This window comes from Microcebus murinus, chromosome 27, assembly GCF_040939455.1.
Source record: "Microcebus murinus isolate Inina chromosome 27, M.murinus_Inina_mat1.0, whole genome shotgun sequence".
Classification (NCBI taxonomy): Eukaryota; Metazoa; Chordata; class Mammalia; order Primates; family Cheirogaleidae; genus Microcebus; species Microcebus murinus.
In genome coordinates, this window is record NC_134130.1 from 16,477,398 (window position 1) to 16,621,576 (window position 144,179).

General features: G+C 43.4%; 4 protein-coding genes and 1 pseudogene across 11 annotated transcripts in view; 2 read left to right on the forward strand and 3 right to left on the reverse strand.

The window, feature by feature from the left end:
* Positions 1-3,614, forward strand: part of LEF1 (lymphoid enhancer binding factor 1) — a 111,888-nt gene extending 108,274 nt beyond the window's left edge. For all 4 annotated transcript variants that reach the window (XM_020284490.2, XM_012766245.2, XM_012766244.2 and 1 more), the window contains one exon: positions 2,942-3,614. Coding sequence is in view for 1 of the 4 variants with exons in the window: in XM_012766244.2 (XP_012621698.1) it covers positions 2,942-3,021 (80 nt within the window). In the remaining 3 variants the exon portion in view is untranslated. The remainder of the gene's footprint in view (positions 1-2,941) is intronic.
* A 6,012-nt stretch (positions 3,615-9,626) lies between these two features.
* HADH (hydroxyacyl-CoA dehydrogenase) lies at positions 9,627-62,078 on the reverse strand. Of its 2 annotated transcripts, none has more exons than XM_012766254.3 (8): positions 61,821-62,078; positions 33,947-34,075; positions 30,691-30,848; positions 26,736-26,862; positions 23,650-23,739; positions 19,838-19,910; positions 11,415-11,531; positions 9,627-10,463 (listed from the first exon to the last, which is right to left on the reverse strand). In XM_012766254.3, exons 1-8 carry the CDS (start codon positions 61,950-61,952, stop codon positions 10,345-10,347), a joined length of 945 nt encoding a protein of 314 aa, XP_012621708.1. In that variant the 5' UTR covers positions 61,953-62,078; the 3' UTR covers positions 9,627-10,344. The 2 variants fall into 2 exon arrangements, with proteins under 2 accessions (XP_012621708.1, XP_012621710.1); XM_012766256.3 differs by lacking the exon at positions 61,821-62,078 and adding an exon at positions 35,995-36,039.
* Positions 62,079-69,844: 7,766 nt separating this feature from the next.
* CYP2U1 (cytochrome P450 family 2 subfamily U member 1) lies at positions 69,845-83,125 on the reverse strand. Its single transcript, XM_012766257.3, has 6 exons — positions 82,620-83,125; positions 78,534-79,169; positions 76,711-76,872; positions 75,044-75,211; positions 74,374-74,574; positions 69,845-73,606 (listed from the first exon to the last, which is right to left on the reverse strand). The coding sequence occupies exons 1-5, from the start codon at positions 83,053-83,055 to the stop codon at positions 74,396-74,398; spliced, it is 1,581 nt and encodes a 526-aa protein (XP_012621711.2). The 5' UTR covers positions 83,056-83,125; the 3' UTR covers positions 69,845-73,606; positions 74,374-74,395.
* Positions 83,126-94,974: 11,849 nt separating this feature from the next.
* Positions 94,975-144,179, reverse strand: part of SGMS2 (sphingomyelin synthase 2) — a 75,749-nt gene continuing 26,544 nt past the window's right edge. For 2 of the 4 annotated variants that reach the window (XM_075998153.1, XM_075998154.1), the window contains 6 exons: positions 130,992-131,103; positions 116,018-116,715; positions 112,549-112,666; positions 107,288-107,441; positions 101,946-102,112; positions 94,975-100,262 (listed from right to left, as the gene is read on the reverse strand). In XM_075998153.1, the coding sequence (XP_075854268.1) occupies positions 100,059-100,262; positions 101,946-102,112; positions 107,288-107,441; positions 112,549-112,666; positions 116,018-116,475 (1,101 nt within the window). In that variant the 5' untranslated portion in view covers positions 116,476-116,715; positions 130,992-131,103 and the 3' untranslated portion in view covers positions 94,975-100,058. The remainder of the gene's footprint in view (positions 100,263-101,945; positions 102,113-107,287; positions 107,442-112,548; positions 112,667-116,017; positions 116,716-130,991; positions 131,104-144,179) is intronic. The other 2 variants (XM_075998155.1, XM_075998156.1) reach the window with 2 other exon arrangements.
* On the forward strand, positions 104,312-104,355 carry LOC142864967 (uncharacterized; annotated as a pseudogene).

The window sequence follows — 144,179 nt, forward strand, 5'->3', positions numbered from 1 at the left end:
CGTTCCCGGGGACCAGCTCTGCCCCCCGCCTCGGCCTGAACCGCCGGGGCCACCTGACCCTGTCCTGAGGCCGCACTGGCAGGCGGCTCCCCCAACCCAGGGTCGCCGAGGGGCTTGTCTCCTTGGCCTTGCCCACCACAGGACCCCCTGGGGCAGGGGCCGGCCAGGCACTCGCCTTGGGGAGAATTTTACATTTCTTTGGACTCACAGAGAAGGAATTTCCTTTTTCCCTTCTCCACGTCTGTCAGGCCTGTCTCCCAGACGCAGGCCCTCTCTTGCAGTCTTTAGATTCCCCGCATCGCTCCGGCTCTTGGTAAGCCACTGTGCCTGTTTGGATTCCCAGTTTGATTGGTCAGGACTGGAATTTCCAGGAGGGCGTCAGGGTGGCTTGGACGGGCACCCACTGTACAGATGGCCCGCGTGGTGGCCGTGGGGGGGCACATGTGAGCCGGCCGGCCGCCCCCTTTGAAGCCCGCCACGGCGGGTAATTGCCGCTTGGACTGTGCGGGCGGGGCGGCCTGGCCCGGCCGCCGCGGCCCCCAGCAAAGCCTCAGATGTGGGCAGGCTCCGGTCTCCGGGGCCTCATGCCTGTGGTTTCTTGAAAAGAATCTGGATGGGACCTGTTTCATATCTGTCTGCAAAGCTACACTGCAAGGCCCCCATTTCTCCCATGTGGAGGTAAGACTTGCTCGACCCTGTATTTTAAAAGTGCCACCAGGGAGGGGTTTTGTTTCCATTTTTAAAAACACTAGCTACACTGTCAGGAAAGCTGCTTTCTAGGCAAGCGGTGCTACCGAGGACCTCTGAAGCGGCTTTGCAGGAGGAATTTCGAGGTGACACTGGGTAGTGACTAATGGGTGGGCAAATGTGAGACTGCAGAAATAAATGGCTTATAGGAGATGTAGACATCTTTTGCAGGCGAGTGACAGAGTGTCCTTGAGGTAAAGGGCTGTCTCTGCGCAGCGTGTCTGTCTGAGTGATTCTGCCATCGCTGTGCTCGGCTCCAGAGGGGAGGCGCGCGTGGGCAAGCGGAGGCCGGGAAGGGGAGGCTGAGCGGGAGCGCGGGGCGCCTAGATGGCCCACCCCGCCTGTGTGGGCATGGAGGCAGCAGGGGCGTGGAAGTTCCCTGCACCTCACTACTTCAGGGGCCACCTCTGCCGGGGCGGGATGGATCCCATGAGGGACGGTGGTCCCCCTCAGCAAGCAGGCTGCTCAGGCTGCCAGAAGCCAGTTGGTTCCGACCCCAGGCCAGTCTGGGGTCGCCAGCCCAGCACTGCACGGCCAGGCCTCGTCAGGAGGCTGAGTGCCTCCACGTCCGAGTGAGAGGAAACCCTTCCCAGGAAGAGCAGCCTGGACCAAACCTTTGAAAATCTGTGCTGCAAAAGTAGGATGCCAGTAAGAGGCTGGGGCGTGCCCCGCCAGCCAGGCCAGGCGCCGCAGGGGCCTGTTCCTTTCTCCTGGGACAGGCCCCGTCCTCTGCCGCGCTCTGATGGCCCTGTGCGCCTGTCAGCTCACAGTGCCACAGCTCTGTCCCGTGGTTTCCTGTGAAACAGGGAAGGGGTGATTTTGCAGGAGAATAGGAATTTGAATTATCTAGAAGACCATCTCAGTTGAAAGCATTGTGTGGCTGATTTCCTCCCGTTTTGTTTGCTTGTTGGTGGCTTTTTCTGTTGAGTAGCCACGCAGAGGTACGAATGGTTTCTCCACAGCTCGGATCGGTCATTACTCTCGGCGGTGTTGGTAGTCGTCGCAGTCGTGATCCCGGCTGGCGTGCTCGCGGGGCTCCGTGCGCCGCGCGTTTGAAGGCCCTCGAAATGTGGGGCAGGACCCTCGAAATTTCCGCTCTGCAGGTCACTGTGCCAGGCACTTTTGCAGACTGTAACTTGCCATCTAGAGTTTTGTCTTCATTGTTCAAAGCTTCATTATGTCAAAGCTTCCTTTGATTTCTCTTCCCATTTCTCCTTAACTGAAAAGCATGAGGGAATCCAGGATTTAGAATTAATTTCCAAAAGGAAACGTCTGCTTGTAGCCAGGCCACCGCAGCCACAGGCAGGCGGGCTCATGCGAGCCGCCGGGGACCAGGTAGGGAGGCTGCTTCCGGCGTCTCTGCGGCGAAGGCGCAGCCTCCAAGTTCAGAGCGGCCGAGGCCGGTGCTCTCTGGAGGGAAGGAAGGAACTGTGCAGAGGTTTGCTTTCCTCCTGCCTTTGTCTCATCTTGTTACATTGTTACATTTTGTTTTTAATCGCCTTTAAAATCTCAGATCATTAAAGGTTTTGGGGGTTCTTTTTTGAAAATCATTATTATCACCAATACCAAGCAACAACTACTTCAGAATACTTGCTAAGAGATCCAGGTTGTTGGAAAGGAGAAGCATCTTGAGAATTATAAAGTCTTAAGTGCAGATGGAGAGGCTCATGTGCCCTGGACTGTGCACACGAGTGAACAGGGCTCGCCGGCTGCGTTGGCGCTTGTCGTGGCGCACTGCGACTGTCTTAGGCCTGGGCAGAGTCACGCGGTGGCTCCCCGCGGTAGACGGACACACCAAATGCTCTAGAATGATAAGTCTTCCCCTGCTCTGCCTACTGTCTGCCTTTCCAACTCATATCTGGCCATTTCCTACAGGTGTTTTTCAAACAGGTTTGTTGTGTTTTTTTTTTTTTTACCATGACCCAAAGTTTTAAATACATTTTACATCATGACTTTGTACATATATACACATGGAACCAAAGTGAAAATTTCAATACATTCTACTTACCTCTGCAATGTATCCTGAGGATTTTAGCTATCGCCGGCCAATTCATTTTAGCCATTCCCAAATCAACAACAGGGATTAATTAAAGGCAGAGGTCTTAAGGCACGTGCTGCATGAAATAGAGCTTACAGTTCTTTAAAGGCCTGCAGCAAATTCATATTGACATCATCTCATTTGTTCCTTCTTGAGGTGGGAAACGGAGCTCCTTCCCCACGTGCAAAGCCAAGGCGGCCACCCCGGGACCCCTGCTGGAGATGGAAGCGTGCTGAAAGCCGGCCGTCTCCACGGCCTGCCTGGGCGACCCTCAGGAACACTGACCAACTCTGCCCTGAGGTCACTGCTGGAGACGCTGATCCATAGAGACAATCACTGCCAACCCCCCCTTTCGTCTACTGCAAGAGCCAAGTTCCAAAATAAAGCATAAAAAGGGTTTTTAAAAGGAAATAAGCAGCACATGAGAATGCTAGCGGGCCCTGGGCCAGCTGTGCAGCTTCCGTCCCCTCATCTCTGTGCACTTCCCAGAGCATCCTGCATCCGTACCTGCCACCTTCTGGCAAGGACAGTAACTTGGCTGCATTTGCCCGCCACGCGCACCTGGAGCCAGCACCCCAGCGGAGGAATGTGCGGAAGAGTTCCTTTGTTTCTGTCTTCATTTACCTTTTCTTCCTTTCTCTTAAAGCTTTTATTTAACAGTGCAAAAGGATCAATCTTACGTTTGCTTTTTTTAAACTTGAATTTTTTTAATTTACACTTTTTAGTTTTAATGTTCTTGTATATTTTGCCGGCTATGAGCTTTTAAATAAAATTCAAAGGTCTGGAAAAGTTTGGAATAAAAAATGAAATGAAAAGAAGCCTTTTTTTTCTGAGAGACAGCTTGTCCAATAAAGTGGCTTCTCTGTGAATTGCCTGTAACAGTGGCTTCTCTCCCTCCTGGTAAGGTGTTTGACACAGCTAAACAAATGCAATAGCCAAATCCACTCTGCTGGTAGCAATTGGCAGTTCTATTTCACTTTGTTTTTTTCTTCTGATTTTTTTTTTAAACAGTAAACCTTAACAGATGCATTCAGCAGACCAGTTTGCAGTGAATTTTCATTTCTTTCCTTCTCACCCCCTTGTTGTAAAAAGCCCAGCACTTGAATTGTTATTACTTTAAACGTTCTGTATTTGTATCTGTTTTTGTTAGCCAAATAGTGGGATTTTATGCCAGTTGTTAAAATGAGCATTGATGTACCCATTTTTTTAAATAGCAAGGCACAGCCTTTGCCCCAAACTGTCATCTAACGTTTGTCATTCCAGTTTGAGTTAAACGTGCTGAGCATTTTTTAAAAGAAGCTTTGTAATAAAACATTCAAAAAAAAATGTCATCTGATGAAGAGTGAAGTTGTTCATAATCTAGAATTGGTAATGAATTAAACCCACAGGGCGAGCCAGAGCTGCTTTGCAGACAGTTGCCATCCACATCAGGGGTGCTGCAGGCGTGGCCAGGCACGGTGGCTCATGCCTGTAATCCTAGCATTCTGGGAGGCCAAGGCGGGAGGATTGCTCAGGGTCAGGAGTTCAAGACCAGCCTGAGCAAGAACGAGACCCCGTCTCTACTAAAGATAGAAATTAGCTGGATAACTAAAAATATATAGAAAAAATTTGCCGGGCATGGTGGCGCATGCTTGTAGTCCTAGCTACTCGGGAGGCTGAGGCAGGAGGATCACTTGAGCCCAAGAGTCTGAGGTTGCTGTGAGCTAGGCTGATGCCACAGCACTCTAGCCCAGGCAACAGAGCGAGACTCTGTCTCAAAAAAAATAAAAAAATAAAAACTCATGCAGTTTGGGCCGCCACCGCCTCCAGGTATAGATATGAAGCAGGGTCAAAGGAAAGAAGAGGGTCACCAGGATTCAGATGGGAGTGAGCCTCTTCCTTCCCGAGCACCCCACGATCCTCCTGGGCTCCACTGCAAGTTTGCAGTCACCACCCCTCTTCATAGCTCACTGGTTCTCAAACTGGGCTCCCCAAACCATGAGTCCCAGTGGTGAACAAAGAAAGGTCTTAGCCTCTGCCCATCTCCCCAGAACCTCCATTTTCCCATTCTTGAGTTTGCATTCCATAATTTTGCCTTAAGCTTTTGTTATACCAGTATATAAGTTGGTATCTGGTTTAGCAAAAACTATATATTTTAAGTTTAAAACATCAGTATTTCATGGTCTTTCACAATGGTTTTCTATCCCTTGAATTAGTTTGAGAACCACTGACATCACTGGTCTAACTTAAATCTCTCTTGCTGAAATTTTATTTCCCTCTTTTAACTTCAGTACAGCTGGGGAACAGCTGGCTACCATCCTTGTAATAACCCTCCACATACTGTACTTGAAGATTTCCATTAAATCACCCCTCAAATTTCTCTTCTCCAGGCTAAGTAATCCCACTTCCTTGAACCTTTCATCATCAGTTCTTTAATCATTTTCATTACTATCCTCTGGAATGTCTACAGTTCTTCATTTAGTCCTAAACTTGAACCAGGGGAAAAAAAAAAAAAAAGTATTGTGTTCAGGGGACCTACTGGTTATAAAGTTTTCATATTCAGCCCTGGCCAGAACTTCATTTGAAAACTATCTCCGAGTTTTCTTTTTCTTTTTTAATTAATTTTTTACATTTTCTTTTTATTTCTTTTTTTCCTAAATGTAAGAACGTGTTCTATAATACGAGTTTTCTTAATGTACACAAACCAAATAGGTAAAGCAGTCCAGAGCTGCCACCATGATCTCGGGAATGACACAGAAAATCCAACAAAATGGTATAGGAGGTGACAGTGAGTGTTGCTTTTTGAAGAGAAAAGAAGATCATAGCAACACACTGATTGGCTGTTCTGGATCTTAGAAAGAAAGCAATTAAAAGTCTGTTATCAAGGCAGTAGACAACAGACATGCACCTGAGACCCAACGCTTGGCCACAGCCCACTCAGCTCTTCTCTCCCTCCATTCCTCCTCTACATTTGTATGACCTACCAAAAAAATGAATAAACAATATTGAGAGAAATGGATTACTTGGACTCCCTGAGCCAGTTCCTTCCACAAACTTGGTCCCCTGCTAGGTTTATTTCTTCCAGAATGATTTTTCCCAAGTAACTTTGATGTCATGGTGCTCGTTCCTGGCCCATTCTGCCAAAACCTTGCTTTCTGCAGGCAGCAGCTCTGGGGAAGGACAGCCAGGTGTCTCCCCAGAGACAGGGACCAAAGCGAGTGTCTGTGTTGAGAGGGACACTCCTCCAGCCACTTCTGTTTGACCTTGGAGGATTTGGCTTCCTCACCTGCAGCAAACTCGGAGCTGAATCGCGTGCCGAGAGGAGGACGGGTCAGCCTTCTTTCTGGGAGCAAGCCTTCCCTGAGGCCACCGCTGGCATGCCGGTCCCTACGAAAGGGCGCTTTCCTCCTGGTTTTTGTTTGGTTGCTAGGTTTGCTGGCAACTACCTGTTTGGCTGGAAGGGCCTTCCCACTGCTTCGTGACTACAGCTCTCCTAAGTACAATAATTTTTTCATCTGTAGTTTGATCTGAGTCTGCAACAACATGGAAACCTCTAATAAAGGACCTGTGAGCAAGAACAAGATGTCTGTGTGGTTTTCCTTTTAAAGAAGAAAGTCATGAGAGTAATGTATGGTTCTGACGGAAAAGAGACACTCAAAGTCCACATGATGTAGTAGCTGTTTAACAAATTACATTTTACTGCTCCTGCCACAGAAAGTTACCTTCCATGCATGGAGGCTGGGAGTTTTGAGAGCTGCCCCATGAAACCTAACTTCTGAGGCTACGTACACATGAAAATTTCAACTGCTTTTTAATAGCAACTATAAAATTTAACTACAGTTAAGCATTTTAATGCTAAAGCATATGATTCAAAATGTCATTTATTATAGAGGTATTGTGGAAAGAAGACCATGGTTCTCTTGCCTGTCATTTAGTGGGTATCATTCTGGAAGCTGCTATTCTAAACCTCTGCAAGTCTCTAGTGGGAAAACTTCCATTATCTTACTCTGCAGCCAGAAGTGGCTCAAGGAAAATGGGAGAGAAAAGGGTGTACCAAGAACAGCTGTTTAAAATACACATTAGCATGAATCAACCTACACCGAAACTGTATTCATATAACTTATAGTAAAACTTGAGAACTCCAGTGAAAACTGGCTGTTGTTTATTTGCTTTTATTGCAGAAACAATGCTAAAGTTGCTTGCCATCAGCAGTGTTGTGGGTCACAGTAAACTTGTATGAAGAAGAAATAATTGCACTCCTTCAATACATTTTTACTAACAGTATGGGATAGGGGTTCTGTCCTGATGCCCATTTTACCAGGTATGTCCAGAAAAAAAAATAACTTCTCTAGGTTATACAGGTAAAGAGAGTAGAGCTGAGAACTAGAACCCAAGTCTGTTTAATATCAAAGCCCATGCTTTTACTTTTATTGATTAATCCTACAGCAGCTATAGTTGGTGATTTACTTATAAAACATAGATTAGAATTAGCATCTAATGACAGAGTTCTCTTTTAGGAGTTAAACTTTGTTCTGCTATTTCAAAACAGAAAGAAAAGCACTGCTGCAAAGAAAAACACTGCTAAATAAGACACAAAACCTGATTATGAAACATTGAGACCAATTTTAAAAAACAGAATTTACACAACCAAATGGCTTCTTTCAAAGTATAGTCTTAAAATACAGCAATGATCCCATTGTTCAAAGCATTTTTTAGATTACTATTTATGTAGCATCAATGCCTGTTTACAAGAAAATTAGTCTCATAAAATTATAGCCACACCTTTTATTTTTGGTATACTTAATCAGTTTCTTAGGTTGACATGTTAAGGGGATTAAAATCAAGGTGGGACAAGACAAAAGCTTGTTTCAAATGTGTGAACAGCACAGCCAAGAGAGAAATCATAATTAGCATATGTTGTCGTATGAGCCGTGACTAACATACTGGCTGTCCCCTCTGCAGTGATAAATGGTTGAATCTCAAATGGGTTTCTAAAAGCTGTTCTGTTAGCCCAAAAAACTTACTGTTCAGCAGAACCCAGTGGAGAATCATTGTATACCACCAGTTCCCAGTTCCAAGACCTGCTTCTGCCTTAACCCCCGGCTGCCCCATTCTCCAGTTTCCCAAACTAGAAATACAACTCACAATTGACCATTTTCCCCTGAGAAACTGTTATTAAAAGTGAACCTTCTGAACATTAAGAGCCATGATTTTTAGTTTACAAAGACGTCTTCATAAGCATTAAAACCATCCCTTGGAGAACTCCACTTTACTGAACATAATTGAAGTCTACCTGATGGCTACACTCAGGCTCACTTTGTTTTTTCAATATTTCACAAATTGTATGTTTTCTTTTTAATCTCAAATTTTCACTTCTATTGTAGGAATAAAAATATCACTAAGAAGGAAGAGGAGAGAGAAAAAAATAAAATATCTTCTTGACCTAAAACTTGGTCGTTACTTTCAAGTGGCATGAAAGAGCACAGCTGCTGTTGGAGCAGGGCCGGAGGGTGAGGGGCGGCAGCACAGGAGCCGGCGGGACGGCGGAGGGAAGCGTGAGGCGGGGGCTTCTCTTGAGGCTGCGCGTCCACGCACAGTCTGAGGCAAGTGGCTGCAGCTGGCCTGCGCTTGGCAGCCGGGCCCGGACTGAGGAGACCTTCCTTCTCACCACAGAGCTCTTCCGTGGGAAGCAGCTGCACCCACGGACAGTGCAAGAGCCCGGGGCCCAGGGAGAAGGAGCCACTCTCCACCTCCCACGTTTAAGACCAGGAGGATGTTCAAAATCCCTCCCTGCTCTTGAACATGGTTATCGTTCGTGGAAAAGTTCTTTGGAAATGATGAAGGATGTTCAGGGGTCAGGCCTTTGGACCATCTGGTGGGCGAAGAGTGCATTTTGCCACATTAGCCAGAAAGACTGCTGCAGCCCCATCCTCTCGTCCTGGCAGGCTGACCACCACTTGGCTGAGTTAGACTTTCTTAGAATTCGGGGTCAAGGAAGAGCCTGCCACTTCTAGGACAGGCACCCACATCCTGTGGCGACTGTGGTCAGAGAGGGAAGAAGTGAAGCCTCTCCTTGCCCAGGGCTCACGACAGGTGGAGCACCCCTGTGCGGGACAGGGAGCGGCAGACCAAGGGCACCTCCAGCGGCGAAAACAGTGGTGGCCTCTCGGGTGCTTCCTTTTATTCGTTAGCCAGCGTTCTCAAAGAAACTAAAGGTGTCAAACCAGTTCTACGTGTGGTAAAAGTGTATGTAGTTATTTTCCCACTAAACTGTAGATTCAAAGCTTTAAAAATTAATAGGTTCCCTTTTATCAAATGAAATGAAGAAAAAAAACCTCTGAAGTGTTAGAACTGTGACCCAGGATGCCAAACAAGAGCACCCATTTTGGAGACAGTCCTGTCTGGAAGCTGGGATTTAAGATTTTCAAATTTGCTATCTTATTTAAGTTTATCATCAAAACCTAGTTCTAATTCGGGCCTTGCTACAAAATATCTGGTGACTTTGGGCACATCACTTGAACTCTCTCCTAATGAGACCACTGGACTTCAGGCTTTCTGATGTCTTTCCAGCTCCAAAATTCTATCTTGGAAAACACTTTCTCAAGCCAATGATTAAAAGAAGCTCATGTTACACTATTTCACTCTGTTGGCAAAGAAGAAACAGATGTTCCTTAAAAATTGTTCTCTGTGCTGTCACTGCTACCTTCCTGGTAAGAAGCCTGGCAGTGGCAGCCACAGGCAGGTTTCGCGCAGATGCCTTCCTGCCTTCCATCCCAACACTGCCACTCTAGAAAACAGCAGCAGGCCAAGAAGATGGAAACTCACTGTCTAAATTATCAACTTTTATAGTCACTTAAGCATATTACAATTTTAAGTTATACATGTTTATTTCAATTCAAATTTTCAGACTAAAAGATTATATTTTATTAGAGTCAATTAATAGGCTGTTTTCAACACTGATTTCTCATGGGGAAAAAGGGAGACAGTAATCAGTAAGATTTGTGGATCTGAATGCCCACGAAGACAGATGTCTTCCAGCAAACCAAGCACACAGAGTCCCAGCAACCCAGCAGCGGTGTCTTAATGATGAGCTGAAAAAAGACAGCAACTCATGTTGTGTCCAGAACGCAGGGAAGGCTCAAAGCTGCGGGCTGCACAACGTTCTCATGAAGGCAAGATTCGGGTGCCGCCTGCTACGGCGCTTCCCAGACGCGCCACGCACGCGCCGCCCGCTCGTGACACCCTGCGCGGCGCCGTGGACACCGCGCCCCTCGCTCTCAGAGGGAACGAATTCAGGCAACGCTTTACAAAAACGGCATGGTTAAAAGAAACTTTTGCTCTAAGGCACCAAGGGTGTAAAGCTGTTTAGAAAATACATAGAAATGGTCAGACTAAAAAAGGGAATCCGTGCTCGATGGAGGAATCAGGCACTGTAACTAATGAAAGTAATCACTGGAGATCATGATCAGAACGCGCAGCGCGCAGGCCGCGCGAGGGAGGAGCGTGCCCGGAGGGCGTCCAGCGTGGCTGGCCAGCGCTCACTGCTCACCGGTTCTTCTCAGAGCCAGACAAGCTGCCCGTCATTTGTATTTGTAAAAGCCTTCTCCAGTCTTCCTGCCGAGCTTCTTCTCTGCTACCAGCTTATTCAAGGCTGGGCTGGGCTGAAACATGGGGTCCTTCACGTCTAATTCGTGCCACCCTGTTGGAAGGAGGAAAGGGCTTAGGGCAAAGTGCTGGGGTTTTTCTTTAAACCCTGGTGTTCCCAGGGCAAGGCTGCAGGCACAGTCTAGGGAGGGTCCCCACGCTGGAGTGAGAGAGCTGCTCGGGCACCAGGCCACCAAGGCCACCGCAAAGAGGCACCAGGAAGGCAAGGTGCTGCCACCCACAGCGCTGCGCTGTGCCTGGCCCTGTGCGGCCTCCTGTTTGTCCAATCTCTTCCAAACGTCCAAGAACACTAACAGAACCCAGCAATTTGCTTAGACTCCTCAGTGGCATAGTTAACTTTCAGAATACATGTTAAAAATCTGAATTCCTACTACGATTTTGCAACCTCATAAAATTCAAACTTTCATGCTTCAACTAGAGCCCTTGCAGATTCTCCCAAACACATAAGTATTCTTTGTGAAACTTGGGAGTAGTGAGCTACATGCAACGTTAGTAGTCCAGTTGTGATTATTATTCTTACTCTGTCTTCAGAGGCACTACATTAAAACGGATACATTTTTTAAGAAATGGTTGTGTGTCTTGATTGCCATAGAGGTCACACAAATCAATACATGGGATTAAACAAGGGTATCAATGCCAATTTTCTGAGTAACATTGTACTATGGTTATGTGACATATAATCATTGGGGGAAACTGGGTGAAGAGAACATAGAACATGTCTGTGCTATATTTGCAACTTCTTATGAATCCATAATTATTCCAAAATGAAAGTTTTTAAAAAAAGAGGTTTAGAGACATGAGGCAGTCGTAGTCTTCCTCTCCTGCCATCTGTTAACCTGAATCTGCAACCTAGTGAAGCAGAACTTTGGAAGATTTTTGCCAACACACCCTTTATTATTTCTGCTTTAAGTAAGCATTATAATTCAAACTTCAGAGAAACCACCTCAACTCAATTAGAGAGACAAGAAAGAGTTCCAGTTCCTACCATCCATGATGAACTTCGTAGTGTCCAGCCCAACATAATCTAGAAGCTCAAAGGGGCCCATAGGGTACCCGGCTCCCAGCTTCATCGCAGTGTCAATGTCCTCCTTGGACGCGTCACCTAAGGAGAAAAAGGCAGCACTGAGTTCCTGCCACCCTTCCTATCATTCTCCCTATCAGAGGATCATTCCCAGAATTATTAGAATTTTATACACTTGCATATTCAAAAAATGTCTAGAGTCAGAATTTCTGGCTTGGGTAAAAGGTATACACTGAAAAGGTCACAAGACTTTCAAGCTGCTGCATGAGGTGAGGTAACTTCGAGGGCACTGCCACCCTGTTCATGGAGAGACAGCCCCGGTGCCCGGAAACATTAGCTACTTCTGAAAGTACTGGGATTTTCTAACTCTGGAGTCATTTACTAAAATATCATTTAAAGCTAAAGCATATTTTTGATTTATAAATGGGGTTTCCTAAAAAAGAAAAGAACTAAGCTTTCTGGGTTTTGTAGTATATGAATATTTTTCCTTTCTAGCTTTTTTGGCTTTACAAGTAGTGAGCATTCCCCTGGAATCACAGTCACACAAACTCTTTAGTCAAGAAACATTTTTTTTTTAAAAGCCAAAACCTGATTTCAAATTGCCATGCATATGTGAAAGTGTGTTGAGTAGACTAAGACAAGGGTCAATGTGCTTTTCCCTTAGAATTTTACTTTTAACATGTTGTCCTTAGGCAGTTAGCTTTATAGAAAACAACCTGTTCCCTTTCTTCAAAATCAGAAACTTGAATAGTCTATAACAAGTGGCTATCTAGAATTTTGTTCCAAAGCAAAAAGAAGCAGTCAATCATACCAAAGTTAAATAAAAGGGGGAAAAAACACTCAGGGTTTCATATCTTAAAATTGCAGACTTTTAGGCATGAGCAGCAACTATTAATACTTAAATATCAACAGACTGTATTTTCTAAAAGCATATACAGTACTAAAGTAACACCAAAGTATTTCAAGGCAGTTTAAGGTGATTAAAATACCAACTATTTTTTATGGGTGATAGATATTATTATATTAATAGTATACTAATTAGGAGTAGAAGCTCCTAAGAAATCATGATTTGAGTTCCAGGTCCTAAGAAAGCAAAGAATACAAAAATAACCATACACACACACACTAGCCTTATCAGGAAGCCTCATTCATTCACTCATTCATCCAACTTTACTGGTATCTATTATTTAGCAGGCACCAGCGACTTAGAGTGAGACAAAGAAAAACAAGACACTCAAGGTACTCATGATATACTGAGAGGACTTAGATGAGTAAACCCCAAATTTCAACATAGCAAGTGCTGAAGATTCTTGAAGAATTTACACATTACACAGCTCTGTGCAGCAAAAATGGAGAGATTTCTCAGCCTGCCAGAATGCCACCAAAACCACACCCCAGGCCAGGTGCTGCAGGGCAACGAGACTCCCGAGATCTTGGCGGGGAAGGGCATTGTGGGCAGAGTGCGGCACGCACAAGAGAGGAATGAGAAGGGACGGGACACTTGGGATCCGGCTGCACAGCTCACAGTGGGTTCTACTCAGAGGATTTCGTCAGACCCCGAGGCTTCTAGGCTGGCAGAGCCCTGAATGCGGGAAGTGACGGCCACGTTGGCTTCTCTCTCAGGGCTCAGCGCCTGCTCCCTGTGCTGGACACGGCCCTAGAGCCCTGCGGCCCTGCTGGCCCAGCCTCTTCAAAGAGCCCCTCTCCTCTCTGCGTCAAAACAGCGGCTGCCAGGACTCCGGGCCAGGACTTCCGCCATCCCTCCCCGCAGCCTACCATGTTCACTCAGGGGCTCATTTACCACGGCTAGGCCCCCAGGGGAAGGAATCTGATAGCACAGTGGTTCCCACTTACCTAGAGCCATTTAATCAAATCTACACTCAAAGGCAGGGCAATGAACCCTAGAGGCAAGACTATACAGCACAGGACAGATCCTCCAAACAGAAAATCAACAAAGAAATAATGGACTTAAACAGAACTCTAGAACAAATGGGCCTGACTGACATTTACAGGACATTCTACCCCCAGACCACTGAATATACGTTCTTCTCATCAGCTGATGGGTCATTCTTTAACATTGACCGTATCCTAGGACACAAAGCACGTCTCAAACAATTTTAAAAAATAGAAATTATACCATGTATCTTTTCAGACCACAATGGAATAAATGTAGAAATCAATCCTAACAAGAGTTCTCACTTCTACACAAAGTCATGGAAACTCAACAGCCTTCTCCTGAATGATCACTTCATAAATAAGGAAATCAAGACGGAAATCAAAAAATTCTTTGAACTAAATGACAAACATGATACAAGTTACCAAAACCTGTGGGACACAGCTAAAGCAGTGATGAGAGGAAAGTTTATCTCCATAAATGCCTATATCCAAAAGTCGAAAAGATCACAGACAACCTAATGAGTCGTCTGAAAGAGCTGGAAAAAGAACAGACCAACCCCACACCTAGCAGAAGAAGTGAAATCATTAAGATCAAATCAGAATTAAACAAAATTGACAAAAGGGAAACTATACTGAAGATTAATAAAACAAAAAGTTGGTTCTTTGAAAAAATAAACAAAATTGACACACCTTTGGCTAGACTAATGAAAAGCAGAAAAGAAAAATCTCTAATAAGCTCCATCAGGAACAATAAAGGAGAAATTACAACTGATGCCATGAGATACAAGATATAATTTATGAATACTACAAAAACCTCTATGCACACAAACTGGAAAATGTGGAGGAAATGGAAAATTTCTTAAAAACACAAAGCCTTCCTAGGCTTAACCAGGAAGAAATAGAATTCCTGAACAGACCAATATCAAGTACTGAAATTGAAACAGCCATAAAAAACCTTCCTAAAAAGAAAAGTCCTGGACCAGATGGTTTCACACCTGAATTTTACCACACCTGCAAAGAAGAACTGGTGCCTATCCTGCAGAAATTATTCCACAATATCAAGAAGGATGGAAACCTCCCCAACACATTTTATGAAGCGAACATAACCCTGATACCAAAACCAGGAAAGGATGCAACAAAAAAAGAAAACTACAGGCCAATATCCCTTATGAATATAGATGCAAAAATTATCAACAAAATCCTAGCCAATTGAATCCAGGTGTTTGTCAAGAAAACAATTCATCACAACCAAGTGGGCTTCATCCCAGGGATGCAGGGATGGTTCAACATACGCAAATCTATAAATGTAATTCACCGTATAAACAGAAGCAAAAATAAAGACCATATGATCCTCTAAATAGACGCAGGGAAAGCATTTGACAAAATTCAACACCCTTTTATGATAAGAACGCTCAACAAAATAGGCACAGACGGGGCTTACCTAAAAATGATACAAGCCATATACGACAAAAACACAGCCAATATCATACTAAATGGGGACAAATTTAAAGCATTTTCACTTAGAACTGGAACACGACAAGATTGTCCACTATCTCTACCTCTGTTCAACATAGTGCTGGGAGTCCTCGCTACAGCAATCAGATCAGAGAGCAGAATTAAGGGCGTCCAAATGGGAGCAGAAGAGATCAAACTCTTACTCTTTGCTGATGACATGATATTATACCTAGAAAAGACCAAGGATTCAACCAAGAGACTCCTTAAATTGACAAATGAATTTGGTAAAGTATCAGGATACAAAATCAATACACAGAAATCAGAGGCATTCATATACGCCAACAACAATACAAGTGAGAACCAAATCAAAGACTCAAGTCCCTTCAAAATAGCAACAAAGAAAATAAAGTACCTAGGAATATATTTAACTAACGAGATAAAAGACCTCTACAGGGAGAACTATGAAACACTGAAGAAGGAAATAGCAGAGGACATAAACAGATGGAAGAATATACCATGCTCGTGGGTCGGCAGAATCAACATTGTTAAAATGTCTATACTACCCAAAGACCTACAGAGTCAACGCAATCCCTATCAAAATACCATTATCATTTTTCATAGATATAGAAAAAATAATTTTACGCTTCATATGGAACCAGAGAAGACCCCGTATTGCAAAATCAATCCTAGACAATAAAAACAAAATAGGAGGGATTGATTTACCAGACTTCAAACTATATTACAAGGCTATAGTAATTAAAATAGCTTTTTACTGGCATAAGAACAGGGACATTGACCAGTGGAACAGAACATAGAACCCAGATATAAAACCATCCTTATAGAGCCAACTAATCTTCGACAAAGCAGACAAAAACATACACTGGGGAAAAGAATCCTTATTCAATAAATGGTGCTGGGAAAACTGGATAGCCACATGTAGAAGACTGAAACAAGACCCACACCTTTCACCTCTCACAAAAATCAACTCACGCTGGGTAACAGACTTGAACCCTAGGTATGAAACTATTAAAATTCTAGAGGAAAATGTTGGAAATACTCTTCTAGACATTGTCCTAGGCAAAAAATTTATGAAGAAGACCCCAAAGGCAATCATAACAGCAATGAAATAAACAAATGGGACCTGATCAAATTTAAAAGCTTCTGCACAGCCAAAGAAACTGTCAAGAGAGCAAACAGACAACTCACAGAAGGGGAGAAAATTTTTGCAAGCTACACATCTGATAAAGGGCTGATAACTAGAATCTATTTAGAACTCAGGAAAATCAGCAAGAAAAAAAATCAAACAACCCTATCAAAAAATGGGCAAAGGCCATGAACAGAAACTTCTCAAAAGAAGACAGAAGAATGGCCAACAAACATGAAAAAATGTTCAACATCTCTAATCATCAGGGAAATGCAAATCAAAACCACAATGAGATATCACTTAACTCCACTAAGAATGGCCTTTATCAAAAAGTCCCCAAACAGTAAATGCTGGCGTGGATGCAGAGAGAGAGGAACACTTCTACACTGCTGGTGTGACTGCAAACTAGTTCAGCCTCTGTGGAAAGCAATATGGAGATACCTCAAAGCTATATGAGTAGATCTACCATTTGATCCAGCAATTCCACTACTGGGCATCTACCCAAAAGATCAAAAATCACTTTATGAAAAAGACACCCACACTCGAATGTTTATAGCAGCACAATTCACAATTGCAAAGCTATGGAAACAACCCAAGTGCCCATCAATTCATGAGTGGATTAATAAAATGTGGTATATGTATACCATGGAGTACTACTCAGCTTTAAGAAACAATGGTGATATAGCACCTCTTGTATATTCCTGGATAGAGCTGGAACCCCTTGTACTAAGTGAAGTATCTCAAGAATGGAAAAACAAGCACCACATGTACTCACCAGCAAATTGGTATTAACGGTATTAACACCTAAGTGGACATATAGGAGTAACATTTATTGGGTGTTGGGATGGTGGGAGGGGGGAGGAAGTGATGGGTATATACAACCACAACAAGTAAGATGTGCAACGTTTGGGGGATGGTCATGCTTGAAGCTCTTACTCAAGGGGGAGGGGGGCATGGGCAATATATGTAACCTTAACACTTGTACCCCCATAATATGCTAAAAATATATATATATTATATTTATATATACACATATATTTTATATATATATATCAACCCTAATAAAACCCCTAGGAACTTTTAAACCCCCCCCCCCAAAAAAAGAGACTCATAGATTCATGATAGATGTCTTCACTTTTCTTATCCTATTGTTCATGACTTTTCTCAATCCTAAATGGTGTCACAAGAGGACACTTTGCCAGGTATTCCAGTTAAGTGTTAACCAAACAAGGTGTGAATATTTCTATTTACCAAGGGCTTAGAACTTGAAGTCATCCTGTGAATTTACAATACCTTTCCCCTCAGGACCACAACGGGCTTTTTATATATTGGTTTGTTTGTTCTTAGTACAGTAGGAGGTAGAAAGACATAATTATCCCCATTTTTCATGTTTGTCGGAAGTGAACTCAGCTGAAAACACTAGCTAGCTAGTATTTAGATCCTTCTGTTCTTGAGTCCAAGATGTATTTTATTTCATGCATTAATTTTATTATAAAATCACCAATCCTAAAAATTTCCTATTTCTAAACTTTATCACTTTTGTTTATTTGCCTTCTCTTGTACCAAAACGGTTCTACCAGTCATTTCTAATGTTTAGAATTTTGAATAATGTTGCACATTGAAGAAACTACAAATTTTTATTTACAAAAATTAAGCTAATGTAGTGAAGTAAGCAAAATAAAGAAAATAAAAATATAAAAAATAAATAAAGAAAAAAAAGACTATAATTCCAGATTTATTAATTCACTCGAGGACTACTTTATTTCAAAAAATAGTATGAAGACACAGCACACATAAAAAAAAAAACTAAATAGTTCCACAAAATCAGCACAGCTCTAAAAATTCTGAGTAACACAGAGCAAAAGAGGCAAAATGCAAAAAGACGAGAAAGAGAAATAAAATACAGACAAAGTGATGAGTGTGTCCAAAAAGAGCTAAGTGTGGAATCATGTTTTAGACCAGTAATTCCTAAACTTCTTTGAAGTATTTCTCTGAGAGTCTTGACACCCACTCCATAAAAAATGCACATGCACACAAAATTCTGCGTCAACCTTAGGAGGTTCGTGGGACATACCCATCCACCACCTCCCAGTTAGGACCCAACTTGACACAAGGCAACAGAGCGAAGCTCCCAGTGACGCCCAGATCTGCACGGCCTGCAGGGCGTCTACCCGCCCAGCACCTGCCTCTCTGGCCAGCTCTGCAGCGCCCCCTGCCAGCCACTCCCAGCACGAGCAAGGGCGCTCCAGCAGCGGGTCAGAAACACCACTTCCCTCCAGGAGCACCTAGGCCTGGCCCTGTGCCAGCACTTGGGCGTGAAGATGAGGAGAACCCAGATGCAGCTCCAGAAAGCACGAAGGAGGTTTGGCAAGAGAGACTGCACGCAGCACCGCGCGCGGGCGGCCCGTGAGAAGGGCGGGAGTGAAGGCTGTGGAGCTGGTGGCAGGCGCAGGTGAGGAGAGCAAGGTCTGAGGCAGGGCTTGAGCGTGGCAGGTCCCCGCAGAGCCGTGGAGCCTGTCTGAGTGGCAGAAGGGACAAGAGGCTGGGGCTGTGACGCAGGAGAAGGAACTGTCCCCCCAGACAGGACACCCAGCTCCCTCACGGCCTGGCTGTAAGGCACAGAGACCCAGCGACAGGCTGGTGGGGCTGCGCCAAGGGTGAGCTCAGAGCGTCCCGTGGGCTACGGGCTGCCCTTCAGCTGCTCCTCACAGGTGGCCGGTGGCGCAGGGGGCCCAGGGGTGTCGTCCCCTGTGCAGACAGTGACCTGCCGGTGGCAGCAAAGCTGAAAAGAAGCTGTCCCTCGCCGGCAGACGCCCGCTGCGTCCGGGAACGTGTCAGAGGGACAGTGTGCTTCAGCAAGAACACCACCACGAAGAGGCGGATCACCCACGAGCTGCATTCTAAACAGCACGTGTTATTAAAAAATAAAAAGAAACCAACACACAACTGCCTTTCAAGGGGGGGCAAAATGCTTCGCGCTTTGACGTGTAATTAGGCATATTTGTTGATAGATAAACACAGAAGTGTTGGTTTGATCTTGGAGCAAAAGTGAGGCAACTACCTCCACAAACCATAGAGAAAAGTTTTAGTATTTAAAGCAGATTTTGAGGAAGCAAATGTGCTTTCATCTCTCTGCAAGAGCCAGTATAAATGTTTTGTTTCAAAATGATATTCTCCAGCGTGAGCGTCTGTGAGTGAAGTCATTGAGGGCAGTCCCGCTTGCTCTTCATCCAGTGCTGTTGAGGCTGGTTCGCCTTCAAGCCAGACACGACACTTTCCTTCCCGGAAATAGGGAGGGAAGGTGGACAGGAGGACGCAGGTCACTATGTGACCCTGGACTCTGACCTAAGTCTGACAGTTTTACCACAGGGAAGAACATTCTTTCTCAATCAAGTACTGAAAAAAATTTAGACCACTCGTCAGATTTAAAAAGTGCATTGTGGCACCATTCAGTACGGACAGACAATGGACCTTTAAAAACCGTCCTTACCACGTCATCAACCTTGGCATGTACTCACCAACTGTCACAGAGTCACAGGTTTTAGAACCTTAAGGAACTTTAAAGATCTCCTAGCCTAGGGATTTATACATCATGAATATTGTTTTCAGGAGTAACCCTTTCAACTAACAACAGAGACCCAGGGCATGAACCCCGCCACTGTCGATTGCTCTGGCTGGACTGCAGGGTATGGGTGTGGGGGTCCCAGAGCTGCTTCTCACAGGCCTCACGGGGGCCCAAGGCCCTGGGAACACAGGGACAAAGGAACCGGGGCCTGGGGGAGGCTGAGCTCTCGCGCCCGGAACCGATGTCCTTCCCTGCTCTGCACAGCCCAGCCTTCGCTGCGGACGCCGTGAGCACCAGCCCCACTGCCCCAGCCCGGCCGGCAGGTACCTCGCTCGTGCAGCCTGACCGCCTCCATGAGATACGGCACCAGGAGCCGGTTCACAATGAACCCAGGAGTGTCCTGTTTAGGAGAGAGAAGAAGAAAAGACAAGTGAATTTTCACTAAATTGCATCTTTTGTGAAGTCACCAAATCACCCCTTCTTACCCTAAATTCTGTTGCCTAATCAAGCTATACATTTTCAAAATTTGTTTTAAAGCACTAGCACAGCCTTGCTTCTATCTCAGATGAAACTTCATCTAGCAATCATAGTTCAGTACTTTAAAAAAATCAAACCCAGATGCTCCCAAGACATAGCATCACCACGAAGGAAGAGCTTGGCCTGGGGCGGGCAGACCTGGGTTCAGTCTCCACCACCCTGTCTACCCTGATCATCCTCTGAAACTCAGTTTCGTCACTGTGAATTGGAGGTGGCCATTTCTGCCTCAGAGTTGTGAAGTAAGTCAGAAAACATATAAAACACTGTGCATGTGGCCCTATGCTCAAACGGTGGCCCCTTCCCTCCCCTCCCACTTTGCTGCCAGGAGTCTGGAAGCAGCAGGCCACACACAGCAGCGGGACTTGCCTGCACACCACACGGCTCCCATGGTGAAGGGACACATGAGTTACATGCACTTCACCAGGCCCCAGGCTCGAGTTAAATACAACTCACATGGCAGTTAATGTGTTAACCGAGATTATAAAACAATGTTTATTTTACAACTGAGGTAAAAATTCTCTTTTCAGCTTCAAAAGGATTTTTTTTATGAGACAGAGTCTCACTCTGTTGCCCAGGCTAGAGTGCCGTGGTATCAGCCTAGCTCACAGCAACCTCAAACTCCTGGGCTCAAGCGATCCTCCTGCCTCAGCCTCCCAAGTAGCTGGGACTACATACATGCATCACCATGTCTGGATCATTTTTTCTATATATTTTTAGTTGGCCAATTAATTTATTTCTATTTTTAGTAGAGACAGGGTCTTGCTCTTACTCAGGCTGGTCTTGAACTCCTGACCTTGAGCAATCCTCCCACCTCAGCCTCTCAGAGTGCTAGGATTACAGGTGTGAGCCATCTCGCCCGGCCTTAAAAGGACTTTTGTATAAACTGAGGATAGGAACGTGGGAACATGAAGCACACCACATGTAACGTGTAAGTCAGAAAGCAGCATGGAAAAAATATTTGTTCCAATTATATTAATAATTGTTATCATCCTCTACAGAAAGAGCTCTTACAGCTCATATGGAAAAAGTGCTAAAACTCACAAAATATTTAGACTCACTAGTCATCAAAGAAATATTCATTAAGCCGGGCGCGGTGGCTCACGCCTGTAATCCTAGCTCTCTGGGAGGCCGAGGCGGGTGGATTGCTCGAGGTTGGGAGTTCGAAACCAGCCTGAGCAAGAGCGAGACCCCGTCTCTACTATAAATAGAAAGAAACTAATTGGCCAACTAACATATATAGAAAAAATTAGCCGGGCATGGTGGCTCATGTCTGTAGTCCCAGCTACTTGGGAGGCTGAGACAGAAGGATCACTTGAGCCCAGGAGTTTGAGGTTGCTGTGAGCTAGGCTGACGCCACGGCACTCACTCTAGCCTAGGCAACAAAGCGAGACTCTGTCTCAAAAAAAAAAAAAAAAAGAAATATTCATTAGAACAAGAGAGCATTTTTGCCAGAAACCCTTTCTCAAGGGTTTCTTCCCCACTGTTATAATATTCGATGCTGTTGAGGATGCAGAGACAGATGTTTCAGAACACTGTAAACAGACACAGTCCTTCAGTAAAGCAATTTAGTTATGTAATCGTATGCCTTGTATTTTTCAGACTTTTATTTATTGAACATATTTTATTTACTGTACTTACTATGTGCCAGGTACTGTTCTAAGTGCTTAACAAATACTAATTCATTTATTCCTCTTAACAATCCGTGAGAAAGGTAATGTTGTTATCCTGGGTGAGGCACGAGGACACTGAGGTTAAGTAACTGCCAAGGTTACACAGCTAATAAGTGCCAGAGCCAGGATTTGCACCCAGTCGAGCTAGTACATGCCTTTAACCTTTATACCACACTCTCCCCATGGAGTTTCAATATGAAAACACATTCCAGAAACACTCATGTCATTCTTCCACATCAGGTATTGATTGGTAAACTAAGACATCACAGACCAAATCCAGCCCACAGCCTGACTGGTGAACGCGGATTTGCTGGGCACAGCCTCGCGCAGGCCTGCGAGACCTGCCCACGGCCACTTCCCATCACAGCCGCGGAGCTGAGCAGCGGCCACAGCGACTGCGTGGCCTCAGATACTCACTGTCTGAGCCGTCACAGAAAAGAGTGCTAACCCTTGTCCAGTGTGGCCGCCGTGTATTGTCTGGGTGCCTCAGAAGAGCGTAAATAACTGACCCAGAAAGACCCACAGAAAGTCCGAAGACACCACACAGGGAAAGAGTTCTAGGATGATCTAACAAGGACAATTTTATGAGACAAGAAAGATTCCATCTCTGCAGCTGCTATGGCCACTCTGATGGGAGAATGAGTCCCCACTGTCTGTGAAGTAATGATTCCCCTACTGCAGATAGTCACTGGCTTCTCCCTGCACTTCCACTGCTACGTCCTTTTGCCTCCCCATGATGTTCTTCCTAATGCTATTACCACCTTCTTCCACCAACAGAGCATAAGTGGGCAAGAAAGATGGTTATAGTATCTAGTTGTATGGTTATAGTATCTAGTTATTACTGTGATTTTTAAAAATGCAGATAATTTAAAACCATAGAAGTAAACAGACAAAAAAATGGGTCTTAAAACTGCCACCTCCCCTGGGCTGGGGGAGGCCGAGCATGCCGGTCTACTCTGGCTACCTACTCTGGCTACCCGGCCCACCCGACCGGTGGCTTATTCACATGATTTGTGAGCATCGTGAGTTTTTGTGGGTTAATACAGTACTATGAGCTCAAACTTAAGAATATTTTAGAAAGCAAAAGTAGGCCATGAGAAGAACCATATGACATGAAGGATCACCATCAAAAAAGTAGACAAGTTACTGGTAAAACTGTAATCGTGTGGCATTTGCAACACAACTGCCCCCTTAGAAAAAGTGCAAAATCTTGCAGAAGTATAGTGCCTAAGTTTTGGGGAAACTGAAGAGGAACTAAAAGAAATGGAAAAACTGAAGGTAACCAGAATGAAGCAGGTTATCCTTCCAACAACTGGGGTCATTTCACATACGTAGGTAGCATAAGAAGGGGGAAAGCTGGAGGCCAAGTGTGCTTTCTCCTCAGCCATGTGTCTCACTGAAAAACAACACGACACAAAACAAAAACATACGCCACGTTTCACTGGGAAAGAGCTTCACTGATGCTACTCTGGGCGGGCTGGTCTCTTCCTGTCCCAGCATTTCCCCCACCACTTGTACTGCTCTTTCCAGAAGTCAGGTCCTGGTTTTCTGTTGGGGTGCAAATGGCCACCAGCTGCACTGGACACAGGGTTCTCACTCCCAGCGGCCCAGCAGAAGTTAACGCGGATTGGGCAACGAAAACCATTATGAAAATGTAGCCAGACAGACAAAAGCCAGGGCCAGGGAGTCGAGCCCTCTATTCAGCTAAGGCTTGGTGCCGTTCGGGTCTCATCTCAGACGATCATGATGGTTCAGGCCTGGCTGAGGAGCACGGCTTGCCTGCCTGCAAACTAGAACAGAGGCCTGGGGGCTCTCTGCAGCACGTGGACAGGCCTGCAGTAAACGATGCTCCTTCTCACATCATTCTAGTAGAACAGAAACCAGTCAGGTTCCAGGAAAAATCATCTCCTTCCCAAGCTCCCCATACTCTACCTTGCAAGAAACAGGATGCTTTCCCAGGGCTTTGCTGAAGTCGACCAGAGATTCGAACGTCTTCTGGCTGGTCATTGGTGTTTTAATGACCTGGAAATGCAACCAAAGAATTATGACCAGAGAGTCAGCAAGTAACTCCAATAGAATGGTTCAAGGAAACACCGACCTAAAGGGTCCATACAGGTGACAAAAATAATTTTAGTTTCAGTAAAGAAGTCGGGATCCCAAGCCAGAAACAAAGTATTTCCCAAAATGTCCATTTTAAGACAACGCTGTCCTGCAGAATGTACAAAATCAAGGCTTAAAATACAAGAGAGTGTGTGTGCAGGCGCACAGGACGGTTTTACAGGCTGTGCTGCCGAGTCAGACCTAGGTTCAGCTGCACTACTCACTGGCTGTGTGGCCTTGGGGATGGTTTTTGAAACTCAAGTGACACTGAAATCACTCTGTCCACCTCAAGGAGTAGAGAATGAAATCACGCTGAGGGTAAAGCACAAACCCACTCCTAGAAGGTAGAAAGTGCTCAGTAAATGTTGCTCTTATTGTTTTCCTTACCATCGTTGATTACTTCAGAGTGGCAGCTGAAGTCTAGGAGAATATGATGATTACCCTAAAAATTCTCAGTAGGAACCCCCTTCTCATATTACAGACAATGAGAAAGGGCCCCAGGAAGATGGGAGTGATTGGCCGAAGTCATGTATGTGACTCTTTCTCCCTGACCCCACGCTCTCCACACGGACGTCCCAGAGGCCACTGGCTGTAGAGGCCATTGCTGTACAACACTCGTCCTGCAAAAGGCAGCCTGCGCTGACAGCTGGCAGGGCCGTGCCAGGGCCCACCGCCAGCCCCAGCAGCACTCCTGACCCTCCGGGAGCACAGGGGAGCACACAGCTGCTACCTCGAGGGCATCTATAGGAGACAGCACTAATCATAGTGGCTGGCACAGTCGCCTTCAGTAAACATTTAGAGAATTCATCCATCAGAAATTAGATTTTGGCAAATGGAGAGACCCAGGTGAATTTAAACTTTACATATTTATATAAAATTTAAATGCCAGTAGAAAACTTCAACCAGAGCCAATGCAAACAGGCTTGGCTTCTACTGCAGACCCTTCATGTGATCTGAGGCAAGTGCCTCCCCGCTCTTTTAAGAACGGGCTGACGATACTTGACGTGCCTCCTCGTATAAGAGGCCCTCTGGTGTAACGAGCTACGAGCTGTCTGTGCTGGGATGAAAGGTGCCCATAAACAAAGAGGAGCGCTCACCAGTGCTGACGTGCTCACGGCCCAGGACAGCCATGAGGCAGTAGCCAGGCCACCACGGCTGCACTTTACCCCAGGCCTGGGCCAAGCGCAAGCATCAAATCATGACACGAAGGGAGGTGAATGTGTGGAACAGAAAACAAGCACCATGAAGACTGAGATGAGCACCAGGACCAGATGGACCAGAAACCACTGTGGGACCAAAAATCAAACAGCAGTCCCAGAGCTACTTGAGAGGAGCATCTAAAAAGTCTTCATCAGAACCAGAGACTGAGCTAGGAAAAGGATGCTGCTAACTATGGAGTCTTAACGATATGTTGTTGGCTTAAAGGAGTCAGTAGTAAAGGTCTGCTGTTTTTTTTAAACAGGAGAGATGCATGTTTGTTCATTCATTCAACAAACAGCAATGTGCTACATACAGATACTCTGCTCTTGGTTCTGACGGAGTCTCTAGAGATCTATGTGTATACATACACATACACACACTGTTAAATGAGTTCAGTTTCAAGTAAAGGACCCACTTAGCTCGTTATATAATTCATTTTGGCGCTCACCACCAGCAACACACATCAAGAGCTAAAAAGTTAAACATTGTGGCCGGGCGAGGTTCCTCACACCTATAATCCTAGCATTCTAGGAGGCTGAGACGGGAGGATCACTTGAGGTCAGGAGTTCAAGAACAGCCTGAACAAGAGCAAGACCCCATCTCTACTAAAAATAGAAAAATTAGCCAGGTGTGGTGGTGGCACCTGTAGTCCCAGCTGCTCAGGAGGCTGAGGCAGGAGGATCACTTGAGCCCAGGAGTTTGAGGTTGCTATGAGCTATGATGACACCACCAGACTCTAGCCATAGCAAGACCCTGTCTCAAAAAAAAAAGCTTATGCTGGGTGGAGCAATGGGAGAGAGAAAGGAGGGCAAAGGGGTTGGAGAAGAAGGCAGCAGTGAAGAGAACAGATCCCAACACACTCCCAGGAGGCCGTGGTCAGTCTCTGGAAGTTCACCCGGCTCCACATCCCCCACAGTTCGCAGGGCAGTAATTCCTCAACCTCAGAACAAATGCTACTTTCATGGCAGCTGCTTCTCAGACCCTGTAATTAGCCCCCTATAAAAGGGAAGTTGCCACATTCTGGGTGCAAATTGTGGTGACTCCATCTCCCTCACACTCAGACTCCAGGCAGGCAAGCAGAAGCAGAATGCTGGGGAAGCCCTCCCTGGCCTCCCCTCCTCCACCTCCCAGGTTCACGACCAGGGGGTCAAAGCTATTGGAAGCTGCTTTTAGTAGGTCTGATCACAACACAGGAGATATGCCTCATCTGGGACAATGCCGAGGCACTGTTACCCAGGGCAGAATTTACCACGGGAATGGCGAACAGGGTGGTATTGTGGGTCTAATAGGAATTCCACTTATAGCACGGGGCAAGCTGACCTCAACAAGACAATCTGAACACGTGCAGGTCTCCCCTCTGCGGCCCCATCAAGCCAGTGGTCTCTAGTGCTGCCTTCCCGGTAAGACGCCTCTCAGCACTGCCCACCAGGCCAGGCTCAAATAAGGAAATGACATCCCACAAAGTTAACAGCCCTCCTGGACATTGCTGGTCAAAACACAAGGCTGCAAAGAAACCAAGTACAGGTACCTTCCTAGATACTAGGTGCTTTTGTCATCCCTTGGCTCTGAAAAAGACAGACTAGGGCAAGAGAAACAAGCACAGGGACAACCTTCTACCCTCCTGTTAAAATCCACGATGCGATCCCCGGTGGCAGGGCTGGCGTGACTCGGAAAGGTAGGACTGAGCAAGCTGGCAAAGCATGCAGACACACACTGACCTCCACAAGCTTCATCAGAGGCACTGGGTTGAAGAAATGGAGGCCAGCAAACCGGTCTTGTCTGGTGGTGGCGTTGGCTATGCTTGTGATCTGCAAGGAGGAGGTATTGCTGGCAAAGATCGTATGTCTGAGGAGAGAAAAAACGGCAGTGTATCAGAACACGCCTCGTGTTTGGAAGCTGTCGGCATGGCCCTACTGCGGGCTGCGTGCACAGGGACTGCTCACGGCCGGTCTGCCATCCTGTCCCACACAGGGAGTCGAGGAAAAGACACATCTTCATACAAGAGGCTGAGATCAAGTGACCTTTATTTAAATTTTGAAACTGTAAATTAAGTAAAATTGGAATTACCTGTTCCAAAGGTATATTTACCCTTCACCAATCTTTTCGTAACTGTGGGGAACAATTTTCTCCTGTATACATATATTGGTTAACTTTCATGGTAGGTGAGAATAAAAGGAAGTGGCTAATCAAGCTACTTAACCAACCCGAGCCACAAAGTGATACTCTAAATGATCAATGACCAGTGAAAGAAAAGATACATACGTCTGGGGAACAGACGCCTAAAATCAACAAAAAACTCTGAACACACACCTAATCCTCAACCAGAAACATCGGATAATAAACATTAATTAAGGCCTTTCCCTCAGGTGAAAAGCTTCACTTTTCCATTGGATAGGAATTAAAATGAAAACAGAAAAAACTCAACATGGTCCGAAAGAAGTTTGAGGGTTACACAGGTAGATTTGGGGGAGGGAGGACATAGGCATATACATCACACATGCTCAAGATATTCTGCTTACAAAATCTCCTCAAAAAGCACTACCATCTTGTTTTGTGTGTATAAAATGTTAAATTATTAATTTTTAAAAGTCCATACTGACTTAAACCAAATTAAATTTTTTAGGACCACAGTATAGTGGGCTGCCAAAGCCATCAGGTGACTCTTTCAGACCAGCCGACTCCCAGACTTTCCCACAGCGCCACCTTGTGGACGCAAATACACAAACCAGCCTGCTGCTAATTGCAAATGGGCCTGGGCAGAGGGCAGGCAGGGCTGGGGTCCCTCGCTGCCCAGATTGGGTTCCTGCTTTGCTAAAAGGCAACACTACCATCTGCCTGAACTCAGGGGCAGGTGGGAGGAGACCAGAGGGCGAAGAGGAGAAAGCAGCAATGCAGAGAGGAGGGAAGGGGTGGCAGGCAAGGCCAGGGTGGGGTGGCCGAGAGCCTTCCCCTTTCAGGCGCAGCACAGCGCCCTTCTCACACAACATCAGTCAGGCCATGGAGAGGCAGCAGGGGAGCTGTTCCTTTAAAAAAAAAAAATGACCTGTTTTTAAGGTTTTAAAATTTTAGTTTTTAAAATTTCTTGCTTTTTGGCTGATGGAGAAATAATGTAAACTATGCCACATTACAAAAGGTAATGAGAAAAGATCCTCTGCCAAGAGCAGTGTTTGTGTTTGACACAAGCGTTCCTCCACCCTGACCCACGACAGCCAGGACCGAGGCTGTGCCAGCCACGGCTCCACAAGCCCCTTAAGGAAGAGGCGTCTCCAAGATTAGCGTGAAATTACAATTGTAACATGGTACCTTGCATGGGACATTCAAAGGGCCACTTGCCTGCTAAAAGGGGAAACTCAGGCACATGTGACAAAACAATGAAGTGACATCGGAGTCCAGGCCCAGGCGTCTCCAGTGCAGGGCACCCCCGGCATGTTGGAGGAGGAGGAGGTCTCTCCCCAGCAGACCTCTGCCTCACCGCCCCAACCCGGGCCAGGCTGGCGCTGCTCCCAACAGGTGCCCACTGCCTTCTCACAACACACACGCAATGTGTTCACATGTTAAATACACAAGATTGCCTTATCTTAAAAAAACAAAACAAAAACACCACGTTTATATTTTCCTGGAAACATCTCTCTTAGATCATCTTTTTTCTGGCATTCACACACCAAAAAACTATTTTTCTCTTAAACACGCACAAAAAAAAATCTATCACAGGCGTGATGATCACCGGCAATGCCCCAAGACCCGCAGGCCCTAATACCAAGAAGAAAGGGGGGTGGTGGGGACAGCACAAGGACAGGGAGTTCGTGTTCTGCCGAGAGGAGAAGGGCAGGACTCAGCTTCCGCTGCCGGTGGGCCTCGGTCAAGCTTTTGGTTTGCACTGCTTATATGGCTGCTAGAAAAGTCATGCTCTCTTCCAGGGCGCAGCTGCTTCACCAGGGCTTTCAATGGAAACTTCATCGCCTGAATAAATTTTCTTCTCCCATGACAGGAACTAACTGTAAAACTTGGCAGTAAAGTACCTAAAGTACCAGTATCTCTCTCAACAGAGTGGCGTAAAAGAAAACTCTGCACGCGTTCATTGACAGTGGTAATCTACGATGAAAACAAACAGTGCAGAAAAGCATAGCTGAAGGCCAGAACCAAAGTCCCGTTTTCAGAGTGCCTACTATGGGTTATGCCCTTTGCTTTCACATGTAGTGTTTCACACCAGCTCAGGTGGAACAGCCCAGGACAGTGTCCGGCACACAGTAGGCACCCAGGAAAAGTGGGCTGAATTCAGTTAGTTTCCTAAACAAATCTGTACAGCGGGCATGCTACTGCCATTTGACACCCAGGAAAACTATTCTTGGACAGTTAGAACTGAGAACGTCTTAGAAATTATGTACCCTAAACTCACATTACAGATGGCAAAACTGAGGGTTTCTCCAAGGTCAGAGAGGGAAGTGGCTGAGGGCTGGCACCAAGCCCTCAACAGCCCTCCTGCTATGCCGCCAGGGGGCAGGCGGGTCCTTCCCTGTCACTAGGAATTGCCACCCTTTCAATGATGGTGATTAACTGCTTGGTAAAACTCCCCTTCCTGGAGCCAGTGTTGTATTTTCTTGGAGGGCTCCCTGCTGACTTGGCAGCCAGCACGGATCCAAGTGTCTTCTGTTTCTGTGAGATGTTCCTGCAGCCCCCAAATGCCAAGTTGAAACGCATGAGCACACTGATCAGCAGAGTGCCACACAGACCACAGAAAGACAAGTCTCTTCTCTTTGTCAGGGATAGGGCCTCTCCACCACTAGGCCGCCTAGCTCTGAGGGTTGACATTCCAGCAGGCTGGTATGCAAGTGTCTCTCTTTAGCCACTGCGCAATGTTGGCTCCCTGAGAATTACTTTTGTCATATAATCTTACTCTTGTCATTCAGTTCCAACCAAGAAGGCTGAAATGAGGCCAAGCAAATCCCAAGAAGAGCACAAATCAGTCAGGCGTCAGAGTCGCCAAAAGCCAAGAGAGAAACACAGTGGAAGGCACTGGATTTGGGGGGAAGCAGAGCGTGATATGAGCACAAGTTTGTTGACACTGCACAGACAGTACCACCTTATGCCAGGCCTGGCACCTTATGCCTGACCTGCGTGTGCTTGGCTCTTCTCTGCCAGGAATCCTGGTAAGAATTCAACGCTCCTTTAATGCTCCTTAGAGTGTTTTGATTGAACCCAGATAAAGCTCAAAAGAGGAGAGTTCTGGGGAACTTTGTATAAATAGAGAGGCATTCCCAATTATCTCATTCTGTTTGCCCCACCCAAAATAGGGGAGACAGAAAATTGCTCTGAGGTTCCTCAGCAGACACTTAAGCACATGCCCAAGCCCCTCATGGGAGGCCCACAACCAACATGCTACGGGGAACAAACAGGCCTGTCCCTGGATGGCCCCCGCCATTCTACCACGGGGGAACTCCACCCTCACTGGGGACAAGGATCAGATTAGGGCAGCTCAAGCCTCAGGGAGCAAACTGGGACGGGGGATGGAGAACAATAGCAACAACATGGTTTTGCTGCAAACAGCCGTGGGGCAGAAGAAAGAGAGGTCAAGGGACCTGGTTAGAAAATTCCTTCCTGGAAGAAGGCAACAAGCAAGGAGGAAAGCTCATGGCTCAGGGAGAGAGCCCTCAGAACCTGGCAAGGGTCACGTACTCAGCGGCAAACTTGTCCAGCCTTTTGAAGAGCTCGTTCTTCACCGCCAGATTCTCTACGATGGCCTCCACCACCAGGTCCGTGCTGTGCACCACGGCTGCCGCGTCCGTGCTGGTTGATATGCTGCTCAGGGTCTTCTCCACAAACTCGTCACCAGCCTAATGTAGCGGGAGGAAGGAGAAGAGAGTGTTCACCAGGCTTGTTGGAAATAGCATGTGATGTGCTGCGAAGGCAGAAGGAAAGAGGGCCATGAGAGACCCACACACCCAGACACAACTTCGATGCACTCTGAAATTCTGAGAAATAAAACTCCCTGCATTTCTGCTTAGAGAGGATGGCATCCCAGTGTACTTCCAGACACCAGGGCAAGAGCCTGCCTGTAAACAATCCCAACTGTGTGATTTTTCAAGTTCTTAGTTATCTCTGCTTGGGTTACCAAACTGTTCACAGCACCTGTTTTGGAGTCCCTGAGTGTACAAGAAGCCTAGAATTTATCTCTCAAGAAAAGGGCAGAAGTTGAGTTCAGCACCGCACACCAGTCTCAGAGGTGGTGCTGCCCATTCCTCTCTAACAAGAGGCAGAGACCAGCCAGGCAAGGCCAGAGCTGGGGTAGGGAAACCAAGCTCAGCAGGCATTTGCCAAACAATAACTGCTCATCACGTGTCAGCAGCTGGGGTTTCCAAAACAAGCCAGACATAGCCCTGCTCTCAAAGAGCTTGCAGTTTTGTCTTTTCCTCATTTTCCTCCTGTGACGCCAGGTCCCCACACACAGACCTCAGTTAGGGCAGAAATAGAGATGGTGCCTCCATGAGCTGCCATTTTATTTCAAGTGCTCAAATGCCACTTGGGGCAACTGTACCGTCAGCACAGAGCCACACCTTCCTCTGCACGGTGTCCTGGCAGGGGACAGAAACAGCAGAGGAGACTCCTAAGGAGCTGCTAGTCAGGAGCTGAGAAACTTGGGCCCTGGGGCCACCTTTTCACCCTCAGGGCGCGGCTCAGCACCATAGCCCTAGGAGAGGGCTGAAAGTTTGCACAGTAAACCAGGGGGAAATGCAGGCTATTGGGTTCAGGCTTACTCTGTCTTGACTCCAACCCTCAGCCCAGGACTCTTAAAATCCCCTCCACCTGGACCCTCATCAATACTCCTCCCCTCCCCCATATGGGGACCCCCACCCTTAAAAACACAAGGGACAGGTGAAGGAGATCTTAATATTTATCTTGATATTTATTCTTTGGATTTCATCAATGAGAGCATAAAACTATCTCCACTCCCACTCATCTGGTTTTTAAAAGGTGAGTAGACATCAGGAAAAATGCAAACCCAAACTACAATGAGATACCACTTCTCACCTAAGATGACTACATGGGGGGAAAAAAACAGAAAATAGCAAGTGTTGGCCAAGATATGGAGAAATTGGAATCCACTGCTGGTGGGAATATAACATGCAGTCACTCTGGAAAACAGGTTGTTGGTTCCTCAAAAGGGTAAACACAGGATGACTATACAACCCAGCAATTCCACTTCTAGGTGTGTACTCCAAAGAACTGAAAATAAGAACTCAAACCAATAGTATACAAGTGTTCATTGCACATTATTCACAATAACCAAAAGGTGAAAACGACCCAATTGATAAACCAAAAGGGTGGCTGCTGAAATAACAGGAAAGTATCTAATCCTGCAAATAACAGCTAAAGATCACTCTTGAGCTCTCCCTGCTCTCCCCTCTTCTCGGCCTCCCTGGCTGGCACCATGCAGCCACTCTGTCCTCAAAAACATCTGAAAAGAGCCAAAGACAGAAGGCAATATAATCTTTCCTTTTACATTCACCAGAAACAGCTTTTAGAATTTGTGTTATGGCCTCAAGGTGTCCCGGAGAAGCTCCGAGACAGACAGCTTTGTCCCCAGGCGACAAACTCCAGGCCTCCGTTTTGGAGGAAAACTGTCTCGGGGGCAAAATCACATCGTCCCCCCCCCCCACACACATAAGCCTGACCAGCTCAGAGATGACAAGTCCCACAACAATTACTATTTTTTCCCTCTTTCTCTGTCCCCCTGGCTGCTGCCACTCCTTTCTCTGTGGGAGGCCACCCCTGCCTTCCTGCTCTCCCCCTGCCCCCTTCCCTTCTCTCTCTCTCTCCCCTCTAAGAAGCTAAAATAAACTTTGTTAACTTTTATATCGTAATTTCTGTGTGAGAATTCTTTCTCCACCTGCACCATGAGCACCTACTGGGCTTTCTACTCTCACGTAAACAAACTGTGGTATACGCATAAAATGAAATGCTCTTTAGCTGTAAAAAGGAATGAAGTGACACATGGTACAATGTGGATGAACTCTGAAAACCTCGTGCTAAGTGAAAAGTCAGACATAAAAGAGTAAATATTATATTCCACTTATATGAAATGTGTGAATCTAATTAATGCCATTGAGTTGTGTACTTAAAAATGGTTAAAATGGCAAATTTTATGCTATCTATATTTTAAATAAAAAATTTAAAAAGGTAACTAGACACACCACTGTGGATATCAGAGGCAAAAACAACAAAAGCCCTCTTTACACACTTCTCTGCCTGTATACGGAGTGAAAATCCATCCGAGCCCTGAGGAAACCAATCTTAAGCAACTTTAACAAGTTGACAAAAGTCTAATTAAACGCAAACTCCTAAGTTAAAGTCACTGGAAAAGCAGCCAAATCCAGTGAAAAAGTTGGTAATCCAGAATGCCCAACCTCTGAAGAGCTCCTCAAATTCTTCTATCTCTTCTGCTCCTCAAAAGTGAGAATTATTCACCCTCTATTTTCCTCTCTAGATCATCATAAATAGGCAGAAGAGATTATCTAAGCAATCAAAAGTTTCTACCTAAATACAATGTTTATTACATTATTCTTTTTAACTCACAAGTACAAAAATCATCTTCCTGTTTCTCCCTCTTCCATCCTTATAGCAAAACAAGTGTTCCTTAATTCCAAATTCTCAGTGTTTTTCTGGAAGGAGTTTACCTACAAAAACTTTCTCCTCAACATCAAATCCTACAGAACAATATGGTTAATTTCTCCTGTTTTCTAATCAGCACTGCCTCCCCCCCATATTTAGTGATTATGTTATTATATTAGTTTAAAGTGATGGGGGAATAAGTCTTACACAGACAAACTAGACAAATTTAAAAATAAAGAAAACAAAGACCAGAACCCCTACCCTCACTAAATATGAAGCAGTCAGAAGACTGGTCTAAAAGACACTGATCATAAGAAGTTACCTTAGGGTTTTCTGCAAACTTCTTCTTTGCCACTTTCCTAAGGCTGTCCTCAATTCCCTGTCTGGATTTTGCCAGGATGTCCTCTGTTTGGTCTACCAACACTACCGTGTGGCCAGTTGCTGCAGCAACCTAGAGCAACAAAAGAATAATTTCTTTTTAAAAGAACGAAAACATAAAAGGTAAAAATAAATAAATAAATAAAAGAAGAAGAAGAAAATAGAATTTCATATGCCGCATGAATTCTAGCACCATGCCATTCCAAATATTGAATGAACATAACGACAAGCCAATATTAACCGAACATACATTCCTTACCAGACACTGTTCTACTGTTCTCACCACTTTTTGTGGAATACAACAAATTATCAAAACAACCTTATAAAGTTAAGAAGCATCTCCACAATCACACAACAGGTAGACGGCAGAGCTGGAATTTGAATCCGGGTTCTGAAGCCCACGCTCTAAGCCCTCCTCCCTGTACTCTAACAATGAGCCCATGTGGCTGTTGGAATTAAGCACAATTAGAAACCCAGTGTCTCAGCTGCACCAGCCACATTTCCTGCGCTCAACAGCCGGTTCACAGAGCGCCCACTGCAGAGCCACTGTCCTTTCTCCTCAGAGCCGGAGCAGCCACAGCAGCCCTTAAATCAGCAGCAAGACTTTAATAATCCTGGCAAAGACTCCTGTCCCCAGGGCTTAGTGACAAGACTCAGCCATTGAATTGTATATTTTAAAATGGTTAAAATGGCAAATTTTATGTTATATTTTACCACAATAAAAAAAATTAAAAGGCAACTAGACACACCACTGTGGATACCTAAGGTGCAAAATAACAACAAATGCCCTATTTGCACAGTTCTCTGCCTGCATGCAGAGAACTAGAATAAATTCACTACCTACGTAAACTTTCTCCTCAACCTCAAATCCCACCCAACAAGACGAGTATTTACTCCTCCTGTTTGGTGGTCAGCTCTCCCTGAACTCAGGCCAGTGCAGGACAGGAACTCCTTCACCAGGCACGCCAGCTGAGGGAGCATTCCTGAGGTGTGGAGTATGTTTAGTGACAAGTCAATCCCTGTGTCAACACAGTTTGGCAATAGCTTCGGCAAGGACCGTGGAATAGCTAGTGTGGCTAAAAATAGGCCACTGGGTCCCCTTACAGGCAAGTGTAAGTGCATCGGTCAAGCCGGAAGCAAGAGGCACATGTGGCCCAATACAAGGGTGAACAGGGCTAGGGCCAGCACAGTCGAGATACCCTCAGGATACCGGGAAGCCCCGTGCTTTGGAACCAACGGTGTGTAGGAGAGACGCAGCTTTACTGGAATGAACCTGCCCGTAAAAACAAGGAGATGACAGTAAAAAATAGTCCCAAACCATGATTGTGATTATGAGATTTTTGAAGTCAGGCAACTAAAACTGAAAGCAGAAAACCAATGAGGAAAGGAAACAGAAACAAAAGGGCACAACCTAAAGGCAAAACAGGTTCAATCCCAAAGCAAGATTTCCATGGGATAGTTTTCAAATGGTAAGACAGGTTTTAAGTGCAAGTTCATTAACCGCACCTATAGCTTCTCTGAGAAAGCAGCACACAGCAGGTGCATGTCTGAGCCTGCCCAGCCTGTAGGCAGCTTGAGAACTGAAAAGTCTGATAACCAGAGCAGGGCCAGGGGGCAGTGGGGCAGAGTTCTCCTGATAAAAGAACAGAGGCAAGCAGCAAACCTGCCTGTCATCAGAAACACAAAACAGCCACCAATCCAAGCCAAGGCTTCTCCCTAAGTGACAACAGACCAAGGCCCACCTAGTCAACAACTCAAACCATGTGATGCAAACTTGTACCTCCAAGTCAAAAAATTCTAAGTAAACATACAAGAGCAAATTTAGAAACTAGGCAGAAAGACTCAGCCCAGAGAAAAAAGGGTGGACTAGCATGGCCTCCCAGCTCACTGCTCCCGGGAAGGAGGTGAAGGGCGCGGACAGCTGCCTGCATGCAGGCTGCTCACTCAGAAAACAGCATTGTGAATTTGCAGAGAAGCAGCATGGACACTCACCGCAGGAAAGAAGGCGATGGAGAGACACATGCACTGAGACTGGAGATGGGAAGAATTCAACAGAGAACAGAGCTCTGGAGGGCCACACTGGCCCAGCCAGTGCAGTGCGACCTGACCTACAGCAGGACACCCGCCACTCCCACAGACCTCCCATCCACTCAGACAGGGACACGCCTGGGGTTGGTGCACAGCTGTGGCACAAGACAACAGGCCCTGCGGAGAAGAGACAATAGCAGTAGCCACAGTGAACTCTCAGGAACGCTGGGCTGGGGAGGGACTGGACTGAGCTGTGGCTTTCTGGGATGTTCACTGGAATTTGGGGAGGGGCCCCTCACCCCTGGAAGTCAGCAAGAGGAGGGCATTAGAGCTGACAGGATAGCAGTGGGCTCCAGGCAGGGGAGGGGAGCGGAGTTCTCTGTGGGGCAGACCTGCCTCTGCGGGAACCTGGCGTCTAAGAATCAGGCCGCAGTCTATCTACCCAACCCCCTTCCAGGTCCCAGCCGCCTCCTGCCTCCTGGGCCTTCAAACCACCTTCTAGGCTGGGTCAGCCTGCATCTGCGTGCTCCCCATCAACCAGAGTCCTATGCACACAAGCCCTGAGACTGCCGCCACCAGTGACAGGAAGCTTCCCGTGGACAGAACACCAAGCTCCCAGCCTCCTCAGGGTACCTCCCATCCTACAGACTCCAGTCAGACGGCAGGCGCCATGTTGCTCTATAACTACCAGGCCCCACCCCCCCACCCCACCCCCCCGTCTTCCCCTGGGGGCTTTGACTCCCCAGACTCCGTCCTGCTCACTCCCACACAGACATTTCTCAACTCCAACTCAGACTGCAGGAGCCACAGGAGTCCAGTGGTCCCAGGTTGTTCTGCCTGACTTCAGAGCCTGGTCATTCTGGGCAGACTGCGTTGCAGAAAGTGGGTTGGAGACAACCAGAGGGTGGACCTTCCTTTACCCAGAATCTTTTTCTCTCCTTCCCCTACCCCTCTCACAGCTACAAAGAGAGACAACTGAGACGTCATACAGAGGCTCCCACAGGAAGTGGGGCTCAGAAATTCCTTTTTGGGGTCCTGCAGTGGACTGAGGGGTGTTTGGACTGTGAGTTGCTTGCTGCCAGCCCTCCCTGCTGCTGCTTGCCTTGAAGCCCCATTAGGACAAGACAGGCCCCAAGGCAGAGGGACAGCAAATCACTGGGGGCACCTCGTGGGTGACATGGGACCAGCATTCTTCTCCCTGGCATGGTCAGAAATTGAGCTCCGGGTCCCTAGAGACGGGCCTGTAGGCCAGATCCCATATACCCAGGTCTCGACTGCATCGCCCAGGGGCACAAAGGGGATATTTGTGGTTTATTTAGTCTCTTGAGATGTGGGGACAGCACAAGGGGGAAAGAGCAGTATGGATCCAGCTGCAGTGAACTAGTGGGGCACCCTTCCTCCCATGGGAGGGCCACGCCCCCAGCTCACACTGGGACACTGACCAGGGAACTTCTCTCCTGCATCACAGCCTTTGGGGAGCTCAGCTGACTTGAGGCCATGCCTGTAGGCAGAGGGCTGGGAGAAACTGAGAAATAGGGGAGGGTTGAAAGGATCAAGGCCTGCTCTAGACAACCAGATTAAGGGTCTCAGATGCTCCCACCTCCACATGCAGACTCTCTGGTTAAGTGGGGCCACGTCAGCAAAGAGGCAGGGAAGGGTCCTTTAAACCCTGCATATCCCTTACCAGCATTTGTGGAGCTGGAGGGTAGGTTCATCCAACTTACCCCCACCCCATTCCCCACCCAACTCTACTGTGGTAGGGAATAAAGGACTCACCTAGAAGTTCCAGGGCCCCACCTACCACCTGGGGCATTAGAGGGCTTTTCTTGAGGAACTAGAGCTGGTTACAGGATCTGAAAACAACATTGCAGCTTGTTCCCTCCAGCCACTACCACCTACTGACTAGGAGGTCAATTTTCATGTTTGTTACAGCATTTATTAACTCAATCATAGACGGTGTGGTTGACCCACACCCACAAGCACCTCCTACTGACTCAGAGATTAAATGGGGCATGTCAATGTCTAAACAAAAGAAAATCCAAAAGAAAGAAGCAGCATCTGTTCCAGATGAGAAAGAACTTGTGAAAGAGCTCTGGAAGTAGGAAGGATCAGAGCAAAAGATCACCCTCAAAAGGGAATACCAGCTCACTAGTAATGGATACCAACCAAAAGCAGAATATTGAAATGACAAACAAAGAATTTCGAACATGAATTGTAAGGAAGCTTAATGAAATACAAGATAAAATAGAAACCCAACACAAGGAAATCACAAAAACAATGCAGGAAATGAATGAAAAATTCACTAAAGAAACTGAATTATTAAAGAAAAATCACACAGAACTTCTGGAAATAAAAAATTCATTCAAGGAATTACAAAACACAGTGGAAAGCCTTAAGAACAGGTTACATCAAGCAGAAGAAAAAATCTCAGAGCTTGAAGACAACACCTTTCCACTAAACAAGTCAGTCACAGAGATAGAACAGAGAAATAAGAGGAACAGGCAAGGGCTACAAGAAATATCAGATTATGTAAAGAGGCCTAACATAAGAATCATAGGCATCCCTGAGGGTAAAGAGGAGACTACACAAGGGTTGGATAATTTATTCGAGGGAATGATTGAAGAAAATTTCCCTGGCTTTGCTAAAAATCTAGGTTTATCTAGATACAAGAAGCTCATAGGACCTCAGGGAGGTTCATCACAAACAGGAAAACACCATGACACAAAGTCATCAGACAAAATAAACACAAAAGAGGTGCTCCTATAAGCCATAGGCAAAAGCGGCAGGTAACTTACAAAATAAAACCCATCAGACTAACTGCAGATTTCTCAACTGAGACCCTACAAGCCAGAAGGGACTGGGGCCCCATTCCCAGTCTTCTCAAACAGAATAATGCCCAGCCTGTAATTCTGTATCCCACAAAACTAAGTTTAAGGGGGAAATAAAGTCTTTCTCAGACAAGCAAACACTGAGGGAATTTGTCAAGACATGACCTGCCCTGTAGGAAGTACTCAGAACTGCATTATTGATGGATCAGCACAATGAACATGAACGAAGATAAAATTACCCAAAAGCTACAGGTCAAAGGCCAGATACCACATGGCTCAAGAGATAAAACAACACAACAAAGTTCCACTGAATAGGATGCACCAAAATCCACCCCACCTATCAATTCCTTCAATAAACGTGAATGGCCTGAACTGCCCACTGAAGAGACATAGGCTGGCCAAATGGATAAATATACACAAACCAACTATCTGCTGTCTTCAGGAAACACATCTAACCACAAAGACTCATCCAGACTAAAGGTGAAGGGATGGAAAACAATTTTCCATGCTAATGGAAACCAAAAGAAAGCTGGCATAGCAGTTTTCATATCAGATAACTTAGCCCTCAACAAAAGTAATGAAAGATAAAGATGGTCACTATATAATGGTAAAGGGAAGAATTCAACAAGAAAACATAACAATGTTAAATATCTATACACCTAACACTGGAGCACCTAGATTCATAAAACAAATCCTACTTGATCTAAACAAAATGATAGACAGTAGCACTATAATAGCCAGGGACTTCAACACCCTTCTGACAGAACTGGACAGATCCTCCAAACAAAAAATAAATAAGGAAACAAGGGACTTAAATAGAACTCTAGAACATATGGGCCTACCAGACATTTACAGAACATTCTACCAAAACCCACCAAATATACATTCTTCTCTTCAGCTCACAGGACATTCTCTAAGACCAATCACATCCCTAGACCACAAAACACGTCTCAACAAATTTTTTAAAAATAGAAATTATGTCATGCATCTTCTCAGACCAGAGTGGAATAAAATTAGAAATCAACTCCAACAGAAACACTCATCTCTACACAAAGTCATGAAACCAAAAACCTACTATAAATCACTGGCAGGTCAAGGAGTAAATTAAAATGGAAATCAAAAGATTTTTTGAACTAAATGATAATGGGGACACAAATTATCAAAATCAGTGAGATACAACTAAAGCAGTCCTGAAAGGAAAATTCATAGCCATAAATAAATATCTACATCCAAAAAGACAGATCACAAATCAACAATCTAATGAATCTTCTCAAAGATCTGGAAAAGGATGAGAAAACCAATCACAAACCCAGCAGAAGAAAGGAAATAACCAAGATCAGACCAGAACTAAATGAAATAAATAACAAAAGAACTATAAGGAAAACCAATAAAACAAAAAGTTGGCTCTTTGAAAAAATAAACAAAATCAATACACCTCTCGCTATATTAACCAGAATCAGAAAAGACTCTAATGAGCTCAGTTAAGAATGAAAAAGGAAATATTACAACCAACACCACAGAAATATAAAATATCATCCCTAAATACTATAAACATCTCTATGCACATAAACTTGAGAATGTGGAAAAAATGGAAAAATTATTAGAAACACACAGCCTCCCTAGGCTCAATCAAAGACACAGAATTCCTGAACAGACCAATATCAAGTACCAAAATTGAAATAGTAATAAAAAAACTTTCCAAAAAAAAAAAAAAAAGTCCCGGACCAGATGGTTTCACACCCAACCTCCCTAGGCTCAATCAGGAAGACATACATAGAATTTCTGAACAACCAATATCAAGTACCAAAATTGAAGTAGTAATAAAAAGCCTTCCAAAAGAAAAAGTCCCAGACCAGATGGTTTCACACCCAAATTCTACCAGACTTACAAAGGAGAACTGGTGCCTACCCTGCAGAAATTATTCCACAACATCGAGAAGGAAGGAATCCTCCCCAGCACGTTTTACAAAGCCAATATCAGTCTGATTCCAAAGTCAGGAAAGGATGTAACAAAAAAAGAAAACTAGAGACCAATATCCATATGAATATAAATGCAAAAATTCTCAATAAAAGTCCGAACAAATTGAATTCAGCTACTTATGAAAAAAAATCCATCACAATCAACTGGGCTTCATCCCAAAGATACAGGGATGGTTCAACATACACAAATCCATAAATGTAATTCACCACATAAATAGAAGTAAAAACAAAGACCACATGATCCTCTTGATAGACGCAGAAAAAGCATTCAACAAAATTCAGCACCCTTTTATAAGAACATTTAACAAAATAGGCATAGCCTGAAATCACCTCGATATTATTAAAGCCATATATAACAAACCCACAGCCAGCATCATACTGAATGTGGAAAAATTGAAAATTTTCCTACTTAGGCCAGGCGCAGTCATCACACCTGTAATCCTAGCACTCTGGGAGGCTGAGGCGGGAGGATCAGTTGAGGTCAGGAGTTTGAGATCAGCCTGAGCAAAAGTGAGATCCTGTCTCTACTAAAAGTAGAAAATATTAGCCAGGCATAGTGGCACACACCTGTAATCCTGCCTACTCGGGAGGCTGAGGCAGGAGGATCACTTGAGCCCAGGAGTTTGAGGTTGCTGTGAGCTAGGCTGATGCCACAGCACACTAGCCCAGGCAACAGAGCAGGACTCTGTCAAAACAAAACAAAACAAAACAAAACAAAACAAAACAAAACAAAACAAAACAAAACAAAACATTCCCAGTTAGAACTGGTACAGTAAGAACAAGGTTGCCCTCTATCACCACTTCTATTCAACATAGTGCTGTAAGTCCTAGCTAGAACAATCAGATAAGAAAAGGAAATGGCATTCAAAGGGGGGCAGAAGAGGTCAAACTATCACTCTTTGCAGACGATATAATCTTACATTCAGAAAACCCCAGGCCGGCCGCAGTGGCTCACGCCTGTATTCCTAGCACTCTGGGAGGCTGAGGCGGGCGGACTGCTTGAAGTCAGGAGTTCGAAACCAGCCTGAGCAAGAGCGAGACCCCGTCTCTACTATAAATAGAAAGAAATTAATTGGCCAGCTAATATATATAGAAAAAATTAGTCAGGCATGGTGGTGCATGCCTGTAGTCCCAGCTACTTGGGAGGCTGAGGCAGGAGGATTGCTTGAGCTCAGGAGTTTGAGGTTGTTGTGAGCTAGGCTGATACCACGGCACTCTAGCCTGGGCAACAAAACAAGACACACACACACACACACACACACACACACACACACACACATATATATGTCCCCAAAGATTCTGCCAGGAGACTACTGGAATTGATAAATAAGTTCAGCAAAGCTTCAGGTTACAAAATCAATCAATGTACACTAATCAGGAGCATTCATATACACCAACAACAGTCAAACTAAGAAGCACATCAGAGATTCAATACCTTCCACAATAGCAACAAAGAAAATAAAATACCTAGGAAAATATTTAACGAAAGAGGTGAAGAACCTCTCCAGGAAGAACTACAAAACACTGAGGAAAGAAACAGCAGAGGATGAAAGCAGATAGAAAACCATACCATGCTCATCGATCAGCAGAATCAACATTGTTAAAATGCCTATACTACTCAAAGTGATCTACAAATTAAATGCAATCCCTATTAAAATGCCAACATCATTTTTTGCAGATCTAGAAAAAATAATTCTACACTTTGTATGGAAGCAGAGAGGACTCCATATAGCCCAAGTTATGTTAAGCAAAAAGAACAAACTGGTAGGCATCAATTTACCAGACTTCAAGCTATATTACAAGGCTATAGTCACCAAAATAACATGGTACTGACACAGAACAGAGACACAGACCAATAGAACAGGACTGAGAACCCAGATATAAAACCATCCTCATATAGCCATCTGATCTTTGACAAAGCAGACAAAAACATACACTGGGGAAAAGAATCTCTATTCAATAAATGGTGCTGGGAAAATTGTATAGCCACATGTAGAAGATTGAAACAGTATATCCATGTCTTACCTCTCACAAAAATCAACCCACAATGGATAACAAACTTAAATCTACGGCATGAAACCATAAGAATTCTAGAAGAAAATGTTGGAAAAACTCTTATAGATATCAACCTAGGCAAAGAATTAATGAAGACCCCAAAAGCAATCACAGCAACAACAAATATAAATAAATGAGACCTTATCAAATTAAAAAGCTTCTGCACAGCCAAAAAACTATCATTAGACTTAACAGACAACCTACAGAATGGGAGAAAATATTTGCATGCTTTACATTTGATAAAGAGCTAATAGCTAGAATCAATGCAGAACTCAGCAAAATCAGTAAGAAAAAAATCAAATAACCTCACTAAAATTGGGCAAAGGAGATGAACAGAAACTTTTAAAAAGAAGATAGACTAATGGCCAAGAAACATGAAAAAATGTTCAACATCTCTAATCATCAGGGAAATGCAAATCAAAACCACAATGAGATATCACTTAACTCCAGTGAGAATGGCTTTTCTCAAAAAGTCCCCAAACAACAAATGCTGGCATGGATGTGGAGAGATAGGAACACTCATACACTGCTGATGGGACTGTAAAATAGTACCTCTATGGAAAGTAATATGCAGATGTCTTAAAGAACTAAAAGTGGAACTACCTTTTGATCCAATAATCCCACTACTGGGTATTTACCCAAAGGGAAAAAAGTCACTCTACAATAAAGACATCTGCACTCAATCGCAAAGATGTGGAAACAACCCAAGTACCCATCAATACATGAGTAGATTAATAAAATATGGTATATGTATACCATGGAGTTCTACTTAGCCCAAAAAACAATGGTGAATTAACACTTCTTGTATTATCCTGGATGATGCTGGAGCCTGTAAACTAAAATAAAATTTTAAGGCTCACCCCCACCAGCTGATTAAATGGACCCCCTCATGGCCAAAGGAATTCCTAAAACAAAATTGCCTGCCAAAAGGAGGGAGGTCAGATAGCCTCATCATGCCCCCCTCCCTTCTTGGAGACATTCGTTATAACCCATTTGCAGGCCTAAGGGTATGTAAGACAAACCTTCAGGTCCTCAATTTACACAACAAATCTATGTCCTGTGGCTTATCTCTGAGAACAGCTCCTTATGTTAAAACATTCCAAGCCTTTAGACAAAGCTTCATGTCTTTAACCAATTACAAGCCAAAGAATCTTTAAACCCACCTATAACCTGTAAGCTCCTGCTTCGAGATGCTCCACCTTTTTGGGCCAAGCCAATGTATGCCTCCCACGTATTGACTGATGACTTTACCTATAACCCCTATCTCCCTGAAATGTATAAAACTAAACTGTAACGCAGCCACAGTGAGTCCACCTGCTCAAGGCTTCTTGGGAGTGGCTCCGGGTCATGGTCCTCAAACTTGGCTCAGAATAAACTTCTTTCAAATATTTTAGAGTGTGGATTTTTCCATCCACAAGCCCATTCTTCCAAGTGAAGTATTATAAGAATGGAAAAATGAGCACCACATGTACTCACCATCAAATTGGTACTAACTGATCACACTTATGTGCACACATGGAAGTAACATTCATTGGGTGTTGGGCAGGTGGGAGGAGGAGGAGGGGATGGGCAAATGCACACCTAATGGGTGCTGTGTGCACTGTCTGGGATGGGCACACTTGTAGCTCCAACTCGGGTGGTGCAAAGGCAATATATGTAACCTAAATGTTTGTACCCCTGTAACATTTTGAAATTAAAAAATAAATAAAGACTCAGCACAACAGGCCTGAGACTGCTATTCTCAGAAAAAGGCTTGCTTATAAGGTTGTCTCTTGGGTGGCATCTAGAACAGAAGATTTCAGGAGGGTTCCTGCTATTCCCTGATAAGTATGACTCACTGTGCCTAAACTGCATGTGCTAACAATGTAGTTCATGCTGAACACCTGTCTTCCTTGTCACAGTATGGAATTTTGGAATCTGCCAAGCAGTTGGTGACTACATGACCACCCCCAACAAAGAACCTGAGCACTGAGTGTGGGGAGTGGGCTCTGTGGCTAGCGAGTGCACCGGAGCAGGCTTCTGGGAGTTGAAAAAAGAGACGGGCGGCAGCGGGCAGATGAGACAGGTTCCTTCCTTGTCGAGGGAGTGCAGCTGCGGCGAGAGCATGGCGAGAACATGGTGAGTACTTACTCACCATGGCTCAGAACACGGTGGCAACTTGCTATGGGCCGCATGATCACACGGGTTCACATAGGAGATAACACCTTAGTTATTACATAAGTGTGCTGACTCACATCTCCCAGGAAGGCCAACAGAAGACACGCCAGCGATTACTTTAGTTTGGCCCAAGAAACCTATTGCCTACACAAGTGAATTTCCCTTATTCTGAGTCTCTCATGAGCTCCCCAATAGACAATATTTCACGTGTGTTGTCACAACTTGTTGCTGGGGGAAATTAAGTGTGTCCTGTAGGACTCCCCCGGGAGAGAGGACCCTTGGAAGCTCCTGCCTGGTCTCCTCTGGACTTCACCCCACATGCCTTTTCCCTTTGCTGATTTTGCTTTGCTTTTGCTTTGCTATAGCATGACTCTATGCTGGGTCCTGTGAGCGCTTCTAGTGAATCACCAAACCAGGTGCAGGTGGTGGGGGACCCCAAGGCAGAAACTAAGAAAATAAACTTCAAATCCCAGCTGCAGGTGGCGAGGAAACTGAGGTGTTCTGAGATGGGCAGCCCTGGGAGCACAGCCGCAGGCAGGAGGATGTCACGTCCGTGAGGCTGGGTCAAGTGGAGGTGCAGCCTGGGGACGTCCATGTTTGTTTCGGATCCTCTGACAGTCCCTCTGGAATGACACGAGTGATTTTCACTTTGTTCCTCTTAACCTCTGCCTTGGTTCAAGCTCTGAACAGGCCAAGCAGCATTCCTGGGATTCATCCAATCCACTCCCTCCCTCCCCCAGCAGGCAGCCCTCAGACTTTTAAGTTCCTCAAGGAGTTGGGTGACAAGCATGTTAGGCATGAGATGGGGCCAAAGCTAAAGGGAACAGAGAGAAAGACAATAAGAACAGTGTCCTTTTACTTAGGGAGTTTGTAATCTCACTGAGGAAATGTGAAAAGACATTCCCAACAACCTGGGGTGCCAAATCAAATAAAACCACCATGGTGAAGACCTCTGTTCTCAGAACACTGGGAGAGGGTGAGAAGAATACACCTAGAATGGGTTCAACTTCCAAGGAATAAATTATCAACCTTAAAGAGGTGGGGTGGAAGTGATATCATGGCTTTATTTCTAGAAAGCCCTTTCAAAGTTATTAGAATCATGTTTGATTGTGATTATCACTGGGCATTTTTGGTTATGTTGCAGCTAAGCCATAATGCTAGCCTCATAATTACTTTTTTTAAACTGTAAACAGAACAAAACCTAGAGAGGAAGCACCTTTAAATATTTAAGTAACACAAGAGGTATGTACATTTGTAAAAATACTAAACTTCAACCAGGAAAAGCCACAACCAAAACCATTTTCAGCGTAAATGCTGACTTGCCACTTCTCTCCAAAGTCCTCTGATAAACACGGGGAGAAGACATGGGGTTAACTTAGTCACTGCCTTTCTTCATCCTGGCATCTGAATGGACACACCAGAAACAACACATATACGCAGAAAGTCGCCAAAAAAACAGCTATTAAATCAAGGCTCTCCAGGCAATGTTCCAGGAGAGCAAAGTGCACGTGTCAAATGATCAAGTCAAAGTAACTGAGTGTAAATTGTTTATTTTCCCATCTCACAAACTATAGGAGGAGCAAGGAGGGGCCAAACCTAACAAGAGGGAGAAGAACAATTCTTCTTTCACAAAGTGTTACTAACTGATCACGTTTCTGCTTTGCAAAATTTTCCTCAGCCTCCCTGGTCTGAAAGAGGCTGCATCTCTTGTGGGAACTTCAGCTCAATTTTTCTCCCTATCTCAGTCAAATGCCTGGGGTATTTTCTACAATTTTGGATTCTCTAAAATGTCCAAACTTGCATTTCTGGTCCAGTGAGAAGGCAATGTATGCTCTAAATGCTTTTATTCCTGGCCATTTTTTTAAATACTTTTTATTTCAGCCTTTCTTTCCTGGGTTATCTCACAAAACTTCAGGGAAATATGAAGGAAATCTTATAGTATAGACATTCCACAAACACAGATAGAAAGAACACTCCTGCTTAAACCTAAAGTACATCATATAGTTAGGTCTAAATGAAGAAAATACAGATGAAGAAGAGAAATTTTAATTCTCCTTGAAATATTTTCCATTTTAGGGTAAAGCTCTGTGATTTAGGTCACAATGTTATTACACAACAATAAACTACCATCACAGCATAACTCCAAGTGATTTCAAGAGAGCATTTGCATTTCACCCATCTGCAGATTAACCCACTCTAAATGTCCAGGTTCCCTGCAATCGCTTCTTACAGGCATACCCTAGAGACACAAGGTCAGCAACCTCTTAAGGGCAACTTCATGTCTTATTCATCTTTGCAAACCCCAGTGCCTGACCCACTGTGAGCACTCAATGCATGAACAACACATAACCCAATGCCTGGTACATATTAGATGGTTAATAAAATATCCACAGGATTATGGGTCCAATGTTCTTTGAGTCTATTACTCCACTGCAAATGGGGTTGGTGTTCCTCTCCTACTGGTGAATTAATCTAAATGGACTACCAAAGAGATAAACTTAGTGTATGGGAAGACTGTCCCTTACCTCCATCCAAACCATGAAAGCTACACAACTCTCATTCCAGACTGGCTTGACAGACCGAGCTAGGCTTATTATTATTAATATACTTGTCTTATTTCTCCTATGAGATCCCCGAGAGCTGAGAGAGCCAAAAGAAGTCAGTCTCTACCTACCCTCGATTAACAGAAAGAATGTAAGCTTTTAAAAAGAAAAAAGCCAAATGCAGCAAAAATAAGAGGAGCCACATACTGAGTATCTACCATGTGCCAGGCTCATACTTTGCATTTTCCAAGACTATTTCTGATTACTCCAACAATACTGCTGAAATAGACAATACCTGCATTTTGCAGAAAAAGAAATGGGATTAGAGAGGGTGAGTCACTTGCCTAAGACCACTCAGCTCTTAAGCCAAAAAGCCAGGATTCAAATTCCAAGACGGCCTAGCTCCACAACTTGTCTTCATGTAATCCAGTTAGAAGAGTAAAAGGGATGTTGCCCTATTTGTTGAAACAATCAGCTTTTAAGATACAATAAAAATAAAATGCCAAGTTACAGAAATTTCATGTTATTGACTTTTTTGTATTCTCTTTCCTCTATGCCTTAGTTAGGCAATTATTATAGACTTGGTATCGATAGCACTAAAAAGTCCTCCTGAGAAATCACACATCAGTTCTTCCCCAAACTAAAGTCCTAACTAATACACTTTAAACAGTCCTTTATGAAATTGGCATCACCATTCCATTTTACAGATGAGGAAAACTGAGACTTAGAGAGGTTAAATAATGTGTCTAAGGTCTCATGGCTAGTAAGTGGAACAGTAACATACTCATCAGCAAGCATATTTTGGCTTTAATCAAATCAGTCACAGTATTAGCAAAAATCACTTGATAAACAAGAGCATCTATCCAGACAAATGACAGTTTCCATGTCAGCTTTAGAGACTCAAAAGCAAGACAAAACACCCATACACATCATAGCTCTAGGTCAGGAGTTTCCACGGCGTGGGTAGTGGACCAGCAGAAGCAACATCACCTGGGACTTGTCAGAAATGCAAATTATCGGACTCCACTACAGACCCAGTGAATCAAACCTTAGGTTGGGGCCCAGTGAGCTGTGGTGTAACAGCCTTCCAGGTGATTCCGATGCTCTTTAAGGTTTGAGACCCACTGCTCTAAGATCCGTGCCCCAATCTGGCTGTGGATTAGAATCAGATGAGGAACATTTAAAATGACCAAACTCCAGGCCCCACCTCCAGATATTCTGATTCCTTTAGCCTGGTATGGCACCTATGCATTAGCATTTTAGAAACACCCCCAGATGATTCTAATACGCAGTGTGCCAAGCACTGCTCTCTAGTAACCTGCCAGCACTGCTCCCTGTTGCCACCCACAGCAGCCATTCCTGGTTTGCCTACAATCTCTGCAAGCCTCTGAGACAGTTCCAAGGTCTTCCTGTTGCCCTGTGTCCATGAGAGGGTTCCAGGCATCATCCTGAATACAATATTCAGAAGACTCCTCTCTGCAAATTGCAGAAAGGTCAGGCCCTAGCAGGCCCCTTCTGCCTCGGACTCTTCGACATTAGGGTCTTGTTCCACCTCCTCTAAATACAACTTGCTTCTTAATTCCTTTCTTGAAGGTCAAACCCTGCACTTGTTTCCTCCAATTATGCTTCTTCAGTCCCTTCTCCTGAAATGGCTCTCTTCTAACCTTGACCTCTGGCCACATTTGCACCTACTGTGCCCTGTACTGATGATCCTTGATGATTTGCGGCAGGCTCCTAGATAACAACCTCCACCGCCCCTGACCTAGCAACCCGCCCACAGGTAGTAATGCTGGGGGGAAATCCTGAACCTCCCGGAGAAAGGGAAGTTGGAAGACTCCATGACCAGCTAAAACCAGAGTCCACGGAGGTGTGCCACCCCTAATAACAGATCCCATTTAGAGTGCTTTCCAAGTGCCAGACATCAGGCCCTATCATGTCATTTAATTATTATTTAACCAATTCTCCAAGTCAAATGTCAATTTTAAGGAAGTGTGACTTTACAGTTCTGTAGTTTGTTCTCTTGAAAATGGGATAATTATGACATTAAAATCTGAATTAAATCAGCATATGACTGTTTTTGATATTTGGACAAAGTGAGGATCCAGGCCACACACAGTCTACCACATAAATATCGTGCTGACCACTGTGAGGCTCAGCTGTTTGGTATTGAAAGTCCTCACACCAACATTCTCAAGTGCCTGAAACTGCTCCATTCTCCGCCACTTTCCTTTCTTCAAGATATGGCGAAATGTTCTTGGAGGAGGCACTGTGACTTTACTTGGCACCAATAATATTATGATCGCAAATGTACCCAAGGGAATGATGTCTCAGATCTCACTAGTGATGAAAATAAACATTCGTATCACCCAAAATATGGTTCTATTAATTTCAGGATCATCAACCAAAGGTAAACACAAATTTAAAAAAAATTTTTTTTTTGGCAACAGTAAGATAATGTCAAAAAAAAAAAAAAAATTTTTTTTTGAGACAGAGTCTCGCTTTGTTGCCCAGGCTAGAGTGAGTGGCATGGCATCAGCCTAGCTCACAGCAACTTCAAACTCCTGGGCTCAAGCAATCCTGCTGCCTCAGCCACCCGAGTAGCTGGGACTAAGGCATGCGCCACCATGCCCAGCTAATTTTTTCTATATATATATTAGTTGGCCAATTAATTTCTTTCTATTTTTATAGTAGAGACGGGGTCTCGCTCTTGCTCAGGCTGGTTTCGAACTCCTGACCTCGAGCAATTCGCCCACCTCGGCCTCCCAGAGTGCTAGGATTACAGGCGTGAGCCACCGCACCCAGCCTTAAAATTTCTTATACAACTTTTGGATTTCCAAAATAAACCAGAATACCCTAGTTTGAAAAACTATGGCCTCATCTAGCCTTTCTGGCAATCATGAAGTCTAATGTTAAATAAAGAAGGTGTATATGGTGAGTTACGATATCAAATAAACACTAAAACTGAACACAGTGTTAACAGCTGGTTCAACATTCCTCTTTTGGTAGCACATAACACCCTAAACCAGGTGTCGGGCCGCCTAGCACATTTATCTGGCCCTCAGGGTGTTTTTGCCGCTGCTGCCTGTCCTGCTTAGCAGCGGACTCATCCCAGACCAACGGTCTGAGGGACGGTGAACTGGCACCCTGTTTAAAAAGTTTGAGGACCCCTGCCCTAAACACTAGTTTTGGAACATACTACCTTTTTATCAATAGCCTCCTCACTGGGCTACCAGCCTCCAACCTCATCTCTCCCAACTCTTAACAGATGTTTGTTTCGTCTTCTTTTTTTTTTTTTTTTTTTTTTTTGAGACAGAGTCTCGCTTGTTGACCAGGCTAGAGTGCCATGGTGTCAGCCTAGCTCACAGCAACCTCAAACTCCTGGGCTCAAGCAATCCTGCTGCCTCAGCCTCCCGAGTAGCTGGGACTACAGGCATGCACCACCATGCCTGGCTAATTTTCTATATATATTAGTTGGCCAATTAATTTCTATCTATTTATAGTAGAGACGGGGTCTCGCTCTTGCTCAGGCTGGTTTCGAACTCCTGACCTCGAGCAATCCGCCCGCCTCAGCCTCCCATGTTTCGTCTTCTTAAATTGCAACCACCTCTACAGGCTCACGTTCCTTTCTCCAACAGACACCCACATCCAAGTGCAGTAACTGCTAAGGCTATCCTACACAAGCTCTTCTTCTTGACCATAACATCTCATTTCCATCTAACTGCTTTCTTCATTCCCTTCTTGTAAAAATTATCCCTAATTGCTTCTGAGGCTAACATCTTTTCTACAATAGAAACTGGTGGTACATGGTTACGGGTCCCAGTTGCTTCTCCAGAATAAAATCCACAGTCCTTCAAAGTGCTAAGTATTCATTCATAGCTTTCGGTTACATGCTGGTTTGAAGCTAAGACAGAACAAGAAGTGCTATGTTCTTCTTGGAAGCCAAGTAATTGTATTGGAGTATACAAACAACCTGGAGAGTGGGGAAGCCTTTGGACAGTTTGGGTAAAATAAAATGGGTTATTACAAAATGCTTTCCATCCAATGATCAAAAGTCATACAGACAAAAAACTTGGCTTCTCAGAGGTGAGTGCTTTTGAGCCCCTGCCCCAACACCTGTGCTCCCTTGGGTACGGACCAGAACTACCATCTGGAGTCCCATGCTGGGCACATCACTGCAGTCATTCCTTCACTGACTACTGCCTGCTACTGACTCAACATCTGCCATGTAGCTGTTCCTGGCCCTGGTATATGATGGTAAACAAAATAAATACCCTGCTCTCAGAGCGTTTGCACTTCTCATAAATTGTCCCATCTGATCCTGATAATGGCCTTTAGAGGGAGGCATATCACTCCCACTATAACAATAAGCAAACTGAAAGTTGACATGTGACTGGGATTTGAAGCTAGAGCTGCCTGCTCACGTGTTACTCTTGACCCAGAATGGCATGTCTGGTCTGAGGGCAACAGTCTGAAATGGCACTGGGCAAGGGCAAGACTCCACAGCCGGCCTGCCAACTGGGAGATGGAGAACATTCTTTAACCTCTACAAGCTGTCTCCTCATCTGTAAAATTGGAGCAACAGGGTTGTTTGGGAAGGTTAAATGAATTAATACAAGTCTAATACCTATAACTGTGCCTGAAACACTTCATACTCATGAAATGAACACAAATGATAGATCTATTTTTTAAAAGCCTCAATTTGTAAATTGCTTTAGGAATAAGTTTGGGAAGATTAAATGAATTAATACAAGTCTAATACCTATAACCGTGCCTGAAACACTTCATACTCATGAAATGAACACAAACAATAGATCTATTTTTTAAAAGCCTCAATTTCTAAATTGCTTTAGGAATAAGTTCTCAAGAAATCATGACTAGTTTTGTTGCTAAAAAACGCTTTATGACAGGCCAGGCATAGTGGCTCACACCTGTAATCCTAACACTCTGAGAGGCCGAGGTGGGCGGATCATTTGAGCTCAGGAGTTCGAGACCAACCTGAGCAAAGCGAGACCTCGTCTCTACTAAAAAAAAAAAAAAAAAAAAAATCGAAAGAAATTTGCTGGACAACTAAAAAATATATATATAATAATAATAATAAAAATTAGCTGGGCATGGTGGTACATGCCTGTAGTCCCAGCTACCTGGGAGGCTGAGGCAGGAGGATCGCTTGAGCCCAGTTTGAGGTTGCCATGAGCTAGGCTGGCGCCACGGCACTCTAGCCCAGGCAACAGAATGAGACTCTGTCTCAAAACAAACAAACAAACAAACAAACAAAAAAAACCACTTTATGACAAACTATGTAACACTCAAGTTATTTTAGAATTATGAGAAATCACATTATTCGTTTGAAAGGAGCTATAACCAGAGTCTTTAGTCAATTACCAAGTGAATAAAATTCTACAAGAGTCTCTCTTTGTTATTTTGGTGAGCAGATTAACCATCTTCCAATGTGGCTGGAATGCTAGGCAAAAGGGGAACTGGGGGGCAACTGCTATGTGTTGCCTAAAGCAAGGTTAACATTCTTTATGTGGTATGCCCACCCTGGGATTTCAGAATGGATTTGTGATTAATTCACTCCAACATGTGAATGTGTCTTATGTCTTTTATCAAAGGGGCTGCAGACAAAGCCAGGGCATGTGGACCCTGTATCTGTGCCTATCTGTGAGGGCACATGTATGCGTCAGGTGAAAGATGGCCACAGACACACAAAGCTCACTGTCCTCCAACACAGGTTTCTTTTCTATCAATAAACTAAGACACCTAGCTTATCAACTACCATAAAAGATCAGCTGTCAGGTATCAGCAAAAGCATTTATTGTTCAGGTTTATTAGCTGCAAATAATCGGGATCATCAATTTTTAGAGCAGGAAGATACCCCAGAGATCATCCAGTGTGGTGGCTTTCAAACATTTTTAAGTCATGAAGTCGTTCTCCATAGGAATGCATACAGAAGACCAACATGTAACAAAAGTCAGAGAAGGAGGGTAGACTGGGAGCCACCAAGGAGATTCATGGAACCCCTAAAGTCAATCAGAGCATAGTGTAAAAACTTCTGATCTGGCCAGGCGTGGTCCCTCACGCCTGTAATCCTAGCACTCTAGGAGGCCGAGGCGCGCGAATTGCTCGAGGTCAGGAGTTCGAAACCAGCTTGAGCAAGAGTGAGAGCGAGACCCCGTCTCTACTATAAAAATAGAAAGAAATTAATTGGCCAACTAATATATATAGAAAAAATTAGCTGGGCATGGTGGCGCGTGCCTGTAGTCCCAGCTACTCAGGAGGTTGAGGCAGCAGGATTGCTTGAGCCCAGGAGTTTGAGGTTGCTGTGAGCTAGGCTGACACCACTCTAGGCTGGGCAACAAAGTGAGACTGTCTCAAAAATAAAAGAAAAAAATTATCTATTCATGCTCATTAGGATGGCTATTATAAAAAAACAAAAGGATATGGAGAAATAGAAATTCTGTGCATTGCTTATGGGATGGTAAAATGGTATACTGCTATGGAAAACAGTATGGCAAGTCCTCAAAAAATTACAAATAGAATTACCATATAATCCAGCAATTCTATTCTTAGGACTATATCCAAAAGTATGGAAAGCAAGCACTTGAACAGATATTTGTACACTCATGTTTAAACAGCATTATTCACAGTAACCAAAAGATGATGGATAAATGGATGAACAAAATGTGGTCTATACATACAATGGAATATGATTCAGCTTAAAAGGGAAGGAAATTCTGGTACATGCTACAACATGGATGAACCTCGAAGACACTATGCCAAGTGAAATAAACCAGTCACAAAAGGACAAATACTGTATGATTCCACATATATGAAGTACCTGAACAGTTAAATTCATAGAGACAGAAAGCGAAGCAGAAGAGTAGTTGCCAGGGGCTGGGCGTAAGATGGGACAGGAGTAACTAATTGTTTAATGGACACAGAGTTTCACGTTTGCAAGACCAAAAGAGTTCTGGAGATGGATGGTGGCGACATCATCAGCTGCACAACGTTGAGAATGTCCTTAATGCCACTGAACTGTATTCTTAAAAATGGTTAAGATACAAAGTTTTATGTTATGTTTAAAATTTAAACATAAACAAAATTAAAAAAAAAACCTTCTGGTCTAATTCAACACAACAGCTTCTTTTTACAGAGTAAAGAAATAGAATCTAAAGCAAAAAATCACTCACAAAAGGTAAGATACATATAGGTACTAGTGTTCCTTCTGAAAACTAATTCTATGAAAGGTACTTCTGTGTCACTCACTCCATCAAACTCTTCAGTGGCTCCCCATGATCACAGAATAAAGCTTCAGTTCTACACATGGCACGCAGGCCCCACAGCATCAGGATTTACCTCCTGCCTGGACACACGGCTCACTGCTGCCTGATCATGACACTCTACCACCACCAAGAGACCTTGCAGCACCCCACATCTGCCCGTCATATCTCCCTCACCTCCAGCCCTTTGCTTGGTCTTGCCTTCTCCCCAACATCACCCCATTAACTGAGCCTGAGCATCACTTCCAGATGTTATGCCCACTCCCAAGATCCTCTTGGCCCCAAGCTATTGTTTCCCTGTGCTGCTGTAGTGTCTCTGCATATGCTCTCCCAGCTGCGTGGCAACCACCTGCACTCCTCTCCCTAAGCTCCGGACTAAATGGCGTTCGTCTGTGTATGCTGAGAACCTAGACCTGTTTGGCTGTGGTGGGCCCTCAGGGAACGGGGACTGAATAGATACATCTGGTGAAAAAGGCAAATGAGATCTGATGGCTCTTGCCATTGGTGTAGACAAGGGCCTCTCCTGATGATAGGAAAATAATTATATTATTAAGGACCCTTATTTGGAAAAGAATTGTATGTGTCCTTGATAACACTCATTCTTCTTGAATTATGCAATGATACCACCCAAGTTACTGCCAAGCGTCTGAGATGGAGATGGCAGTGGAAGGGTGAGCTACAAAAGGAGAAAGGCCTTTTTCTTCCTCCCATAGACATGTTATTTTTACAGCAAATGAAAAGGACTCTTCCTGGTGCTTTTACTTGAGCAACCATAATTTAACCAATGCAATGAGAAACTCGTTTTATAATACAGTGACCAACAAACTGTAAGACCTTGAGGACAAGCAGTCTGCAATGGAAAAAAAACCTATTTGAAGGCTATGTCCTCAGCTTCATGACTTTTCTAGGCCTAGTGGAAGGCAAGCTTAGCCAGAGAGGAAATATTTTTAGGCAAGGGTGCTTCAGAGCTGTAAAAATAGGCCAAGTGAACAGCACACTTGTTAAAGCCCTGAGTACTCTGGCCACAGGACCAAGTAAACATGCCAAGCAGAAGCACACTGTATTTATATATTAAATATATTTGCAAACGTATCACCAGGCTTGAAGCAGCTTCTCTGAAACACAATTTGAGCGGTCAACCTGTGAGAGCTACACCAACTGGCCCAGTGAATGGTCTCCTCCCATGCCCTCCTTAACAGCTCCACTGGTGTCCCGCAAGCTCCTACATTACAGGAGAGCTGCATTCCATCAGCATCACATTTGGAATCTCTGAAAAATCCCAAAGTTATGCAAACTATCTACTACTACACCCCAATTCTGATTTCCTCCAGATTCCCAGAATAAGAAGACTGAGTCTATGTTCCCTGAGCATGACTAGGGCCCAGAGGCTGTTGTGCCTTCATGTGAAGGCCTGCCCCTGTGGATTCTTGTGGTTAGATCCAGAGAGGAAAAGTCATAAGTCAGTTGCATCTCCCAGAGCTGGCAATCGGGGGTTTATGATTACCTCTGGTTGTGCAATATCTTGAACTCTGCCATCAGCACAAGCTGTCCTCACTAACTTCAACAATCAGCAGAAGGCATTCTATTGAGGTTTTCCACAACCACCACCACAGGAACCAGCCAATTTGTTCTTAAAACAATAAATTGGCTGGCTTCCTTTATCAGACTTAGACGTTTATATTTCAAAAAGTATTGCTAAAATGCCAAGAAAATGTGCCCCTGTTTTTAGAATAAAAGTCTATTAGACATACAATTATTTTTAATTCAATAATCATCCAGGTTTAGTAATGTAGAGGAAATAACTTTTCTTCCAGGCCTTCCACCCACAAATTCTGAAAAGGGGAAAGGCTAAGCAGACATGCCAACAGCATCAACTAAGTCTTAGTCATATTTAAGAATCCCTGGCTGGATGCTGTGGCTCACACCTATAATCCTAGCACTGAGGAGGCTGAGGTGGGAGGATCACTCGAGCTCAGGAGTTCAAGATCAGCCTGAGCAAGAGCGAGCGAGGCCTCATCTCTACAAAAAAAAATTGCAAAATTAGCCAGGTGTGGTGGCACTGCCTGTAGTCTCAGCTACTGGGGAGGCTGAAGCAGGAGGATCACTTGAGTCCAGGAGTTTGAGGTTGCTGTGAGCTATGATGACACCACTGCACTCTACCCTTCTACCCAGGGCAACAAAGTAAGACTCTGTCTCAAAAAAATAAAGAAAAGAATCCCTGAGATGTTGCCATGATGGATACTTTCTGGGTACAGGAGTGTTACAAATCCAAACTGTTCTCGAGGAAGAATAATATGGCAGTGTTTGTTATGATGAGCAATTTTTTTCTTTTAGCTATTGCTGAAAGGACCAATACAGGGATTCCCATAACAATTCAGGTTACACGTCTAGTCCAGGAACTATAAAGGAGAGAGAAAAGAGCCCTCCTCGGAGACGAAAGTTACAAAGCCTTTTCCAGAACAGAGGCGGCACTGACCATAACCCCTCTTCAGAGTACATATGGTTGAAGAATGACAATAGCAGTCACAGGAGGAGGAAACTCCTTGGGAAAAGATGGAAGGGGGAGAAGGAAGGAACATAATGAATGAAGTCTTGGCAGGTGAGTTTGAGTCTATTATGGGCAGAAATGTGGCAACATAGCACTCTTGCTTTGAGTCTCGAGCTGAGGATAGGTCCACCTGGTATCTGCTGATTCCAGATATCCAGAGGATTCCCTCATCCATGGATGCCACACTTCTCTCCACAAGATAGCGCGGGCCAGAGGTGGAGGCAAAGCTGCAGTTATCTCAGCTGCAGGGATCTCCAGACAGCAGAACAGAAGAGAGACCTAAGTTCTGGCCCCAGTTCTACCTCTGATCCTTGACCCTAAGCACCATGTCTGCAGGGGTCACTATTATGAAATGACAGACATCAAAATGCTTTAAACAAAATAAAATGTCATACTTGGAGAGTTTTTTGTTTTTTTTTTTTTTAATGTGCCAGGCTCTGTTCAAAATGCTTTATGAGCATGAATTCATTGCAATACCCAGACAGCCCCTGCAGCATACTGAGCTCCACAGAGACAGCCCCAGAGCATGCGAGAGCCAGATGGGCACTGGGTGACTCTGAGCCTCACTGAGGAAAAATAACTAAACATGAGCAAAGGAGATCCTAAGAAGCTGAGAGGCAAAATGTCATTATCTGCCTTCTTTGTGCAGATCTGTTGAGAAGCACAATACCCAGATACTTCAGTCAACTTCTCAGAGTTTTGTAAGAAGTGCTCAGAGAGGTGGAAGACCATGTCTGCTAAAGAGAAAGGAAAATTTAAAGATATGGCAATGTCAGATAAGGCTGATTATGAAAGAGAAATGAAAACCTAAATCCCTCCTAAAGGGGAAGCAAAAAAGAAGTTCAGTGATCCCAGTGTACCCAAGAGGCCTCCTTCAGCCTTTTGTTCTGTTCTGAGTGTCGCCCCCAAATCAAAAGAAAATATCCCAGCCTATCCATTGGTAATGGGCAAAGGAGAGATAAGGAATGACACCACAGCAGATGACAAGCAGCCTTAGAAAAGAAGGCTGCAAAGCTGAAGGAAAAATACGAAAAGGAATATGCTGCATACTGAGCTAAAGGAAAGCCTGATGCAGCAATGAAAAAAAGAACTTGTCAAGGCTGAAAAAAACAAGAAAGAGGAGGAAGAGAAGGAAGATGAAGAATATGAAGATTCATGACCACAGAAATGCACACAGCTAGTAGCTGCTAGAAGCTTTCTTCTTGTGTTTCCTTTTTCTTCATTTATAAAGCAAAAAACCTGTGCCCTGTGCTCAAGGTTCATTTAATACTATAAGCTTTTTTGCTGGCCTAAGTATCCGGTGAAGATAAATTGGTAATCAAAACCAAGGCAGAAGTGTATAATAGGCAAACACATAAAACAAATTAACTTACTTAAATATTAACCTGCAGTCTAAGGGATTTTTTTTAAAAATTTAAAACAAACAAAAGAAATGACAAGCGAAGTAGATACTCTGGGAAAATACACGCATGCAAAAGACCTGTGCTCTGAACAAATGTAATTAAGCATGGACCTCACTTGTCTTAAATTGCTTAATTGGTTGAGAAATGCATCTGCCTACCACAAAATCTATTTAAATTTTTCCAACCTACTCAGCACAAACTGGAACACCTGTTTAAAATGATGCATTTAAAAAATTAAAACTGTAAGCAGAACTGTACCTTAACATTAAAACTACTTCAGAAAGTTCAAGAGAATGAAGCTAAACGTGACTTAGTAGCATAACCTAGATGCTAGCTTGTGCTTTTATTTGATGGCTTTGCTAAGGTTTAACAACAAAATGAGGGGTAGGATAAAAAGAACCTTCTCCTTTTCAGAGGTTCCTGTAGTATCAGCTGGCCTTTGCATTCAAGATTAAGCAAGATGGAGCAGGGAATTGTGACCAATATTCTCCATCAAAATATCAGAGCACGACCTCAGCAACAACAATCATGGATGGGAGGGCACATGAGAGGAAAAGGGCAAAAGGACACGGACAACTACAATGAAGATAATAATCCCAAAGGCAGCTAACATTCTGCGAGCTCTTATTATGTGCCAGACACTGCTAAGTGCTTGACATGTGCTAATTCACTCAATCCTCCCCCTATGAGGACAGTACTAGTATTAGTCCTACTTTAGCAATTAGGGACTCAAGGCACCTACGTAAAGCAACTTTTCCATGTCAACACAGCCAGCTGTGGCAGAGGCAACATGCAGACCATCCATCTCCCTACAGTGACCTGGAGCCCATCTGTACTCAAAACACACCAACTAGTCAGTGGCACTCAATAAGCAAAACAGACTTACCCTGTGTCAAAAGCTGTTGGTCAAGGAGCATAAAGAATGAGGCAACATTGTGTAGGACTGAAGGCTACTGGGTAGAGTGCTGTTGCTAAACCACTGAAAACACTGCACACAGAGATATTTTGGGGGACAGATGGTTTCCCTCCACAGGATTAAAGTTGTCACTTAAAGTAACTGAGGTTCTCCTAAACTGTGTTACATGGGATGGAACTACTGTTTCTTAGGACTGTTCACCATGTAGACTTCTGGGCTTTATTACCTTTTTACCTTTTGGAATGACATGATGTTTCCAGCCTAAGGGGTAAATAGTTCTCTTGTTCCCCCTACAAGTTTCAAAAGGCATTCCCTGGTCCAACTAATCAAGGATTTGATTCTCAAGTTTGTGTTCCCATCAAAGTCAACCATTTCTACTCCCTCTTCTCTCAGGAGAAGAGGGAGGTAAAACCTCCAGTACTATACCCATAATTTTAGGTGCTGCCTCTCTGCCCTTTCATGCAGCACGAAATCCTTTTTTGGCCAATGATGGACACAGCATTCCAGGAACTGAACATCCTGACTTTATACAGAAGTTGAGGTCATGCTTTCTACTTAGTTTCTAATCCTCTTCAACTGCTATCTTCAAGGACACCATTCACAAGCTTTTCGGGACCCATTTCCTATACTGTTAATGGAGGCTTAAGGCCCTAATATATTGTTACTAATATGTTGTTTAAATGTTTGAAACAAATACATTGTTTTATTTCTTCCCACAACAAATCTCTCTCTCATAGCCTTGGGAGATTTTGATGTAGCCAAGGGATACAAGTGCACTCAAACTAAACTTTCTCTTGAGTATAAGGTTGCAACTTTTAGGTTAAGAGACTTATTCCTCCTATCCCATATATAACACAGATTATGGGGACACCATATCCTAGCAGCCAGAGCAACCACACAATAAAAAGGGAAACATCATGTCCAAAAACATGGTCTCAGAAGAAATGGGAAACTGAGAAGTCAGAAGGATATAACACTACAGAAATACAGATTTTAGGATAAAACGCAATTAAGTTAATACGCTGTAAAAATAAGCAGGGAGGGGAAAATTAAGATATATAATACTAAAAAAAATTTTTTTAAAGCAAGCATGGAGACTTGGTTGGATATAGACACTGAAAAATTAAACTCTCTCACGAATGTAGCCACTGCACTTAAATATGCTCTCCATGAAAAAGTAAATGACCACAACTGCCCCAAGCCCAACAATCCAAGTTGCAAAGGACTGAAATGCTAAGAATATAATCAGCTAGGATATGAAAATCATGGTTCTCCAATGTGAGCTGGAATATAAGTGTTAAAAAAAATAATAAAGTACAAGCATTACAGTATCCAGGCAATCACTTGCACAACTGACCCTGAACCACAGCGCTGCCGAACAGTGGAAAGTCCTGCAGACGCTGGAGATTAGAGACCACACCTGGGCCCTCTCTCTCCCCCTCCCCTCCCCTCCTCAGTACCCAAACGGCGCAGAACTCTGCACAGAGGTCACTACGTCAAAGGTCAAAGTCGCCTGCGCCGCCCTAGGCGGCAAGCTCTGATTCGGAGATTTTATAAACAAAGTGCTACAAAAGTGACGTCTGTGACTCTTCGCAACCCAGCGAGCGACAGTACCCAGGTGGAGAGGGAGGAGACAGTTTAGGCGAGGAAACCACTCTGACAGAGAATGCAGACTTATCACACAAAATAACTGAGACATAAAATTAGAACCAGTGGCAGTCCATGTCTCTGGACGCAAACTCCTGTCTGAGCCCAGCCGCGAGCCCAAGGCCACGCCTGGAGCCGCACGCCCCGACGCTCTCTTCTCCCCTGGCCGGGTCGGAGGCGCACGCCCCGACGCTCTCTTCTCCCCTGGCCGGGTTGGAGGCGCACGCCCCGACGCTCCGCAGGGAGCCTTCCCGGCCCTGCGAAGGCCAGAGCCTGGAGCCGCGGAGACCGCGGAGCTGCCCAGGGACGCAGAGCCCTGGCGGGTGGAGGCCGCCGCCCCACAGGCCCGACGCGCGGGGCAGGGCGGGGGCAATCCCCGCAGTCCGCGGCCCGCGGGCCTCCCGCCAGCGCGTCACCGGGCGCGCGCGGCTCACCTGCGCGATGCCCGCGCCCATCAGCCCGCCGCCGATCACCGTGACGTGCTTGACGATGATTTTCTTGGCTGCGGCCGAGGCGGCAGACGAGGAGGACACGGAGCGCACGAACTGCCTGGTGACGAAGGCCATGGTGGGGCGGCGGCCGCTACAGCGACGGGACCCGGGCGAGGAAGGTTCCGCGGGCGCCAGTGGCCGGGCGACCTTTGTGGGCGGACACCATGGCGGCGGCGCCGCGCGCCCCGGCGGCCCCGTGACGTCAGCGGGCAGCGGGGCGGGGACTCGAGGCCGGCTCCGCCCATTGGCCCCGGCCGCGGGCGCCACGTTCGAACGTCTGAACGCGCCGTCCGGACCCAAATGGGCGACGCGGGCCGCTGCCTCCCGCCGCTGCCGGGCTGAGCGCCGCCGGGGTCCGACTGCGCAGCAGGACCGGGAAGCCCTTATTTTGAAAAGCTGCTGGTGCCTTGTTAGATGAATTGCGTGGCGTCGATTCGGTAAATCCTCTCCTTTGATGCTTGCGCACAGCTGGGGCGCCGAGTAAATACGTGCCTCCTGGCCGGGGTGGCAATGGACCCCAATGTGCACCTTGGTTGAGGTCGCCAAATATTCGACTCTAGGGATTACTTTAACCTGTCAACAGTGATCGTTTCACTGTTGATCGTTAAAGGGGTGAAAAGCTTAGACTGCTAACACCCAAAACGAATCTAGTGACCCACGAGTTCCAGTGAAAAGGTCAGGCCCAGGAGGAGGAGCCGGAGAGGGGACTTTTGGCTGTGCTTTCAGTGGCGGACACCCGCCGACGCGCTGCACATGCGCACTGTGTAAGGCTGCACATGCGCACTGTGTAAGGCCCAAGAACAGCCTTCGAGGAGCAACTGATGATGCTAGAGAGCACAGGAAAGGACTGCCTTCCCAAATAATAGAAAGCTTGATACCAGCTAGCTCAATCTTTTCACTCGTGTGCACTTTCTAGTTACTGTGCCTTAGTGATATAGAATTTTTGTTCATTTATTTTTAATTGTTAAAAGAAAAACTTAAGATAAATTTAGCAGAGTTTGAGGAAAGAAATGTATTGCGAATCAGAAAGCACCCTAAACCCAAAGAGGTTCAGAGAGCTTCACTCAGCAAGAGCAGGCAGGCAGTATTTATAGAGAGAAAAAGAAAATGACATTGGGAAATGCCGTGACTGGGTTAAGGTTCCCATTTGCCTCATTTGGACATAACAGAGCAGTTTGCAACCTGTGATCAGCCAAAAGCTTGGCTGTTATGATTGAGACTCATCTACTTGTTACAAGACCATAATCAGGTTAAACTTCAGTTTATTTACATATTAAGATAGGTTACAGTTAGAGCTGACTGTGTAGGTAGACAGCTTTAAGCCAAATTTAATTTAATTTAACAATTTCCCCCTTTTAGTCAGCCTCTCAATGTTGAGAGATTGACCTAAACCTTGTACACTGACACCACTTTCTGTCACTGTCATAATGGATCGGTTTGATCTCAGTATGGAATTCACAATTCATTGGATGATTTTGCTTTCTTCATGGTGTTATTCTAATTGTAAAGACACCATTTGATGAACAAAGGATGGCTGCATACAAGCATTTAACCTCTTGAGGGGAAAGAACACATCGGAGACAATTATGATGGCTGACAGGAAGATAATATCAATAAACTGAGGTACACTCCTTAACATGAGTCTCTGCAAACTGAACTGAGTAAAATCAAACAATTCAAAGTCCAGGCAATAAAGATAATTCAACAGTATTGAGGGCCAATTGGTCATAATCTTTGTTCAGGGCACTACAATGATTAAGGGTCATAGGTCGCTGAATGGCCTGATTCAGCCTGATGGCCTGATTTTAAAAGGGGTCCATTTTTGTAGTCAGCCTGGCAACACAAATCATAATAACCTGGAGACTCACTTGAAAGAAGCATAAAAATTAGCAAAGCTTGTAATGACCAAGCCTGAGATTTACCATTCAGGATGCCTGCAAACCAATTGTTAGCTGCTCCCCTACACATTTCATGTGTTCCTTTCCCCTGAGAAATTTCCTTAATGTATTCAGTGGAAGTGTCTAGAGAAATGGCAGTGCTGCCACCTTTTAAATTAAGATGCTGTAGTATTTAAATTAGAGGAAAGATAAAGTGCAGCATTTGGTTTCATTCATACACAAGTCCCCAACCTGGGCAAAGAGGAGATCTAAAGTTGTATAATGCCCCATTTAATGTTTTTGTTGAATGTGGATGTACTCATTCACTTTTTGGAGAGTGGTTTCTACCCATCTGAACCCCTGGGATGTCTGGTTGGCTACAAAATCCAAGAGTTTCCCTAATTTATGGATTAGTTTCAAATTCCATAATTCAATACAACCAGCACCCCACTACTGCCAAGAGTAAGCCTCCAGTAACCCCACTAGAACATTTCCTCAGTGAAAACTAGCTTACTGTCATCTATTTTGAGATGTACTAATTTCTGATTTTGACTATGGCAGATATTATTGGAACTTTCAAGGAAAGCTCTTTGGAAGGCAGGAGTGACTAGCAAATAGCAAGATCTGAACCAACAAAGAAGCAAAACAGAGTAAGCAAACTCTTCACAGATCCACGGTAGGCCATAGAAAAGAGGGTCATCTAGTGGTCTTTGAGCAGTCAGTTCAATTTGTTCTTCTGTAAGTCTGCATAGCTCCTGAACAGGGTCCAGTGGGAAACTTTTTGTGGTCTCTTTGTAGCATGCTATAAGGGTGCAAGTCACATTTAATGGAAAAGCACATCACTAGATTTAATATGGTGACATCATACAAGCAATTACTTGTACCCATGTAGGTGGCCTTCAGGTCTTGAGTACAGGAAGCCTGGAAGCATGATGTCTCTTTTGCAGGTATCACTCTAACGGGCTTTCTGGTTTTTTTTTTTAAGTTTTATTTTATTTATAATTAACATATTATAATTATACACATTTATGGGGTACAGTGTGACATTTCAATGCATGTATACATTGAATAATGATCAAATCAGGGTAATTAGTATATCCATCACTTTAAACATTTATCATTTCTTTGTGGTGATAACATTCAAAATGTTCTCTTCCAGCGATCTTGAAATACACATTATTATTAGCTAGTTATTCTACTGTGAAATAAAATATGAGAACCTACTCTTCCTAACTAACTGTAATTTTGTACCCACTGAGGAACTCTCTTCGTTCCCCCCACCCCTACCTAGGTTTTGTATATTCGGTGGCAATTAGGTTATTAATTGGAAAGGTAAGCGTACTATTTCCAGCAAGTGTAGGAAAGCAAGTAGCAGTGATGTCTAGAATATCATGGATAGCTTTCCACTCTTCTGTTGGGATTCAGGGTGAGTATCATTAGGAGCACAGAGAGGCATTGGCATTAGTGGCATTGTTTCCTGATTTGGGGGCATTAGTCCACAAACCCAATAATTGCTCTGGTTTCTTGCTAGAGCATAAGCCTTTGCTAAAGCCATTCACAGATTATTGTCCCATAGATTTTCTGTAATGAAAGGGAAGGAATTACAACAGCAGGAAATAGGATGGGGGGAGGAAAAAAGATAAGGCTTTCGCAATGGCAAAGAAGTCTTCATCTGCAATCCTAGGAAAGCTGTCCGTATATGGGATGCCATCTGCCGTAGGGAAAATGTTCTCTGGTCAGCTTTATTTTAAGGTCTCCAACAGGTATACAGTTCTAGGAGTCTTTTTGAGTTGAGAGTTGTGGATCCAAGATTTGATGCCTTGAAGTTTCGCTGCATAGTAGAACTTGGTATGTCCCTTTCAACAGCGTTTAAAGGCAGTCTTTCTCTAGAGTCATTTCCAAAAGACTCAATCTCCAGGTTCCAGATCGTGAAAAGTTTGGTTGTCGTCACTTGTTGGGTCATGAAGGGCTGCATTCACCTAGTGGAAATATGCTTTGGCATAATACATTAAAGCCTTGTACTACTGAGTCAGAGTTCCTGAGAGTGAAAAATACATGAGGCCTTCCAGTAACTATTTCATAAGAGTTCAATCTATGTTTTCCAATGGGAGTGGATCTGATTGCCATCTATTAGTAATACCTTTCACCAAGGCAATCTAATCAATTCAGTTAGCTTTTCCTGATGCTATTGTGTTTGTAATACCTTATTTAACTGTTTTACAACTTGTCCAGTAAATGACTACCTCCATTTCTGGAAATTTCCACAGCAATGCCCCATAAGGGAAACACATTTTCCAATAATCTTTTAGCTACTGTTGGAGCATTGGCCTTACTGCATGGGGAAGCTTCTGTACAACCAGAAAAGATTCACTGGAGGTGCGTATTTTACAATGTGAGTGAGAGTTTATTTTTACTCTGTTGCTAAGGAGGTGAAATGTTCCTTCCACCCCAAACACAGATTTTGCACACAGGGAAACAGTTGCCTATTTCACCATAAGCATTGTGGGGATTCACTGAGTGTAGGTTAGGATTCTTTTTGTGTCTTATAGGAAGTGAAATATTCCTGAAATATTGAGAATGAACTGTATTTCTAACTTCAGCCAGCAATCTCCAAAATGCTTGCATGAGATCACAGGTCTCACCAAGTGGGATGATGAGGATGGTGCAATACAAATTCATTACCATCCAAGGGAGAAATGACCTAGAGAATATGGCCTTTTATAGAAATTATACCTTTCGATGTACCTACCTAGGATTTCAGGTGTGAAGTTTTATATATCTAAAGTTAACCATTTACTAGCCTTAACAACAATGGTAATAATGAAGGCCAGCACTTTGAGCAGTTTTCTTATATACTACTTGCTTATGTTAAATGGTTTTGCATGTGGTAGCAGCCAATGTTTACTGAGCCCATTTCTATGTTCCACACTGTGCTAGGCACTTCACATGAAATAATTAATTAAATACTCAAAATAACCCCATGTGGTAAGTATTAAGGGTGTCCCTCTTTTATAAGTAAGGAAATGGGGGCCCAGAGAGGTTTAGAAACTTTGCTAAAGTTATTATACACAGCTAATGAATGGTACCAGCAGAATTCAAATCCAGGACAGTCTCTTTTCACGGGTCATGTTCTTGACCATATGCCGTTTTGCCTCTTTGTAACAACCCTAAGCCTTTCATGCTGTCCTCACCTAAAAGTGAAGAAACCGAGGTTCAGAGCACTTAAGCCTTGAAAATGTCTTGTCGGACATCTTGTTGGGAGAATAGGAGAAGCTACCTCAAATATATCTCCCAACTAATGGAGTTCATGGGCTTTTAAAGGAGGGGCCGCATGCCTTGGGGCAGGTTGTGGTGTAACTAACAAGGGGCTCTGTGCATGAGGCAGGGCGTGGTGTAACTAACAAGGGGCTCTGTGCATGAGGCAGGGCGTGGTGTAACTAACAAGGGGCTCTGTGCATGAGGCAGGGCGTGGTGTAACTAACAAGGGGCTCTGTGCATGGGGCAGGGCGTGGTGTAACTAACAAGGGGCTCTGTGCATGGGGCAGGGCGTGGTGTAACTAACAAGGGGCTCTGTGCATGGGGGGAGCTTGTGGGGGGTGGTGGGTCATCAGGAGTCTGCCAGGGGCCTTCAGAACCTCAAATCCTTTGTCTTGCAGAAAACCCACCATTCTGGGAAAAACTCAAAAGTTCAAGTCATTAGTTAAGGGAGAGGATTAAAAATATATATATAGGGGTCATTGAAATGTATTTGTGGAGCTAGTTACAACTCCCTTCTTCTTTTTGGTTCATTCCTCAATCTTGGAAAATAGGGACATCGACCTGTCTGGCTACTTCCTGCTGAAATGGGATGTAGCTGGGGAATGAGGAAGAATGAAGATGTTGGGCTTGTAACTGAAAGTTTTTAGTAAACGTCATTAAGTTGCCACCCTCTCCCCACCAAGGTAGCAGTATATCAATAGAAGTACCCATCCCCCTCTGGGATTACTGCAGGGAAATGTTGACCCAGTGTCACCCAGAGGAATTTCCACCAAAAATTCCTCTAGTCACTCATGAAAACAGTTTAGGGAGCTAGTTAAATGGGCAACTTTTGACCTGCCATGGACTAAAAAGTGGGTAGTGGGGATGTCTGACAGCCAAGTGTGCCCATCTTCCAGCTGTTTGGACAGTCACAGGCCCAAGGAGTTTTTTCCATTGACCCCACAGAAAAAATATACTCAGAGGGTGCACCAAGTGTACGTGCTCCTGTTGGCCTGTCCTTCTGTCAGCTGATGTGTTATCATTTGCTGACATACTATCGTACAAATGGAGGTCTCTGGCTGTCCAGTTGGAGGGAGGGGGTTAAGGCCAATTGGTTGGACAGTTGCCAGGCTGCTCTTTTGGCCTCAAGTCTACTGTAGACAATTCTCTGATGTCCCCAGTAGTGCACAGTGACTCCCTCTCTGAGCAGTAAAATGGCTTGTAATAACTCAATTTCTGGTCCATATTTTATTTTCAGACATAAGATACCTTATTTCTTCCAAATAGCTTTATGAGCATGTACCACCAAAAATGCATACTTAGAATCAGTCTAGTTAGTGCAATTAATTTATCCTTCTGGGCAGATGTCCCAGGGGGTAGGGCTTATATCTCTATTACATGTTGGCTGGCAACCCCAGCATACCTAGTTTTGCATCATTCCTGTTTCATAAAGCTGCTTCCATCTATAAAGAGCTCCTTGTGTGGGTCCAGCAGGGGCTGATCAGTTGAATTGGGGCAACTTGAATACACTTGGTTGATAATTTGAGTACAATCGTGGACTGGGGAAGAGTCCCTAGGCAGCAGGGTGGCTGGATTTAAGGTGGACACCACTTTCAGAGTTGTATTAGGATTATCTGACAAAGTAGGCTGGTATTCACCCAAGTGGCCAGCCCTTACCACAAGCTTCCCTTACGTTCTAGTAAGGATGATACATAATGCGTGGTGTGAACAGCCACTGGTTGCCAAGGGTAAACTTTTCAGCTTCCCATAAAATATCACAAGCAACAGCGACCCCTCTCAAACAGGCTGGCCGTCCTTTTGTGACCAAATCCAAGTGCTCAGAGAAATTAGCTCTTTGTTGTTTATGGCCCCAAAAGTTCGTGTCAATATCCTTTGTCAGCCGGCTGCAGTGGCTCACGCCTGTAATCCTAGCACTCTGGGAGGCGGAGGTGGGAGGATCGCTCAAGGTCAGGAGTTTGAAACCAGCCTGAGCAAGAGTGAGACCCCATCTCTACTAAAAAAAAATAGAAATTAATTGGCCAACTAAAAATATATAGAAAAAATTAGCCAGACATGGTGGCACACTCATGTAGTCCCAGCTACTTGGGAGGCTGAGGCAGGAGGACTGCTTGAATCCAGGAGTTTGAGGTTGCTGTGAGCTAGGCTGATGCCACAGCACTCTAGCCTGGGCAAAAAGAATGGGACTCTGTCTCAAAAAATATGTATATATATCCTTTGTCTACACTTTATGTCTATGTACTTGGTCAAATGTTTCCTGAAAGGAGCAAAGGTTTACTGTTTTTCATACAATCACATTTCTTGTTAATAGGGAAGAATGAACATACAGCTTATACAGCTAAAATCGCATTAAATTAATCCCAGGCACCCAGAGAAAATTCAATTTCCAATGTAACTTTTGCCTTTTTAAGATTTTTAATTGGGAGATCTTTTTTTTCGGCCACAAGAGGGCAGAAAAGGACTTTTGGATACATATTTCATATAGTATTTAAAATCTGATACTAGTAGCATTTTTTATTTTTAAAGAAACTTTCCTTTATGTGTACCTGAGAGAAAGGACTACAAGCATAGCTTTTCACTTAGGCAAAATTCTTCATCTTAACAATTTTATCAGTTCATAAGATACTAGCCATTCAACATATTTTCTTGAATGAATAAGTGAATAGCTTAAAACTGATGGATATTTTAAAACAATACTATTTAACTTAGGTGCTTGAAACAATGGGAAGTAGGAATCTTACCTTTGATTGCTTTAGGTGCATCCTTAAAATCTGACATCCTGGTCTCAATTTATTATTGTTTTGACCATATGGTGGAATTAGACAGAACCTCGTATGGGTCAGAACGTGTAGCTTTTAATTCTGGATCTAAGAGTCCCCAGGCTGGTCATTTCACTTCTAATCTCTCCATCTCTTTATCTATTAGGAGACTAAATTAGATCATCTCTAAACTCTGTTTTGGTTCTAAAATTCTGTAAAAAAACAAACAAACAAACAAACAAACAAAAACCTATTCCAGTTGGGTGGGAAGGAATGGCAAACAACCAAACAAATAACCCTAGCCTATCATCATTTTAGACTAAAAAAGTTTTCAATTAAAAATGTTCAGTATGCCTTAGTAAGAGCTATTGAGGCTTTCATTTTACAGATGAATATTACAGTATCATGTACCCAAAAGACTCTATGCTGTAAGAAATCAGTCATAATTCTTTACAGGTGAGCAATTCAGTCTAGCAGGACATCGCTCATTTGCTTTTAAAGCAATAAGAAAATTTGAAGAAACAATTAAGAGGAAAACAAAAATCAACCATTTAAATTGTACGTCAGATCATGTCCCTTCTCTGCTCAAAACCCTCCCATGGGTCCGGCTCACTCAGATAAAAGCCAGAGGTTTTACCCTCAGAGACCCCCGCCCCCAACCCTATCGCATCTCCAACTGCTGTGCTTTCTCACTTCCTCTGCTCAGACAGGCTGCTTCCCTGTGTTGCTGGGACATTCCAGGCCACTCCTGCGCCAAGGCCTTTGCACTCGCTACTCCCTCTGCCTAGGAAGTTCTTTCCCTAGATAGGAAGGCTGCACCTGGAGCAGGACAGTTTGCTCTTGAGATGGAATTCATATGCCTTTGAATTGCATCAGTCACTCAGCATTAACAAGTTTATTACTCCTGAATTTATATGTGCATTTTCAATATTCCTGACCAAAGAGTTTGCAGCTTACTTTTATCATTTCAAAAAAACAACTATTGGTTTTGTTGATTTTGGTTATATTGTCTATTCTCTATTTCTGCTCTAATTTTATTTTTTCCTTTCCTCTTCTAACTTTGAGATTACTTTTTCTTCCCCCATAGTTTATTTTCTTTTTTCTTTTTCTTTTTTTTTTTTTTGAGACAAGAGTCTCACTTTGTTGCCCAGGCTAGAGTGAGTGCCGTGGCGTCAGCCTAGCTCACAGCAACCTCAAACTCCTGGGCTCAAGCAATCCTCCTGCCTCAGCCTCCCGAGTACCTGGGACTACAGGCATGCGCCACCATGCCCGGCTAATTTTTTCTATATATATTAGTTGGATAATTAATTTCTTTCTATTTATAGTAGAGACGGGGTCTTGCTCTTGCTCAAGCTGGTTTCAAACTCTGGACCTCGAGCAATCCGCAAGCCTCGGCCTCCCAGAGTGCTAGGATTACATGTGTGAGCCACCACGCCCGGCACCCTGTAGTTTCTTGAGGTATGAAGTTAGGTTGTTTATTTGAGATCTTTCTCTCTCTTTTTTTTTTTTTACAATATATGCATTTATCACTATAAACTTCCCTCTTACTACTACTTTTATTGCATCCCATAAGTTTTGGTATGTTGTGTTTTGGTTTTGGTTTGTCCCAAGATATTTCTTAAATTTCCTTTTGTTCCAGGTGCAGTGTAATACACATTTTTATCATCTCATCTAAAATCTACACAACCTCTTCCCTCACTCAGCTCCTCTGCCTTTAGTCTATTAGGTTTTCTTTTCTAAAAAACACAAATCCTCAAGGCACCTAAAGATTAGCCTGTATTTCATTTATCTATATTGAAAGTGCTTAAGTATATTTCTAAAAAGGAAAAGAGTAGTATGGTAGAATATAAAGAATATAAAGTCAAAAATCAATCCATATTTGACCATATAATATTCAGTTTTCTTCTTTCTCTTATTATGTTTGTATTAAGCAGATATTATTTCCATTCTTGAGCATGCAAAAGTCTGCCTAGGAATGTGCTAAATCAAAGGAAGAATCTAGCTTTGAATTCAAAATTGTCCTGGAATGCCATTCACAGACTAAGAAGATCTGACTACTCAAAGTTTGGCTATAAACAGATGAAGTCAGAGGTTGGGGAGATCTGGCGCCTCCACTGGTCTGAAAACTAGAGCAGGGAGATGTGTCCAGTCACAGGAGGCCTAACTGAAGTGTTCAAGTTCAGAATTGCCTCCTCTCTTGTCCATTTAATTCTCAACGTAGCAACCACTCTGAATCTTTTCTTTCCCTCTTCTCTATCAACAGGAAAGGCAGTAGCAGATTCTCTGTTTTGGGAAAAGTGATTAAGAGGCCCTGGCTGTGAGCTAGTCTCCAGCTGCCTGGGGCTTACAATCTGTGTTATATTTAAACAGCTAAGGCATCATTCTAAGTTTGTTCAAAATAGTTGTTTTAAATGATGAACAAAAGTCCAGTAATTTTTTTAAAAGCTGGCTTTAATTGACATTAACAAATAACACACACTGATTTTTTTATTACTTTTAAGCAATAAAAATGTGACCTCTATTTATTCAAATGGGGTGGGATTTTCCCCTTAAGTACACTTCTTAAGTCAGTCACAAGTGGACCAGGCATCCCTAAGGCACTGTGAGGAGGCAGACAGCATGACCCCCTCCCCGGAGGGGCTCAGTCCTTGTTGAAGAAGGATACACAGAACCACAGAGGGGCAGCCTGCTATGGGATCAAGAAGTGGCAGGACCAACAGGTGGATCAGAAAGTGCTCTCTAGTGACAGAAACCAGATTCAAAACCCAATGATGCTACTTTTAAACTATGTGCCTTAATTTCTCTAAGCCTCAGCTTCATCCTCGTAACAGAATTTCTGTAAGAATTACATAAGCTTACAAGTTATGCATTCAGTATGCTACTAGCATGAGGAAAGGCTCAGAAAGACGGTTGCTCATACTGTTACCGTGGGTACATCTACACACAGAGTCCCGTGGCAGAATGAAGGAAAGGGGTGCTCATTCTTCAGAGCGTCACCTCACTAGGTAAATTCCGGCACGCTGGGCTGGACAACTCTTCCTGGTACAGGACTGCTTCTACACTCAGCATCCTTGTCCCAAGGCAGCCAAAGTTTAGTAGCACCTCCATCATTATCATAACCAAAAAACACACCCAGGCCACACGGTGGCTCACGCCTGTAATCCTAGCACTCTGGGAGGCCGAGGCGGGTGGATCGCTCGAGGTCAGGAGTTCGAAACCAGCCTGAGCAAGAGCGAGACCCCATCTCTACTATAAATAGAAAGAAATTAATTGGCCAACTAATATATAGAGAAAAATTAGCCAGTCATGGTGGCATGTGCCTGTAGTCCCAGCTACTTGGGAGGCTGAGGCAGGAGGATTGCTTGAGCCCAAATGTTTGAGATTGCTGTGAGCTAGGCTGACGCCACGGCACTCACTCTAGCCTGGACAACAAAGCAAGACTCTGTCTCAAAAAAATTTAAAAAAACCACACCCACACATTTCCAAACTCGCCCTGAAGGGGGTTACACTCCCTGTTGAGAAGTGCTGTTTTGGAGGGGTCTTCTATATGAACAAACACTTTAGTTATCTTAATAAAGAATAGGAATACCTTCCTGTCTTCGAGAGTATTCAAGGATCAGATACACTGGGCCTGGGAGCAGGGAGAAATAGGAAAGGAACCTTTGATATGGTTTGAAAGAAGAAACCTTTCCTGATGAATCCGAGTATCAAAATTCCCGCAGCCACCATTCAGGGCTTGAATCAAAGGGCAGAGCTACATCTTTGCAAATAATCCAGCAGGAAGGAATTTTGCGAGGAAGCCACTTCTTTAGCCTGGCTCCCGGCTCATGTAGTTGAACTAGAACACAAACATACAAATTTAGACAATAATTTTATAAGGGATTTTTAAAAATCTTAATTTCTTTTTTTCCTTAACATACTAGACAAGGGTCCACTTCATCCCATTTCTACAAAAAATAAAAACTAAAATCATAAACAAAAAGGCAAGAACAGAACAAACCCAAAGAAACTGACATAGAATCTGTGCTGAGAAAAGTTCTACCTCAGTATTACCTAAAAAATCCACATCCCTCCCTAACAAAGTGTTCCAGGCTGAACACCGCTTTTATGTTGTCATAGGTCTCAAGAAGCCAGCAGGTGTATCTTCTTTTACTCCTGAATTTCTTCTCCAGAATTTAACAGCATTTTAATGATATCAGAAAAGATATGAGGCATTCGACCTTCATTAGTACTGAGAGGTAGAGAGAAGGCAAGTTTTGTTACCCTCGTTTTACACCTGGGATATCTGAGGCACTGGGTGAAGAGAAGATAGGTTCGGTGGTAGAAGCCACCACAAATAAAATCCAGGTCTCCTGTTTCCATGTTTCCTAGGTTCCCATTCCCAAAATCACAGACTTGCATTACAAAAATGGCTGACATATCCTGCTGAGGAATCCTGTAGGATGAAAGCTCCCAGGGGCTCCAGCTTTTCCAGTCTTTCTCTAATCTAGGCCTAACCTGGACCAGCTGAGTTGCTGCATACACTGTCAACTACAGCAGGAAGAATCTGTTTGGAAGGACACAAATTTATATATTTTATATTTATATGTTCAGATATCTTTTTACCATCTCTTCCTGGAGATGCTCTTCATCTCTTAGAAATGATTATATTAAATGGATGTGGGGCTAAAGTTAGACCGAATCTTCCAGTCAGGATGGGCTTCTTAGAATCCTTAGGTAAAGCAAATGTGAAACTCTGCATCAGGCTCACAAACATCAGGAATAATTCCATCTTCGCCAGCTGCTCTCCCATACACACACGCTTACCTAGAGATGAGGTCAGAAAAAAATTAAAGAATTATACTGCCATCCCCTTTCCCTATTTCAAAAAGTACAAATTTATATGAAACATCTAAATTGAGTATTTTAAATGCAGATACAGAGTTTAAAAATAAAATTGCCACCTATACCACACAGCCTCCACAACACATGCTGATCAGACTTTTTACTAAAAGATTCTTTTAGTTCTACTTCCTTGGTGACTAGAAAGGAAGATTTCTAGTCATATTGAAAGATTTAAAACCAACTACTTTCATTTTATTTTTAAAATCTAAAATGAACTTAATGGATATGTGTTATCTAAATTATTTGTCTCTTCTTTTGTGTGTGTGTGTGTGTCTCTTCTCTTAACATCAGCTTGCCAAGAAATATTTTAAAAACAACAACACAAAATAAGATTCTTTTAGTTCTACTTCTTTTTTAAATTATGCCATTAAAAAATAAAAGTTTAACTAACCTATCCCAAAAGGAATAAAGGTTTCTTTTTTAATAAGTTGTCCTTGGTCATCCAGAAATCGATGAGGGCAGAAATCCTCTGGCTTCTCCCAAATGGCTGGGTCTCTGTGTATGGACCACAGGTTGGGCAGGATCAGGGTGCCTTTAGGAATGGTATACCCTTGGAGCACTAAAACAGACAGACACACACAAACCATTCAACACGGTTTACTAATAGTTCTCCCTAAACTCACTATCTAAAAAAAAAGCAGTTAAATACCCAGCATCTTAATGGGCTGAGACTAGACTCTGAGGTACTTGAGGCAAGATCTTACCAGTTGGCACCTTCTCTCCACCCCACCCAGGATCCGCCTGAGACAGGGCACGGGAGGTGCTTTGATGGATGTTGAATTAATGAACGAAATCAAACCATAAAAACATTACAATTAAAACACTACAATAGGCCGGGCGTGGTGGCTCATGCCTGTAATCCTAGTACTCTGGGAGGCCGAGATAGCAAGATTGCTCAAGGTCAGGAGTTCAAAACCAGCCTGAGCAAGAGCCAGACCCCGTCTCTACTATAAATAGAAAGAAATTAATTGGCCAGCTAATATATATAGAAAAAATTAGCCAGGTGTGGTGGCACATGCCTGTAGTCCCAGCTACTTGGGAGGCTGAGGCAGGAAGATCGCTTGAGCCCAGGAGTTTGAGGTTGCTACGAGTTAGGCTGACCCCAGGCAACAGAATGAGACTCTGTCTCAAAAAAAAAAAAAAAAAAACTACAACAGAAAAAATAGGGCATTCCAAGTAAACTTTCCCTAAGAATTACAAATTCCTAATATTTGTATAAAACTTAACAGTCTATAGTCATTTATGCCCATACAACAATATGATAAGGAAGGTAAACTAAGACAAAGGGATGTACACAGATCACCCCTGGCTTTTATCAAGTGACAAGTCAATATCCACTCTCTAAACAATGCCGAAAAGACACTGTACACACAGTGCTTCTAATTTGCACCAAAAAAACTGTTATGTGATGCAGTGTCATTTATAAGCACCTGCCTCCTATAATTGTCTTATTAACATAAGTGGATCTAGCCCATTATATTATGGGCTGTCTTCAGAAGAGGTGAATTCCTTGGTGATAGGGATATTTAAAGACAGTCTGGCCGTGCCCAAATAATGTACCTGTTTCACTGTAGGTGAGAGGTTGAAACAGGTGACCCTAGAATCAGATGGGCTCTTCTAATCTTTAATATTTATGCTATGACAGTAGAATTTTAAAAATTGAAGATAATTTCCAACTAAAGTCCTTAATTCCACATTGAGACTGGCTCTTCCTACCTCCATGAAAAGGACTGAGAAGTGCCTTTGTCCATTCTAGAGTTTTCTTCTGCCAGCATGGCTGATTTAAACCGCAGCATTATTTGTTTTGCCGGTATCAGCATGTGTGCTGAGAAGGCCAGAGAGCTGCTGGTACCACTGAGCAGGGTGGAACGCCAGCCCAACTAACAAGGGACAACCCAGGGCTGAGATGTTCCCTGGACATTTCTTTATAGCCGACACAATGCTAAACGCACAGAAGGATCAAGCGAGACAACGGGCGCCGCACCCCTCGCCTCACGCCACTGGATGGGCGGCCATGCTTCCCTCAGGGCTGCTCAGGGAGGAAGACCCTGGACTTGCCTGTTTTCTCCGAGGTCCTGTGAGGAATGGCGAGCGGCACCACCACACTCAGCCTTTGCACCTCCATGATTGTGGCTTCCGTGTAAGGCATCTGGGCCTTGTCTGTGAGGGACGGGGCTCGGTTGGCACCAATGACCCTTTCGATTTCTTCATGAACCTTTTCTATACAAAAAGGAAAGAATCAACCAGAAGATAAGCCCAGGAGAGAGTTGGGCTGGCCCTCCTGTGCCTACTTCCCAGCGCCACCCGCACACAGCCGGTAGGCTGGCAGCAAGGCCTGGGTCACACCGGCCAGGCGGAGGCAGCTGCCCCAGGAAGAGCGCGCCACCCTGTGACTCTGAAAGAGGAGCGCAGGGCACTCTGGATTCAGGAGCTCCCTCAACAATAGTCTCGTTTGAGTATGGCTTGACGCCCTAAGCTGACTGTGACAACGTGTGACAGTTCAGGGTGGCCCTCAATTACCCCCACACTTGGGGTCCATATCCTGTGCGGTCCCCTCCCACCCTGTTCCAAGTTGGCCTGTGTGACCAACAGAACAAGGCAGAAGTAAAGCATGCCACTTCTGAGATTGGGTTATAAGACATGCTCATCATTGTCACTCACTCTCATTAGGTCTTTCGCTTTATGGAAAGGTCAGAGCGGTAAGGAGCTGCGGCCTCCGGCCAACAGTCATGTGGATAGCCATCTCAGAAATGGATCCTTCAGTCCCAGTCAAATCTATAGATGACTGCGGCCCCTGCCAACATCCTGACAACAACTTCACGAGAAACCCTAAACTGGAACCGCCCGGGTTAAGCCACTCCTCGACTCCTGATCTTCAGAAACTATGTGAGATAATAAATGGTGGTTGTTTGAAGCTGCTAAATTTTGGGTTAATTTGTTACTCAGCAATAGTTGACTGATGCAGGTAGGCAGGATAATGGCCCCTCCAAGATGTCCACACCCCTAATCTCCTGTAACATGTAAATACAATACCTTACACTGCAAAAGGGACTATGCTGGTGTGATTAATCATTGACCTAGAGAAGGAGAGATTATCTAGCTGTGCCCATCTAAGTTCGTGGGCTTTAACATCAGAGAACACGGCCCACTTGAGCTCAGCATCAGGAGATTTGACTACAGAAGAATGGTCAGAGAGACGCACCATTGCTGGCTTTGGAGACGGAGGAAGGTGGCCATGAGCCAAGGAAGCTGGACACAGCAGGAAATGGACTCTCCCGCAGAGCCTCCAGAAGGGAGTGCAGCCCTGCCAACATCTTGACTTTTAGCCCAGTGAGATACTTATCAGACTTCTAGTGTGTATGACTATAAGATAACAAATTTGTGCTATTTTAAGCCATTACATTTGTGGTGATTTGTTATATCAGCAAAGAAACTAAGACACCATCCTTCCCTGTATTCTTCCACTGTGAACTGTCCATTGGTGCTAAGGTGGTGGAACTAGCTGTGACCTTGTGTAAGTCACACAACCTCTCTGAGTCTCTGTTTTCCATTTTCAAAACAAGATGAATGGATTCAGATGAGCATTATGATTCCCTTCAGCTCTAGAATATTCTTCTCTAAAGGTCTTTCGGCATCATAGATTTCACAGAATCAGACTGTAGAGATTAAAGCAGAAATAAGCAAGTTACGATTAGTCCTGCTGTCTAGAAACTTGGGGTTTCACTGTTAGTACCTTACCAACTTCCTATGAGATGCAAGTATTTATTGTGTTTCCCAGCCTGAAGACATTGCTTAGTGCTAGGAGCCACCAGATCACTGAAGTTAATCCTGATTTAAATAACCTGGCTTTGCCATGAATACAGGAAACACCTATTAATTACCTTGTACATTGGGGTTCAGTGACATATACAGCAGGCACCAAAGCAAAGAGTTAGTGGTGGTATCAGTCCCAGCAATGAAAAGATCTCCAATGATATAAAATAAGTATTCTTCGTTAAAACTGCTGTTGCTATTATTTTTCCTCTCCTCTTCCATGTGGAGAAGGTACATGTCTATGAAGTCCTGAGGGTTCTCTCCATTCAGAGACTCTTGATGGTCTTTGATGATTTTCTTAAGGAAACTGGTTATATCCTTTTCAATTTGTCTTAATTCCTTAAATGGTCCAAAAGGGAGGTAATAAAGCCAGGAGCATATGTTGACCAGGAGGAGCTGGCTGTTCATGCAGATTTCTAACCCTCGTGACATAAAACCAAGCAGTTTCTTAAACTCACTATTGGTGTAATCAAAGCGCTGGCCAAAGCACAGGGAGCAAATGATGTTAGAGACGGCATTGCTGACAATGGGGGAAGGGCAGAAGGGCTCTTCTCCATGCTTCTGCATTTCTTCCTTCACATATTTGAACTCCTCAATAATCTTGGGCTCCAAACTAAGCTTTCCCAACCCAAAATGACGAAGAGTTGAATGAGAGAACTTCCTCTGTTGTCTCCACACTGGTCCATAATGTGCAAACACAACTCCTGCAAAGGAACACCAGGAAAGGAAGGTGAGAGAGAGCATTCCAATACTTCTGAACAGGACCTACCATGAAATGGATTCAGTATTTGTCAAGTGTCTTATAAGCTCATATACTGATAAAGACCACTAGTCAAGAAGAATGATTAACAAAATTTAGTTATCAAGAAAATATGTTTCTAATAACAAAAATCATACCCAATTAAATTAGGAGAATTTGCTTTAAAGTTTACTATTATGGAGAGTAATGTCTGGTGAAATGAAAAGCCCTAGGTTTCCAAGGTTAGTGGGCATTTTAAAGTCTTATATTTCATGAGCGTGAATCCAGGCTTACAAGATACTTTAGGCTAGATATACCCATATTCTAGATGCTTACATTCTGCACATTCTGAACCAAAGTATAGTTACAGGTTGACATGAGGGCAAAGACCACACCTGACGGTGCTCACCATTAAAATCCCAGCTTCTGGCCTAGTGCTTGGCACACAGGATGAGGTTGCTAAATATCAGCTGACTAAATAAACAGCCTAACTGGATTAGAATGATTGGCCATCAAAGTTTGGAATCTAATTCCTAGCAGGTAATCTAAAATGTCTGTTGTTAGCAACAGCCTGATCAAAAAACATCTGAACTCATTAAAGTCATTCACAATACATCTTATTTAATCCTCTCTTCTACATCTACACCATCAAAGCCAACAAAACTGCTCCTGGATGTTGCATCACACTATTCTTCTCAGACAGTCCTTGTTTCCTGTCACCTATTTCACCCCCCGTTTTCCATGGTGTGCTTTATCATTTCAGGCAGTTCTCCTTCCTTCCTGTAGCATTTCTGAATTCTTACAATGTGCCAGGCACCGGGTGCCATGGAAACAGCTGCAGATGAAACCAAGACATTGTTCAGTGGTCAAGTGTTCTCACAGTCTTTAATACCTCTGTAAAAATATCTTTCAATGTAAACATCCATGTATGTGGTCAAGCATGGATCACACAATTTATCAGTTCCATTTTCCTCCTCGGAATCCTCCGAGCGTCTGCTCAAATCTGCTGTGCTTGCTCTCTTGGGCTTCTGTTCAGGTACTTTGACTTCCATTTGTCAGCATTTAGGAATTTCCTTAGACTGTGTTGGAAGCCATTTCCTGGATTCTTTATCTTCCTCTTTCTTGTTTTACTCTCTCATTTTGCTGAAGCACACACATCCTGTAGTGGTTTCTGAGAAAGGATGCATGGGAGGAAAATTTCTATTTTGCATGTCTAAATATGTATTTATTCTACCATTAGACTTCCTCAGATTTTTTTTAATTTTTAAAATTTTTTTCCAGCATATTGTGAGGGTACAAATGTTAAGGTTGCGTATATTGGCCCTGCCCCCCCGCCCCTATGGAGTCAGAGCTTCAAGCGTGCCCATCCCCCAGTTGGTGCGCATCACATTCATTGTTTGTATATGCCCATCTCCTCCCCCGCACCTGCCCAACACCCAATAAATGTTACTCCTATATGTCCACTTAGATGTTGATCAGTTAATACCAATTTGCTGGTGAGTAAATGTGGTGCTTATTTTTCCATTCTTGGGATACTTCACTGAATAGAATGGGTTCCAGCTGTAGCCAGGAAAATAAAGAGGTGCTATATCACCATTGTTTCTTACAGCTGAATAGTACTCCAGGGTATACATATACCACATTTTATTAATCCACTCATGTATTGATGGGCACTTGGGTTGTTTCCACAACTTTGCAATTGTGAATTGTGCTGCTATAAACATTAGAGTGCAGGTGTCTTTTTCATAGAGTGACTTTTCTTCTTTTGGGTAGATGCCCAGTAATGGATTGCTGGATCAAATGGTAGATCCACTCATATCGCTTTAAGTTATTTCCATATTGCTTTCCACAAAGGTTGAACTAGTTTACAGTCCCACTTCCTCAGAATTTTGAGGACACTGCTAAAAGTGGACTGATGAGTTACAAAATATGTACATCTTCAACATGACTAGACTTTGCCAAATTACCCTCCAAAGTGGGCGGTACACCAAAAGTGTAACCACTAGAAGCATATAAATGTTCTCACTTGTTCCAAAGAGTTCCCATCACTTGGTACTTGTCAATATTTTTTATTTTTTGCCATCAGAAGGCTGAAATGTATCTCATCTAAATTTTATTTGCATTTCTCTGATTCTTACCATGGGTCAGAGCAGCTTTTCATCTTGTTATTGGCCAGGTTTCCTATTCTGTAATTACTTATCTACTATGTAATTTTCTTTTTCTTATATGTTCTAGATACATAGCAGATTTCTTCTCTGGTCATATGAATTGTTTTTGCACTTTTTAAATGGTACTATTTGATAAACAAATTTTAAATACAGAGATAGTTGGATTTATCAAGCTTTTTCTTCATGATTTGTGCCCCATTTAAAGTATTATGAGAACCATTGCCATGAGTTTAAAATCCTGATGCAAAACTCTGGCTTTATCAGAGCCCACCAAGCCTGGATCTCTCCATGCCATGTTCTAGGTACCGGAAAGAGCAGTTCATTTACTTGATAAATCCTTGTTGAGCTCCTACTATGTACCAGGCAGTCATGACTGGTCCTCCTAGATGTCACTTAGTCCAGTGGTGAAAACACACATCCAGGCCCAAGGTCACGAAATCATGCCGCTTCAGTTTTGAAAAGTCTTGCGCAATGAACGTGGCACTGACAAGAGAGCCCAACCTACTCCCAGAGGCAGGGAGAAAAGACTCCCCTGAGGAAACGGCACTTAAACTGACTCCTGACACACAGGAGAGACTCAAGTCGGAGACCTCGCCAGCTAGCGACCCAAGTAGAAGACAGGGAAACAAAGGCGGAGGGAGCTGGAGAAAGAGTAAATTGGTTATTCCACTGCAGATCACATGTTTTGTAAACCACAAAAATGCCCGATTTAGACTCCCAAGAGCAGGAATCCAGACGCTATGAACCAGCGTTTGGTAAGAAACCGGGTCCTACCTACCGTGTTTTCGGACTTGCTATCTTACTGGAAAACAGCTTCTTAAACTCTTGCATTCGCAACTCACAGGATGAAAAGAGTATCTTTCTCTCTAACACGGCAAAGTCTCTCTGCGGTGTCGCAGCCCGAAGCCGGAGGGAAGGACAGAGTTCCGGAGAGACAGCCTGGCCTCGCACCGTGTCGTCCTCCCTGCCCGTCGCCTCCCTCGGCTTCCAGGCCGGTCTCCTATTCTGGTCTTGGAAGGCGAAGGAGTCCCGCGTCTGCGGCTGCTGCGTGGGATCTTCAAGGCGCCCGGAAGGGGAGCGCCGCCGCCCCGCGCCCCGCGCCCCGCGCCCCGTCAGGGCGGGCACAGGAGGGCTCGGCGCGCAGCTGGCAAGGACGCGGACACCGCGGCCCCGGCGCACCTGGCGGCCCTCCCGCACCTGGACGCCCACCCGCACGTCGGGGACACACAGCCCTGGCCCCGGCTCACCCTTCTCCTTGGTGACGATGGAGATGAGCGGCACCCGCGGACGGTCGCTGAAGACCTCCGCTTGGTGCACCAGCGCCTCGCGCACGCTGCGGAAGTCGTTGAGGACCACCACCAGGTGGTGGCCGATGAAGAAGCTGAAGACGCTGCCGTACACGCGGGCCAGCTCAGCCAGGAGCACCTGCGGGGCCAGCGCCGTGGCGCCCGTGCCCGCGGCCCTCGCCCGGCAGCTCAGCCAGCGCTGCCGCCGCAGGAAGGGGGGCAGCAGCACGTAGCCGAAGTTGCCCACCAGCGGCCAGGGCGTGGGCCCCGGCGGGATGCCCGGCGCGCGGCGCCACCGCAGCCAGCTCCAGCCGAGCAGCGCGACCAGGCCGCAGAGCAGCAGCGCGGGCCAGGGCGGGTCCCCTGTCGGGGGCTGCGGCGGCGCCGGGGAGGACATGGTCGGCGCGCCGTGTGCGGCCCGGCTCCGCTAGCTGCCCCGGCGGTGCGCGGCGAGGCGAGGCCGGGCCGGGGCGGTGCGCGGCGAGGCGGGGGCGGGGGCGGGGGACGGGGGGGCACGGGGGGGGCGGGGGCCGCCCGGATTGGCTGCGCGCGCTGCCCCGCCCCAGGCCGGGCCGGCGTGTAGGGCGGGACCCGAGGCGCGCTGCGGGGCGCAGGGCCGCGGGCTGGCGGCGGGGTCCGGCCGCGCCCCATCGGGGTCGCGCTGGCGGGGAGCGCCCGGAGAGCAGGGCGCTCGCAGCGCACCTCGGCTGCCAGTTTGCTCGTGTCCTTCGTCCGCCAGGCGACAGGCCGAAACGCTGTCCGCGCAGAAACCGAGCCAAGGTCTGTGCTGCGCGCCGGCAGCGGGCACCGGCCCTGCGAGGACGCGGCCGCAACACCAGCGCCTCTGCCCCGAGCTGGGCCGCTGGGGTCCCCACCCTGCTGCCCGGAAGGCTCTGGTGTGTCGTTCCTGGTAGCAAACAGACAACGACTTCCGTATCCACACCGAGAGTGGCAGGAAGAAAAGGCCCTCTCCTGCACACGGGGAAGCAGGGTGCTGGCGAGGCCAGAAGAGCGGAGCGTGCCCGGGTCGCCGGCCAGCGCTGCGGAAGGGCGGCGGGCAGGGGAGCGGGGCAGGGCAGCCCGGGCCTTTTGTGCGGAGGGTAAAAGCTCAGTGTCCATTTCTGGGGGCGGCCGGGGTGAAGCAGAATATGTATTAAGATTTAAATCCAGATAGAGAGAGACAAGAATTTGCTTGGGGATTTAAGCAGCTAGCCAACATAAAGTCGCTTGCGGGAGGTGCGGCAATGTTATTGTTGGTATTTGACCAGCTTTGAAATGCTGAGGTTGAAATATCAAATACGAATTGGATAACACTTGCAAAACAAAGTCCTTCTTTTATCTTCCCTGATAATGGCTTTCCTTTCTGTCTTCTGAAGGCCAAATCTTGTGGTTTCTATTTATGTTCCATTAACTGTAGAATTGTATGTATTGAACCACTCTTTGGTATGGTCCTTTCCATTCATTCTTCTCTCTGTATTAAAAGTTGAAACAGCACGCTGTACTTCTAAAGGTGTGACCAAAGAGAGCATGATGAGCCCTCTTGATTCATTCCATCATCCTTTTTATATTTTTCTATAAATAAGTGCTGCCAGAAGGATTATGCTAAATTTCAAGGCCACACTGTTCTCACTCTTTATGACATGCTTTTCATAAGTTGTTCTAAGCTTACAACCCCAAAATAAACACATCGCACATCTTCTGTAATTAACCATTACTTGCTAGATTTTCTCATTTTTTGAATTTTTAAATTAGAGAATTAAAAATATTTAAACTTTCTCACTAATGTTGATTCTAAAGAAAAAGAAAAAAAATTTAAACTACTTGTTTGCAGATATGATCTTCACCTTGTCATCTTACTCTCGTTAGAGGCTAGCCCTCTAAAACAGTAGCAGCTAACATTTTTCCTTACAAACAAATAGGATCACAAATGATTTTTAAATAGTTGAACATGGGACTAATCTAACAACTCTGACAGCTGCCTTCTTACACTGTGCGGGATAGAACTGCGTTTGTGGCGGTTCCCTAAATACTGTCCCGTGTTGGTTAGGTTGACAGGTCTGTGAGCAGACAGGAAGCGTTAAGGGCTGAACTGTGGCCTCTCTCCAACTCTTGCTGTAGTCCTAATCCCAAGGACTTCGGAATGTGACTGTATTTGCAGAAAGGGCCTTTGAAGAGGTAATTAAGCTAAAGTGCGGTCCCATGGATGGGCCGTAATCCAAGGTGACCAGCGTCTTCAAAAGAAGAGGCCGGGACACAGGGAGAGGCAGCCAGGGAGGCCGGACGCCTGAGGACAGCCGCCCGCAGCGCCCTGCCGCGTGCCCGCTAGTCTCCAGAACTGTGAGGGACATTGGGGGTGTCTGAACCACCTGGCCTGTGTTGCTTTTTATGACAGCCCTCGCAAACTAATACAGGAAGCTGTATTGTTCATAATATTATCAACGAACTGTTTTAAACAAGAAGCCGCACAGCTCATCCAGCGTCTCGTAACCGCGGGCCCGGCGCCCTCGGCCCACGGGACGGGAAGCTCGGAGGCACTGAAAGCTCGGTCACTTTGCAGGCAGCTTTAGGAAAATACTATAGCAACTCCTAGGAAGGGCTTGTTAAAAGGTCCCAGATCCGTAGTAACTTACTCGCTGAGCGCACACTCTGCAGCTGCAGAGACGGCCCGCGAAAGCCAAAGCATCCCCTGGGCCAGGCCGCAGCCCGCGGCTCCTCCGCGCGGCCTTCGTCTGTGGCTGGCCACTCTAGTCGACGCTGGCGTTGAAGTTGTTAAGGATGAATTTCCCCAAATCACATTCAGGGCATTTTTGCTAGATAAAGGAACACTTTCCGCTTCATCTTTCGTATTTTAAATAGGTGAATAAAGTAATACGTGGAAGCAGCAGAGGAAGAGAATACTAAAAGATCTTTTGGGCAGGAAGAGACAGTAAACAAGACAGTGGAAGCATTAAGGAAAAAAGTATTTTTATTGAGGGCCCAAAGATGATTTTAAACCACCCACTTTCCCACTGAAATCCCTCTTGCCCTACGTGGATTTGGGCCAGAGTTGCTGGTTATGGTATACCTGAAATAGCTAAGCACTTATAATTGTGTTATGAAGAATGGGGTTAAGTTACTCTGTTTGTAAAACTACAATTGCCCAGCTGGTTCGTAATTCCTTGGGAGGCAAATGCCACACACCACTCCCATCCAGAGTCAATGAACGTCAACAGAGAGGTCATATGGCTTAAGAGGGATTTGCAAAATGCTAATGAAAAGGGAAAGTAGAAATGTTATTAATACTATTTAGTTTCACAGTTCCACCTAAAAATTGACATCTTCACTTCCTTTAAGTTCTTATGATTTGCTTCATATATGCACCTTTGAGAGTCATCTATATATGCATTTATGTATTTCTTTGTGCTCTCTGAGCTTCCACGTGCCTTTCCTGAAATTGGGATAATAAATGTACCTACATCAAGCACAAGGATTGAATGAAATAATTGCACGTCTAACATTTAGTTAATGCTCAATTGGTTAATGCTCAATAAATACAAGCTGTAATTGGAATATTTATTGAAGCCCTGGTAATACTTTAAATGCAATAGTTTGGCACTATTGCTGCCTTCCCCTCGCACCCCTTGAAGGTTTACTAAACCTTTTCAAAATTAGATTGTGAGACTGGCCAGGATATTGCTTTCCACATTTAGTGTTTATGTCTAGTATGATGAATAAAAAAATTTTCCCATCTTCAATATTACCCAATTCATTCTTCTCCACTTGCATGTATGGACTATGATTTACTTGGAGAGGAAATGAAGGGAGAAAGGCCCTTGAAAAATCTAACTATCAGTGGAAGGTAGAATCTTAAAAATAACAAAATCCAATTCCCCAAACTGGTTATTATTTGGAGAAAGTGGTGCTAGGATTTGGGCAAAAATGAAAATAGTCCAGGTGTCCTTCAACAAGAGGGTGGCAGGGGACGAGAACTGTGGCATATTTTTTCAATAGACCACTACTCCACAACAGAAAAGGAATAAATTATGACGTACTCCACGGCATGGATGAACCTCCAACAACATGCTGAGTGAAAAGGCCAGACACAAAAGAGTTCATACTGAATGACTGCATTTATATAAAGTTATAGAATGGACGAAACTAACCTATGGTTAGAAATCAGAAGGGGGAGTAGATTGGAAAGAGACATGAGAAATTTTTCTAGGGTGGTAGAAATGTTCTATATCTCCATTAGAGTGTTGGTTATTTGTGTGTATGCATTTGTCAAAACTGAACTGTGCATTTTACTGTAGATAAATTATACCTCAGTAAAACCATGTTTGTTTGTTTGTTTTGTCTTTGAAGCCAGTATCTTGGAAGAAAAAGCCGTGAAGACTTAGCAAGTTTGGTTCCTGAGACACACCTGCTGTGTGGCGGGTCCCTGCAGTGACAGTTACACCATGCGTTGTTACAGTAACAACAGTGGTTAGAGTGGTTACAGAGTGGTTTCCCAGACAAAGAGAAACGGAGAAGTGGTTAAAGAGTAACATTTCTCTTAAAAAATAGACACACTCTAGTTAGCCTGGCCATAATTGTTACCAATTCCTGATGTTTTATTGTTATGTAGGCCAAAACGTTGCTGAAATCCCTGTGGTTCCTTTTTCTCCCTCATTTACTTCCACTTACTATGCAGAGATCGTCATGGAAACCATCAGGGATCGCTGCCCAAAGCCGACTGGCTTGCCCTGGGCAGGTAGCCAACCTTTCTGCCTCTTGTTTTCTTCACCTGGCAAAATGAGGGAGCTGTACACAAGGACTCTCAGATTCTCCTAGTGCCTAACATTCTCCTTCTGTGGCTTTTCATGACTTTGAACCCGACCTCTAATTAAGAACATGCTCAGTCAATAAAATCTGAAAGAACAAAGTATCAGCCCTTGTGTCAACAAAACTAAAGCAGGGTAGCTACTTCCTGGTTCAGGTCATTGTGCTTGGCCCTTTGGCTAATAATGAAATCTCCTGTCTAATTCTCTAAGAATTAAATTTTAGAAAGGTCATAGAAAGTGTTACCTACTCCTTTTAGGCAAGAATATGGCACTGGTGATACTATGTGAACAAAGAATATACTCAAAGCAAGTCAGATATTTCAAAGTCAATATTTTATTCAGATTTTTAAAACAGTAATACATAGTTTTGTAGAAAATTTGAAAATGCAGGAAACTGCAAAAGAGGAACTAATTATCACCAAATCTTTACCACTCAGAGCTAATTATTTATAATATTTATGTATATATTTTTCCAGTCTCTTACATATTTTTTAATCTTTACAAATATTTCTATTTATAATAGTTGCCTATTTATAAATATGTGAATAAAAAGATGTCATTATCACTTTCTATGTTGTTCTCCCATAATTTTTTTCATTTTTAATTCCTATATTCTAGTTCAGGTGTCAGTAATCTTTTCCTGAACAGTAAGAAATGGTAAATATTTTAGGCTTTGGGGGCCATATGGTGTCTGTCACAACCACACAGCTCTAGCGGCAGGAAGGCAGCTGTAGATAGTAAGTAAATAAATGTGCATGGGTATATTCCAATAAAACTTTCTTATAAAAAGAGGCACTAACTGGGCTTAGCCTACAGGTTATTATTTCCTGACTCCTGGACTTAAAAAAAAAAAAGTGTGGTCCATTGTTTAAGAATATTTCAAAATTCGTCTTACCAATACTCCATTGTTAACACTCTTTTTGAGTTTTTTGCTATCATGGACAATACTGTAATGTACATCTTTGATTATATCAGTAGGAGAAATACCAACACATAGAATTGGCACATTTCTAAGGCTATTGATACATAAAACAACGTGCGCGTGCACGCATGCACACACGCACACAGAGGCGTGCACTTTGCCTTTCTGCCTCTCAGAGGTGATTCCATTAAGTGTGACGTAGTCTTTCAGAATTCTTATATGTTTAGATAGATTTCCCTCTCCCATCCCCCAGAAATGACATCATATGATGCTTTTGGTTCACTAACCTGCTCTTTTCACATTTACCATTGTCTTTTGAGAATCTTGCCATGCCAATGAGTATCTATTATCTCCTTCCTTTTTAACAGCTGTCTGGTATTTCACTGAATAGACTCACTCATAGGTAAATATTTACTGTGCAGCAATTGTCAAGAACTGTTCTTGGCCCTGAGGATACTATATGAACAAAATTATGTGCAAAGGAGCTTACTTTTTAGTGGGGGGAGACAGACAACAGACAGACAAATGTATAATGTGTCAGTTAGTGAAGATATGATGGAGGAAATGAGGCACATCAGGAAGATGGTAGGAGTTTCTACGTGCGTGCGTGTGTCTGTGTGTGTGTGTTGCTATCTCATATAGGGTGTTCAGGCAAGGCTCTTCTTGAATAGACAGCAGATCACTTGATGGAAATCTTGCAGATACCTGGGGGAAGAGCATTCTGGATGGAGGAAACAGTAAGTGCACAGGGCCTGAGGCTGAAGTATACTAGGACTTTTCCAGGAAGGAGGAGGCCACACGCTAGAGTAGAAAGGGAAAGGGAAGGGTGATAAGAGATAGAATCAAACAGGTGTCTATGTCAGGCATTGCAGAGACTGACTTTTACTCTAAGATGGCAAGTCACTGAGGGTTTTTGAGAAGGAATACCATCATCCGGTTTATATATTAACAGAATCACTTTGTCCTCCAAAAAGGCAAAGGTCAAACTCAGGCGGCCATTAAGAGATCAATTTAAGTGTGTCACAATTTGTTAGCCAAATATCATGTTTAAAAATATCTAGGTTATTTCCAGTTCCTATTACAAATGTGCTAGAATACTGGGAGTTGTTTTTTATTGTGGTAAAAATATACATAATGGAAAATTTACCATTTTAGCCATTTTTAAGTGCAAAATTCAGTGGCATTAAGTGCATTCACAGCATTGTGTAGCTATCACTACTATTTCCAGAACTGTTTCATCATCCCAAATAGAAACTCTGTACCTGTTAAGCAATAACTCTCCATTCTCCACCCCCCACCAGCCATGATATCCTACTTCTGTCTCTATAAATTCGCCTATTCTAGGTGCCTCATATAAGGTGAATCATATTTGTCCTTTTACATTGGGCTTATTTCACATAGTATAATGTTTTCAGGGTTTATTAATATTGCATGTGTCAGAATTTTATTCCTTTTTATGGCTAAACAATACTTCATTCTTTTGCACGTGGATATCTTAGTTTTCACAGAATCTTTCGTTGAAAACACTGTCCTTCCCCATTGATTGGTCTTAGCACCTTTGTTGAAAATCAATTGACCATATACATATGTGAGGGTTTATTTCTGGCCTCTCTGTTCTATTCCATTAGTCTGTATGTCTGTCCTTATGCTCTTACCACTCTGTTCTGACTACTGTATGTTTGTAGTAAGTTTTAAAATCAGGAACTGTGAGTTCTTCAACCATACGTCTTTTTCAAGATGGTTTTGGCTATTCTGAAAAATTTGGCTATATTGGCAAACAATTTTTTGCCAGTCCCTTGAGATTCCACAGAAATTTTTGGATGGGTTTTTCTATATCTGTAAAAAAACACCATTGAGAGACTGCATTGAATCTATAGATTGATTTGGGTGGTATTGTTATCTTAATAACATCAGGCATTCCAATCTGTGAATGTGGGATGTCTTCCCATTAATTTAGGTCTTCTTTAATTTCTTTCAGCAATTATTTATCCATTCACCTGTTGATGAACACTTGCATTGTGTCTATTTTTGAGCTATTGCAAATAATACTGCTATGAATATTCGTGTGCAAGTATCTGTCTGATTTCAATTTATTTGGGTATATACCTAGGAATGGAATCATAAGGTAATGCTTTTGGCGAACCAGCAAACTGTTTCCACAGCAGTTGCTCAATTTACATTCTCACCAGCAATGGCAAGTGTTCCAATTCTTTACATACTAACCAATGCTTGTCATTTTCCCCCTTAATAGCCATCCTAATGGGGGCAAAGTATATATCATTGTGATTTTGATTCACATTTTTATAATGACTAATGATGCTGAGCATCTTTTCATGTACTTTCTGGACATTTATATATATTCTTAAGAGAAAGATCTATTCAAATCCTTTGCCAATTTTTGAATTCGGTTGTTGAGTTCTAGGAGCACTCTAGAGATTATTAATACGAATCCTTTATCAGATATATTATTTGCAAATATTTTCTCCTATTCTGTGGATTGTCTTTTCACTCCCTTGATATCGTCCTTTGAGCACAAAGGTTTTTAATTTTGATAAAGTCAAATTTATCTATTTTTTCCTTTATTCCTTGTTCTTTTGATGACATAGTTAAGAAATCCTTACCTAATCCAACCTTATGAAGGGTTCCAGGCTGCAGAGAGCTATGATTTTATATCCTGCAATTTTGCTAAATTTATTAATTAAAAAGGGTTTTTTTTGTTGACTTTTTAGAGTTTTCTGCATATAAGATCATGTCCTATGAGAACAGTTAATTTACTTCTTCTTTTCTAACTTCAGTGTCTTTTCTTTCTTTTTCTTGCCCAATTGCTCTGGTTAGAACTTCCAGTACTATGTTGAATAGAAGTGGAGAAGTGGGTATTCTTGTCCTGTTCTTAATCTTGGAGGAAAAGCTATCAGTCACCATTGAGTGTGATGTTAGCTGGCTTTTACATATATAGCCTTCATTATGTTGAGGTGGTTTCCTTTTATTCCTAGTTTGTTTAATGTTTTTTATCATGAAGGGGTGTGAAATTTTGTAAAATGCTTTTTCTGTATCAATTAATCTGATTATTTGTTTCCCCCCTTTCATTCTGTTAATATGATGTATTACATTAATTTTCATATGTTGAACTATCTTTCCATTCCAGGAATAAATCCCATTTGATCATGTTGCACATATAATCCTTTTAATATGCTGCTGAATTCAGTTTGCTAATACTTTATTGAGGATTTCTGTGTCAATATTCATAAGGGATATTGGTCTGAAGTTTTCACGTAGTATTTTTTGTAGGGCTTTGGTATTGGGGTAATTCTTAGAATAAGTTATGCAGTATTCCTTCCTCTTCAATTTTCTGGAAGAGTTTGGGAAGCATTGATGTTAATTCTCCTTTAAATATTTAGCAGAATTCACTAATGAAGCCATGGTTTAGCACTTTTTTTTGTTAGAATGTTTTTGATTACAGATTCAGTATCCTTACTGGTTATAGGGTCTATTTAGATTTTCTATTAAATGTTTCTACATGATCCTGTACTGTTAAGTTTTGTGTTTCTAGGAATTTATCCATCTTATCTAGGTTATCCAATTTATTGATGTACATTTGCTCTCTGTACTCTTATAATACTTTTTTCTGTATAACTAGTAGTAATGTCCCCACTTTCATTTCTAATTTGAGTCTCCTCTTTTTTTCTTAGTCATTGTAGCTAAAGGTTTGTCAATTCTGTTGCTCCTTTCAAAGAACCAACTTTTCATTTTGTTGATTTCTCTGTTGTTTTCTGTTCTCTATTCCATTTATCTCTTCTCGGGTCTTTATAACTCCTTTTTTCTGTTGACTTGGATTTCATTTTATCTTCTTTTTCTAGTTCCTTAAGATCTATAGTTAGGTTATTGATTTCCTTGCCTTTGAAATTTTCAATCTTAGCACTGTTTTCTCATTGGTTTTTGTATGCTGTGTTTGGGGATTTTTCTTACAAAACACTTCAAATTTTATTCATGGTACAGAAGTATGTAATAAGCGACAGACACATCAGTGCAGAAAAACACCATAATTATAATTGCAATTGCAAGAATAATCAGTAGCATTTGACAAAGAACCTATGCCAAGGACCAGGTTCCCAATTACAAACTAATTGGCTACTAAGGAAATAAAAAACATGACCTTTGCCTTAAAAACAACAAAAATCCCTAACAAACTGTGTTGGTGACCTGGGATAGTAATGTTGACAGGGAGGCAGTGAATTATAGTCAGCAAAAACAAAACTCAGAATCCAGCTCTAACATTTATGAACTCTCTGATCTCATAAAATTGGGTCAACCGCCTCTTACCTTACTTCACAGGGTTTTGTGAAGATAAAATAATGTATGTCAAGCATTGACTGAAAAATGCTATGTCTCGTTACAGGTGCCACATGTGAACTAAATGTACATTATATGTACACGCTAGCACATAATCCTTTACTATTCTAAGTCCTATCAGTGAGTAATCCAGTATTATCCTTCTGATTTTCTTGTGTATTTTTGCCTCTCCCAACATTTGGATGGAAAATCTGATGCTTATTTGGCAATTCTGCTAAAATATTAAATAGAAAAGAATGGTAAAATTCAGTGACAATACATCCAGAAAAGGAATTAGCTTTCCATCCCCCAGAACACCTAGCTGGCTAGCTATAAAAGCACTCCCCAACCTTCCCTTAAATTTGCAAACCCAAGACACTGTATTTTTTGATTGAGATAAAATATGCATTACATAATTTACCATCTTTACCAAATATGCAGTGGTAATAAATACATTTATATTATTCTTCCCCCTTCATTTCCCTCCCCTCTTCCCTCTCCATCCTCTGGCAACCACCAGTCCACACTCTGGTGGGACATACATTCTTTTATCTTCACAAAACCCTGTGAAGTAAGGTAAGAGGTGGTTGACCCAATTTTATGAGATCAAAGAGTTCATAAATGTTAGAGCTGGATTCTGAGTTTTGTTTTTGCTGACTATAATTCACTGCCTCCCTGTCAACATTTTCATTTTACCTACCCACCATTTTTAGTTTGGTTTTAAAGTGGATTTATTACTTATGAAATTTGCCCATCACTAAAATGATTCAAAATGCCACTATTAGGCTGAGCATGGTGGCTCACACCTGTAATCCTCGCACTTTTGGAGGCCAAGGTGGGAAGATTGCTTTAGGCCAAGAGTTTGAGACTAGCCTGAGCAACATAGCGAGACCCTTTCTCTACAAAAAACAGAAAAATTAGCTGGTGTGGTTGCACAAGCCTGTAGTCCCAGTTACTTGGGAGGCTGAAGCAGGAGGATTGCTGGAGCCCAGGAGTCTGAGGTTGCTGTGAGCTATCATGACACCACTGCACTCTAGCCCAGGTGACAGAGCTAGACCCTGTCTCAGACAAACAAATAAACAAAAATGCCACTTTGACTGCGATTGTAAAGTCACCTCTTGATTCCTTATTGGAGTTAGCTTGCATGGCAGAATTAGCACCTTAAAAAATTTCACTATTTTCAGCACTTTCAAAAATGCCCAGAGATTTTTATCCTGGGCATTTGTACGAAGAAAACCCTGGATGAATTAGCCCATTATTAAAAGCTCCCATTTAGCCTCTCGTGTGAGGAATAAGAGTTCGCGCTAGTGTCTGGCACAGTGCATTCTAGATCAGGGCAGTCTTGGCAGCTATGGCCAGCAGAATCAGCATGGCGGTGTTCCAGACAGGAGGACCAGGGCAGCGCTGTGCCGAGCTGCTTACCCAGCACCTGGGTGGAGGTAGTAGGAAAATGATTCTGATCCTTGCCCTATCATTTACAGATAATCCGAGGATAAAACCTGGACTATAACCAATGACTTGCCTTTAGAACTATGTTATCTTACCTTACTTCCCTCATCCCTTTAAACTGGTCTTACAAAATGTCTCGAAGCAGGCAGGGCGTGCCCTCACCGCTCGCCAGGGCTCCGGAGTGACTCGCTGCCACGGCCGCCACACCGTCCAGCACTGCGCAGCCGCCACAGACCCCAGAGCCCCGCTGTGAAGGCGTGAGGAGACACGTCAGGACGAGTGGCAGAGGGGTCTGCTGTCTTTGAAGAAGGATGTTTTCCTTTTGTGAACAATGAGAATCAGAATACGTGTGTGACACTGATTTTCTTCTTCCCTGTGAATGACTATATGGTTGCAAATTATTTTTTTCCTTAATCCATGAATTGAAGGTTATCACCTTATTTTAAACATAGTGCTTGAAGAAAATAACCCTCCAGTGGTTTTTTTTTGTTTTTTTGTTTTTTTTTTTTTTGAGACAGAGTCTCGCTTTGTTGCCCAGGCTGGAGTGAGTGCCGTGGCGTCAGCCTAGCTCACAGCAACCTCAAACTCCTGGGCTCAAGCAATCCTGCTGCCTCAGCCTCCCAAGTAGCTGGGACTACAGGCATGTGCCACCATGCCCGGCTAGTTTTTTCTATATATATTAGTTGGCCAATTAATTTCTTTCTATTTATAGTAGAGACGGGGTCTCACTCTTGCTCAGGCTGGTTTTGAACTCCTGACCTCGAGCAATCCACCCGCCTCGGCCTCCCAGAGTGCTAGGATTACAGGCATGAGCCACCACGCCCGGCCCCTCCAGTGGTTTTAATAAGTACTCTAAAACTAAATAAAGAAATCTTTAAGAAAACTTTAAATGGAAAGAAACAGTAATACTAATTTTGAAAAGACTGTTGATGTCACTGTGGTTTATTGGGTAAATACAAAGTATAGGCTTTTGCATTTTTTTTAAAGCAAAACAAAAGATTAGAAACCAAGAACACATATCATCTTTAGAAGAGAAACATAAATTAGTTTTAACTAACAATTAGGCACTTAAAAATGTAAATGTAAGACAACACTTTAGAAGTATAAACTATATTTACACTCCTAAATTCCTCCTGAAATGTTTTTATAAACACAAAAGCACAAACATGGAAAACACATTTCTGAACAAAGATAATTTCCTTTTTACTAAAAACCCAAAGAGTCTGAATTCAAATTCAATATGGCAGACCAATGATTAAGGTACTGGCAGGTAGGAGAAAAGAGTTTCTGACATTTACATATTTGATTAAAATGTAAGCATTTAATAAAACTATTACAATAGCATACAGTAGATATCATAATGAAAAATATACGTCAGGAAAATAATGAACTCTAGACTTAAAATTTTACTTTACAGCAAGGCACTTAACACATTGCAACAGTACAGTAAATTTCCAAAAGAATACAATTGGCTACCTCTCAAAACCTTGTTTTGTGAAGCTTTTTCTTTTGTGAATATACTGTAACATAACCAGACATTTTGCAGCATTAATCATTGCATAGGAGGTAAATTAAATAATGAATTCCAACTTGGCAACTAGATTAGCTTATATTCATAGTTTCTTCTTTTTCTTTTATAGGTCAGTTTTAAATAATTCCACAATAAAGCATTCTTCTCATTCATGATTTACGTAGAATACAGCATAGTTAGAGTAATGAGTAATAAAATAAATCAGAACTTATAATGTGTGCATCTGTAGAAAAACTTATCTTTGGGTACCTTTGACATGATTTTCAGTATTTGGGTATTGAAGTCAACAGCACTTCTTAATAAAAGAAATATTTTTAGCAACTTAGTCAAAGGAATTAAATTATTGCAACATAAGGACATTAAAAAAATACCAAGGATCTTTATATATACAAATAGAAAAGCCTTTGGCATATAACTTATAATATGCTTGATTTAAACATGTAAACTCATTTATTAAGAAATTCCTTCTCATACTTTCTTACACTACAAATTGAGTGTGTTAAGACTGGCTTACATTTTTAATCAGTTTTACAGTGCAAAACAAAAAGAACAACAACAAAGAGAATTAAGAAAAATGTTCAAAATATTCAAGGAACAAGATGTGAACTTTCAATTAAAAGAAACTGCATGAGTTGTAGCATGTAAATAAAAAAACCCATAAAGACAGCCAACTTGGTGTTTCATAGTAAACAAAGTATAGGCAGTTATAAAGGGAGACAGTAAAGATTGTGATCGTGAGGGGTAAAGATGTCATGCAAATTTTCTTTGATCAAATGGATAAAAGATTAGAATTGTAGGCCGGGCGCGGTGGCTCACGCCTGTAATCCTAGCTCTCTGGGAGGCCGAGGCGGGCGGATTGCTCGAGGTCAGGAGTTCGAAACCAGCCTGAGCAAGAGCGAGACCCCGTCTCTACTATAAAATAGAAAGAAATTAATTGGCCAACTAATATATATACAAAAAATTAGCCGGGCATGGTGGCGAATGCCTGTAGTCCCAGCTACTCGGGAGGCTGAGGCAGGAGGATTGCTTGAGCCAGGAGTTTGAGGTTGCTATGAGCTAGGCTGACGCCATGGCACTCACTCTAGCCTGGGCAACAAAGCGAAACTCTGTCTCCAAAAAAAAAAAAAAAAAAAAAAAAAAAAAAAAAAGATTAGAATTGTGACGCCCTAATAATCTGAACACACATTCCTTTTGGGAAAAGTTTAAAATGCTTTTAAAATAATTCCTTTCACATGATACTTCCAGATTACAGGGAAAAATAATAATCTAAAAAAATGCCTTTTAAAAACTTGAAAATACATTTTAAAAAGTGTTTACGTTCAAAGTCATACAGCACGTTACCACAAGGGGGCACTAGTAACACGGCAATGAACCCTAATGCGCCGTTATCCACAAACCTCTCCAGACAGCCTGCCTTCCACAGCAAAACTTGTTTCCCAAGATGTCAGTAATTAAATAGCAAATTCACAATTAGTTCAGGTGCAACAAGGGAAGAGTGCTTTATTTTCAGATCTAGTGGAGAAGCTCAAAAAGTAGAATCTGAGAGAACTTCATTTCCATTTGAGAGCATTTAGGAAAAAATGTACCATCACATATAGCACTTATATTTTATAGATATTTCACAAACTAAATTATAAGAAAAACTTCAAAGAGGAGCACAGATTTACAAAAACAAGGGTAATGAGTAAGATCTATATCTTAATTGGCAAAGAAAAGGTGCTCCAAGAATTTACTGTTTTAAAGGCAAGATGAAAATTGTTTTATATCCCAAGTGGCATGTTGGGTTAAACCTCAAGTTTGCTTTCCTACATGTAAATGAGTTTCACTATTGCTTTTACTTTTCTCACCTTGACATTTTGGTCTCCCTCTCCTCATTTTCAAGCCATGCGCCTGCCCAACATCCATTAGAGAGCTGCGGCACGTACGTGCCAGGACCATGGGGCCAGCAGCGGCCACGCGCTGGTGGCTCTAAAGTTCTTTAAAAGGTGATGGTATTATTTTCTAAAAACTGGTTTACTTGACTCAAATGCAAAGCTTACTGTTTCAAGGTGTCCAATAATCAATACACAATGATATTTTTAAAGCTTAAACACTTTTCTTCATTCAATCGAAGAAAAGTAGGTTATCCAAGACACAGCTGAATAAGGCTCTAAGGCAGGGTCCTCAAGCTTTTTAAACAGGGGGCCAGTTCACTGTCCCTCAGACCGTTGGAGGGCTGGACTATAGTTTAAAAAACTATGAACAAATTCCTATGCACACTGCATATCTTAAGTAAAACAACAAATGGGCCAAAACACCCGCATGTGGCCTGCGGGCCGTAGTTTGAGGACGCCTGCTCTAAGGTACATCGAATGGTTTTATTTGAATTAGAGGCTCCAGGAAAACACCATTATTGGGAGAGCAAACCCAGCCTTCTATGTCAGACGATGTTCCTTATAATCAGAAAGGAGGAACTTAAAATAAGTGTTTTATAAAAGCAGAACACCTTGTTCTAGCACACAAGTGTTGCTATTTAGTAAATGAACAGAAGTGAAAATTATATGGAATTATGTCTAAACTCATCAAGTAAACGAGATAGGTTTATTTAGTAAGAAATACTGGAAAAATCCTTGTGTTTCAAAGCCTGCCAAAGATATCTGTGGTTTCAATTCTTGTTCAAAAAAATCAGATTAGAGAGTCTTGTTTCTTGTCTTTGAATACAACTACCTTTCCTTCGGTGGTTATTCTATGACATAAAGAGCCATTCTGAAAACATACACAGAATTTTAGCACCAAAGGATGATGACTCTTCTGAACAGATTTGCATTGTGCTTTTCTCAAGCAATTTAAAGGTCAATTTTGTATAATCAAAGCTGAATGGTTTATAACAATAAATTTAGGGATGTTTGCCATTCTAAGTGAAGGAAAAATTTCTCATTCAGTATAAACCTAATAGCCTCTTCTACCCCTGTTGGCAGGTCCACACTCTGCCCTAGTGTTGATGATTGTGTATGTAACCTTAAAACTGTTTCTAAGGTTACTATGATAGAAGTCTTGCAAATTAAGTTTCAAGTAGTTAAGAAATTAAGCCAAGTATTATCCAAAAGATTCAACAGCATTAAATAACGCACTTAATCCAATAGCATTAAATCTTATCAGATTTTTTTTTAAGTCCACCTTTTATGCATCACCTCAAAGAAATTTAGGAACAATCACCCCCTTTGACTGTGTGGTGGTAACTAACGCACTGATTGCAACAGTGTATTATAGCCAAGCACCATGTTATAATTTTCCCAGGGTAAAGTAAAATTATTCAACTGTGGTATATGTCCTTAGGACTAGTTTATAAGAAACTGAGTTTCTTGCTTAAAGGCAAGAATACATTAAACTTTTGGGCTCCCATCTTGGTTTTTCCATAAAGCACAATATAACCAGGAAGAAATCATCTTCAACGAAATGTGACCAAATGCATTTCTGAGTTCCAGTGAGGGGCCCTAACACAGATCTCACCCCAGAGCCTGACCTGGAAGGGAAACAGGCTTGTTCCCCAGTAGCGTGAGCGCCAGTTGACACACGTTTGCATCCTGTGCTACACACTGTTGGCTGCCCTGTGGGTACCAGATCCAAAGTTAGCAGGCAGACAGCATCACTTATTAGCAGAAATATCCTCATGTTTCCTGTATATCCGTCATAGAGATTTTAAAGCAAAATATTTTACACATATGTAAAATCCATGAGGTATGTCAAATACTTTCCTATTTATTGGATCACCTTTGTTTTCTAAAATAAAATGACCAGTTAAAACCAAACAAAGTAACAGTGACACCGTGCACTGGGTGGCGGCAGCAGGACACATCCCAGGCCTGGCCCCAGCCTCCCCGAGCGGCTAGAAACAAGGCTCACCCCAAGTTGACTCACGACCCCTGCGTCTCCCCCTCGCCGAGCCTAATTAGGTCATTCTCAACACTACGTTACTCCATCTACACGGCGGCTGTATAGATCCAGATATTTTATTTAAAACATTAACAAATTCTTCTGACTTCGGGAGGAAAAAAAATCCTGAAAACATTCTGAAGTAGAGGGTCTGTGGAGAAAGAAGAAAGAAGGGAGTGGCAGGTCCTTCGGCTCCTCTGACAAGCTCATCGGTCAGGCCCCAGCTGGAAGGCTCGTCACCCGTGAAGGGGCAGCGTTGGAGGATATATCTTTGTCGGGAGGAATAAGAAAAGCCAGTCAAAGGGTAATACTTTGTTCGTCTTTCTAATCATTTGCACAAAATTTGGTCCACTTCTTCATTTGCCAGTCAGTTCTCCTAAAATTAAAGGAACAAAACAATACCTTTGGTTACAGCGTTCACTCTTTTGGTATAAGAGTTGATGCCTTTGTTCTGCTTCTCAAGTAGATTTCTCGTTATCTTCACCGATCTTCTGAACCCGTGAATACTTTTTGCACGACGATTTGAAGCAGCCAGGAGGCCAAGACAGGGGCCAGGAGAAGCAGCAAGGAATTGAGCCTTGTACATTTTTCTCAAAAAAGTAAAAGATGGGGAACCACCACGCTCGAGACAAGAAATTAGTCTGTGAAGACACCTTCAAGTTCTGCAAATGATAGGAAAAAAATAAAATGAGATACAGCTTTCTTCATTTGCACCCGAATTAAGTTGTCATTCGCTGTCACTTAACAGGGTGAACAGAACTCTGATCCGGGCTGTAGTCGCTCTCATGCCCTTCCCGGATGCTGCAGGATGGCCCGCCACACCCGGCTGCTTTCCCTTTCTGCGGCTCATGCAATTCTTGCTGCCTGCAATTCCAGGAAGAACAGGGACTCGGGGAAGGGCTGTGAGGATGATTCAGGAGGGATCACTTCAGCATGTGTGAGGGGCAGATCTAGGGGCCAAGGAAGTCAGAATAGTGAAAGGAGAGCTCGGAAGCTTGAACATTTTTAAGAGGGAAGATACAAATTTTGGTTCAGTAGTGCCAGCAGACATCTAGATGGAAATGTAAGAAGGAAGATGGGAATAGGAGATTACAAAGTAGGAAACAGAGCTACAAAGAGAAATAAAAGTTGCCTAAAGAAAGGGCATTTATTAGGGGGCACCAAGAGTTGGATGCAGATCCTTTGGCAATGAGATATTTTAATCACTCACAAATTCTCTAAACACTATATGCCCTGGAAAATGTGGCAAGTTTATTCAAAGATAAGTCAGTCATGGTACAGGGATTAACTCTATTACACCAAAGACACATACCAAGGCCAGGAAAGCAGAGAAAGGGAGGAATATTTCTACCTGAGGAAAAGAACAGGAGTTAGGGAAGGCTTCCCAGAAGAGGTGGCATTGAACTAGCTCTTTACAAATGAATGGGAGGGCTGAGCATGGTGGCTCACACTTGTAATCCTACCACTCTGGGAGGCCAAGGCAGGTGGATTATTTGAGCTCAGGAGTTCAAGACCAGCCTGAGCAAGAGCGAGACCCCAATCTCTACTAAAAATAGAAAGAAATTAGCTGGACAACTAAAAATATATAGAAAAAATTAGCCGGGCATGGTGGCGCATGCCTGTAGTCCCAGCTACTCAGGAGGCTGAGGCAGGAGGATCGCTTGAGCCCAGGAGTTGGAGGTTGCTGTGAGCGAGGCTGACGCCACGGCACTCACTCTAGCTTGGGTAACAGAGAGAGACTCTGTCTCAAAAAAAAAAAAAAAAAAAAAAGAATGGGAGGAGAAAGAAAAGGTCATCTGGAAATAGGAAGCAGCAGAAACAAATTAGGAAGTCAAGAAGGAAGCCAGAGAGCTCCGCGTCACCAGCAGGTGCACCAGCTCCAGCAATGCGTCAGCTACTTATTTTGTCTGATTTTAAAAAATAACTGCCATCTTTCCCTCAAATTAATTTAAGTCCTTTGAGGGCAAGGACCATGTCTTACCTCTCTGCATTATGATGCTTCTACAGAGTAGGGTCCTAGACATTTTTTTTAGTACCCCAAAGCCACAAATGTAGGTTTCTAGACTTTGATTTAGTGCATATGTCTTCGATTCTACTATAAATTGGTTGAATTAGTGAAACAGTGCTCTATAATGTTACAGCATTTTTTATCCTTAAATGACACCTATGTCTTCGAAGCTCTTTATTTCACTTTAAGGAGCAGTAATGGATGGGATTCTAGTGGACGGGCGGGAACGCACATCGGGGCGGCCATGGCAGCCATCCCCACTGAGCCTCGCAACCCCCGTGTGAAGGGCCTGCTGCACTTAGAGAAAAGAGGCCGCCCAGCGCCTTCCCTCTCTCACCTTCTCGTTGGCCATCGAGTGGTACCACCAGAACAGCCGCGTCGTGACGTAGTAAGCGACGATCACGTCCACGGTGTAGTGTTCATGCGCCACCAGGATGCACACGACCCCGGCGGCGCTCAGGAGCCAGCAGGTCAGGTGATACCACCAGAAGTGGCGCGGTGAGTCTGCACAGGGGACAAACTGTGGAGTTAATAAGATTCCCGGAGATGAATTTAATGATCACGGTCTGTCCTGACGACCTTACGTAGAATGCTGTAGGATCAGGGAGGCACCAGAAGAAAGCTGAGTCAGTATGACGTGCCCAGGATCTGCCCAGGAAGGAGTGGAAGAGGACCCCTGGCAGCGGGTCCCACAGCCCCTCGCTGAGGAGTTCTGGAACACTCGAGAGTTGAGGTCTTGCCCACTGCTAATACGCTGTTTAATAAGGAGGAGAACGGAATTGTTTCTTTTGAGCTTGGCTGGAATTGGCGTATGCTGGCTCACATCAAGGAAAGAAAACCAGTAGGGATCAAAAGAAAAGCCAGCTGTCTATGAAAACAAGGGGGAGATGGAGAGCAGAGTCGTTTCAGGGCTTGCATCTGCGTCAGCTCCCGCAGACGTGGGCAGGGCTGGGGCGGGCAGCGGCCTGTGGCCAGCGGCGCTCGGGTGCCCGGCAATCCTGCACTGTCACTGCCAAGGGCAGCTGTAAGCGCCGCTGTGCGAGCCCGGGACTCGCGGACTCCAGCCTGAGGAAGCTCGATGGCCAGGGCCGCTGAGCAGCGAGGCAGGGCTGCGCGCTTGCGGCTTACGTGAGCCGCGAGTGTGGACGGCAAGCGCGCCTGCGATCAGAGTGCACCTCTAACACTTGGTCAGCTGGGCTTTTCTTTTCTTTCCTATTTTGAAGCTTTATTAGTTCACAAGTTAATAATATAACAATAATATAATCACTCCATATCTGCGTTTGCCTTCATAGCGCTATTTAAAGTGTAGAAGAAAGGCTGAATGCGAAAGGACCCATTGCCAGAGCTGTAGATGAAACACCAAGCCAGGCATCATGCAAATAAAAATATATATTTTTTGTAAAATAGCTGTTACTCTGTTGATCCCAAGTGAAACAGTAAGAAAATAAACTTGTATTTGCATTTGAAAATCAGATTTTCTACATTTGGATGTGTTCCTCATTACTTCTCAATTGCTTCATGTTGCCACTAATTTATGGCAGACAACTAACTCACAGGACCCCAGAATTTTAATGCTGCGAGAGCCCTTGTTCTTGCAGTCAGGGACCACGTCCCGTCCCCATAGCTGTTCTGTTAGGCCCAGAACGGGAACACTGACCTGACATCTGGAAATCTGGCCTTGCTAAATGGGCATTCTCCACGCCGCAGACCCCACTCCTCCCCGAGGGCTCACACCAACCCTGCTTCCTTGCTTGTAAGGTCACCTGGTGTTCACCTTCACCGTTGAAATGCTTGAGCAAACCAGAACTATCTTGCATTTGTTTATTCATAAGCAGCAAAGCTGAAAAGGGTAAGGAGTAAGGAGGCGGCCTGAATGACCATTTTACGACTCACGAGACTAAAAGTGAGGTTTTAGGAATGGCTGGAAACCCTAGCAGTGCTTTCTCGTGAAAATGTATGTCCTATTATGCTGCCACACTGGGACCGCCACTCATGAATTGGGAACACTGGCTGACCCAAGGAAATACTTAATGTAAGCTGCTGTGAAGTAGAAATGGTGAAATGGTAATCCTCTTTGCTCTGTCACTCTACCCATGAGGGTGACAATGAGCCACAAGAATAAATAAACAAAAGACGATGACACAAGTACTAATTAACTCCATTGTCTGTCTGGGATCCCAGCCCAAGTTGGTATTGAATAATAGCGACAATGGACTTGGTATGGTGGCAAAGTAAAAAAAATAAATAAATAAGTTTTAAAAACTGTTCTCAGCTAGCCAGACATTTGTTACTGGCAGCTAAGGCTCATTTCTCCAGGATAGCTTATAAGGAACCCAGGCCTTACTGATAATATTTGCACAGCTGTATAAATCTCTCTTTTTCTAACCTAAATTTCTCCCACATTTTTATGTTCTCACAACTAAACTTAAATCCACTCTTGACGATGGAGCCATCGAGTCCAAATTGATCAAAAGGCAGGAAAGCAAAAAATAGATAAATGATGCTTCTTATTCTAGAAGGAAACTTTTCAAAGAAACCACTGGAACCACTGCTTACTCAGAACAACAACACATGGTATAATTTAGAAGATAATCGCTTTTCCTAATTACACAGGAAACAGGCAAAAACACAGAATGTATTGTTGATGTAAAATAGAGTTTTGGATTAAATGTTACAGATTCACCATTTTATTTCTTACCAAAATAGTGTTACAGCTCTTTTAGCATTTGTCTAACAGGTTTTCCGATGAGAGAGAGAGAGAAGGAAAGAAAGGGAAAGAGAAGGGAAGGGGAAGGAGAGGAGGGGAGGGGAGGGGAGGGGAGGGGAGGGAAGGGAAGGGGAGGGGAGGGGAGGGGAGGAAAGGATATCTCTCACCAAAAATTGTAAAAAACTGGAATGTAACTCTTCCCATGCTCTATATAAATTTACATGATTTAAAAAACCTCAAGGCAAAACAATGTCTTGGGGAAAAAAGATCTCAATATACTGAGTGGCCTTCATTAAAGTGTAAAATTAATCACAAGTTGCCCTGCTATCGCTCTGAGGGGAAAGGATGAAACATGACCAGCAACGTCCCCTGCTTACAGATAAGCAGGCCATTCACTGGCACGTCTACAGGGTCAAATTGAATTTCCAAACATTCTAGTAAGAGGTAAGAAATTAAGGGCATAGTCTCTGGTTCAGACTGCGTAAATCTGAATGCCTGGCTCTCCAAATACTAGCTGTGGACTGTAGCAAGACATCTTCTCTATACTCGAATTTCCTTATGGGGGGAATATAGTACCCACCATGGGCGGGTTGCAAGGATTAAATGAGATCATTTGCATCAAGGGTTTAGAATAGTGCCTGGGCAGAGTATTATGTCTACTTGCTATTATTGTCAATGTCTATTAGTCTCCAGTTATTTTAGAAAGCTCTCAGTCTCCTGGGGTGTTTTCCCTTCGTCACTCCTATGGTTTCAACCTACAGCCTGCAGGCACCTTCTCAGCAACACGCAACTCCTCCTCGCCCTCCTCCCCATCTTTTCCCACACATTTTTTTCTGTGATCCTCACATTAGAGGGAAGATCCCACAATTCAAATGTACCTCTGCACTAGAAAATGATTGAACTTACATACAGATGAAACTTTCCTTGGCAAAGGTCAGGACTATAAACCATACACCTCATTCCACCCCCTCCCCTGAACCAGTAACTAGATTTTATTATTATTTTTTGAGACAGAGTCTCACTCTGTTGCCTGGGCTAGAGGGCTGTGGTGTCAGCCTAGGTCACAGCAACCTCAAACTCCTGGGCTCAAGCAATCCTCCTGCCTCAGACTCCCGAGTAGCTGGGACTACAGGCATGCGCCAATGCCCGGCTCATTTTTTCTATATATTTTTAGTTGCCCAATTAATTTCTTTCTATTTATAGTAGAGACAGAGTCTCGCTCTTGCTCAGGCTGGTTTCAAACTCCTGACCTCGAGCAATCCGCCCGCCTCAGCCTCCCAGAGTGCTAGGATTACAGGCGTGAGCCTCCGCGCCTGGCCCAGTAACTAGATTTTAGAAAGGTGATGACGAAATTCAAGGAAGAGACCATCCTCTGCTGACGGTGCAGACAGGTTTAGACCTCCCCGCACCCAGCCCCCCACAAGTGTGAGAGTGGAAAGCGAAAGGTGCCTTCAAGTTAAGTATGACGATGGCCTGCGCCGAACACGCTACTGTCCCCACTATACGTCTGTACGTGAAATCTACAAAGGAAAATACACAGAAACTACAATCCTCACAAGGAAAGGACTTTATCTAAGACAGAGAACCTCAACTCTGCTGTCATACTGCCCTTGAAGCAGATCTTAACCCTAAAGCCGCGAGCCGCCTAAGGGCAAGCGACCACTTCCGTGACACTGTAGAACGACCCGTGCTGTCCCCACTGCTGTCCTCGCGCTCAGTCTGTTTGGATTAACAGGGGACAAGGGAGGAGAGCTGAGCAGGAGGCTGGGGAGGGGAAGCCACTTTCTGCTAGTCTCTGGCCAAAGACCTCCCTTTTAACATGCCAAGGAAGCGAATTGAGAAAAATCACCAAAAACACTGGCAGGGGTAACTTGGAACTAAAGATGAAAGGAAAACTGATCAGCTTTGCAAACATAAAAGAAGCAGCATTATTATTCCAAAAGGATTTTGAGAAAATGGGCCTAAATTTACAAAACCTCAGAAATCTATACAAATGTGATCTACTGGGCAGCTGAAACCAAATATAACTCTAAAATGAACAAGATATTATTTTGGCCATAAAAGCTACAGGAAAACACAAGGATTTTGTATAGTGGGAACTGAGTATATAAACATGGGAAAACATTTTCCTTTCTTTGCCTTCATGTTTCTTCTTAAGAAGAAAATGATCAGTATTGGCAAAATGTTCCATGAAGATGCCTATGAAAGCATGGTGGCTGGAAAAATGACAAAATTCAAATAAAGTGGGACAAGGAAGTGTTTGAAAAAGGGAAAGACATTAACTGACTTATTTGGAATGACAGAATGGAAGTGTCATACATATAATTCAAATGTCATTTACATTTGGCTTTAGAATATACCAATCCTTTTTCACAATAAACTGGACACAATTTTTTTTTTAGTTCCAATACTTTTTTTTTTTTTTTTTTTTGAGGCAGAGTATCATTCTGTTGCCCGGGCTAAAGTGCCGTGGCATCAGCCTAGCTCACAGCAACCTCCAACTCCTGGCTCAAGCAATCCTCTTGCCTCAGCCTCCCAAGTAGCTAGGACTACAGGCATGCGCCACCATGCCTGGCTAATTTTTTTTACTTTTGGTGGAGACAGGGTCTTGCTCTTGCTCAGCCTGGTGTGAAACTCCTGACCTTGAGCGATCCTCCCACCTTGGCCTCCCAGAGTGCTAGGGTTATAGGCGTGAGCCCCCGCACCGGGCCTAGTTCCAATATTAAGATAGCTTTCCATGCCTTAAGAAGTACTACCCAAGAAAGGAGAGGTTTTGGAGGCAGGTTAAGTGCTAGAGAGAAGCCTAGGCCAGGTGTTAAGCCTTCGGGTTCAAATCACACGGCTATTGAAAACATCTGCATCTGTTTCTTTCGTGGCTACTGATCCCAATGGAATAAGGGCCCCATCAGTTTCAGGGTCTGGAATCCCTGTGCCTCTGGCAGTCGGATCAGTGGGAATGAGCGATTACTTACACTCTTTGATGAACAAATATGTAAGTGTCAGCGAAACGGTGTGGCCGCTGAAGAGGAAATCTCCGCACAAGCTGTGTGACCCAGTTATGGACAAGCCACCGCCGGAGATCAGCCGCAGAATCCGCTGTATTTTCGCCTGAGAGTCTCCGTTGAGCTACAGGACATAAGAAGATTCAGAAGAAAATTTACAAGCTGATAAAATCATGGTTCAGCCCAACTGTGAGAGTCTTGGGTCACCAGGTTGATTTTTTTTCTCTGTAACCAAAAAAGTCAAAAAGAATCCAAGAGGAAGCTTCTCAAACTGGGTTTTATACATTGTATTGGCAAATTTTACTGACACGTTTTAAATTATTCAATATGTTACTAATAATATGTCTCAGTGGTGGCGTGTCCTTGGGCAAAGCTTTTAAAAATATTAATAACCAATGACTTCACCACAGCTATGTGCTAAAAAGCAGATCAAAGCTACTTTCTTTCCTTTTTGCAGGGGAAGGAAGGGTTAGGATGGTTAATATCTGATGCAACTGTATCCTACATTACCAATATTTTACCAGGTCTCGGTACCTTGTATTCAGTGGGAGCCTAAAGCGTATACATAGCTGTATTAATGTCTGCTCAAAACAGTTACAGTTTTAAAAAAAAGGAGTTGCAACTCATTAAATAATTTAAATAGGTTTGAAAATACATTAGGGATGTGCTAGTAGCTTTAAAAATGAGTTGCTTTGATCAAGAAAAACACTCCTCAAAGAAATAACCTGCGTGCAGTGGCAGGTCAGGAGAGCGCCTTGGACGCGGGGACAGAAGTCCCTTGAAGTCGCCGTGAAGGTCTGAGAAACAGCGCTGGGCTGGGGCAGGAGCTAAGCAATAGTCACTCGTTTACACCAGTTAAAATATAATCGTGCAGAACGGAGTTGGTGAAAACAAACAGTAGGCACAGAAAATTGGAACGCTGAGATGTTGGGGGCTAGATGGAGCTCAGATCAGTCTAGTACAAAGCAAACAGGCTGAGAAAAACCAAACAATGATACTCAGGAAAAGACCACGTGACCGCACACACAGAAGAAGACACACAGCAAGACCATGCCGACTGTCCATGCGGGACCTGGGAGGGCAGGTGTAGACCGTGCTGTTCTTACACTCCACGGACGACTGTTCCGGGCCGCTGGCCCCTGAAGCGAGCCAGCCCAGCCGCGCTAGTGGTCAGTTGGGCTGTTTGGTGGCAAAGACAGGGCAGAGCTTTGGCTACGTGGATGCGTGGTGGTGAAGGGGGTAAGATGTGCGCGGATGGATGGGGAGAAGAGTCTAGGAGTCGAGAGGTCAAGTCAGGCCCCAAAGCAGGTGGAAAACCATCCTATCCAGAACAAGCAGGTACTGAGCAAAGATTCCTTGCCTAAAACATCCCTCTGGTTGCCTAAAAATGTTCTGATTAAAAAACATCTTATGGATCTGGAAAGCCTTCTGGTATTCAAGAGACACTTGTAAAAAGGCATTACTTGTCAGCTGAGAGTAAAGCACTGCATAGACAATGACATGAAGTGGATCGATTAAAGGTAGGGCGAGAAACCCTCAAGAGCTTGCCTATGGCAAGCCCAGGTGGCAAAGGTGTGTGACACCAAGAGTAGACGGTCCTTAAACCAAACATGTCAAATAGCAGTAGTGATCTCGCCTTGAAAGGACAGGCCCCAGACGGCAGGGGCCTGCGTCCTGAGGAAGACAAGGGCTGCTGGCAGAGCCGCGTGACTCGCCCTAGGGAGCCCCAGGGGGGAAAGGTCTCCTGCAAACGCACAGCGCAGTGGGGCTGGCCTCTGATTTCTAAGTGGGATCAGCGTTCTGCCACGCGCTTTATCAGATCTGCCACGGTCTTTCAGGGATTCATCACGATGTTGGCACAAACAGCCGCCAACACAGAGATCAGATTAAAAGGTGCATACACTTTGCCCAGTGATTGTGTTCTCAGTTTTAAAAGGACACATTATTCTTCAATTCAGAACCATAATCATTTATTTCATCCACTCACGCATCCCAACTCTATATTCTAATTTTCTATGGGCAGAAACACTTAAAGCCATCAATCCCTTTACTTGGGGTTAGAGGGAATCAAAGGTATAAACAAACCAGGAGCTGAAATAAGCTGCACATTTTTTACTCTTCCCTTCTGAAGTTGGTGTATGAAGATTTCTACTAGCATTTGATTCAATGTGCCTTTAGAGAACAGAAGGAGGACTCTCTCTTCTTGCTCTTTCTTAGTTCTTTTTTTTTTTTTTTTTTTTTTTGAGACAGAGTCTTGCTTTGTTGCCCAGGCTAGAGTGAGTGCCATGGCGTCAGCCTAGCTCACAGCAACCTCTAACTCCTGGGCTCAAGCAATCCTCCTGCCTCAGCCTCCTGAATAGCTGGGACTACAGACATGCGCCACCATGCCCGGCTAATTTTTTTCTATATATATTAGTTGGCCAATTAATTTCTTTCTATTTATAGTAGAGACAGGGTCTCGCTCTTGCTCAGGCTGGTTTCGAACTCCTGACCTCGAGCGATTCTCCCGCCTGGGCCTCCCAGAGTGCTAGGATTACAGGCGTGAGCCACCGCGCCCGGCCTCTTTCTTAGTTCTTAATTCCTCAATCTTGTCACTGTTATAGAGACATCATTCCTAGTATAAATGATAAATAGAACCCTCAAGAAAGGAAAGAAAAAAGGAGTAGAAAGAAAACTGAGGAAGGGAGGGAGAATAGTGAGTCTTGGGTTTGATGGATTTTCTTTCCTAGGTCTACTCTAGTTCACTGAAATTCTCCCATGGCGCACCACATTAAGACTCTCATTCCTACTATTTCTGCGTTTCCAGGTACCATTCTACGTCATTACTGAATGTGGAATTGAAGATGCAGAAACCTAAGTGGAGGAGCCTCAATCAAAACATCCACAGCAGACAGGGGCTCACGGGCTCTTAAGGGTCCCCCACGATGACCTCCATATCTCACTTCCTATGAAATAAATTACATGCAGGAGAAGCCGGCACGGCTGCTGCTAAATGAGAGACCATACCATCCACACGATCCCACGATTGGGCAGATCCCACAGTTGGGGCCAAGGCGAGTGTGAGAGCCAGCCCCAGAGGACCTCCTCTGGGCAGAGGTATCTCTCGGCGCCGTCAAGCATTCTTGTACGTGGCAAAATGGGTTTGAAAAGATAAATCATGATAACTGGACCCAAAGTTATCTAAACACACTTTTTCTTTTTCTTCTAAAAATCATGGCTTGTTGGATAAACACACTTTAAAGAACACAAATTTTGTGCCTGCAGACCAAAGCTTGGGTTAGTAGCTGGGGCAAACTGTAAGCAAAGCACTTGAAGTAAACTGTAGGGTTGGTAGGGGAGAAGCCACCTGGAAAACCGTGACGGCCGAGGATGTCACTGCAGTGGCCCTGCAATGACATCTGGCGGGTGGTGGCCGTACTGGGCATCTGTCACTAGGTCTGACACCCTCCCACGGCGCCTGTGCTTAGTACACAAAGTCCTGTCGCTGCCCGTAGTCCCAAAGGGCATTCTATAGAGTCAGCAACCCCGAGACGGGCGGTTATCGAGTAGCCTCGGAACTGCAAATATCTAAGCAGCACCCAAGGCCAGCAGAGGAACCGAATTTAGGATGCAGTTCTGCCTGCTGTTCTGTACCACGTCACCTCCAGTCCAAACAAGGGCATTTGTGTCTGCTTTGCCGAACACAACGCAGGCACCCGTGGGCTGCTTGTGCTTCAGGAAGAGGCCCTGCCAACTCAACGCGGGAGGCGACGAGTGAGGACGTTGCCGTAGTTTCCGTGACGAGCGTCTGCAGCTCAGTTACCCAGCAGCTTGTCCACCGAAGTGGTTCCCAAAGGGTGCAGCTGTCTCGCGGGGCAATCTGTGATTTGCTCTCTTTCTGTAATCACAGAAATTCATCCTGCAAACCTCAGCCGCTAATTGTTACTGGGATGGGCTGTGCCTTCCTTTCTGTGGCCATTCTCCTCTCGACACAGACAACAGCCCATTCGGGGTGTTCACTGTGCTTCTGAACGCCTCTCTCCCTTAAATTAGTTTCCCTAAAAATCAGCCAGTGTTTAAAATCAATATGTGCACTGTTTAATTACTGATCCTTTCTGCTTTGATGGCTTTGGAAAAGCATAGCTTCTCTAAACCACACCTATATTTGGTGGAGGAGACTGTTGGCTTCCTCAGAACAACTCTATTTTTCCTTCGGCTCAGACATCTGTTTAGTGTTCAGTAAAATATGATGCTAGACTTCATTCCTTTGTCCAGAAAGCACATGATTTTAAGTTTCCATTTTATAAGCCAGGGTGTACTGGGGTCTGAGATGATTAACAGCTCTCTTGAGAATTGACACTACCTGGAGAAACTTTAATTCCTGCTTAAGACAATTTCAGTAGACATCATGCCATATCTGAGCAAAAGACCATTCTATCTTTGCAGCTGCTAAAAAGTTTGGGGTCATCCTTGACTTCTTTCTCTCAAACATATATCCCACTTGTTAGCACATCCTGTTGGTCCTACCTTCAAAATGTATCTGGAGTTAAACAACTTCTCATTACTTCCACTGCCACACCAAGGTTGAAGTTCCCACAGTGGACCCAAGACCCTAAGGACTCTGTGGTCTGCACTGCCCTGACCCTTCAAGGATCCACTGGACACACTGGCCTCCCCACTCTTCAGAGCCCACTGGGACTAAGCTACGCCTTGGTCCAGAGCTCTTATCCCTTCCAGGTGGATCACCTCCTCGTCTTGGTTCCTACCCAGATATTTTCTGATTAAAGAAGTCTTTCCTAACCTCTATATAAAATAGTTCCTACCCTCAGACTTCCTCTCACCTTACTCAGCTCTATTGCTCTGCATCTGACAATCACCTGACTTATCCTCATGTGACAAATTGTGGATCTGTTTGTCATTTTTCATGCCTCAATGGAATATAGGCTCCAGTACACTTACATCGTTACTTACCACCTGCTACATAAGCGTCACACTTGTGGAATGAACGCACTAATGAAGAAGTGAATGAGAAGGTAAGAGGAGAGTCAAACTCCCAATGGTAATTTTCAGTTAGCAGAAAATACATTTTTTTTAGCACAAACACATTTTAATTTCTTCCCTCCAAATCTAAAGACAAATAGAAAATGTGCTAGATTCCAGTTAACACATATGGAAGAAGAATGTTTACTGGAGAGCAGGTGCTCAGTAGCTGTTTCCTTGACTTTTCTATGCGGTAACTCGAGCGTGCTTACCTTCGGAGCACACTGGAAGTGCATCCCGGGCACGGGAAGGGTGGTGACGTACATCGTGACACAGCGATAGAGGTACAACGTTCCAAGGATAAAAAAGAATCTTCGCCCTACTATTGACCTAAAGGGAAAACAAGTTCACCAGTTACTTTTATTCCTAATGCAAAATAAAATAATGTTTAACAGGATAAAGAATAATTAGCACACAGTATCCTGAACAAACAAACCAGTTTCACAGAACTTAGAGGCTTAGTTGGGAGCTGCCCATCCCTACGATTTTGTAGAAAGATAGCAACACAATTTTCAGAAACGAAGATTCACAGACTGCAACACATCTCAGTGGTTTGGGGCCCAAAAAGATGAGTGTGAGTGGAGTGAGGGAACTGAGGCAGATGAAGACTCCAGATAATCACCTCTCCTCAAAAAGTTACTTTATGCTGGAAGGTTCAATGAACCTCTCTACATTTTCAGTCAACTCACTGCATTACTAAAACCCTCTCGAGAATATAGCAAAGGATAAGTGAGCTACAGTAACAGAGGAATTAACTAATGAACCAAGGTGACATTACATAATTGGATACACAGGGAAATGTGACAACTCATTTAACCCAAGTTACATAAGCAAGGTTTACTTGGTAACCATCCAAAGGTATTTTTCTATGATTATATAGATTTTCGGAGAATTATATCTCAACGATATCCAAAGAGTCCTCATACATTTAATAACATTTAATAGCAAAGATATAAACTGATTTACTCTTGCTTTATTTAATCTTGATTTTTTAAAAAGTCCCAGAGGTCCTTTTCACTTTATTTATTTGTTTCTGTGGAGACAGCTGTCGTGACAGACATTAGTCCCTGTGGTCCCCAGTCTGCGGCGGGGGCTCCCAGCGCTGACTCTGAGCACACTGTCCTCCCGGGATTGGGCTCTGCCCACAGCACGCTGCCTCGGGGGTCTGCACAGGCAGCAGGGGCTGAGCGCCCCCAGCCAGCGGAACAGGGCAGCTCCTTTTCTGTGCCCGTTAGGTCTGTGCTCTGGATTCTGAGCTAGTTAGGTCTGGATCTGGGGATTACGAGAGGAGCGGGTGCTATAAAGCCCCTAGGATTGCTAGTTGTAACTTACCTAGTACATAAAATACATTACACTAGTTCTCCAGTTTTCAGGGCTCTCAAACTTTCAAAATCAGTACTGATCAAAGACTTCTAGAAAAACAGGCAGTTTCAGAATGTGGCATATTTTTAAGTTTTCTCCAAGATTGTGGTTCTGACATGAATCGAGGTCTAATTCAAGTAACTGTTGGAACTTCTAATTTGAAGGATTATGTATAAATATATACTTCAGCTGCCTGTGTCTAATAGCTATTTTAAGAATATTCCAGGGTTTCTGGGATCAAAAAAAAAAAAAAAATAGAAAAGAACACCACCTAGACTGGTAGGTGAAAGTATTCATTTATCCCAAGACACTTCTTTCAAAGCCTTGCTATTCTCGCTTTGCTTTTCCTGGCGCCGCCAAGCAGCAGGTCACAAACAGTGCCGAGTCTCCCCGTTTGGGTAAGCGAGAGGATCTGCCTGTGGCCCAGCCCCACGAGAGCGCGCTCTGCCCTGTGTCACGCCGCTGTGCAGGCCAGGCGGGGCGAGAGCAGGAATCACCACACGCCCATACACCCATCCCTGCACTCTGAGCTCAGCTGTGCTCAGAACAGAAAACCAGCTGAGAAGGTAGGAACATGTACTCTGCAGCCTTATTTAGAAAAAGAATTACTGCTAATGATTTTTGTCCTATAGTTTTAGAAGGTACTTTTAAGAGAGAAATCAAGTAGGATTTCTCACTCAGCTGGGATGTTCAAAACAGGTTATAAGAGAATTAGTGCACTATTTACTAAAATATAAGAGCCAAAGATTTGTGACTGAAACAGTAGTTGTCATTAAAATACATTGCCCAGCTATGTGACCATGAGTTTGGGCACAGTAAAATTTAAGGTGGTGAGCGAGAGGCCAATGACAACTAGCTAGATGAAAATTCTACCAGCTACTTACCAAACCCTGGAAAATTTCTCTTTTCACACATATGTGAGTAAAGCTTTGCTCCAAGTTAAGGAGAAAGCAAATATTTGAGGCCCAAGCAGGCTCTCTTATAGCCAGTGTCAATTCTAGACACTAAATAGAAAAACTCTAAAGTTCAACAAATGTATTGTTTGCTTTTAGCTTTAAAAAGCATGCTATCACTATCAATTTCAGAAACAATTTGTTTCTACTAAGTAAAAGACAATTGATAACTAAGTCTTTTATTTAAACATATTATAAAAACATGTAAAGAGAGTTATATTGAGGAAAATGCTTAGGAATGACTTTAATTTGTGGAATAAGTTTTCAAAACTGCAAAGTTGCTTTTGAGGAACTTTTTAGCAAAGATAGATCGAATCCCTCTGATTGCAAAGCAACAACCAACTAAAAGAATAATATAGAATAAATTCTCTCTTCTAGGAATGATTTTGTGTCGTAAATACTGAAATCCTATTTGACTTAGAATTTTCAAGTTATATTAAGTTAGCATACCTTACATTTTTTAAAGCCCCAGATTTTGGGCAGTGTTTCATTCAAACCCACATTTTAGTGATGTAATTACTAGAATTCTAGTAGGAAAAAACAGTTAAGTGGTGAATGAGATGAATTGAGGGGCCTTAGCTTTTAGGGACTAGAGTCAGAATTCACATAGAGAAGCAAAAATAACCACTTCAGAGCTATGTCCAATTTTTAAGTGTCTTCGAAGCAAACGTGGTTTCTTATTAATACTTCCTGATTCCTGCACTGTTCTGAAACCGGGAGGCCAAAGCAGTGAGCCATGAAGATCCTTTGTGGTACCCGGGGAAATCAGAAGGCGAGTTTACTTTAGAAATCTAACACCCAAACCACATGGACCCAACTCTAAATTCAGTTGCTTAAACTCCTGTGACTAGATGGCCAGTAGGCAAAAAGAAAAGAAATATAAAATTTGAGGATTTCTGATTAGAGGCAAACCTTCCACCAGGCTATTGACTGTAGACTGATATGGTCATCACATCATGAGTAATAAAAGGTTTCCTGCCCCACTCCTTCCCCAGCTGTCAAGAGCTTAAATAACACAAGCATGACGAAGTGAATGTTATTCTTTCCAAGCCTCTTGATTTATCATACAAATACCACAGCGCCAAGTGGCTGGAAATCAGGACCTGCACCTTAAATTCATAAACTCTGAATCACCTGCCACAGGACTGCTGTACACTCACCACTTTCACGCACAGTCGCTCAACAAACGCTTATTGAACAGTGACTGCGTTTATTCAATGCATACGTGTTTCTATGGCTTTCTTTCATCCAATGTCTGGGTAAAACGGAATTAGGAAAAAAACTGAGAAAAATAATCTCAATGACATATTTACTCACTTAAAAACAAGCTAATGAAAAACCCAAGAAACATGTTAGATCTACTTACTTGTATCTGAGAAACAGCCACTGGGTGATCCATAATCCAAGTAATATGATCCCATTTATTTCTGATACAGAAAATGCCCATTTCACCCGATCGATGTAATCAAAGAACTTGTCGGGGAGTGGGGGGCTGAGCTCCTTGGGGGGGACCCTCTCGTGCACCACTGTGATCATCACGGTCGTCAGGACGAGGTTGAACAGCGCGTACACCAAGGCGATGCCTGTTTTCCACCATTCCAGGGGAAATTTGTTCCTCGATTCGGCGGGCATAGCAATCTGGACATAGTCCGGGTACTTCTTGGCGCCCTTCCGCAGCCCGGGGGATAAGCTCTTAGGTTTCCCGTTACCAGTTTTGTTTTCTTCCTCGACAGGCTCTGCAGGCCCCGTGTAAGCGGTGGTAGGATCGTTGGTTTGACTGTCCATGTTTTCCTCTAGTTTTGCTGTCTCTACGATGATATCCATTGTCCCCAGCCTTCAGATCAAAAAGGAGATAGTGAAGTTCTTGCTCTTTGTGGAAACTTCTCCGTCTTAAACCCGTCTATTTCCAAGCTCCAAGGGACTCTCACAGTGAACTCTGTTTCCCGCCACACGACATAGTAGGCGCCACCTGGCGCCGCCGGCCCCTTGCGGCTGTCTGCTGCACACTGGCCGCTGCCAGGAGAGGAGGCCGATTCCTTCCCCCAAAAGATGTTCCTATCTCGCCTAAAAGCAAATAAAACTGTGTTCAGAAACCATGCTCATCCAAACAAAACACTCTCAAACACTTGTTCCTTATTGTGAAGTCATAATAAGCTAGAGACTGCTCAGAGACCACATCACTCCTCCCCAAGAGATCTTTTTAAAACTCTGGTTGAGTTGCTCATGTGCATGTAATAACTGTTACTTTCTGCCGCTGTCAAGAGTCAGTTTTCTATTTTCTTGTTAACAACCTAAAGTCTCTTTAGGTGGTTACTTTCGAGAACAGATTTAGGAGTATCACATTCCAGATATTTTAAATGGCCCTGCCTCAGTGTATCCTTTTATATTCAGAAATGCACACCAGACACCAGGAAAGTTGGCAGCCTTCAAAATAACGGTGAAAAGATACACAAAGCCTTAGCTATGTCTCGCTTAGGTAACAAGTAGACTCTGTTATTTGCTAGATAAAATAATGCACTACAATTGGCATGGCAAACAGGTGAGTATTAATGATAGCATTTTAATGCAGCGCCACAATTTCTAACAAACAATAGAAAGTGGATCTGAGGACCAGCTCCGAGTACTCACCCACCGCGACCCTGGGGAGGAAAAGGTGCCTTTGGCGCCGGCTCCTCAGGCCCCAAGTGCAGCCTTCTCTCCGGCGCCGAGCACCGCCCCACTGCACCCTGCGCTCGCCCGGCCCCACCCCGGCTGCTCCCAACTTGGGAGAGCAGCATTTCAGTCCCGCTACAGAGCTCGGCCACCCGAGGAGGGTTTCAGACCTCATAATTAGTCCCCGCCCTCAGCACACTGGCCAACGTTAAGTATAGTCCTTCACATGCCAGAGGCTTCTCTTTCCAGGGTAACTTCAGGAAAAAAGGAGGAGAAGGGAAAACTCAAAGTGGTGACAGTTAAGCCTTTTTTAAATGAAATAAAAAGGGAAAAAAGTTAAAATGGCACAGTCAATATGTACAGGCAGCTTGTGTGCAGTTACGGGCAGCAAACACATCAGCGACGAGTGTTTCCCGTGCCCCTAGGTGCCCCGCGGAGGGCGTGTGGGAGTTAAGAGGGTTAGAGTCACCAGCCTGACCCCAGCCAAAGAGCTCGCAGAGCAGCCGAGGAGACAGAACAGACATGACAGCAGGTCACTGGAGAAGCCTGAGGTGTGCTGTAAAGGCGGGAGAGGGACGAGCTGGTCGCTAGGCAAGCATGGAGGTTCCGCCGGGAGGTGGGGAGGTGGCCCTGCTCCCGGGACAAGGTGTGCCCGCACTCGCGGGGCGTTCGGAGACAGGAGAAGCAGGAGGGAAGCTGGCCTGGGGAACACAGGGAGGACCGCAGGACCGGCCCAGAGGTGTCGCTGAGAACTGGATGCGAACACCCCACCTGTCTCTTGCGCCTTTGACAAAAGCCTCGGCGACCTGGGCCAGGGCCGCGGCCTGCGGGAGAGCGACTGCGCCCGACACGTGCCTCGCGTGAGAGATTGTCAGCAGCAAACTTTCCACACCGTGCACGGCTGCTTCCAACGGGCACCCACAGCGCACCTGGACCGTCTCCTGTGTCTTTCCTGACCCAGCCTAATCCACTCGCAGCATCTTGCCAAACTATTACCCAAACGCCCTTCCCCTTCACTGCTCCACGTGGAGCCCCCCCGGCGTCCAGACGTGCAGGAAGCTTGCTGTTTTGAAACCCCATTTCACCGGTGGATGAAAGGTGGTCTTATAAGGTGGTCTTTCTACAGTAGCTACCTAGTTCTAGAATGCAGAATGTAGAACAGAACAAAATCCAATTAGTTACTTTTTTTTTAAGAGGAATCACTCAGCCACCCACCTCCTGGGACTACAGTGAGAGTGACGGAAATAATTAATCATGAAGAGCTTTGTGCTCTGGGAGTAAGAGCACTGCGTGAACACAACGCCCATTTATCGTCATTAGCGTTAGGATTGATACTTTCCTTGGGACTTCATTAAGAAGATTAAACAGACACAGCACATACATCTTGTGTCGGCCAATCTTGAGACACAAGGTTTGGCATCAAGATGATTACAACATATTCGCCCCTATAGTCGTCCTTTCCTGCCAGGGTCTGCGAAAATGACAGAAGCCACAGCAGTTCCTGTCAATGGATGGCAATTCTCCTAGTCCTTTGTTTAGGGTGCTACACCGGGGTGCAGGCGGATGCCAAGCTTTCCAAATCCTCTTACATTGCAAATGGACGTTAACCTAGATACTACTGGAAAAGTTTAAGATCTCTATAGACACCATCTCCCTTTTGAAGGAAATTACAAGTGTCTGAAACTTTCAGTACACTGATATTGTTTTGTTAATATTATTTAGAACTAGATATGACTTATTTCATAAATGTAAGGAAGGTTTAAAATTAGAAAATGATTGTAATAAAATACATCACGAACATATGTAAAAAGAAATGATTATCTTGAGAAAAGTCAAAAGGCGTTTGATCAAATTCAACATCCACTTGATTTTGCAGGGAAAAAGCACGCAGTAGTAGGAGCACGCATAGCCAGCCTCTCTCGATACCAGCATCACTGCTGCAGCCGTGTCATGTAAGCTCGCACACCTAGTGGGAAGCCTGCCTCTGCCTCTACCTTCCTTTTAACCTCCAAGTGAACTTTAGAATCTTTTTGGCAAATGACAAGAAAACACATACTTATCCATGATTGTGCTTCTATATTTTACTTCTACACTTCTGCCATTTAATATCATTCTAGTCAATTAAGCCAAAACAAGAAAAAGAAAACAGGCAAATAATGCTTGAAAAGCAGATAAGAAATGCATGTGTGAAACGGTCTATCTCAACATATGGCATCAATGGGAAGGTTAGGTTCTGTCTACAATTAAACACACACACAGCTTCCTTAGAGAATCAGTAATATAATCAGTTCAAAAAACATAATAAAAATACGTTCACATCCAGACCACACTGAAGTAGCCATTACAACAATGACAAAAATACCCTTTAACCCTAATAACTAAAAGGAAACATTCAGCACATATATGAAGAAAGCTATAAAAATTAATAATACTGATGGGGATAAAAGAAAGCACAAAGCTATAGCATGTGCATAGGTGGGAAGCTGAGATATTAGACCAAAGAGGGTTTGATGTTAACATAGTAATATATAATGCTAGTCATTTTCTTTTAATAACAACAATAGGATTTCTCCTGCAATTTGACGAAATGACTCTGAAGTTCATCAGGGAGTACGAATGGTAGCAACAGCAGTTTTGTACCACTAGACACACAACATACCTAAAATAGCACTTTTACTCAGTTATCCTATTTTATGACTTTATCCTAAAGAAAATAAGATGTATGCAAAATAATTTTATGAGTACGTTTTCAACAGGTACTTATAAAACTGAAACTAATCTAATATCCAAAAACAGGGGATTAGCTTAATAAACTATGGTTACCTTAATATTAAGCAATGCGGTGTGGTGACATAGTAACTATAAAGCTGCAAGACAGATATGTAAATATTGTGTAAGAAGAATGCAATATCCGATTATACAGAAATTTCAATATGAATAGGAAATGTAGAATCTCAATAACTCATAGCACAGGTTGTAGCTTTTTAAAAAATGGGCAAGGGGCCACGTGACAGATACTCAAGACTATGAGAAAAGGCTCAAGCATGAAAGGCCGGCTCCACAGCCTGAGCTCGTGAACACGTCTACAGAGGCACTAAGCACAGATGTTCGCTCCAGTAGAAGGGGTTAGAAATGCTTTGTTTGCCAGATTTGTAGTATATGTCTTCCCAGTTGTACGCTTGAAGTGTTTGAGATCTATTAAATGTGTAAATATTATTTAAAAATTAAGAGAGCATATCTAAGTTTATATATGGGTTTTCTTGTTTAAAAGAATTTAATCTGCAAGAGACAGATGCCAAACAATGATCAAAGAAGATGTGTCCCCACATTTACAAAATGGAGCTATAAATAAAGGATCTGTACATTGAACTTAAAGGCTTAAGAAAAACAAAGTCTTAAAACAAGGTCTTGAAACAGAATTCCACTGAATTACACGTCGGTTGAAGCACATACTTATGCGTTTCCTAACAGACAAGAGAGCTTCTTCAGGCATTACAGAAGAAAACTCAGCTGTCTCCATAAAGCCATGAAAAAACTGAGTTGTAGGGTAAAATAGGCATAAAATAATAGTTCTCATCAAATATTACTTACATGCCAGGTACTATACTTGTGCATTATCTAACTAATCCTCAGAACAACCCTAGGAAATACTGTCAGCCTAATTCTAAAGACAAGAAGTTGAGATAAAGTGAGCTGTCCACGGTCAGAGAGATGGGCAGTGGCCGCGGCTAGATCTGAACCAGGAGCCGATCTCAGGAGCCCATGTCCCTACAGACACACCACTGCCTATGGCACCACGCCATGTGAAAAGGTCAACAACATGTTATGAAAAAGACTATGAGACAATCATGAGCTTTTTTTGTTTGTTTGTTTGTAAGAGTCATGGTCTCACTCTGTTACCCAGGCTAGAGCGCAGTGACACAATCATAGCTCACTGTAACCTCAAACTCCTGGGCTTGAGCAATCCTCCCACCTCTGCCTCCCAAGTACCTGGGACTACAGACACCAACCACCTTGCCTGGCTTTTTATTTTTCCCCTCTTTTGGGGTAGAGATGGGGTCTCACTATAGTGCCAAGCCTGGTCTGAAACTCCTGGCCTCAATTGATCCTCATGCCTCAGCCTCCCCAATTTTTTTAAAAAAGAAATATGTAAATACATAGGGAAATCCTCTAGATAGCATTATAGGCAATTTTTTTGTCTTTATAATTTTGTAAAAAATCAATATAAACCTAGAAAAGAATTTTAACATATGATTCACCCTTCTTGGGGGCAGGGGGGAGAAAAGATATTCAGTTTGTAATGCAGGTGTATCACTTTATGTTAATAGGATCCAGTTTTGCTAAGAAATCTCAAGTCCATAAAGTTTTTCTTAAAGACAAGACATCTTAGCTTTTTCTCATTAACAGTCTTAGAGCTTAGCTAGTTTGTAAAATTCTTCCCATCCAATATGCCTACAGATACGAGGATGCTTTGTGAGTGATGGGATTCTATTTCAGAAGCACTCACCAAGCGTGTTCCATGTTTTCAATAATAAATCCTGGAAAATTGAAAAGAAAATCTACTGCTTATAAAAAAAGTTACCCTGTATTTATGAAAAAGTAAAAACTTTCCCAAAAAAAGGAATGTGGAAAAGAGTCCTTTTCAGGTCACTATTAAGTTTTTACATGGCCATGAGGTCCCACATCTTTTCTTGTACGATAAAATTGAAATTAGAGAAATGAGCAAGCTTGTATGGTATCTTGGTGACACTTTATTTGGAGAGTGGCTTGGAAAAAGAATGCTTTTAATGTAAAAGATGTAATTGAAAACTCAGCTGCCAATCACTGTCCTCCTGAACTTGGGGGAGACACACTTGGGTGAGAATACACGCTTTGATCTCTGGTATTTATCTACTGATCCACATTGAGGTGAATTGGACCACTTTAGTTCTGCATTTGTTACAAGAGAAAGACCCAGACTATCAATAGAAAGTATAATAATTATTGGTTACCTGGGACTGTAGGTAGGAATGGGGAGTGATTGCAAATGGGAAGTTTCTTTTTGGGTTGATGAAAATGTCCTAAAATTAGATAGTGATGATGGTTGCACAATTCTATAAATTTGCTAAAAATCATTTCATTTTATCCTTAAGAAAATGAATTTTATAATATTGAATTATAACTTAAGCTGTTAAAAAGAGATCTATTAATAGCCCATTGTATTTAATTATTTCTAAAGAACTAGAAAAGAACTATCCCATAATCTCTTATTCATTTCCAAGCTGACTGACCTAACAGCTGAGCACTTCTTTAGCAGTGAGTCTTTAATAACCCACATTTCTAAGTTCTCTACAGACAAGATCAAGAACCAGCCAACAAAAAGCAAACTGTTTAACAAAATTTGTATAAGCCGTGCTCCAAAAATAAACATGTAACCAAACAATATGAAGTGACAAAAACCAGATGCATTTATCAAAATCTACCATGAAAAAGGGGGAAAAATGGTCTGTTTTATTTCTCACTGCAAACAAGAACAAAAGCATAATAGTCACTTTAAATGGCTAGGTAGACCACTTAGTACTCGTTGAAATGAATACGGTACTTACTTTAGAGCAAATATTCCCCGTGCAAATTTGAAACCAATATGTGGAGGGATTGGGATCATTTTACAAGAAGGGGGTGTGCGGGTCACAGTGCAGCATACTGCGAGGGGACGGTCTCACCTGTGTCCCGTGCTTCCGTCTTAGCTCAGCTGGTACTGTGAAGTACCTTCAATTAAATTCAACTTTCAGAATGTTCCGCAGGTTTTAAAACTTGGCTTCTTCTAGTAGACTATTTCCTAGCTTTAGTCTTTCTAAAGTGACTGGAGGATTCTGACTGTCAGATCTGATTCCAGCGTATTTGGGAAAGAGAGAACTACAGCCCTGGGGGCGTGGGCCTGCAGCTTTTGGGAGCTGGAGAGGGATACCGAAGGTAGAGTCACAGGGAGAGGCGATTCACAACACAGACGAGGGGATGAGGTGGATGAAATGAACAGATGAATAAATAAATAAGCGAATGGATAAACAGTAGGCAGATAGGTGGATTATTCATACACACTCTAAATCAGAGGTCTCCAAGTTAAGGGGCAGCAGTGGAGGACGTACCACGCATTTGAGGAGCTTTTCCCAAATGATGCCTTGGGCTTCCCTGAGCCTCCTTTCCCCACCTCCATTTCCCTTTGTCTAGTTGTTTTCAGCATTTAGTACAAAGAACTAGTCTGAAATTTTCTACTTCCTATCCCTGTCTGGACTTACTGCTTGCTGGTGAAGTCCAGTACGCCTGTGGCCTCAGAGAATAAACTGGGCTGAAGGCTTATCTTTGTGTTAAAACACCTACCGACTGTAGCAGATGAACTAAGGATGCCTCCATAATGTAAACAGGCATTTGCACCTTCAATAATCCGAACTACAATCTTATCATTCACAACGAACTGTACACTAGAATCATTCCACGCAGCCGGTATTACCTGCTCCACGTTTAACGGTCAGACAAAAGCAGCCAGCGCTTGTTTGGTCCAAGCACCCTTGGGCTTATCAGCAAGGTCAAATCCAACAGCCGAACTGAACAACCAGAGCAATTATTTGCTTATCCATCCCTAGCTGTGCTTATATACACGGAAGATTTATACACCTAGAAACTGATTCCCTTAGGTTTTAATGCCGTGGGGTTTAATTTACTCTGTAATAGGAGGCTGCATAGATTACCTATTGAAATGAGAGGTATCTGAAAATTGTTTTAAATATCCCACTTAATAGTTTTAAAAAGCATTTAAGTCTGATATTAAAGCTAATATTTTTCTCCCAAGAACAGGGTGGTCGAGGGAAGAAAGAAAAACAGATGCTGAGCCTAACAGCTTTACATTATATTCCCCAAACCATGTGATACTTTCTACATGATATAGAGATCTCCTGCTAAGTAAACAGATCACAAATTCAACAGTATATTTCTTCATCCTCAACAATTAGCATCAAGAAGCTAAAAGATGTAATTCCATTTTTAATCTTATTTCCATTAAATCCAATTTCCATTGATGCCCCTACATAAATAAAGTAGGGGTTTGACTATAGTTGCTTGACTATAAATAATCACTTGAAGTTGTTTTTTCTTTTCTTTTCTGTTTTTTTTTTTTTTTTTTTTCTGAGACAGAGTCTCACTTTGTTGCCCAGGCTAGAGTGAGTGCCGTGGTATCAGCCTAGCTTACAGCAACCTCAATCTCCTGGGCCCAAGCGATCCTCCTGCATCAGCCTCCCGAGTAGCTGGGACTACAGGCATGCGCCACTACACCCGGCTAATTTTTTCTCTATATATTTTTAGTTGGTCAATTAATTTCTTCCTATTTTTAGTAGAGACGGGGTCTTGCTCTTGCTCAGGCTGGTCTCGAACTCCTGACCTCAAGCAATCTGCCCACCTTGGCCTCCCAGAGTGCTAGGATTACAGGTGTGAGCCACCACACTCAGCCTGCAGTTGTTTCTTAAAACACACATATGGTATCAAAAACCTATTATTTCCGAGGCGGGAGGATCACTCAAGGTCAGGAGTTTGAAACCGGCCTGAGCAAGAGAGAGATCCCATCTCTACTATAAATAGAAAGAAATTAATTGGCCAACTAAAAATATATACAGAAAAAACTGGCCGGGCATGGTGGCGCATGCCTGTAGTCCCCCCTATTCGGGAGGCTGAGGCAGGACGATTGCTTGAGCCCAGGAGTTTGAGGTTGCTGTGAGCTAGGCTGACGCCACGGCACTCTAGCCCGGGTAACAGAGTAAGACTCTGCCTCAAAACAAACAAACAAACAAACAAACAAACAAACAAACCTATTATTTAAAAAAAATCAAAGAATTATTCTTTGCTCCCCATGAAACAAAGAAACAGCTTGATGTAGATAATTTATGGATAACAGATCCATATGGACATATCTTATTTTAAAAGGGGGGCATATAACGCATAAAAACAGTGACACAAAAAACCACATCTGGATTCAGAGCATCACACAGATTACCCTGGCAGCCCCAAAGCCACCCCCGTGATGGCAGTACCCTCGCCCTGTGCCATCCTGATGCCGTTTTTAATACCCAATTTTCAAAGTATGTCATGTTGAAAACCCTCGGACAGGTTTCTTAAATGATTTGTACTTAAAATTTCTATAATTGCCGTGTTCAGAATCACCGATGAGGAAATAAAACCCTGAACTGGGTCCCACTGCCCTTGGGGTTTCCTTCCCTGCCGGGCCCCACTGCGAGCCATCCGTCCGGCGAGCAGGGCCGCCAGCCACCCTTCCCAGAGCTGCCCGATGGCCGCCGGTTCCCGCGCTTTCCTGGTGTCACCCACACAGCCCCTTTGCAGGGCAGGTGCCACTGTACCCCGTCTGAGGTGTGAGAAGCAAAACTCAGAAATCTAACACACGGCAGAGGCAGGATCTGAGCCCGCCAGAGTCCCTGCTCCTGCCAGCCACCGTGCTATGCTGTGATTTTCTAAGATCTCGGGCTATTTTTGCAATTAGGAATGTGCCATTTTGCCCCCTCAACCCCCCAGAGCAAAGGATTCCCTTCCCGGTGAGTCCTTCTGGCGAGAGACTGCACTTCCCCGCTCCCCCCCCAACACTTCCTGCTTGGGGCTGCCAGCCAGGTAACCACCTGTGTTTGCCCCCAGAGTGACATCCTTCCAATCGTCAGCCCCACCTCCTAACACAGCCACCGGCTCTGGGTCATCGGATGAGCTCAGTGCCTGTGTGAACGTTTGCCCCACTCTCCAGTGACTTACGAGAGGGCCATTTCCTGGAAATAGTATGGTCAGACATTTCATTGTAGTCAAGTGTTTGGGGTGTCTGAGTCACTCCTGTTGCCTGGTGACCTGTTGTGTTTGGCAGGAGGACGGCAATTCGGGCACAGGTACCGTCAGACACAGAGCAGAGGTTTGTTCAGCATGACCCGCTCCCAACACCAGACTGATTTAACGCTTAACCTTGACGCTGTCCTTTCCCACTTTCTACTGTTAGGAGGCATCATTCCCTTCAAGCCAGGAGCGCCCAAAAGCACTGTGCTGCGCACGCAATCAACAGATCCTTCGTAGTGAAATACAGGCTGCGTTATTTTGCCTATTGAGTTCTGAAGAGAAACTCTCAAGACAAAGAAAATTACAGAATTCCTGCATATAGATGGGAATTGGAATTATACGGTGTCCTGGAAGTTACTCAGCATCCCTGTAAGAATTAGTTCTCTCCTGAGTTCACAGTTAATGTAACGACTTCCAAATAGCACTGAGTCACTGATTCTGACTTCGCAGCCAGGGGGGAGTTTTTTTCAGACAATCAGAGTTGACACATTTGGTGGCCTATACAAATACCTGTCATTATTTTTTCATAACAAGAATTGATTACCACAATATGTTAATAATGGCTTCAAAACTGAGGGGTTCACTCTGCAATACCACAATGAGTATAAATAGATAGCACGGCTGGCCTGAGCTCACCTTACTGACCTCTGTCTTCAAATGTAAGTTAGCATGTGTGCCTAGGTTACCCTAGAGCCAACAATCTAGAATAAAACACTCTAGGCTTGTGTTCCATATAAATTCTCCAACAGTTACTGCTCTACTATTTTCTTAGTCATTTCTATGCATTAAATATTTAAAGGAGAAACGTGGTTTACAAAAAGCCACACATACACACAAGTATCAGATATTGTTTGTTTGGTTTTTTTGTCCTTCTTTTCAGGGGATATGCCTGCCATAGACACAAGAATGTACCCTAACATTGGGGTGCCAGGATGCCTGATATTCATAAGTACTTTCAAAAGTCAAATGGATATTATGAATTTTACTTTGTTTTTTTGTTTGGTTGGTTTTTTTTGAGACAGTCTCACTCCACTGCCCAGGCTAGAGTGCCGTGGCGTCAGCCTAGCTCACAGGCAACCTCAAACTCTTGGGCTCAAGCGATCCTCCTGTCTCAGCCTCCGGAGTAGCTAGGACTACAGGCACATGCCACCACGCCCAGCTGATTTTTTAAACACACACACATATATATATATATTTTTTTTTTTAGTTGTCCAGCTAATTTCTTTCTTTTTCTTTTTCTTTTTTTTTTTTAGTAGAGACAGGGTCTCGCTCTTGCTCAGGCTGGTCTTGAACTCCTGAGCTCAAATGATCCACCTGCCTCGGCCTCCCAGAGTGCTAGGATTACAGGCGTGAGCCGCCATGCCTGGCCATTGTACAAAACAATTGTTTTTATTGTACAAAAAACAATTGTACTTTGTTTTTGACAGCTATAAAGTGGGTATATAAGTTTGCCTAGCAAAGATTTTCAACTTAAACCTATGTTAAAACTTTGTATCTTCCCAAATACTTTTCTTTTTGAAAGGCATATTTTAGGGGAAAAAAAATCTTTCCATGTCTAAAAAACCCTTGAATTCTACCAAATGCCATAGGAGATTTAAGAAAAGGGTACTGTCATTACCTAGAACTGGATAATTGTAGGTTGCAATTATTAGTGGAAAGAAATAAGGGGGTGAATTACTTTCTAAAATATTTTAAATGTTTTAGAGTCCTTTAAAGTCTCAAGCAGGTTTCCCAACTTGGGGTTTATAGTGGAGAAGTGAACCTCTCAATGCCCTGTACAATTTTTGGTTCATGCACATAACTAGGAATCGAAACCTTAGTTCTTCGGGCTCTCGAGATGGGGTTTAGTCTTGGGAAATCAAACTGCCAGCAGATAGCTGAGGATTTAAGCTCCTGAATTTGTTGCTGACTATCTGCTTACTACAAATTTCAGTAACATAAGAGTTGAATATTCATTCCCTTCCTATAACTGAAGATTTCTAATAATTAAATGAAAGTAGAGCCCATCTCTGACCGTGAGCACAGTTTATTGCATCTGTATACCCCGAGAGCAAAATTACCACTAATTGTCTCATTTTTGAAAACTTATTTAACCATCATTAGATATTTAAATATGTTATGGCCAAGAGAATGAGACAGACCTAGCCTCTAGTTGGAAGGAGTTTGTAGTCTAGTTGGGGAGACAAATGTTTATCACACAGAGAGATGAATGTTTGCATAATTAGAAGTTCAGGACTCTATAGGACCATGTTGCCAATGCCCACAAGCCAGTCTGCCATTTAACTGACCAGGATTGGGAAAATACCCAGGCCCTGGTAACAGGTACTCTCAAGTTTCAAGTAGAAGTATTCAATAGGAAATTCTCCCCTCTGGGAAACAATTTAATGATATCTATCAAAATTACACATATACTTTATGACCTGCAATTCTACTTTCCCAGTTTATACAGGTATCATTGCACACCTGCACAATAACCTAATACAGTAATTTGGTGCAGCATTAAGAACAAATGATCTTCCACAACTCAAATGTTCACCAATAGATCACTATTTAAACTGTGGCATGTCCATACATGGAGCGCTCTGTCTGTAACTGATTTGGGGCATATACATACACAATGAGTGCGATGTGCACCACCTGGGGGATGGACACGCTTGAAGCTCTGACTCGAGGGGGGAGAGGAGGCAAGGCCAATATATGTAGCCTTAACAACATTTGTACCCCCATAATATAATGAAATAAACATTTTTTTAATGGGGAAGGTCTCTCAGTACTGATTTATTACCCACCCCACACACTGAAACAAGAAGAACATACACTGCAGAGATGCAGAGCACGCTGTCTTTTCTATTATGAAAAAGGAATGAATTCATATTCCTAATTTGTTTATTTACACATTAAGAAATTCTGGAAGGTTGCATTAGGTACTGATAGAGGCTGTGTGGGGATGGTAGAGGAAGAATTTAGGCAGAATCTGTGAATATGAAAAAATGTATTAATAGAAAAATGGAATACTTGAAAAGCAATCCTTTCTGAGCCCAAGTTACATCAACCAGGCACCTCTGCAGTTTCAACAAGTTTCTAGAATGCTGCAGTGATGACATCAGAGCCTAAGATCGCTCTATGTTCCAAACTGGGTTCCCACTCCCTTCCTTCCTGCTTGTGTTCAGCTGCGGTCTCGAGGGGGTTCCCCAGAGGACCTGAGACTTGGTCAGGTTCCCGGGGTCTTCCTTCTCCCTCTGCTGAGGGTATTTGGGGGCTTTCTTAAAGCTGTGAAAGCAAGGATTTTGTTCTGTTCACTGCCTCATTCGCTGTGCCGGAAAGAGCACCCGGCACACAGAAAGTGTTCAGCAAATGTTTGTCGAATAAATGAATTCTTTTCTTCATCCAGCTTCAGTGGGACAGACACTACCAGACAAGGGAGAGCCATCAGTGGTGTCAAATATTTAGAAAGAGCTGTCATAACTGGTACCGGCCCAATAGAGGTATTCTAGTTTTAGCAACATTCCTAGAATTATTTAGAATTTTGCAGAAAACAAATAATCCTATAGAATGCTGTGCTGAACAATGAATTGTAACTCGTAAAAAATTATTTTTAATTAATTTGGTATTACATGGCCCTGGGGTCCATCTTAGGGCTGAAACCTTTTTAGGCAAACACCGCACTAAGCACTAATGATGAAAAAGAATGGCTCTCTTGGCCGGGCGCGGTGGCTCATGCCTGTAATCCTAGCACTCTGGGAGACCAGGGTGGGAGGATTGCTTGAGCTCAGGAGTTTGAGACCAGCCTGAACAAGAGTGAGACCCCATCTCTATTAAAAAATAGGAAAAATTAGCCAGGCATGGTGGCACTTGCCTGTAGTCCCAACTAGTCAGGAAACTGAGGCAGGAGACTCTCTTGAGCCCAGGAGTTTGAGATTACAGTGAGCTATGATGATGCCACTGCACTTTACCCAGGGTGACAGAGCAAAACCCTGTCTCAAAAAGAATTGGCTATTTTAAGAGTCAAAATGCATCCTAGTTGTAAGGTACCCAAAGGGATAGTGTGAAAAGAGAAAATCATTTGTACTAAAAATGCAACTGCCATTTTTATTTTCAAGAATAAAATTATCCTTGAAATTACATTCAAAGTAGCCTCTGCAGTGAACTGAGTAGCACAATGTGAATCACAATAGGCAAAACAACTTCCTCAGCGGCATAGAATGGGCGTAACAACCACAGCTCTTTACACTCCAATAACTATGAAAACAGAATAACTTTGCTAGTAATAATTTCAGTAATGTTGCTGAATAGGTACATGGCTGATATATTTTTTTTGAAGATTTTTAGTGCATGAACTTTTTTTAAGGTTGAGACAGTTCACTGATGTTCTCTTTTGGCAATAATGGAAAGAGGTTAGGAAATTTTGATGTTACCTTTATTTCTCTTGCTGTCATTTAAAACAGCAATATGGCCAGGTGTGGTGGCTCACCCCTGTAATCTCAGCATTTTGGGAGCCCAAGGTGGGAGGATCACTTGAGCCCAAGAGTTGGAGGCTCCAGTGAGCTCTGACTGTGCCACTGTACTCAAGCTTGGGTGACAGAGCAAGACCTTGTCTCATTCAATCATTAATAAATAAATAAATATAGCAATATGAGTGAGGAAACATCTATTCATCTTGAAATCCAAAATCTCTCCTGAGGATAACAACAACAATGCTCCGAGGTAAGGCATTTATGAAATATCTTAACTGGAGAAGCAAAGACAGCAGAGAAGCTGCAGAACTACTGGCAGACAGCCACCTGCAGCTGATGCAGATCACTCTGATGCTATAGCATCAGGAGCACCAAACCTACTGTCTCCAGACGGCAGCTCAGCAAATCCCACTCAGTCCTTGCAGCAGTCAACGCGGTCTCAGGGCAGATCCTTTCTGAGAAGAGTGGGTATAGGGGCCAGAGGATGATAGCTCTGGGAAAAGAAAAAATTCATGAGGTTAAATAAGAATGATGCTTTGTTTTATTGGTTTTCTGGGGGTGAGGTAAAACGAAGAGCTCTGTGAGACTATGCTTCTGGAAGAATCACCAGAAAAACACTGGCTCTAATAGGTCCTGAGGTTTCAGGAGGAGAAGAGCCACTGGGGCGTTCATGCCACTAATATTTAACCCCTGCCAGCCCTGTCGGGCAACGGGGCAGTGCAGACAGGCAGGTTCCAGGAAGCTCGCCGTCTGCCGCTGGGCCTGTCAACAGGACCACCATGATGAATGCACTCAGAGCCAGGCTGCGGCTGGTTTAGCGTGAGCGTCGGGAAGCCCTAGTGCAGAGAGGCGTTAGGTTAAGACTCACCTATGGGGAGGGGGGGACATCTGCAAGTCAAGAGCACACCTGGCAGAGGGAGCAGCTGACACAAAGCCCCTGAGGCAGGAATAAGCCAGGAAGTTTAAAGGATGGAACCGCATGAGCGGCGAGAGTGCTTGATCTAGGAGTGGAGAAGCCGAGGGCAGAGGCCAGTGGCAGACACCGTCATAGGCCAGAAGAGGGACGGCGTGCGTACAGGGACTAAATGTCCCGGGACTCAGGCAGCGTGCAGCGCACAACCTGCCACCTTCAAACAAAGTGGCGGAAGATGCGCTTTGAAATCCATACAGCTGCTACGATCTTTCGGTGGATTGTTAAGTGGTTGAAATTTGCCTTGTAGGTGAACATAAAATACATGCCACCGGTCGGAGGTCCACAGTCCACAGAAGCACCATATGAACACCCTAAAAGCACAGCCTGGGATGACTAAACTATGCATGTCCGTATGTGATTTGGTAATTGATTTATGTGTCTTTTAACCACCTAATAAATTTTATTAAAATCTGTGTTTAACAACTGCAGGATATATCCCCATCTGCAACCAGAAACTGATTCTTTGTTGAGATCCCACTTTCATCAAAAATACTCAACTATGGCGGGCCACAGTGGCTCACACCTGTAATCCCAGCACTCTGGGAAGCCAAGGTGGGAGGGTCGCTCAAGGTCAGGAGTTTGAAAACAGCCTGAGCAAGAGCGAGACCCTGTCTCTACTAAAAATAGAAAGAAATTACATGGAAAGCTAAAAATATATAGAAAAAATTAGCGGGGCATGGTGGCACATGCCTGCAGTCCCAGCTACTTGGGAGGCTGAGGCAGGAGGATCGCTTGAGCCCAGGAGTTTGAGGTTGCTGTGAGCTAGGCTGATACCACAGCACTCTAGCCCAGACAACAAAGTAAGACTCTGTCTCAAAAAAAAAAAAAAAAGAAAAAAATTCAACTCTTAAAAGAAATTCAAGAACAAATGTGTCCCACCTAGATAGGTGGGACATACGCAAGGAAAATGAAAACGCCAGTCTATGTAAATACTGTACACAAATGTTCATAACAGCATTGTGCATAATAGCCAAAAAGTGAAAATAACCCAGCAGTCCATCAACTATTAAATCGATAAACAAAAATGCGGCAAATCCATATAATAAATTATTTGGCAATAAAAAGGAATAAAGCAGCGATACATGCCACAACACGGATGGACTTTGACGACATTATTCTAAGTGAAGGAAGCCAGTCACAAAGCCCACATATTACATGTTCCGTTAGTATGAAATGTGCAGAACAGGCAAATCCACAAAGACAGGAAGATTAATGGTTGCCAAGGGCTGGGGGAATACAGAGTGAATATGAATGGGTAAGGGGTTTCCTTCTGGGGTGATGTAAATATCCTAAAATTAGATAGGGATGATGGTTGCACAACTCTATGAAAATACTAAAAACTAGGGGTCTGTACACTTTAAAAGAACAAATTTTATGGTATGTGAATGATATCTCAGTAAAGCTGTTATAAGAATAAAAGAACAAAAGTGAGTCTGAAATGCTGCAAAGAGATGAAATAAACTTCAACTGGCCAAAACTGTTGTTCCAGCATAATCCTTAATAATTCCAGTAAGACTCATAATAAGAAGCAAGCAGGCCGGGCGCGGTGGCTCACGCCTGTAATCCTAGCACTCTGGGAGGCCGAGGCAGGTGGACTGCTCGAGGTTGGGAGTTCGAAACCAGCCTGAGCAAGAGCGAGGCCCTGTCTCTACTATAAATAGAAAAAAATTAATTGGCCAACTAATATATACAGAAAAAATTAGCCGGGCATGGTGGCGCATGCCTGTAGTAGTCCCAGCTACTCGGGAGGCTGAGGCAGGAGGATTGCTTGAGCCTAGGAGATTGAGGTTGCTGTGAGCTAGGCTGACGCCACCGCATTCACTCTAGCCTGGGCAACAAACTGAGACTCTGTCTCTAAATAAATAAATAAGATAAAAAACAAACAAACAAACAAAAGGAACAAAAGTTAAACTACAGACCAAACGGACCCAACAGACATTTACAGAACATCCCATCTAACTGCTGCACAACACATGTTCTTTCCAACAGCACATGGAACATTCTCCAGGATAGGCCATATACATTAGGCCACAAAATAAATCTCAACCAAGTCAAAAAAGTGGAAATCATACTGAGTATCTTTTCTGACCACAATGGAATAAAACCAGAATTCAATAACAAGAGTAACCTCGGAAACTACACCAACATATGGAAATTAAACAACATGTTCCTGAACAACCGTTGGGTCAACAAGGAAATTAAAAAATTTCTTGGCTGGGCGCGGTGGCTCACGCCTGTAATCCTAGCTCTCTGGGAGGCCGAGGCGGGCGGATTGTTCGAGGTCAGGAGTTCGAAACCAGCCTGAGCAAGAGCGAGACCCTGTCTCTACTATAAATAGAAAGAAATTAATTGGCCAACTAATATATATAGAAAAATGAGCCGGGCATGGTGGCGCATGCCTGCAGTCCCAGCTACTCGGGAGGCTGAGGCAGGAGGATTGCTTGAGCCCAGGAGTTTGAGGTTGCTGTGAGCTAGGCTGACGCCACGGCACTCACTCTAGCCTGGGCAACAAAGGGAGACTCTGTCTCAAAAAAAAAAAAAAAAAAAAAAATTTCTTGAGGCTGGGTGCGGTGGCTCATGCCTGTAATCCTAGCACTCTGGGAGGCCGAGGCAGGCAAATTATTTGAGCTCAGGAATTCAAGACCAGCCTGAGCAAGAGCAAGACCCTGTCTCTACTAAAAAATAAAAAGGAACTAATTGGCCAACTAAAAATATATAGAAAAAAATTAGCTGGGCATGTTGGCGCATGCCTGTAGTCCCAGCTACTCGGGAGGCTGAGGCAGGAGGATCGCTTGAGCCCAGGAGTTTGAGGTTGCTGTGAGCCAGGCTGACGCCACACATTCTAGCCGGGGCAACAAGAATGAGACTCTGTCTCAAATAAATAAATAAACAAATACATTCTTGGAACAGATGAGTATGGAAACACAACACACCAGCATCTATGGACACAACAAAAGTGGCACGAAGAGGGGAGTTCACAACAGTAAATGGCTAAACACCAACATCAGAAAACAGACTCCACGTGACGTGATGACGCTCCTCTCCAGGAACCAGAAAAGAACAAACCAAACCCCAAACTAGTAGAAGGAAAGAAATAACAAAGATCAGAGTAGAAATAAATGAAAAAAATAAAATATAAGAATAGGACGAGGCAATACTGATAAAGAGCTTAGAAACAGCACGTGGCATAGAGCAAGCATTACATGCATTTGTCAAATGACTAACAAAAGTGATCTAATTAAGTCTTCTTGCAAAAAGAGCAAGACGCCAGCGCACTGTGAAATAAAGTCTCCATTGTCAGGAGATGGCCAAGACACGGCCGCACAGGGACACCGAGTGGCCTGGCGCGCTGGAAGCCTCTGTCCCCACAGCGTCTGCTTTGCAGTTTAATGGACTTGACGGTCATTATCTGGCAAAAGAGCAGCCATAATCTCAGGGCTTTAAACAACTGGGGGAAATATTCCTATTTGTCATTGTCACCTTAGGCTCTACCTCACAGTTAAACATGGAACTTCTCCAACTTACAAAAGCTATTGTGGTTAAGCCATGTTTTATTGTACCCTGGACAACAGGCACATTTTCTTGAAATAGTCTCGTTATGAGGGAGCAACTTGGCTAGAAAAGACCCGTGCCCTTTCGGTTGCTCCTGCCTCGGGCACGGAACCCACGCTGCACTCCAGCCTTCGCGGCTATTCCACGCCCCGCCGAGAAGCTGATGTCCCAGTGACCTCTCCGTCTTGTCCGCTCCACCTGGCAAAGTATGTTATTCGTAAGACTCATGATGGAAGGATTTTTTCTCCAGATGAAATGGTATTGCTCGTACAGTGATTAATCAGCTGTAGCAATGCATTTTCATTTTACGCTTGTGGGGTGTCGCTACACAAAGCAGAAACTGACCCATCCCGGCAGGGCACAGGCTCTGGGCGCAGCCGTCCGCAAGGAAGGGGGCGGGAGGTGCCTCTGCGATTAGCCTTTCTGGACCCTTCGGACAGACACCTTCGCCTGTTCCCCTTCCTCCTAACTTCTCTCCACCGTAGCAGTCTGCGAATCGTACTCGTCCATTATCTGCACAGACTTCCTCGTGTCTGTCCTGTCAGACTGTGAGCGCGGTGAGGGAGGGAGCACAGCGTTCCGCTGTCTTTTCGGGACAAAGCCTGGCACAGAGTGGACGGTGATAAACATTGGTTCACTGACTGACTGCCACTTTATAAAATACGCTGTGTTCCTAAAGAGTCGTATGTCAGCCCCTCACAAGTAAGATAAGGAGGTCACTGAGGTGATCCCCAGCAGGGGGGATTTTAATAGGATAAAACAGTGACGTGTGGAGTCTGAACTCTGAGGATTCCAGAAGCAGAGTCCATACCTATGGCAGATGTGAATGTGTGGGGTGAGGAGGAAAGGAGGAGGAATGACCCACTAATTCAAACGGGTGCTTTCAGAGTAAAATTTCATTGCAAGAACTCAAAAATAGTGTTTTCTAATTATAGACTCTTAAATTTAAAATAGCTTGAAAGGTCACTCTGTACTTCTCTCTGCCTAACGCAAACTGCATTCAAAACATCCAAGAAATAGGAGCCTGTTTTTTTTTTAAGCCCAAAGAAGATTGGACCAGTGATAAAAAACCCTTGTGTCTCGAAACCTCTGCTTTCTACAGTTTTTATGTTAGGTCTTGCACGGCCCAGATAATCAGCATCTAGTGCTTTCCTTCACGACACAAAGTTGTTATTGTTAGTCAAACTCCTGAACTCCTCAGAGTCAAAGTTGTACGAAATGACAAGAAGGTAACGTAGTATCATAACAGTGAAAATCAAATAATTTTTAATTTTAACAACTTCCTGAAATAAAATAACTCCTCATATTTTAACACTGAAAGTGAAAAAGTATTTTTAACCTCACTGTTGAGCAAAGAAACATGAATCAAAGAAGTGAGATAGCATTTTTCTTTTCATATATTAAATTGGCTTTTAACAAAACCAACATAAATTTATCAAGTTGCTCTCCAGGCCTATTGTAAATACATTTCTTATATTTTATAAACCTCCTAAGAATGTGAACAAAGATTTAGCTCTGAGCATATTAACCATGACATTGCTAATAACAGTGAAAAACTGAAAACAACCTATATGTCCAATATTAAGGGACTGCTTAAATAAACTGTAGTGGGTGGAATAATGGAATACTCTTTTATTATGTTTGGTGGGGAATGACAAGTGGTTCATGATATATTCATAGGCATAAAACAATATGTATATGACCTATTTATCCTGTTTTTTATTTTTTATTTATTTATTTTTTTGAGACAGAGTCTCACTCTGTTGCCCGAGCTATAGTGCTGTGGCATCAGCCTAGCTCATAGCAGTCTCAAAGTCCTGGACTCAAGTGATCCTTCTGCCTTAGCCTCCCGAGTAGCTGGGACTACAGGCATGCACCACCATGCCTGGCTAAGTTTTTTAATTTTTAGTAGAGATGGGGTCTTACTCTTGCTCAGTCTGGTCTCCAACTCCTAAATTCAAGTGATCCTCCCACCTGGGCCTCCCAGAGTGCTAGGATTACAGGCATGAGCCACCACACCCAGCCAATTTGTCCTGTTTTTTAAAAGTTATATGTGTAAACATACTTGTGTCTGGAAATATAATGCAAAATGTTAACAGGCAACAGATCTATAGATGACTTAAATTTTCTTTCTGCTTATCCAGGTATAAAATTTTCTAAAATCAATACAGGCTGCTCTTACAATTAAAAAGTTAAAAGATGAGATTAAAATTCCCAAAACAGGGCTGGGCGCGGTGGCTCAAGCCTATAATCCTAGCACTCTGGGAGGCCGAGGCAGGTGGATTGCTCAAGGTCAGGAGTTCGAAACCAGCTCTGAGCAAGAGACCCTGTCTCTACTATAAATAGAAAGAAATTAATTGGCCAACTAATATATATAGAAAAAATTAGCCAGGCATGGTGGCGCATGCCTGTAGTCCCAGCTACTTGGGAGGCTGAGGCAGAAGGATTGCTTGAGCCCAGGAGATTGAGGTTGCTGTGAGCTAGGCTGACGCCACGGCACTCACTCTAGCCTGGGCAACAAAGCGAGACTCTCTCAAAAAAAAAAAAAAAAAAATTCCCAAAACAAATTTCCAAATGCCTACACGAAAGTTTATTATGACAAACACATCTGCTTAATATCATTATGTACTAAGGATAAAAATAGTAAAACTTTTCTTTTTGGGCATTATGTGTGGAGGGGTAAGCAAATAAAAACATCATGTCCTGGAATCTTAAGTTTTCTATTTAGCAAGATGCCATTTGTGGCAATGTACCACTACGCAGTGAAGAGGTCAGCCTCTCCAGTTAAATATAGTGTAATTATATAGTCGATAAAATTAAACCAAAATGTACATATTTACTGTAATTACTACTCTTGCTGAAAATCCTGCCTTTGAAAATAGAAGTGAAACCAAAATTAAAAATAAAACAAGAACTTTAATTCATAAAAATGAATTAAGATAGAAGCAGATTTGGGAGGGAAGGGTACTACAGAGAAGCTGACCCCACTCAGGGCAAGAGGACATTTGTGGGAGACACAGTGACTCCTCAGGACACATGGAAGTATTATCACTGAAGCTGCAAAGATCCTGCAGTATATATACCTGAGTAGGGTAATAGAAAGAGCAGAATAGCTATGCTGAGCAACTTAGCCAGAGCTGAGCACTGTGCGACCATCCAGGTTAGCTTCTCCTTTAGATTCCCAGCCGTCCAAGCCTCTTGGTTGACTGAATGGTAATTACTAAGATTATGTGGCTGGTAATCCATTTCCTTCAGTTTTTATTTTTCTTTCTCCTAATCTTTTGTTGTGCTTGCCCTAGATTTCTAAGAGGTTGTTTACTCTAGCCTCCCCACCAGTCATCAGCAGTTTGCTTCTCTTGTGAGAAATGTGTTTTAAAACATGATGGCTTACAAAATAACAACAACAACAAAATGAATGATTTGTACTTGGTTTACCTGTGCACTACACCCACCTCAGAATCCACATTTTGTAGATATCCTATGATCTTTCCAAGCAATCACAAAGGAAATTACATACTAGCATATTTACATAAACCCTCAACCCCCATTTTACAAAGTCTTCTTTTTTTTTGAGATAGGGTCATGGTCTATTGCCAGAGCTAGAAGGTAGTGGTGGCGGCTCCATCACAGCTCACTGCAGCCTCAAACTCCTGGGCTCAAGTGATCCTCCTGCCTCAGCCTCCTGATTAGCTAGTACCACAGGCAGGCACCACCATGCCTGCTTAATTTTTCTATTTTTTATAGAGACTGAGTCTCACTCTTGTTCTGGCTGGTCTTGAACAGGAGGATCCTCAAGCAATCCTACCCCCTTAGCCCCCCAAAATGCTAGAATTATAGGCATGAGCCACCACTCAAGTCTTTTAAGTTTAAGAGGAAGGATGATATGTAGAGAGGACAAAATAGGAGTCAAGAAATTAAATATTCAATACCTTTTATTATAGCCCCAAAGAAAATTAAATATCTAGGAATATATTTAACAAAAGATATGAGAGACATATACAGGGAGAACTACAAAACACTAAAAAAAGAAATTGTAGAAGATGTAAACAGATGGAAAAATCTACCTTGCTCTTGGATTGGTAGAATCAGTATTGTTAAAATGTCAATACTACCTAAAGTGACCTACAGAATTAATGCAATCCCCAAAGTACCATCATCATTCTTTACAGATCCAGAAAAAATAATTCTACAGTTTGTATGGAACCAGAAAAGACCTCATATAGTCAAAGCAATCTTAAGTAAAAAGAACAAACTGGGAGGTATCAGTCTACCAGACTTCAAGCTATACTACAAAGCTATAATAATTAAAACAGCATGGTATTAGCACAAGAACAGAGACACAGATCTTTGGAACAGGACTGAGATTCCAGAGATGAAACCATCTGCATATGGCAATCTAATCTTTGATAAAGTGGACAAAAATATACATTGGGGGAAAGAATCTCTTTTCAATAAATGGTGCTGGGAAAACTGGATAGCTACATGCAGAAGAATGAAACTAGATCCCTACCTGTCACCTTTCACAAAAATCCACTCAAGATGGATAACAGACTTAAACCTAAGGCACCTTAAGAAGCCTTAAGAATCCTAGAAGCAGATGTTGGGAAGACCCTTTCAGGCATCAGCCTAGGCAAAGAACTTTTGAGGAAGACCCCCCCCCAAAAAGCAAGCACTGCAGCAACAAAAATAAATAAATGTGATCTGATCAAATTAAAAAGCTTCTGCATATCCAAGGAAACTATCATTAGAGTGAATAGACAGCCTACAGAATGGGAGAAAATATGTGCTCTCTACACATGCGATAAGGTCTGATAACAAGAATCTATCTAGAACTTAATTAAAAGAATCAACAAGAAAAAATCAAACAATCCCATCAATAAATGGGTAATGGAAATGAACAGAAACTATTCCAAAGAAGACAGAATAATGGCCGACAAACATATAAAAAAAATGCTCAACATCTCTCATCATTAGACAAATGCAAATCAAAACCACAATGAGATATCACCTAACCCCAGTGAGGTTGGTTGGCCTCTATCAAAAAAATCCCAAACAACAAATGCTGGTGAGGATATGGAGAGAGAAGAATATTCTTACACTGCTGGTGGGTCTGCAAATTAGTGCAACCTCTGTGGAAAAGAATCTGGAGATACCTCAAAAAGCTAAAAATAGAAATACCATTTGATCTAGCAATAGCACTATTAGGCATCTACCCAAAAGAGCAAAAGACTCTATAATAAAGACATCTACACCTGAATGTTTATGGCAGCACAATTCACTATAGCAAGGACATGGAAACAACCCAAGTGCCTGTCAATTCATGAGTGGATTATTAAAATTTGGTATATGTTTACAATGGAATATTACTCAATTATAAGAAACGACAGTGATCTAGCACCGCTTATATTTTCCTGGATTGCGCTTGAGCCCATTATCCGAAGTGAGGTAACACAAGATCGGAAGAATAGGCTCCACATGTACTCGCCATCAAATTGGTGCCGACTGATTAACACTATGGTGCTCACATGGTAGTAATATTCTCCAGGGATTAGGGGGGTTGTGGGGGGGTAAACGCACAACTGAAGGACATGCTCATAATATCCTGAAATAAAAATGAAATTAAAATGTTGGTTCTGGGAATGTAAAAAAAAAAAAAAAAAAAAAAAAAACCAAAAAACACATTTTCTTGCTTATGGAGCCAGTTACAAAACCTCTTTGTGTAAAAAAAATGTGTTATTTTAATTCTATGCAAAATGCTATTTGAAACTGTGCCAACTTCATGTAGTGAATAAACTGGCATGCAGTTATAAAAAAAAAGAAAAGAAATGAAATATTCAAGATCCCAAAGAGTTATTTGGTGTCCAAATGGAGGAGACAACCAAAGCATGAGGAATAACTGGAAAAGGGGAAGAAGAAAGAAGGAAGTGAAATGGGGGGCACAGTCATAGAAGTTTTTGCAAGTGAATCTTGAGCAAGATAAAGGAAGATGAAGCAAAGCACCCAGAAGCTGGGAAGATGAACACACTGGGGGGCAGTGGGGTGAAGGTCAAGATCAATCAGAGGACCTCCTGGTGGAACCTGTCCTGCCACCCAATCTCTAGAAGGCTGTCATAAAATGGGGCAGGGATGCTGACTGAGGAAATAAGGCAGCCACTGCTTTACCTTGGGCTTTTGAGTCATGCCCGGCGGGAGACCGGACAGGAGGGAAGTGAAATGGTCATACACTCTCATCCGCATGAGCTTTGGACACCTCGATGCCACCCTGATCTCAGAATATGGCACCTTCCAGAGAAGGATGAGGTTTAGCACATGGAAAAAGAACCCCTGAGGTTTAACCCTCAACTCCCTAAAGGAGGCGTCCTCAAACTCCGGCCCACAGGCCACATGAGGGCCGCCTGGCACATTTATCTGGCCCGCCGGGTGTTTTTGCCGCCGCTGCCTGTCCTGCTTAGCAGCAGACTCGTCCCGGGCTAGAGCTTGCTACAGGGAAAAGTAAAGAATAATTCATATTCATCTTTGCAAGAAGGTTTACAGACAATAAATAATCCCAGGTTTCTATCACATTTCTGAACAAAAATGTATCAGGGAAATGTAAGCTTGTGTGCTCTTTCCATTGGGATACACCCACTGATTCTTCACTTTGTTCTTCACTGTACTTTGGTTAAATTGTAATAATGTAGTGGGTGAGCCACCATCTAATTGAGAGCAGTGAGAAGTATTAGTATGATGAAAACAAGAAGCAAAGGGGATTTCTGGGGAAAAGAGCAGGAGCAAAAAATATTTTATTCCAATCAGGAGACCTTGTTTTAATGTGGACTCTGATATGGCTAACTGTGATCTTTAAAAAGTCACTTTAGCCCGGGTGTGGTGGCTCACACCTATAATCCTAGCACTCTGGGAGGTCGAGGCGGGCGGATCGCTCAAGGTCAGGAGTTCGAAAGCAGCCTGAGCAAGAGCGAGACCCCGTCTCTACTAAAAATTGAAAGAAATTAATTGGCCAACTAAAAATATATGTGTGTATATATATATATATATATATATATATATAAAATTAGCCAGGCATGGTGGCGTGTGCCTGTAGTCCCAACTACTCGGGAGGCTGAGACAGAAGGATTGCTTAAGCCCAGGAGTTTGAGGTTGCTGTGAGCTAGGCTGATGCCACAGCACTCTAGCCTGGGCAACACAGTGAGACTCTGTCTCAAAAAAAAAAAAAAAAAAAAGTCACATTAATTCTGTAAGCTTCAGTGACCTCAATCACAATTTGGACTGTTCACCTGCACCCCTGGGACCTAGAAATCTACCTGGTAGACAATAGGTGCTCATCAAGTATTTGCTGAAGGAAAAAAATAAAGATATTGAATTAATACTCTTCAAATTTGTTCTTTCCAGTATTGTGCTGTCTAATACAACTACCACAAGGTACCAGGGGCTACTTAAGTTTGAATTTAAATTAATTAAAATTTAAAATTCAGGTCCTCGGTCACACTGGCCATATTTGAAGTGCTCAGTAGCCACACATGCAGAATTATGGAACATTCCATTACTGCAGTACATTCTAGTTGACAAGATTACTCTAGTGTGTGCCTGAGTGGAAGGGCAGCATGCTGTACCCCACGGAGACATGGCTTTCTAGTCTATGAAACTTCATGAATAGTTTACATGGGGGAACACACAACAAAAAATTCATGCAGAAATTCAGCATTCCCTTAGAGAACCATCTCTTCTCAGAACAGTCTTTCCAGTTGTGCTGGAACAACCGGGCACCCATGCAAAAAAAGAAAATGAATCTATATATTTATTTAGAACATAGGAGAAAGTCTAGGTGATGTTGAGTTTAGTGATACGTTTTTATGTATAACACCAAAAGTACAAATCAAGAAAGTAAAAACTGACAAAGTGGGCTTCATTAAAATTAAAAAATTCTCTGTAAAAGACACTGTTAAGAGAATGAAGACAAGTCACAGACCAGGAAGAATACTTGCAAAACACACATCTGATAAAGGACTTATATCCAAAATATACATAGAACTGTTAAAACTTGGCAATAAGAAAGTAAAGAACCCGATTAAAAAGTGGGCTAAAGATTTAACCCTAACCCTAGCAACTTTATTTATAATTGTCAAAAATTGGTGGCAACCAAGATGTCCTTCAATAAATAAAGGACAAAATGTGGTATACCATACAGTGTGTTATTACTCAGTGCTAAAAACAAATGACCTATTTCACAAGCCATGAAGACATGAAGAAATACCAAATGCAAATTGCTAAATAAAAGAAGCCAATCTGAAAAGACTCCACACTGTAGGATTCCAACTATATGACATGCCAGAAAAGGCAAACTATGGAGACAGGAAAAAGCTCAGAGGTTGCCAGGGGCTGGGAGGCGGCGGGATGGACAGGCAGAGCATGGAGGACATTTAGGGCAGCGAAGCCCCTCCGGGGCGCTTCGATGACATCACACACTTTCCATTCCCCACAGAACTGCAACGCAAAGTGAACTCTAACGTACACCGGGGACTTTGGTTAACGCAACGTATCCCACGGGCTCATTAATTGTAACAAGTGTACCACCCTCACACAGGAAACAGAGTGGGGGCACAGAATATAGGAACTCTCGCCTCTGCTCAGTTTTTCTACAAATCTAAAACTTCTCTAAAAAATAAAGCCTATTGATATACCACAAAAATTACTTCTCAAAATTAGCTACAAACTCGTAGCCCTTTAAGATAGCAAGAATTGTTTTCAAATATTAAAACCAGAAATAGTCCAAATATTGTGATTTATAAGTTGTAAAGCAACCCTCCAACATTAATGAAAAACAGCCACTCCCTGCCCCAGGGATGCCTTTAAGAACAATGACAAATTTGCTCAAACCCAATCACGGATCCAAAATTGCCTTACAATTTGAAAGCACTTAAGCCTCCTAAAAGCAGAGAGCATTCTAAATGTGGCTTAATGTTGCTGGAACATTTGTGGCCAGGGCTGCGTTCCATTTTGCGGCATACCAAGTTTAGCTCTGTAGCTTCACCACTGCCTCCTATAGC

Excerpts from the sequence above, each read along its gene's own strand:
- CYP2U1 (XM_012766257.3), bottom strand. The coding sequence starts at position 83,055 with ATGTCCTCCCCGGCGCCGCCGCAGCCCCCGACAGGGGACCCGCCCTGG. Across the intron at positions 76,873-78,533 it reads ACTGAACCCCAATGTACAAG|AAAAGGTTCATGAAGAAATC; the intron begins GTAATTAATAGG and ends CTTTTTGTATAG. Across the intron at positions 74,575-75,043 it reads CTTTATTCCTTTTGGGATAG|GTAAGCGTGTGTGTATGGGA; the intron begins GTTAGTTAAACT and ends CCTCATCTCTAG.
- HADH (XM_012766254.3), bottom strand. The coding sequence starts at position 61,952 with ATGGCCTTCGTCACCAGGCAGTTCGTGCGCTCCGTGTCCTCCTCGTCT. Across the intron at positions 34,076-61,820 it reads TGGGCGCGGGCATCGCGCAG|GTTGCTGCAGCAACTGGCCA; the intron begins GTGAGCCGCGCG and ends TTGTTGCTCTAG. Across the intron at positions 11,532-19,837 it reads GGTCAGGCTGCACGAGCGAG|GTGACGCGTCCAAGGAGGAC; the intron begins GTACCTGCCGGC and ends TTTTCTCCTTAG.